General features: G+C 37.3%; 7 protein-coding genes across 10 annotated transcripts; 4 read left to right on the top strand and 3 right to left on the bottom strand.

The window, feature by feature from the left end:
• Positions 1 to 22,785: 22,785 nt before the first annotated feature.
• LOC752967 (probable G-protein coupled receptor 21) lies at positions 22,786 to 23,823 on the bottom strand. Its single transcript, XM_001180753.4, has one exon. The coding sequence runs from the start codon at positions 23,821 to 23,823 to the stop codon at positions 22,786 to 22,788; it is 1,038 nt and encodes a 345-aa protein (XP_001180753.2).
• Positions 23,824 to 37,953: 14,130 nt separating this feature from the next.
• On the bottom strand, positions 37,954 to 46,597 carry LOC593946 (retrovirus-related Pol polyprotein from transposon opus). The gene is made up of 6 exons (XM_030976159.1): positions 42,904 to 46,597; positions 42,263 to 42,268; positions 41,207 to 41,346; positions 39,888 to 40,040; positions 38,564 to 38,740; positions 37,954 to 38,034 (listed from the first exon to the last, which is right to left on the bottom strand). The coding sequence occupies exons 1-6, from the start codon at positions 46,595 to 46,597 to the stop codon at positions 37,954 to 37,956; spliced, it is 4,251 nt and encodes a 1,416-aa protein (XP_030832019.1).
• Positions 46,598 to 48,938: 2,341 nt separating this feature from the next.
• LOC115920407 (cannabinoid receptor 1-like) lies at positions 48,939 to 49,832 on the top strand. The gene has a single exon (XM_030976158.1). The coding sequence runs from the start codon at positions 48,939 to 48,941 to the stop codon at positions 49,830 to 49,832; it is 894 nt and encodes a 297-aa protein (XP_030832018.1).
• Positions 49,833 to 54,987: 5,155 nt separating this feature from the next.
• On the top strand, positions 54,988 to 71,982 carry LOC582341 (DNA replication licensing factor mcm4-A). 4 transcript variants are annotated; one of them, XM_030975398.1, is made up of 18 exons: positions 54,988 to 55,084; positions 56,542 to 56,743; positions 57,195 to 57,365; positions 57,773 to 57,857; positions 58,689 to 58,767; positions 59,313 to 59,516; positions 60,040 to 60,274; positions 60,868 to 61,110; positions 62,157 to 62,388; positions 62,874 to 62,968; positions 63,539 to 63,641; positions 64,422 to 64,598; positions 65,056 to 65,149; positions 66,759 to 66,913; positions 67,676 to 67,793; positions 68,801 to 69,042; positions 69,531 to 69,741; positions 70,516 to 71,982. In XM_030975398.1, exons 2-18 carry the CDS (start codon positions 56,551 to 56,553, stop codon positions 70,606 to 70,608), a joined length of 2,730 nt encoding a protein of 909 aa, XP_030831258.1. In that variant the 5' UTR covers positions 54,988 to 55,084; positions 56,542 to 56,550; the 3' UTR covers positions 70,609 to 71,982. The 4 variants fall into 4 exon arrangements, with proteins under 4 accessions (XP_030831258.1, XP_030831255.1, XP_030831256.1 ...); XM_030975395.1 differs by having other exon boundaries at positions 54,995 to 55,084; positions 56,533 to 56,743; XM_030975396.1 differs by having other exon boundaries at positions 55,010 to 55,118; positions 56,533 to 56,743.
• Positions 71,983 to 72,688: 706 nt separating this feature from the next.
• On the top strand, positions 72,689 to 82,046 carry LOC753539 (protein IMPACT). The gene is made up of 11 exons (XM_030976157.1): positions 72,689 to 72,818; positions 73,763 to 73,888; positions 74,804 to 74,856; positions 76,051 to 76,113; positions 76,581 to 76,699; positions 77,251 to 77,358; positions 78,527 to 78,618; positions 78,881 to 78,954; positions 79,863 to 79,953; positions 80,427 to 80,561; positions 80,945 to 82,046. Exons 1-11 carry the CDS (start codon positions 72,792 to 72,794, stop codon positions 80,987 to 80,989), a joined length of 933 nt encoding a protein of 310 aa, XP_030832017.1. The 5' UTR covers positions 72,689 to 72,791; the 3' UTR covers positions 80,990 to 82,046.
• A 2,550-nt stretch (positions 82,047 to 84,596) lies between these two features.
• LOC590657 (nudC domain-containing protein 1) lies at positions 84,597 to 93,155 on the bottom strand. Its single transcript, XM_790254.4, has 9 exons — positions 92,975 to 93,155; positions 91,986 to 92,140; positions 90,942 to 91,130; positions 90,207 to 90,423; positions 89,376 to 89,561; positions 88,070 to 88,283; positions 87,224 to 87,368; positions 86,271 to 86,405; positions 84,597 to 85,193 (listed from the first exon to the last, which is right to left on the bottom strand). Exons 1-9 carry the CDS (start codon positions 93,114 to 93,116, stop codon positions 84,738 to 84,740), a joined length of 1,839 nt encoding a protein of 612 aa, XP_795347.2. The 5' UTR covers positions 93,117 to 93,155; the 3' UTR covers positions 84,597 to 84,737.
• Positions 93,156 to 97,003: 3,848 nt separating this feature from the next.
• LOC100889829 lies at positions 97,004 to 110,019 on the top strand. The gene is made up of 8 exons (XM_030976009.1): positions 97,004 to 97,346; positions 102,121 to 102,391; positions 104,239 to 104,422; positions 105,301 to 105,433; positions 106,216 to 106,504; positions 107,061 to 107,275; positions 107,697 to 108,001; positions 108,344 to 110,019. Exons 2-8 carry the CDS (start codon positions 102,130 to 102,132, stop codon positions 109,245 to 109,247), a joined length of 2,292 nt encoding a protein of 763 aa, XP_030831869.1. The 5' UTR covers positions 97,004 to 97,346; positions 102,121 to 102,129; the 3' UTR covers positions 109,248 to 110,019.
• The last annotated feature ends 9,578 nt before the right edge of the window (positions 110,020 to 119,597 follow it).

The following is a 119,597-nucleotide window of genomic DNA, read 5'->3' as shown; positions in this document are numbered from 1 at the left end:
AAGGGCTGACTGTGGCCCTCCCTAATTGGCCACTGGATACAAAGTTCAAACCCCTTTTTAGAAACTTTAATTTATTTTCTTTTTTCTTTTTTTTCTTTTTTTCCCTATTTCCCTATTTTCCCTACTGCAGATTATGAAGCTTCTGTAATATGGTTTCCTATTTTTGTTTGTTTTTCTTCTTCAAATATATACACTGTTTCAGAGGTACTAGTTTGCAGGATTTCCTCAGAAATATATAAAATAAAATTTTAAGCTTTTACAAGGTAACAAGTGGAACTATGAAGAAAAAGACGGTCATAATGTTAATGGATTGTGAGAAATCACTTTGCATTTATTACCTAACCATTTGTCTGGTTGTCTGTCTATTTATCTATTTATCCATCCATCCATCTATCTCTATTCATCTATCTATCTATTTATCTGTCTGTCTATCTATCTGTCATTTATCAAACTAAGTATATATTTCTCTCATCACCTCTTCCTCCACTATCTAATTTCCCCCACACATTTCCTCTGGGTACATAGCCCCTCCCCGACCCCCCCCCCCCTCCCCCAATGATGGGCTTAAAAAAGGAAGGCGAGGAGGAAGAGGGTAATGTGAAGCAATGTTAAATTTAAAAGTCACGGTTCAGAATATCACACTGTTGCCTACAAAGTTGAAGTAAAGTTTACTACTTTGGTACCTCTTTTCCTGAATTGACTGTGACAAATATTGTTTATTCTTGAAAGATAGAGTATGTATCTTCTCTAAACTTTATATTTCAAGAATTAAAACAACGTTGCAATCATTTCATGAAGAAAAAAACAAGAAGATCTATTCCAACTTTATGAGCAACAGTATTATTATATTTAGTGAGATGATTTATTTGAAAAAACAATGCGCAATATGATTATATTAAAAGATGTATATGGTTGAGATTTTTCCTTTGCCTTTGGTAATGAATCTTTAAACAATATGCCATTGACCTTATCACAGTGACGTAGTATGCGTGGGTCCCCCATTAAGGGGACATTGGCATTTTAGGGTGGTAGTATGAACTGCGAATTAAAGGGGAACTACCCTGATTATAAAATAGAAGCAGAACAATAATGAAAGAATTAGGTCACTGAAAATTGATGGCAAATTTAAAAATTCATAACTTTCCTATACTCTAAATCGGATGTTCCTCAAACTTTCACGAATTTGTTTCTCTCCTTTTTTTGGTTTATTAATACCAGTTATTATCAGGATGGGCTTCCCCTTTAACAGTGATGGAGGGCGTCCTATGATCTTCGCCTCTTGTTCACTTTCAGCTCTCTCAAGCTTTTTACTTCGCTATAGGCGATCTTTTCTCCGCTCTGCTTTTCCAGTTCCCCCGTTCATGTTTAGGCTTCTGATTTTGGGAATTTGCTATAGCGCTCCATGCATGAGCGCCCACATGACTGGCAAGACGGGGGAGGGTGTTTGCGCTCGCCACTTTTAATTTTATTTTATTTTATTTCTGCATTTTTCCAAACATAATAACTGAATAAGAAAGAACACGTCAGGTATAATACAAAATATACAAACAATAATACTTCATATCAGAATGTTTGTTTTTATATCCACAATATTAATAACGAAACTTAATATTTTTATAACAAATTATTATAAAAAGTAAGTAGTATCCGAAGTATACATCGGACAAGTGCAGGAGACCGCAATCATAAAGTGTAAACGATCCTTTCGATCTGTAAATAAAGCTTAGATTTTTTTTGTTTTTTTGTTATTCGGACCTCCAAACGGGGGGAGGGGTGGAGGGACTATATACCTTATTATGCGAGGATCCCCCTATGATAAATTTAGTTGGGTTCTTGTGTCTTTCTTTCAGTTTTAAAGCATTTTTTTTTACCAACAGCCCTCTATTCTACGAAGGATATTTTGCTTTTTTTGTGTTTTCTTTCATAATACTAATAGGGGATTAAAGTCATAATAGGTTGTATTCATTGGAGATTATGCCAATCGGTAACATTTCTAGGTCAAGTTTGAGCTCCTTTGACGGCCGATTAGCCTTGTCGTTGTCATTATTGGATAACAGCCCCCTCCCCCTTCCTCATGGGATGCCGTCCCATTGCTTTGTAGCACCATTACGTAGCTATATAATACACTGTTGCTCATAACGGTGGAATATTTTTTTTTATCCCAATTTATGGAATTATTTTAAAAATAATTTAAAAATACTAGATCTAGATAATAGTATACAGTCTCAGATTTTATTGAATAATAATTTGCCAATATGTGTTTTGCGTGACTGCTAAAGCATGTATATTATGCTACTATGTTTATTAACTAGGGGACCTATGCCCTTAAGTCATAAATGACAGTAATGAGGATTAATGCCTCACAAAAGGGCACTAATATAGCACATCGACACGGTGTTGATCCTGGGGCCTCACAGTTACGAGGCCATTGCTTTGTCACTGAACCATGACTGTACGCAGCGGGGGCTATGGTAGGGGGCAGTTTCCATAAATTAAAAAAAAAAACAGAAAATGCAATAAATTTTCAATAATTTATTGCATTCTACCCCGGTCCCCAACATAAAAAAATCTTCTGTGTGCCCATGCCTTGAGCCATAATGCATGGCCGTCCAGAGGATTTTTTTATGTTGAGGACCGGGGTAGAATGCAATAAATTATTGAATATTTATTGCATTTTCTGTTTTTTTTTTAAATTTATGGAAACTGCCCCCTACCCTATCCCCCGCTGCGTACAGTCATGGTTCAGTGACAAAGCAATGGCCTCGTAACTGTGAGGCCCCAGGATCAACACCGTGTCGATGTGCTATATCAGAGCCCTTTTGTGAGGCATTAATCATCATTACTGTCATTTATGACTTAAGGGCATAGGTCCCCTAGTTGATAAACATAGTAGCATAATATACATGCTTTAGCAGTCACGCAAAACACATATTGGCAAATTATTATTCAATAAAATCTGAGACTGTATACTATTATTTAGATCTAGTATTTTTAAATTATTTTTAAAATAATTCCATACATTGGGATAAAAAAAAATATTCCACCGTTATGAGCAACAGTGTAACAATAATTGCATCTTTTCCAAAAAGAGTAGCCATAATGCAATGCAATGTTAAATTTAAAAGTCACGGTTTAGAATATCAGAATCATCGCACTTAGATTTGCCAATAATATCAAAATAAAGTTTTTTACTTTTGTACCTCTCTTAATTCCTGAATTGACAAATATTGTTTATTCTTGAAAGATAGAGTATGTAATTCTCTAAACTTTATCTTTCAATTATTAAAATATTCTTACAATCATTTCAAGAAAAGAAAAGCAATAAGATTTATTCCAACTTTATGAGCAACAGTATCAGTAAGATGATTTTTTTGAAGAAAAAAAAAAAGCGTAATATAATTATATTAAACGATGTATATGGATGAGATTTATACTTTGCCTTTGGTAAGGAATCTCTATACAATTTGCCATTGACCTTATCACATGCAGTGACGTAGTTTGCGTGAGTCCGCCCATTATAAAGAGGACATTGGCATTTTGGGGGTGGTCCTACGATCGATGTGAATGAGCTGCGAATTAAAGGAGAACTACCCTGATTATTAAATAGAAGCCGAACAGTAATGAAAGGATTAGGTCACTGACAATTATTGATGGCAAAATCAAAAATTCATAACTTAATAATATAATTCATAACTTAATTAATAATTATGCGAGGATCCCCCTATGATAGATTTCGTTGGGTTCTTGTTGTTGTTGTTGTTGCTCTTGTGTTTTAAGGCTGACCAATCTAAAAAGATTATTTCTTTCTTTCAGTTTTAAAGCAATTTTGGACCAACGACCCTCTATACGACGAACGGTCTTTTGCTTCTTTTGTGTGTTTTCTTTCATAATAGGGGATTAATTAAAGTGTCCAAGACATAATAGGTCGTGTATTCATTGGAGATTACGCCAATCAGTAACATTTCTAGGTCAAGTTTGGACTCCTATACGGTCGATTAGCCTATAGTCGGAGTGTTGGCGTTAATTCAACCATGAACCTAATGATTCAACCATGCAGAGAAGTGTCACACTGGGTATTCAAACCAGGGCAGGGACTTGTTACATTGTTTGAAGGGACATCCTTCAAACAATAAAAATGGCGCCCCGGACGTAATTCCATACAAAAGACTCATGCATATAAGGATCTTCAAGGACTCGGTATATACCCAATTAAAAACACGAAAAAAGGAGGTCCATTTAATATATTATAGACAGACAAGTTTTGAATATCTCCACCCAGTCTATGACCAGATTAAACTTGTTTTCTAGTTTGAAGTGATAGTATACAAAAGCTATAGCCTGCATTTGAGCGAATTATTAGTATGCGAGACTGTATATGACAAGGTATACTTGAACTACAAGAGACCAAAACAACAATAACGAAAAGTGAGTTTCATTCTAGTCCTCTGGTTCTTGCCTAACTCGGTAGGATCACCCTGAAACTAAAGACATTCAGCCATGAGTTAGACTGTCTTGTTACATTAATAATTCTTTTGAATAATTAAATTCGCCTTTTTTATAATTATCAATATTGCTGTCCCCTCCCCATGGTCTTTTAATCGACAACGTGTTGTACAACTGCTGCATGGAGCATGTTGACATACAAATATTTATGCATCCTTAACAGAAATATTTGTGCATGGATATAGTTATATAGAGGGCGAAGTTTGTTCCGTGGCGAGGAAAAGGTTGAAGCTTGCTACTAATAAACCATTTTCGTCATGCAATCAATTCTAATTATTAATTGTGTATAAAAAGTAAAACAAAACATTGCATTTAATGGGAGATTTTGACATTGATCTTTATAAGGTAGGTAAGGTGCAATCTGTTAATGATTTTCCCAAATCGATTCGATTTTCATGATCCAAAAAAGAGCAATGAGAACAAAAAATCTGGTTGATTTTTAGGCAGGCACACATGCACTAGCGTTTTAATTCTTGCAAATCGTATTCTGAAACTACTGAAAGTATCTGATTTGTACAATTATTTCCTCGGAATGTTCATGTATCAGCTAAGTAAGGATGATTTGCCCAATATATTCCCTGAGTGTTCGCTGTAAACAGCGTTGTTCAGTCCTATTCCACAAGACACAGAAACAATTTCCATCTTACCCCAATCTGGACAGTTTTGCAATAAAAACAAATTTATACCGGTCCCTCTTTTTTTAATGTTTCGGATTTTGCTTTTGATGTAAAATAATCTGAAATCAATCATCAATACATTAAATATTAAAATATTTCATCAAAGAGACAACAGGTTATAGATTTTTCTTTGATGAAATACAAAACCTGCATCTGTCCACATCGCCTTCTCCAGCTCTTCAACAACTACGTTGATTGATAGGGTAGTTCTAGAGACATTGTTTGCTGATCTCGATGAATTCCCATAATATTTGCCCCCTCCCCCTAAAAAGAGACAAAGACAGCTTCAATTCCCTGTGGTATTTAACGAAAATTTTTATCCGAAAATTGAATTTCTATTAAGCCAGCTTAAAACAGTGTTAGTACCTTCCTGCAATACCTTAAAGGTAAAGACCAGTATTGGAAACGCCCCAATTTCAAAAAATGAAATGGAAGCTCACATTACCAATCATGTGAAAGAATATGTTTTGACTAATACATGATGATGATAAAAAATTAGCCGGGAAACCGCCTACTAATTCATATATGTGGTAAATTTGTTTCTCTCATGGTCTGTGAGAGATATAGGGTAGTCCCATATACATCTTTCTGTGTATAGTGCTTGTAACTTTACGAAGAATGGGCCAAATTTCTTATCATTTTGATGATTCCAGAACCTTGCAGATGCTAGCTGCAAGATGATCAACCTTTTCTGATCGATTCCACAACGTTTCTTTCACAATGCAATCGCATGACCATAACTGGTCTTTACCTTTAAGCAAACTTATGCGTGCTCGGCTCTTAATTTTATGTTAAAGATTTCGAATTTTCACTGCCGAAATCTCTTTATACAAAGGGTAACAGTGCGATTGCCGAAATTCAATAAGTATTACACTAAATGGTATTACCAAATCGAAATGGGGAAGGGTTAGCCCAAACTTTGCATAGATATGTTAAATGCATTGATAAATTGATCAGGAATAGGCTCTACACATGCCAAGTTACAAAAACAAAAATATATTAACATCACCCCCCCCCCCCTCTTTGGGTCACTAAATGCCCCGGCGTACAGAGCCCCACCCCGCTCTGTACCGTGATGGTCTACCTTCGGTTAACCGATTATACCATCTCCGTTTATTTGTTCATGAATGTTCATAGAAACCCATCAATATTCAATATCAATCAAGAAATGAAGTTTTAATTTCATTATTCCAATAAAATTGATTTGATTTTGGTTTCACAAAAATTCGCAAATGCGTTTCGTTTTAGGTTTGCTGCATAGTTTGTTGTAATATATTCTTCGAAAAAGCCAGTGCAATTAACATTTACATTTAGTGGCATAGCCAGCATGGAATGTAGCCGGTGTAAGCCTACCCCCCCCCCCTTTTTTTTTAAAGCCCCCTTTGAAATGAAATTAAATGTGCACTTTGTCATGCTTTTATTCCAATATGGATCAATACTCTCATCGGTTACTATGTCTCCCGAACCTTACTGAAATCTATTATATACAAAAAAGTATGAAATACTTACCTAGATACTGTGGGCTAATTCGAAAAGATGTCTAACTATTTAATTTTCTTATTGATATTCATTTAGATTAAATTGCAGCAGTTCGATTTCAAAGATATCTGTCTAACCACAGCCCACATACAATTTTGATTTTGACGGAGTCGTGAAAGTGGTCTAATTGCTAATCAAAATGTCTAGAGTCTTAGAAAAACTCATCGCTGAAAATGTTGAGGAAAAGTTATTAACGTTGAGTAGGTAATAATAATTACGTTTGTTGTTATTCGATGGCACTTAATATGGATTCCTACTTATATCGCGCCGGGAAAGAAAATCCAATTTTTTATCATCATGTTATCTCATAATAATTTCATAATACTGACGCCATTCATAATATGGCTTGAGTTTCCATAACGTCTTTTTCTATCATTTTTCAACAAGTATTTTCAAGTGATCTTAATGAAATAAACCATTTTGCGTGTTTTTGTTTGTTTGTTCATTAATTTTGCATTGAATACTTTGATATAGGTATTATTGTTGACGTAGGCCTAAAGCTAGATTATCTCGACAGTTATATCTTTGAATAGAACTGACATATTTTCAGCAATAAAAGATAATTTCGTTTTGAACTCCAATCTTTTTCGATAATGAAATAAAAATAGAGAGTTTGACATATTTTCGAAAACAGTATCTGTCTACATCACCCTCTCCAGCTCGTCAACGACTTCGTCGACGCTAGGACGATTGACGGAGGAGTTTTGTCGACACTGATTACCGATGGTTGTGAGATCGACTCCCATCATCGTCAAAAAACCCCACCCCCTAAAAATAAACATCGACAGCTTCAATGCCTTGGTATTGACCGGATTTTTTCTTTTCTTGAGCCAGCATGAAACCAAATGTATGCGTGCTCGGCTCTTCATTTTTAAACGATTTTCATTTTTCATTGCCTAATAATAATATTGATATTTGACAATTTGGTTACGAACAGAATACCAGTGCGATTCGTCCAAATTCTAGAACCATCACAATATAGGGTATAGTCGGATCGAAGAGGAGGAAGGGTTAGCCCAAACTTTGCATAGATATGTTGATGCATTGACATATTGATCAGGAATAGGCTCAGTTTGTCTACAAATGTTAATTTTAACAACAAAAATATGTTAACATCATTCCCCCTCCCCCCCCCCCCTCTTTGGGTCACTAAATACCCCGTTGTACAGAGCACCACCCCGCTCTGTACCGTGATGGTCTACCTTCGGTTAACCGATTATACCATCTCCGTTTATATGTTCATGAATTTCAATATTCATGAAAGATCAAGAAATGAAGCATTAATTTCATTACTCCAATTAAATAAACAGCGTCAATTGATTTTGGTTTCACAATAATTCGCAAATTGCATAGTTTGTTGTAATAATTTCTTCGAAAAAGCTAGTGCAATAAATATTTACATATTTAGTGGCATAGAATTTTGCAGGCGTAAGCCTCCCTCCTTTTGTTGAAGCTCCCTTCGAAATGAAATTGAATGTGCACTCTTTCATGACTTTTTTTCGAATATTCATCAATACTCTCATCAGTTACTGTGTCTCCCGATCCTTAATGAAATGTATTATTTACAAAAAAGTATGAATATTTACAAATACTTACCTAGATACTGTGGGCTAATTCGAAAAGATGTCTAACTATTTAATTTTCTTATTGATATTCATTTAGATTAAATTGCAGCAGTTCGATTTCAAAGATATCTGTCTAACCACAGCCCACATACAATTTTGATTTTGACGGAGTCGTGAAAGTGGTCTAATTGCTAATCAAAATGTCTAGAGTCTTAGAAAAACTCATCGCTGAAAATGTTGAGGAAAAGTTATTAACGTTGAGTAGGTAATAATAATTACGTTTGTTGTTATTCGATGGCACTTAATATGGATTCCTACTTATATCGCGCCGGGAAAGAAAATCCAATTTTTTATCATCATGTTATCTCATAATAATTTCATAATACTGACGCCATTCATAATATGGCTTGAGTTTCCATAACGTCTTTTTCTATCATTTTTCAACAAGTATTTTCAAGTGATCTTAATGAAATAAACCATTTTGCGTGTTTTTGTTTGTTTGTTCATTAATTTTGCATTGAATACTTTGATATAGGTATTATTGTTGACGTAGGCCTAAAGCTAGATTATCTCGACAGTTATATCTTTGAATAGAACTGACATATTTTCAGCAATAAAAGATAATTTCGTTTTGAACTCCAATCTTTTTCGATAATGAAATAAAAATAGAGAGTTTGACATATTTTCGAAAACAGTATCTGTCTACATCACCCTCTCCAGCTCGTCAACGACTTCGTCGACGCTAGGACGATTGACGGAGGAGTTTTGTCGACACTGATTACCGATGGTTGTGAGATCGACTCCCATCATCGTCAAAAAACCCCACCCCCTAAAAATAAACATCGACAGCTTCAATGCCTTGGTATTGACCGAATTTTATCTTTTTTATTGAGCCAGCATGAAACCAAATGTATGCGTGCTCGTCTCTTCATTTTTAAACGATTTTCATTTTTCACTGCCTAATAATAATATTGATATTTGAAAATTTGGTTACGAACAGAATACCACTGCGATTCGTCCAAATTCTAGAACCATCACAATATAGAGTATAGTCGGATCGAAGAGGAGGAAGGGTTAGCCCAAACTTTGCATAGATATGTTGATGCATTGATCAGGAATAGGCTCAGTTTGTCTACAAATGTCAATTTTAACAACAAAAATATATTAACATCATCCCCCCCCCCCCTCTTTGGGCCACTAAATGCCCCGGTGTACAGAGCCCCACCCCGCTCTGTACCGTGATGGCCTACCTTCGGTTAACCGATTATACCATCTCCGTTTATATGTTCATGAATGTCAATAATCATGAAAGATCAAGAAATGAAGCTTCAATTTCATTATTCCAATTAAATAAACAATGTCAATTGATTTTGGTTTCACAATAATTCGCAAATTGCATAGTTTGTTGTAATAATTTCTTCGAAAAAGCTAGTGCAATAAATATTTACATATTTAGTGGCATAGAATTTTGCAGGCGTAAGCCTCCCTCCTTTTGTTGAAGCTCCCTTCGAAATGGAATTGAATGTGCACTCTTTCATGCCTTTTTTCGAATATTCATCAATATTCTCATCAATTACGGTATCTCCTGATCCTTAATGAAATATATTATTTACAAAATAGTATGAATATTTACAAATACTTACCTAGATACTGTGGGCTAATTCGAAAAGATGTCAAACTATTTCATTTTCTTATTGATATATTAAAATAGATTAAATTACAGCAGTTCGATTTCAAAGATATCTGTCCAACCACAAACCAAATATAATTTAGATTTTGACGGAGTCGTGAAAGTGGTCTAATTGCTAATCAAAATGTTTTTATAGAATCTCAGAAAAACTCATCGCTGAAAATGTTGAGGAAAAGTTATAAACGTTGTGTAGGTAATAATAATTACATTTGTTATTCGATAGCAATGATATGGATTTCTTTTTATATCGCGCCGGAAAAAATAATTCCAATTCTTTATCACCACATTATCTCATAATACTGACGCCATTCATAATATGGCTTGAGTTTCTATAACGTCTTTTTCTATCAATTTTCAACAAGTATTTTCAAGTACTAGTAATGAAATAAACAATTTTGCGGTTTGTTCTTGTTTGTTCATTAATTTTTGCGTTGAACACTTTGATCTAGTTATTATTGTTGAAGTAGGCCTATAGCTAGATAATTATCTTTGAATAGAACTGACATATTTTCAGCAATAAAAGATAATTTTGTTTTGAATTCCAATCTTTTTCGATAATGAAATAAAAATAAAGTGTTTGACATATTTTCGAAAACAGTATCTGTCTACATCACCCTCTCCAGCTCGCCAACGACTTCGTCGACGCTAGGACGATTGACGGAGGAGTTTTGACGACACAGATTACCGATGGCGATGAGGTCGGCATTGTTAGATGCTACTCCCATCATCGTCAACAATCGTCCAAGCTGGAAGACGTCACTCGAGATCGAGGTGTTCTGATCATCGAGTGCGCACTCGGGGGCGATGTGGACATAGACCGCCTGATGATGTAAGCAAAAGTCGAAGATGACTTGTAAGTTTTGTTTTATACCAAAAGTCGAACTCTGTTTATCTTAGGGAAATTATTTCGCTATCAATGATAGATGACAAGTTTGAGTCCGAGAAAATAACAAAAAAATGTTTCCTATTTGTTTGCTGGCTTGTTTTTTTTAAGTTTATTTTTAATTGTTTAATTTTGAAAAAAACATAAAAGACTTTTCGTCATATTCTCGCGCCTCCAATCGAAGAGCACAACTTGAACAACGAAAATCACGAGAAATCCATCGCACGCACATACCCCATTGCGGTATTTCTCCTTGTCTTCGTCTGAGAAGCTGAAGGAGAAAGGGGTGGCACGAGGACAGACTAGACCGAAGTCTACGATGACCGCCTGCCATCGACCAGTCTCGGTCTTCCGCAGCAGACAGTTGTCCTCTTTCAAGTCGTTCATGAGATAGCCCATCTCATGAAGGCGACCAAGAGCCTTGGCAGTGTCCAGAGACAGTCGCATACTGGAATGATTCAGAAGAAAGAAAAGAAAGACGAATTATTAGAAAAGGAAGTTACAGACTTATCTAGGACTATATAATAATAAAGATATATACTTACAAATCATGCTGACTGAGGTCTATCTCTCTGATGCCTCGGCTCAGGGTAAACGACTCCCCTGTGGTGGTATCACCGATAAACTCCATGGCAAGACCGATGGTACTTGAGTTGATCTCCAGACAACCAAGGAATCCTGGGAAGCAATCATCTCTGCCAAGGATGTCAAGGCAATTAGCTTCCGCCTGGATGTCTTTAACCTGATAAATAAATTCATTTAAGATTATTATTATTAATATTATTATAATTATTATTATTATTATTATTATTTATTTATTCGGAAAAAACAAAGAAAATCATTGAAAACAAAACAAGATTACATTTGGAAAAGAGTCACATGGGTGCCGGGAAAAGAAAAAGATTAAGATCCGATATAATTATGTTTAATAAAAATTACGACTAATATTTTAATTATGTTAATTCTTTCAAAGTCATAAGATATCGAAAACCTGCAGAAACTATATCTCACTCTCCTGTTCTTGGTTTTGTTTGGTTTTGTTCTTGATGATAACTGTTGTTTTTGTTTAGAAAAGAAACCAAATCGACCAACCTTCTTTGTCATCTCCTGAAAGTTATCTGGGAGATCAATGGTCTTGACTGCTATGGGCATATCGGTGACCCGATGACGGTACAGATAGACCGTTCCGTTGGCCCCACTACCCAAGATGACGTCTCCACCTCCTGGGTGGAATGACTTGAGGTCAGTCATCCCACCCCACAGGTAGGAGGCGGCTAGGGCTGCAGCTCTGCTCGAAGTCCTCGTGGATCCACCTACGGTACCGCTCACTGATGGAGATCTGAACAGATGGGGAAAAAAGAACAGAAAATGGTGTTTATTTTCTTCTAATTTTACATTACAATGTTTCACAGTTTTAAGATGATATGGGATTGGTTTCAGAGTCTTATACCGTGAGGGTTGTAGGTGTGTTGTATCCACAGAGGCTTGAGCAGATATGGGAACTGTCGATGAAGTTCCGTTGACTGCTGCTCCTAAACCACTAACTCTTGGGTTGGGACTTGGGGTTCTGAAGGAAAAATTAAAAAAAAATATTTGTAACTTGATGATAATATGTGGAAAACATATCGTATTATGATTTATCGATTGACCTCTAGCAAACATAAATATAAACAGCTTTAGAATTTAAGATTTCTATTTCGCGGACATTCATTTTTGGGGGTTCGTTTGTTATTTTTTTTTTTTTGCTTATTATTATTATTTCTTTAATTCATTTGTTCGGGGTTGACTTGTCATCATTTCTATAATTTTCAAAGGCATTGTTAGTAATGGCCAATGGGAATGTATTGTTTATCAGTATCTCGTTTTGTTACAGTAATATTGTTCTTTTTCTTTCTTACACCGGGAGAGAGTCGATGGGTGCAGTGTCAGGTGTAGTTGGAGGGAAGGGGACTGTTCCTGGTGTTGATGGAACGTATGGTGCTGTCTCTGGTGTAGAAGGGGAGTTAGGTGCTACTCGATTATCTATAGGTGCTGTCTCGGGTGTTTGGGGGTCACCCTCGAAACAACTGGTATGGTAAAAAAAAAAGGAGTTCTGAATCTAATCTTCTTTTCTAATGTCTAACGGGAGATACTATTTTTTATACTACAGAGAATGCAATTTACTGGAGATGGAATTTCCCGCAAAGTAGGGCTATATATTAATTAGTTCTTATTATTGATTAATTATTGTCTTTCTTTTTTTTTTCTTTCTCTATATATATATTTATTTATTCATTTATTTATGTATTCATTCAATCATTAATTTTTATTCATTTATGTAATTTGTTTATTTATTTATTTCTTGATTTATTCATTCAGTTTGGGGGGCATGAAATCACAATACCAATGCTTTTTTTAAAACATATAAACAAGTCAACATTTTTTTTCTGAAAGGTTTAAGCCTACATTTCACTCTAATCTTACCAAGATATACGAGAGGTCTGTTCAGAGGTAGGTGTACAGATGGAGGGCTGCCAAGTCAGGTCCTGAAAAGACACGAAAGTAGTAGTTGAATCTTTAAGCACTTTGATTTAAAGTTGATCATTAATGACTTTTTTTTTCTTCAGGTAAGCAAGCTATTATTTTCGTTCTCATATTTCATTCATCCTTAAAATGGGGAAAATATTTACCTGGAGATCGCCGAGAGCAGTGTCTCTCTGACGTCTGGCTTCAGCCAGCTCTAACTCCAGGACCTGGTTCTTCATGGTGGAGTCCAAGTATTTTTCCTCTATCACTTTGACCCTCTTCTCTGCTACTCGCCTTCTCTCCTCCGACTCTGTCACCAGACAGCTGATGTTCTTCAGGATATCCCCACAGTCTCCACTAGCACCAACACCGAGCTGAGATGCCACGCTCTGCCAAGGACAAAGGGAAAACATTAAACAGAGAATATTTTAGAAATTGTTCTAGTGTACGTTTAAAATGTTGTTGCTAATAATAATGATCTTCTGTTAAACTTTAAAAAAAATTAACGAACAATTTGTTTACAACTTTTTTATGAGGTCTATCATCATTCGTTAAAATGGATGTCAATGCCTTTATGCTATAAGATGTAGACTTACGACAAGCTGTTGGTGGAGTTGTTGTTTCTCCAATGAGTTCTGCATGGATTGCAGAAGCAGCTTGCCAGTGAGATCAATCACAGCTGATGGAGGGGAGGGAGAGGATGGGGAGAATACCGTGTCTTGGGAAGACCAGCACAGCTTCTGTTTACAAGAAGAAACAAAGTCAATAACTTTGCATCATTCCCGGTGAAGACTGAAAAGAAGAATCTGTGTCTAAACTGTAAATATATTACCCTGTAGCCTTGTATTATTTTTTTCATCAGTTTATTCCATTTTTCTTTCTAAAAAAAAAAAAAATTAAGCTGTAGCTTATTTTGCATTTTGTAGCTTTCTCCCCTTCAAATTTCTTTCATAACTTTATAACAGACTGTACATCAGCTTAAAACATTTGATTTTCATCATTTTTGTAATTTGAATTGCTTAATTATCATTATTTAATTTAATGTGTTTATTTTTGTTTACATCCATGGAGTTAGCCATCGGTGGTTTGATGGCATCATGATAAGCGGACCCGATACAGGGTAATGGTCTGCCCAGGACGTAGGGATGTGGGGAACGAATGCGTCCGATACAATACATATTCAGAGCTAGAATATTGATGCTATATGCTCTAGCAGAAAGAAAGAGGGACAGAAAAATGATGAAAAGGAGTTGATATAAAATTATAAAGTTGTGGAAGAAAGAAACCATTGCAATGCATTACATTACCCATGGAAACACTGGGTATTGTTAGCCCGGGTATAGGATTCACGTGTGTTGTCTACAGTTTAACCGATGCAAACGACATTTTGTTTTCGTGGAAAAGTGGTCATCATTTGGTGCCCTATAATATTTATCTTTCTCTCATTTTTCTTTAAACTCACTCAAGTCATTCTATGTCATGTACCAATGCAATACTTACTTGGATGTTCGAAAAGAAAGCACTATAAAGTCGCAAAATAGTCGAAAATTGCCAAAAAAATTGACTGAGATATCTCAAGATCGCAAGGTGCAAAAGAAATATGGCTTGTTTACATATTCTAGGGCGTGGTCACTAAGGTGGAGACGCGCATCTTATTACGCAATAGAGCGCATGGATGTGCTCATCCTTTCATGAGGTAAAATCATTAGTGGAGAAAAAGCTGCTTTTATGTGTTTCGTACTTTAAAAAAAATAATGTATAGAAAATGCAATACCTTTTTTTGTCTTGGTTCATTATTATACTGCAGTGCAACAGGTGGTCATAAAGTTCAAAGTCACTTGCGACCTGTTTACGCTCCAAAGTATTTTATGGATTCTTCACCCCGTTCATATTTTCAGTGGTCCATGCCCTAAAATTGCGCAGAGGAGAACGCACAACGTGCGCCCTGAATGTTTCCAATGACATTATCAAGGTCATGACGTCATTAGAATGTCCTTTCATCTGACCAATCATGAAGTTTGTACCATTGTAATATCCGTTACCTTTTTGTATACCAAATTTTGTAACATGTCTTTTATCCCGTTTTAAGTTACTATTCTCTCTAAAATTAATCAAGAATTACACTTGCACACAATAATGCAAAAAGTTGTCGACTCTCTCAGAGATAACCTGTTGAAAAATACCAAGAACCGGCAATGAACATTGTCCAATCACAGTGTGACTCTCATGCATCGCGGGTAGTTGCTATGTAACTTTCAACCAATCACGTTTCGTTTCTTTGATGACGTATGTCGTCTGGAGGAGCCCGTTGCGGATGAATTAAGATAAAAGAACGGTTCAATTATACTGCACTCTACTTCTACTTCTATGCCAATGGTAATACTCATTAACGCCTGTTCAGCATCTAGATGAGGGTAAAGCATAGATTTTTTAAATACAGCTCTATGCGGTACTGCAGAATATAACTTTATCATCCGTTTATACAAACTAATCAAAGGTTTGCAGCAGCCATTCAATATTGTATAGAACTACGTTTTCATCCTCGATTAAAAGCCTTTTTAATTGAAATTAACAGAGGCGCTAAAGGTCTTTGATGCTTCACGCTCTATTTCTGTGATAGTCATTCTCTAATATGCATTCCATCCATACTGTCATTATGGTTGATATCTATGACTATTCCAGTCCATTTACGGTATCAATCCCCAAAGCCTTGAGTTGAGGTTATCTTCACTATTTGAAGTATGTTTCTGAAGTAATTGATTGATTGATTTTTATTCGACAAGCTTCCAACATACAACAATATACAATAACAACAGATCAAAAATAAGTCAGCTTGAACAGGATAACCCACGAAAGCTCGAGAGCTTATTTCCAGTGGGGTCCCTTACAGACATGTATAAAATTAATAAGTTAAAATAGTAATGTTTACAGACAGATAAGAAAATTAAAAGGACTACTTATTAAAGATAATAATAATAATAACAACATTAAACTGATGACAGAAATGATATTAAGTACAAGGAGAAAAAGAAGAAGGAGAAGAAAAAGAGGATAATGATGAATTTGTAGAATTTCTATAACGTACGAAAACATAAGTATATACAACATGAAAAATTATGAACCGACAGAAGAATAAAATTTCAATCATATAACATGTCATTCACTTCTCTTCTCTGACTGTCAAGTATTAGGTATTCCTTTAATTTCCTCTTAAAATGATCATAGTTTCTTATTTCTTTTACACCATTGGGAAGGGAATTCCAATGTTTTATGGCATTGTAAAAAACGAATTTCCAATACTACCTACTCGTTCTGGTAAGTTAAAGTTGAATCGGCTATTTCTTGTATTATAATCATGTACGTCAGTAACAAGATCGAAGTTGGATCGAATATAATGATTCGACCAAGTATGATATATTTTATGCACGTGATGCAATACGAGTTGTTTTGATCTTTGGTCGACTTCAAGAAAACCAGCTTTAGAAAGTTCGCTGTAGCCAACATGAGTTCTTGGACCTGAACAGTTGATAAATCTCACCATTTTGTTCTGTATAATATTCAACTTCTTTATGTTACTATACCATGCAGGGTTAGCATAGTCAAATAAACATTGAATAAGAGCAAAACAGAGTGTACGTCTTGCTTTTAAATCCAAACAACTTTGATATCTGTACACAAATTCTAGACGAGAATTTGCTTTTTTTACAACTGATTCTACTAAAGATGATTTTACAGTAATTTGTCCTGGGTTTAGAAAGGGCAAGATTAAATTGACTTCGAAATGAGTATCTAGTAACTCTAAAAGAAACATTTTCATTTATATAATTAGGAGTCAGGCCATGCAGTATATTTTAAACATCATAACGTGCATGTGTTTAGTACGCCGTAGGGACAAAGTATCCCATTTTGGGATATCATGCAATTGGTTGATTGGATATATATGACTGCCGATTTATCTTCAAAATGATCCTCCTCGCTCTATTTTGTAGTTTCTGTAACCGATCAAGATATTTATCAGAAGATGATGACCACACATTGTCTGCATACTCAAAATGCGGGAGAATAACAGATTGATATATAATTTTCAAATTAGTTTCATTTACATAATGTCTCAACCGACCAAGAAATCCAACCATTTTTCCAATTTTCTTACACATGTTTTCAATATGAATGTTCCGTTTCAATTCTGAGTCAATGATTACCCCTAGGTATTTTGTGTTATGCATTTGGATTATATCTCTCCCTCGAAGTTTCAAAACTAATTTATCCTATTTTTTCAGCAAATTTTTTGTTGCAATTAACATACCCACGGTCTTGGTGTAGTTAATCTTCAGTTTATTCCGAGATATCCATGTATCTAATCGAGCTAGTTCCTCGTTGAGAACTGACTGTACAACCAGGGCATGTGAGTTACCTCCCTGGTACAACAGACGGATTATTATGTGAGTAATATAACACAGTGTCATCAGCATATAGATGTATTTTACATTTTTCAAAAGAATGAGGCATATCATCAATAAGGGGCCTAGTAGAGAGCCCCGCGGCACCCCACCAGTCAATGGTAATGCATCAGAATCTACATCATTAATACAAGTCACTCTCTTTCGATCAACCTAATAGCTCCTGAACCATTGAAGCGATTCACATGTGACGCCTATTAGTAAGAGCTTTTGTAACAGTATCTCAGTATCCACCAAATCAAAGGCTTTTCGTAGATCAACAAAGACTGACCCTGTGTACTGTCCCTGGTCCATTGCGTTTAACCAGTCGTCGGTCACTTTGACAAGCGCAGTACACGTTGAATGTTTCTTTCTGAAACCAGATTGGTGAGCAGATATAATATCGTTTACATTTAAATGTTGAATGAGTTGTTTCTGTATCATTCTTTCAAGAAGCTATGAGATGCATGGCAATAACGAAATGGGCCTATAATTATCTGGGTTATACTTGCATGTCACCCTTCTTATGCAACGGTATAATTTTCGCTATTTTCCATACGTCAGGCACAACCCCATCTCTGATTGATTCATTTATCAAATATGTTATTGGTTTAATAATTTCATCAGCGGCTAACTTGTGAGGTTGAATTATTTAATTATCTCAAATTTTAGACAATGATAAACAAAAAAAGTATGTTAAATGAATAAAAATCAGCATGCATTGAAGAAAAGATACGAAATAATTCAATAATCTGCCAACAGAATGTCAAGATAAATCATGAATCATAAATCATAGATCAGGGTAGGCGGACACTTTTTTTTGGGGGGGGGGGGGGGGGGTTCTCGAAATTTGAAAATTTGACATTTTTCTTCATTGGGGGGGGGGGGGTAAGATCACCTTTTTTTAGGTTAGCCGTGGGCATAATTTTTTTTTTTTTTTTTTTTTTTTTTTATAATTAAAAAAAAACACAAAAAAAACAAAAACAAAAACAAAGGGGGGGGGGTTTAACCCCCAACCCCCCCCCCCCCTGCGTACGCCCCTGGTGTAGGCTAAGATTAATGTCTGTTAACGTGACGCAAGATGATTTTGTGATCTGATACAGTACGGATTACGAGGACGATCTATTAATCGACCTCAAGCGATTCAAAACGCCCAGTCTCATTGAATTTAATGTCAATGACGTATTACGTAATCCTGACTGTGGGGGGGGGGGGGTATTTAATACAATGAAATCACTCTTGGTTTGATTTCTCTAGAGTCTTTCTTTCAAATATCTGTTTCTGGCTAATTATCATTTGGCGTATGGTATACTCCTAGTATTAATGAGCTTACAAATCTCACGGGGCCCCTCATTTTGGCGTACGAATCACACACACACACAAAAGGAAGCAAAAATACCTATCGTATAATATATTTTTACTCCATAATTTCCGTTTATATTTAGTCTTGTAGTGATCTGTTACTTTATTTCATTTATTTTAGAGACATAATTCATCTTTAAAGATCACGAACATGAGGGTTCTTGCAACCTCTTCCTCCCCTGAATCTCATTCACAATCATCCTCATCATCACCATCATTCTTATTACCACCATCATCATCACAGTAATCCCCATCATCACAATCATCAGTATTATCATCACCATCATTATCACCATCATCATCACCATCATCATCATCATCATCATCATAATCATCATTATTATCACCAACATCATCATCATCACCATCATTATCACCATCATCGTCATCACCATCATCATCATCACAATCATCATCATCACAGTCATTATCCCCATAATCACAATCATCAGTATTATCATCACCATCATTATCACCATCATCATCATCATCACAGTCATTATCCCCATAATCACAATCATCAGTATTATCATCACCATCTAATCACCATCATCATCATCATCATGATCATCATCATCACAGTCATTATCACCATCATCATAATCACCATCATTATCACCATCATCGTCATCACCATCATCAGAATCATCATCATCACAGTCATTATCCCCATAATCACAATCATCAGTATTATCATCACCATCATTATCACCATCATCATCATCAGCAGCATCATAATTATCCCCGCCCCCCCCCCCCCACTCAGTGTTATTTAGGGTACGCATAATTATATGCGTGTTCTCAGCGACCCCCCCCCCCTCCCCCTTTCAGCATAAGTCCGGTGTGTAAAGTCAATACGGGTAGACCTCTTTCTTTTGTTATACGAGCCTTTTTACACCCCCCTCCCCCTTTCAGCATAAGTCCGGTGTGTAAAGTCAATACGGGTAGACCTTTTTCTTTTGTGACGAGCCGGAGATTTTGGGAACACGCATGCGTTCCCGGAGTGGGGGGGGGGGGGGAGGGGGTAATTATCACAACTACCAACACCATCATCGTCACTGCAACTACCGTACTACCACCTCAATCACATCATCATCGATCACCACATCATCATCTTAACCACCACCGCCATCATTATCACCATTACCATTAATCTCATCACTACACGTAAATAGTCAGTGAAACAAACATTACCTACATGTGAAAGCACACTGTAGCTTTCTTTTAATATATAGCTCACGGAAGAAAAGGTTCAATTGGCCTTTACAAAATTGTAAAACCAGAAAAATACATACACTTTTAAATTACGACACATTATAAAATGTGAACGGCAAGATAATTATCACATCGAGTTGATGTTACTTTTTATATTTTTTGTACATGATATAATATGAGCGAAGATCTACACTGTTGAGTACAAAGTATGAACAATATTTCTTATCTCTTTTCATGAAATGATTGTGACAATATGGTTTATTCTTGATAAAGTGTATATCTCCTTAGAATTGTATTGATCACTCTAAAGAGTCATAGACTAAGTCAAGATTGATCAATAAAGTTCCGTGAAGCTAAAATCTATCAAGAATAAATTATTTTGTCACGATCATTTCATGAAAAAAAAACGGTAAGGAATTCCCCCTACTTTATGTGCAACATAATACTATAATACTTTTCCGTTGCATATTCTTGACAGGGACGGTGAAAAGAAACGAGCACGATCGAAAACTACTTTCAAATAATTTGAATAGCCTTGTGCGTCACACATAAAATAATGTGCCAACATGACAATGCTGTATTTCGTATTCCGATCGTGATTTCTAAGGAATATACAAATGAACGATACAGTATAATTGAAACTGATATTCTAACCATTTCCCAATGCAGGCCCACCAAAGCAGATTTACAGGTACGCATAAAGCGAAAAGTCTATAATGTTGAAATCAGTAATGTCTACTAGATCAGGGGCGTCGCTGGGGAGTGGGGGAAAGGAGTGCCCCAGTTAGAAATATATGTTGGTGAGGGGGGGGGGGTTAATTAACGCCCTTTTGCAAAACTCTTGTGGCGCATTTAAAACCTACTCTCTAAAAAAAAATCGAGTGATCACGGACGTCAATCCTCTGGAGAGTGAAAATGTAGTGAAAATAGAGTGAACATTCACTCTTTTCTTCTTAGAGAGCACTCTAAAATCAATCGATTTTACTCCTAAACAAGTGATCACGGACGTCACTCCCAAGAAAGTGAAAATAGAGTGAAAATTCACTTTTTTTTTTTAAGAGAGTAGGATAATTCTTTCTTTTCTAGTATTGGTTCGTCTTTCTCATTGCCAAACTAGTCGAGAAAAAGTCTTGCGACATCTCTCTCTTCTCTCTCTCTCTCTCTCTCTTCTTTTTAATATTACATAAATTATATAATGTTATATAGTTAGAAAATTCTATGCCTTAGGGGCAAGGTCAAAAGAGAAATAATAATTTAATCACTACTCTATACGGTCATCAAAGTTTCAAAATGACTTCGTATTACTGTTGAGTGAAAATACATTGCTGATATTTCCAAATCAAGCTTCTTCTCTTTTTTTTTTTCTTCTTTTTTTTGGGGGGGGGGGGGGTGGGGGGTCTTCCAGATTAAGTCTATTTAAATAAAGCAATATCGAGGCCTACATGAAGACACAGACTAATATGTAAATGTGATGTTAGAATAGGTTATAATTCATAGTGATTTAAAAAGAAATAATGTACATCATTGAAAATTAAAAAGTAAAGAGCACAGCGGAGAAACTGAAAATTACACCAGACGTCCGTTGGTTGATCAAAGACTCACCAAAGCTTTTATGATTTAAATACTTGTCTAAAGCTATCATTAATCGTAATCCTATTTCAAAACCTAATCATAACCCTAAACCTAGTAACTCTATGTGTTGGTCATATTTAAATTATATCAGAGGGGAAGTCTAGATTCAAGAATCACAAAGGCATAATCTGGCTGAATCATAACAATGTTTTTTTGGTTGAATTATAGGCAAACATTCTATAACCAGCACTTAATTGCACAATTTGATCCACGTCACGTAGTGGTTAATAGTTTACTATTTTTCATGTAATTGACACCATGATATCGGCAATCAATTTGGCCAATACAAAAGTAATACAGTGACATAGTTCTAAAAAAATATTAACTTGTGCGTAATCAATTTTGATCCCCTACAATTCATTCAAATAAAGAAAAGAGGGGGGAAATCTTTATCTCAAGAAAGGAAAGTAATTTTTGCTCGTCACTTTACCGATTAAAAAAAAAGTAATTCTTAATAGGAATTATTCCAAATGCCTTATCTTTACTGAAGATATTAAAATAAGCATAACAATGTAGACAAACAGAAACTCTTTGCACTATAACAGTTTTCAATGACAGGTTAGACCTAAAATGTATAGCCTTTGGGTATACACTGACATTATAATGGGGGCCGAGGAGGAAGGCTCGCCAATCTACATACATAGCCCCTGATAAGCAGGGGGGGGGGGTCCTAGCTTTTCCCTTTTCTACCCCCCCCCCCATCCCCTCCTTTCCCCGTTCGATTATGTGGGAGTACCCCCGTGTTCTTTTGGCACTACTCCACTGTTTGTCTTGATTAGTTCTCTCGTCTGCATAAAACCCGTTTGACAGCCTGTCGTAGGTCTTTCCTGGACAGGTAATAAACAAGAAGATTGGCACTACTGTTCAACGCCGCGGCAGTTGCAACAGTTATATAAAGACTCCCATTAAGAAGGTCAGTTGATTTTGTCACAGCAATATAAACCTCTAAAACAGAGAATGGTATCCATGATAGGAGGTAGCATCCTGTGATCAACAACGGTGTCCAGAGGGTACGGATGTTTTGTCGAAAGGAACGCGTGAGTGACGAGTCAAAGTTTGGCGCCGCAGATCGTACTACATCTTTTTCACCTGACGCATTGCTGTTGCCTCTAGGTTGCTGGGCTATCTTCAACACCTGTCGATGAGCGTTGATTCTAGCTATATGCTGGCGAGATATCATGATGATTTTGCAATAAATGACAATAAGAATCAGTGCCACCGGCCACATGTTAAAGGAAAACATAACGAGTGTTTTGGGAAGGAACGAGGGCTCAGAGAATGCCACTTTGCAAACGAAGATGGACTCATGGTGGCGTATGACGGAGAGATCCTTGTCGTGGATAAAGGAAGAAGAAGCCACAGATACCGACACATAGGGAATGGCAATGCCAATTCCAATGGCAGTCTTTCGTGTCGTCACTATGGAATGATACAAGAGGGGTCTTGTTATATAGATGAAGCGATCAACGTTGAGCAGGAGGATGAAGATAGCACTGGTGCCTGGAGCACAAGTCATCAACAAACCAGTCAGCTTACAAACGATCTCAATGCTGTGGACTGTTTCTGCTCCAGTCAATCCAATACTGACTCCGAAGATGAGTGCTGTACAGGTCAGGATATCCGCCACAGACAAGGCTCTGTAAAGCAGCTTGGTGGCGCCACTCATGCCCAGGCTTGACACGTGATGAATAGCTCGTATGTTGATAGAATGACCAATGATTGATATTGTTGAGAGAAAGATGATGATGGTACCTCTACAAATATCAGCAATGGCAATGCCCACATCTTTGCTTTGGGTCACGTTCGTTGTCATATTGAATCCTTCTATTCTGCAGGCGACCGGTAAATAAGTTGACTCTCGGTTCGATATTAGTTATTTCTTCTTACAAAACTACGAATGATTCAGCTTCACTCACCGATTCTTCACTTCGGATAATTGGCGCTCACTGCAGGCGATTGGCATGCGCAGTATTAACACCACATGCTAGTGACAATTTACATTTCATGTTGTTAACATTCTGCGTCAATAATTACATGTATACCATCACTGCTCGTTTTTTGCAATGGTATTTCAGCGAAATGTTGGGTCACATATTACTGTAACCTACACTGAGTAGATAGATAGCGTGTTCTACGAAAGTACTCAAAACGTGATTCCGTGATCGTGATCGTGATCTTTACAAGCAGTCACAAAGTCAAAAGTTTTCTCTCGTGAAAAAACCCAGAGGCAGAAAATGTCCTTTCTTTGAAGGTAAGATAAATTAACGTAAATTTTGAGGCTGGTACTATAAGCAATTGAATATTGATGCAAATCGTCACCGTGTATCTCCAGGCAGTCAACTTCCATCCACTGCTTGCTTTCCGTGTAATGTAGAAAGATGGGGCGGTTCTGATAAATAAATCCATTATTCAGGCCGTTCGGTTTTGTCTTCAGCTGTGAAAGACTTGAACTCCAGAAACCCCAGAGGTCAATTAAAAGTGCTAAGAAGAATTGAATGAGTAAATCCGCTTTTACAGTCTATGGTTTGTGTTAAATATAACCTCAAGTCGAACACATGCAGGTATCCTAAGTAGCCAATTTAATCGTTAATGTAAAGAGCCTTTATAAAGATCTTCAACACCATTATCCATGTAGGTATTGTCTGGAATCTCTGGAGGATAAGAAAACAATCCTCTTATCCGCCCACGTTTAGAGATTAAGTTGGTTTAGCGCCTTAAATAGATTTCGTCTGAGCAGAAAAAATACCAGCTCCTCATTAATTAGTCACAAAATAATTGTTCTCAAGGTACAATAACTCGAATGCAATCAGAATTACCGTTCATAGCACCCTTACTGCATTTCAAACAATTGCCAATACTCGGGGGGAAACATAATGAAAACGCCTTATCTTATAATAAATTGCACATAATGGCCGTTTGCAGACGTGTAATTGCAATAATCGAGTTGTCAAAAAGAAGAAAAAAATAGACACAGAGAACATAGAGAGGGGGCAAACATTCCAGGGGCTCACCTTCGAGGAGCAGTGGCGTAATGAGCAAAAACATTTGAAAGGGGGGGGGGGGGCAGTAGAAATATCTGCATCACAACCACTCTTACAAGTTACATGCAGGCCCCGCGGAACATTTTTCAAAGTGGATATTAACGATAGGATAGAGCGTAAATTGGCGTGGGGTCCAGGGCCTGAGCCCCTGGAAGCACAGGGTTTTTAAGCATTAAATAACGGTCAGATAAGCATATTTAGATACCTTATTTGTGACACTGGCAGGTCACTAATTGGCGGGGAGTCCAAGGGGCAGAGCCCCCGGAAGCTCAGGGGTTTTAGGTATTTAATTACAGTTAGATGAGCATCCAGGAGCCCGCTTTAAGGCCATTGATGTGGTCCAGGGTGCAGAGCCCCCTGAAGCTCAGAGGTTATTTTTAGATATTTAACTACGGTCAGATGAGCATCCAGGGGCCCACCTTAGGGCCCTTGGTGGGGTCCAGGGGGCAGAGCCCCTGGAAGCTCGGGGCTTTTAGGCAGGCGCGGATCCACAGGCCGATCGATTCTCCCGGCCGCCCCCCCCCCCCCTAGTCCCCAAAACGGTAAAAATATAGGATAGTAATGTAAATCTTACCTTATTCAAAGAAAAAAACAAAAGCGGCCCCATTGACCCCCCGCCCTGACCCCCTCCCCCTAATTTAATATATATATTTTTTTAATTTTGCCCCCCCCCAAAAAAAAATAATGGTCCCCCTCTAAATGCACACCCCCTCCCCCCGCTTATTCACCAGCCGGCTGAGTCGGCACAACATTTTTCCTTTAAAAACTGGACCACCCCAAAAAATATATATTACATGTATATGTGTGCGCTCAACCGCCCCCGCTTATTCACCGGCCGTCTGAGTCGGCGCAAGACTTGCCCCCCCCCCCCTTCTTGCTGCCGGCTGGATCCGCCCCTGGTTTTAGGCTTTTAATTACGGTCAGATGAGCATATTTTGATACTTCATTTGTGACATTGGCAGGTCACTTATTTTTTCTCTCTCTCTTTCTTTCTTTTCTCTGTAACATACTTATTCAAAAAGTGAGGGGGGCTCGAGCCCCCGAGCCCAGCCGTTCTGCAGGCCCTGACACGAAGGCTTCTAAATAAGCATATTTTTCGTCTGACTGTAAATTTGGGAATTTCTAATTTTCAAACAAACGCATAAAACGGTATGACCCCCCCCCCCCCCATCAGTACCCAAGCATTCGGGGGCTTATGTCTTCTCACCCCTTTAAAAAAAAAAAAAACACGCTTTCCCATCCTTTCACAACATTCCCAAAATATGCGCGTACTGCTATTATAAAAACCTCCATTGACAATATAGGTGGCATGCGGAATGTTTAGGAAATTTAATTCCTGTTAACTTTCCTTTTCTTTGAATGGAATTTTCAATGTGATTTAATTCAGGTTTTTATTATTGTTATGTTCCTTTGGGTCAAGAATACAAACCATCTTTACTCCTTTACTATTTTTTTTTTTTTTTTTTTTTTTTGGGGGGGGGGGGTAAATGCGTTTTGCCCCCCCCCACACTCTTTTGGTTGGGGGCTAGTGCCCTCTACCCCCTCCCCCTAATTCCGGCGCATGTGGGCTGTCTAACACGGGCGATGGAGCATCTTTTAAATTAGGGGCGGGGGGGGGGGGGACAACAAAAAATGATACTTTCTAGAAAAAAGGGGGCACCTACAAAGGGAAACATCTAACCAGAATATACAATTTTAGACTTGATAATATACTCCTACATATTGATTACATTATCAGGGATGATTTCAATATTTGTTTTTCTCTTTATATTGTTTAAGATCATACTTTCCAGTTGGGTGTGATGGTCTGAATATTTATTTGCGAGTGAGCGAAGCCAGCGATTTTTGAGGTCGCAGTGCAAACAATTATATCTTAGAAAGAGGGAAGAAAACAATCCAGAATGGGTTTTTATTTTAGCACAATCTAATCATGAAGGCCTCAAACGCTCCTTAGCAAGAAACATAATTATATCAACTTTAAACGCGAGCAAGCGTAGCTAGCAAGCTTTGGGTGAAATAAAAATAAATATTTGCTTTAGTCGCTTTAAATTAGGAGCACATTTTTTATGAAAGAAAAAGTGGGCACTTATCCAAAGGGAAAAGGACACTTATTAGAAAAGAAAAGAAGCAAGTGTGAAAGTAAAAAATTATCAGATGTGAAAATTGGGCACTTATGAGAACGGAAAGGGGTGCATATCTCAAAAGAAAAACGGCATTTGTTAGAAGGAAATGGCACTTATCGGAAAGGATAAGGGGTTACGTGTCAAAATAAAAGGGGCACTTGTCAAAGAGTATAAGGGACACCTCTCAGATTTCAAAAGAGGCAATTAAAAGAGGTAAAGGAACGCTTATCAGAGGTGGTAAGGGACAATTCTCGTACCTGAAAGGGACACTCATTACAAATGAAAATGGGTATTTGTCGAATGGAAAGGGGCACCTATAAGATTTTGATAGAAGCCTTTATCAGAGATATGAGAAGGGCAAGGCAGGGGTTCTTATAAAAAAAAAAGTGCATTTATCAGAAGGAAAAAGGGCACTTATTAGACAGAAAAGGGGGCATGTTACAAAATAAAAGTGACACTTATTAGGAAAGAAAAGGTGCACTCATCATAGATGAAAAGGGGCACTTATCAGAAGGGGAATGGGCACTTATTACATAGGAAAAGAGCACTTGTTAAAGTAAAAAGGGACACCTCTCAGATTTGAATAGGGACAATTGTCATTGTTGAAGGGGCAATTATAAGAATGTGGACGGGCACCTATTAGAATTAAAAGGGGCAATTTTCCTTTTTAAAAAGGGGCACTTTAGGGGTAGTTGAAAAAGTTGGGGGGGGGGGACACCCCGAGTCAGTTGCCTCTGCTGCGTAATACAAGTTTCCAGGACTAAGATAATGTGTCTACCGTCAATATTCAAGTGACTACTTCATGTCATGAAACCTAAAATGAATAGATGAACAAAAATACACTTTCGACTTCAAGCGTCCCCATTATTGTGATCATTATGCCATAAAACTATTTTGAGATCAGTTAACTTTTACTTTGAAATCTCGCTGAGATGTTTAATGAATCAAGCTTTTCATGATAAATAGGCTAATTGCATCATCTCCTGCAATAAAAAAAAAATGAAATCAAATCAAACATTAACAATTTAACACAAAGAAAGAACCATAGCAGAACAACTTTAAAAAACTAACATTGAAACTGTGTAATCTCATGTGATATACTGGGTGTGGATGATGAACTATTTTGCTTTGCTATGAACAAAGATGTTTTGTTCCCATATTGATGGTCTTACGACACAAGAGAACTTTGCACTTGGAATCTGTGTCTCTAAGGATGGTTTGAATGTATTGCTCTGAGACATTCGGTTGGCGAGAGAGAGGGGTAGGGAGAGAGAGTGGGAGGGAGAGAGAGAGAGGGAGGGAGAGAGAGGGGAGTGAGAGAGAGAGAAAGGGGGGAGGAGGGGGGGGGGGGGAGAGAGCAAGCGGGTAGCCAGGATTTCATTTTAAGGGGGGGGGGTGGTACTGAGCACGCAAAGCGTGCGAATCACTTACAGAGCGCGCTCCTTAGTGAGTGCAGGGAGGGGGAGTTTCCCCGCTCCCGCGCGAAAGCTTTGACGTTTCATCAAATTATTAGAGAAAGAAGACGATTCGTTCGACCGTCCTCGACTCTTAATCCTTGTTTAGATCAGGTTCCCCTTCCTCCGCGCGTAGCGCGGAAGCTCTGACGTTTCATTAGATTATTAAAGAAAGAAGACGATTCGTTCTACCATTCTCGATCGACTCTTAATCCTTGTCTGAATTCAGTTCCCCCCGCGCCCCCGCCTCCCGCGCGAAAGCTTTGACGTTACATTAAATTATTAGAAAAAGAAGACGATTCGTTTTACCGTTCTCGACTCTAAATCCTTGTCTGAATTCAGTTTCCCCGCTCCCGCGCGAAGCTTTGACGTTTCATAAATTATTAGAGAAAGAAGACGATTGGTTGTACCGTTCTCGACTTTTAATCCTTATCCGAATTCAACCCCCCCCCCCTCCCGCGCGAAAGCTTTGACGTTTCATTAAATCATTAGAGAAAGAAGACGATTCGTTGTACCGTTCTCGACTCTTTTATTCCTACGTATATAATATTGTGAAAAGTGAGTGGCGTGGGCCGTGTTATTTTTCACACGGCACAAATCACTCCAAAGGAGTTGCTATATTATTTGATGAACACCTAGACATAGATGTCACTAGTATAGAGCAGAGTGATGATGGAAGAAAGTTGTTACTAAAAGTTAAAATGGAAACCTTTTTATTGACAATGGTAAACATATATGCGCCAACTAAGAAAAAGCAAAGAGAACGGTTTTTTAGAAATCTGAATACTTTCGTATCAAATTCTTGTGAAAAGTATGAAAAATCTAAATTAGTAATGGCAGGAGACTGGAATTGTGTACTGAATGTCAAGAAAGACACTTCACATGTTCAGGGAACAAACCGTTCCTATTACAAGAAACCGCTAAATTTTAGTAGATTGTTAAAGAAATACGAATTGTGTGATATCTGGAGGAAAATGAATGTTAATACTATTCAGTTTACCTGGAGAAATAAATATCTAAAACTTGCTTCAAGATTAGATTATTGGCTGGTCGAGTTTTTTAGTTTTTTAGGGAGAGTTGTAAATACAGATATCAGACCATCAATAAGAGCTGATCACAACGCAATTTCTTTAAAAATCAAAACAAAAAACTGTTCAAAAGGGTCCAGGTTACTGGAAGCTGAACAGTCGTGTTCTGTCTGATGACTGTTATCATAAAAATATTTGTGATGTTATTAGTTCAATGAATTCTCAAAATATGAGTCCCCTACAGAAATGGGAACTTTTGAAAATAATGATACGTGAATTTACACAAAAATATTGTAAACATAAAGCTGCAGATCAAAAAAATAGAAAAGGGTTTTTAGAAATGAAGCTTAATGTATTACAAAAATGTATTGATAACCAAAGTGGAAATAATGATAATGAAAACGAATATAGGGTCATAAAAGAAGAGCTGGAAAATATATATAAAGTAGAATCTAAAGGAGCTGGTATCAGAGCTAAGGCAAGATGGATGGAAGAGGGAGAAAGAAGTACTAAATACTTTCTAAGCTTAGAAAAGAGAAATACTAGCAGAAAAAACATAAATCAGCTGAAGACAGGAAACGGGAAAAGAATTATTGAAAAACAAGACGAAATATTGAAAGAAACCGTTGATTTTTATAGTAAGTTGTATACTAAAGAAGATATTGATGTTAAAAATGCAGAAGATTATATTTTTTCTCAAAATATTTCATCTCTCTCTGACGATGAAAATAAAATATGTGAAGGTTTATTAACACACAGGGAATGTAAACAAGCTGTATTCGCAATGAAGAAAAACAAAACTCCAGGCTCTGACGGAATAACCGCGGAATTCTATCAGGTGTTCTGGAATGAGATCTGTGATATTTTAGTTGCCGCTCTTAACGAGTGTTATGCTAATGAGAAAATGTCGGATACTCAAAGGAAAGGAATAATTACTTTGATATACAAGAAAGGGGATCACCGAGAGCTGAAGAATTGGAGACCGATCACATTGCTGAATAGTGATTATAAAATAATTGCAACAGTGCTTGCAAAACGTTTTCAAAAAGTAATTGGTAAAATTATTCATGAAAACCAGTCGGGTTACATAAGAGGTCGTCTGGCGGCTTGTAATGTAAGACTTACTAAAGATATCATTGAATACATGACAAGGAACGGTAAAAACGGTGCTCTTATGATGGTAGATTTTTCTAAAGCTTTTGATGTAATTGATGTAACTTTTATAAAAAAATGCCTGAGTAAATTTAATTTTGGACCTGTTTTCCAGAAGTGGGTAACAATTTTATACACAAATATTTCAAGTTCTGTAATTGTAAATGGTTGGTTATCTGAAACTTTTAGTGTTCTGAGAGGAATACGCCAAGGGTGTCCCCTCTCGGCCTTATTGTTTGTAATGGCCGCAGAATTAATGGCAAATAAAGTGAGAGAAAATAAGGAAATCAAAGGTCTAGATATTGATGATAAAGGTATTGATCTGAAATTGCTGCAATATGCAGATGACACCTTATTTTATGCATCTGATATAAATTCTTTTGAAAATATTTTAATCGAATTAGAGGTTTTTGGCATAGTTGCAGGACCGAAGTTAAATAGAGAAAAGACTGTCTTGATTTGGATTGGAACAGCCTGTCAACGATGGTCGTTATCTTGTTTTGGCTTACATTGGACAGATGAGCCAGTAAAATACTTAGGACATTATATCGCACCTGATCTGCAGTGTGCTTTAAAGATAGATTGGGAAAATAAATTAGAAAAAATGCAAAAACTGTTAGATAACTGGAGAAAAAGAAACCTGACTTTGTTTGGAAGACTGACTATTATCAAATCACTTGCAATTAGTCAAGTTATCCATTTAATGATTGTTGATACAATACCGTCTACTTTTTTGATAAAACTTAATAGCCTGATATTTAAATTTCTTTGGAAAAGTAAAATTGAAAAGGTAAAACGATGTATTGTTACTGAGGATTATTGTGAAGGAGGAATACGAATGATTGATGTTAAAAAGCAGATGTTTAGTTTTAGGCTGAAGTGGCTTGGGATGCTTTTAGATAATACAACAGGAAATTGGAAAGACATGTGTAAACATTGGTTTGACTGTTTAGGAGGGTTGCATCTACTGCTCAATTGCAATTATACTGATTATACTTTAAATCTCTTAAAACTTAGAAATGTCCCATATTTTTACATAGAAATATTACATGCATGGTACCTCATAAACAAATACACATCAGCTGAATGTCAGACACAGAAACATGTCGACGAAAATATTTTATGGTATAATCAAGATATTGTTTTTGAAAAGAAAATGTTATTTTATGAAGACTGGTATAAGAGTGGTATTATATACTTAAATGATATCTTTAAAAATGGTACTTTTGTTTCAGTAAATGAATTATTTATCCGCCTTAAAACTAGGAGAAGTAAACAATTTTTGATTTTTGACTATACAAAGTTACAAAAATCAATTCCAAAAATTTGGATAAATGATAAGCATAGGGTACCTTTGGTTTTCAAAGACCATAATTTCTCTATCCCCCATTTTGTATTTGGAAAATCAGTTAAGCCTGTTAGTCTTTTGAGTAGTAAACAGTGGTATAATATGATTAGTTTTGAACAAATTAAAATAAATAAATGTTGTTTGTATTGGGAAGATGTCTTGCAGAAGGACGTTAAATGGTCCTCTGTTTTTAATAGGAATTTGATTGGGATAAAAGATTTTCGTCTACGTGAATTTAATTTCAAGCTTTTATATAATATGTTATCAGTTCGTAACAATCTGTTCAAGTGGGGTCTCTCATACGATGACCTTTGTTTAAAATGCAAAAAGACTGAAGATGTGCTTCATGCTTTCATTTCATGTAAGGCAAATGAAACCTTCTTTGCATATTTAAAGGACTTATTTTCACGTGCTTTCAATCTTAGAATAGAGATAGATATTGTTTTATTACTCAAAATGAATTCGCAAACCGAAATCGATTTGATAATGACTATTGCTTTTTGGTCGATTTATAAAATGATTATTTTTCGTAATAAGTAAGGGTATGATAATAGAGATTTGAGTTTGATTTACTTATTTAAGAGAGAAATGACTAACAGAATAGAGATAAACGAACATTTGAAAGTACAAAATATGAAATTTCCTGCGAATTTGCTTAGTTATATTTGAATAAATAACTTGTGTATTATTGATGTTCCATTGATTTGCTGAATTGTAAGCAAAATTATGTTATTGTTTGAATATTGAATAAACACCTCTAAGAGGCAAAGAGAGAAAAAAAAAAACAAACATTGAAACTGTGGAATTTCATGTGATATACTGGGTGTGGATGATGAACTATTTTGCTTTTGCTATGAACAAAGATGTTTTGTTCCCATATTGATGGTCTTACGACACAAGAGAACTTTGCACTTGGAATCTGTGTCTCTAAGGATGGTTTGAATGTATTGCTCTGAGGCATTCGGTTGGCGAGAGAGAGGGGGAGGGAGAGAGAGTGGGAGGGAGAGAGAGAGGGAGAGAGAGAGAGGGGAGTGAGAGAGAGAGCAAGGGGGAGGGAGTGAGGGGGGGGGGAGCAAGCGGGTAGCCAGGATTTCATTTTAAGGGGGGAGGGGTGGTACTGAGCACGCAAAGCGTGCGAATCACTTACAGAGCGCGCTCCTTAGTGAGTGCAGGGAGGGGGAGTTTCCCCGCTCCCGCGCGAAAGCTTTGACGTTTCATCAAATTATTAGAGAAAGAAGACGATTCGTTCGACCGTCCTCGACTCTTAATCCTTGTTTAGATCAGGTTCCCCTTCCTCCGCGCGTAGCGCGGAAGCTCTGACGTTTCATTAGATTATTAAAGAAAGAAGACGATTCGTTCTACCATTCTCGATCGACTCTTAATCCTTGTCTGAATTCAGTTCCCCCCGCGCCCCCGCCTCCCGCGCGAAAGCTTTGACGTTACATTAAATTATTAGAAAAAGAAGACGATTCGTTTTACCGTTCTCGACTCTAAATCCTTGTCTGAATTCAGTTTCCCCGCTCCCGCGCGAAGCTTTGACGTTTCATAAATTATTACAGAAGAAGACGATTGGTTGTACCGTTCTCGACTTTTAATCCTTATCCGAATTCAGCCCCCCCCCCTCCCGCGCGAAAGCTTTGACATTTCATTAAATTATTAGAGAAAGAAGACGATTCGTTGTACCGTTCTCGACTCTTAATCCTTTTATTCCTACGTCCTCTTCCGTTCTCCTTTTTTGTTGGGGGGGGGCGGCCCCACCGCCCCCATGGCTACGCGCCTGAGAGAGGGGGGAGGGAGAGAGAGGGGGAGTGAGAGGGGGAGGGTGTGAGAGGGGGAGGGAGAGGGAGTGAGAGGGGAGGGAGAGAGAGGGGGAGGGAGAGAGAGAGGGGAGAGAGAGAGGGGGAGGGAGTTAGAGGGGGAGGGAGAGAGAGGGGGAGGGAGACAGGGGGAAGGAGAGAGAGGGGAGGGAGAGAGAGGGGGAGGAGGAAGAGAGAGGGGGAGGAGAGAGGGGAGAGGGGAGAGAGGGGGAGGGAGAGAGAGAGAGAGAGGGGAGAGGGGAGGGAGAGAGAGGGGAGAGAGGGGAGAGAGGGGGAGGGAGAGGGGGAGTGAGAGGGGGAGGGAGAGAGAGAGGGGGAGAGGAGGAGGGAGAGAGAGGGGGAGAGAGGGGAGAGAGAGGGGGAGGGAGAGGGGAGTGAGAGGGGGAGGGAGATAGGGGAGAGAGAGAGGGGGAGAGAGAGGAGGGAGAGAGACAGAGGGGGGGGGGGGGGGCAGAGAGACACACACGTACACACCTACAGGCTCACATAAGATTGAAATTAAGATAGAGAAAGCAAGATGGACAGGGAAGTAAAAAAAAAAGGTGCAGGATCTGAGAAGGAGAGGGATAGTGGGGAAGATAAAAGCATGGAGGAGGGAAAACATACACAAAAGACAAGAAAGAAAGATACGGAAGTATTTGTTTTCTTCCTATTGTAGATATATTGAAAAATAGTTGAAAATTGAGACACAAATGACAATGACAGATGTATGATATGTCCTATTAATGATATACGTCTAACTACATAAGGCCAACAAAAAGAAAGATAGTGTATTGCCCTTTAGGTGCCAAAAAAAGGGTCGGTTGGTCGAAAATCTTTTTTTTTTTAAGCCGACGTAGATTTCAAGATTTTTGGGTCGGTCGCAAAGGGCAATACAACATCTTTTTTTATAGGCCTAATGGGGAAAATATCAGATATTTATTGTGAAATAAAAAGGGTAGATATCGACTTATAATATCTTTTTTTGTACAACATTATGAAAAATAAACCACAATACATTACCGGTACGTCTTTTCTTGTGAATGGTGGAAAAATCAAGTTGCCTTAAATTCTAATAAAATAAATCCTTTAAAATGTTCATTGCCTGATCCAGGGGGCACTTTTTTTCTTGTCAGATATTTGTTCATTTGTGCACACCTTCCCCTTGGGGCATCGATACTGGATCTGCCAGTGTGGTATGCAACCAGTTTCCACATCCACTCATACTGTTAGATTTAGACACTATATAAAGTACATCCAAACAACAAAATGGTTCAAACATTCATTCCTTTAATTCCTTTTCATGGGCTCTCATAATGTGCTCATTTCTAAAGCTTACACATATTTCCTTTTGAATGATGAATGATTAAATAATTAAATAAATGAGATAGTACAAGTAACTGCTCCTGTTGATCCGTATCCTTTCTTATATTCAGTCAGATTTCATTCAAACTTGCTCCGTTCTGCTTCTCTGATTTTTCTGCATTCTTTTATAATTTTTTGCTATTAGGGTTAGCTTTCCCTTTAAATCTCGTACATTGTTATGTGACTTTGTATTTTAAAAAAGGATTTAGGGGGTCACAGCTAATAATTTCTCCCTAAAATAATTAATCAGTAAACTTTTATCAGTGAAAAACATTATTCTGAATGGATAATAAATGCTCAATTCCAATTAAAAAAAAATACTTGCATATGGATTCTCTTAAAGGGATAGTCAAGTTCTGTTTTCAGACCGCAAATGCCTTCAAATTGCATGGCTATTGCTCTTATTCTTATCTATGACATTTCTAGTGCCCTTTTAGAACCTAAAATTGCTATAAAGGTAATTTTAGACCCCAAAATGTGTGAAAGTTAGCCAATACGATCATACCAATTCAGCTCCACTTTCAAAAAAATATGGTGACCGTTACTTAATTATTTAATTAAAAATAACAATACATGGGCCGGCTGGTTGTGCGTAATATAACCAACACAAAAATGCCAACAAAAAAGCCAACCTCGGCATTGGCTAAAATACGACGTAAAAGGCGCTATTTCGTGTTTTTTTTTTCAATAGCTTTTTCAAATTATCTAATATTTGTGGTGGTACACAAGTATTAGAAATCGTCATATTTATGGATATTTCAGCCGTCTCTGAACCGATTTTGATCAAACAAAGATGATTTTGTCATTTAAATTGTATGTTCTTTCAAATTTGACACTCAGTTTTTAATTATCTCACAAAACAAATTATTTTGAGTGGTGCCCTCTGCAACAGAACTTAACTATCCCTTTAAACTCCATGCTGTAATGTAATGCGTCGGTGGTTCAAAGTTCAGAGTCAAAATAAAGACAACACAGGCTCAGAAATAAAGTTGAAGTCCAATTTATTATTCATAATGTCGCTACAAACTCAGCCGAAGTTCCTGTAATTAAGAGGAAGATTATCTATCTGATTACATCTGTAAATCTAATGCAGAAATTCAAGTCCAGGGGTTGTTTACCTGTTCCTGGCATACTATGTCAAACTATTAACCATCCAAATGATCAGGTTAACACAACTCCTCTATTGCTATAGCGCCCCTTTCAGGTCAATGTTTTGCCCAAATCAGTGTACCACTACAGTAATAGATGACTGCAACTTCTTACATGATCTGCCAGATTTATATCACATTGACAGTTACATTCAACACAACTTTGGTCCTTGCATGAAGGGTGTGTGGACAGTTCATTCATTCTAATCATTTGCCAACATGCCGGGGATGTGCAATTCAGAATTGTCTTTTCAAGCTAGTCAACACTTTGGTTGCTTTATTCGCCTCTATGCACGGTTGATCATTTGCCTCATGGTTAGCTCCATGACAACCCTTTTAACACTGATATAAATTAATCTTTCACTGGGAACGAGTAGATAACCTTGAAGGCTTTGGTTTATTTATCCCATGAGGCACATGGAGATTACCTGGTATGTGTTTTGCTTACTATGAGTTAAACTCTGTGTCACTGAAACCAATCATCATCCTGCCACCATCTTTTAAGCCGGCATCAACCTCAGCAAACAGGGGCTAGGGAAAACATGATTCTCTTCTCAGGAGCTCGTTTGGATTTAAACTTGCAAAAAAATGATTCCTCAAGAGTAATTTACACATTCCCACCTTACCTCCAAAGCTTATTTAGAACTTTTCAGGAAAATTTGATATACAATCTCTTGTTTTTCTCTTATACATCTTGTTTGAAGCAGTTGCCCTTGTTCAGAATAACTGTCCTTAGCAGACAGAGCACTACCAGAGCTAGATGATTCTCCATTAAACAAAAAAGCAAAGAAACTTCTAGAGCTGGAAGGTACTACGTTCTGCACCATATAGGGTTAACGTCAGGTGACCTACGGGCAAATGGTTATGCAAAAGCTCCTTATGACATAGTTATATACAGTCTCTCATTTACTGCTAGAACCACAATTAACCATACACAGTCTTCTAGCTGGCCTTCCTTCTGCAACCTTGAACAGACTTCAATCAGTACAGCATGCAGCAGCACATTTGCTTACTGGGCTGAGGAAGCATGATCACATCTCTCCTGTCCTGGCTGAGCTACACTGGCTTCCTGTCAAGAGCAGAATTGAATTCAAGGTCCTGCTGCTCACATGTAAGGCAATTCATGGTCAGACCCCAGGATATGTGTCATCTTTAATCGAGCGGCATCATCTTCGCCCTGGACTTCGCTCATCTGGCCTTACTCTCCAGGGATATGGAGACCGGGCATTTTCCTCTATTGCTCCTTGCCTGTGGAATTCCCTCCCATCATCTATTTGCGAAATTGACAACTGGACCACTTCAAAGCTTCACTCAAAACTCACATCTTCCTTCAGACATTTAAATGCTAATTTTATTTGAGGAGCTCACGCCTTTGAATGTTTTTTTAAACAGATATTTGGCGCCATACAAATGCTGTTCCTCCTCATTATCAGCAGCAGCATATTCCTGTGAATCTAATTCCACTCAGTTTGTATTATCTTAGATTCGTCATCTCTTTGGAGCAGTCTTGTGAGTGAGAAAGCTCTTGATGTGTTTGGCATGAGAGGCACCTACAACAGCTGACAGCTCCTGGAAATAAAGAATAGGCATACAGAAAGGAATTAATATACAATTTCAAGAAAAAGAGAGAGAGAAGGGGGAGATAGAGAGGGAGAGAGAGAGAGAGAGGGAAGGGCAGAGGGGGAAAAGAGAAAAGAGTTTGGACAAAGATGATATGGCATTGATAAGTTGAAAAGGTTGGGGGTGGCATTGTGGGCTGATGTAGGGTCAATTTGAGGTGAGGTGGATAGAATAAGAGGGATATATAAAGGGGGAGGGGGCCATATTAGGAATACTATGAAGGACATTGCTACATAAGAAAAAAAAAATATTAGAGGGGAAAACAGAGAATAAAGCAGTATTAAGTCTGCTCATGTACACGACTATCTCACATCATAGAAAAAATAGAAGCTACACAGTACTAGCGCTGTTCCGATTTTGAGTTTTTCTGAGCCAATTTACCAACACATGTTTGAGACTTGATTGACATACAAAACATATAATCAAACAAAATGAATTGGTTAAGTTAACTGAGCCAAGACGCACATAGGCATAATACCTCTTGCGATGCCTGACTGATGTTTTTGATGCTACCAAACTTCTGAAGCAGGGCCTTGACTCTGACAGAGCCTAGCTTCGGGATGAGTTGCACGGTTGCTAAGAGACTAGTGTCCAATGATGGAGGTCTTCTTTTCAGACGGAACGGGTTAGCATGAGGCTTCTGCTCCTCCAAAACCTACCATTCAAAGAAAGAAACAATCAATACTGGAATTTTTCAGTTTACAATAATTAAAAGCTATCAGACATCTATGGGTGTTGTGTTTCAGTAGTTTAAAGCCCCCACTGCACTAATTTAGCTACTTGCTCCCCCTATATAGAAAACAACGCCTAAGCGGTGCCCATTGTTCCCCCATGATCCTCTTCTTCTTATGTTAATTGAGAGCTGATTTAATGAGATAACCACCTGCCAGTGACCTTGCAGGGAGGTTTAATCCCTCCTGGCCAAACCAATGCAGATAGGCTTTAAACACTTGACTGGATATTTCAAGGTCATGGGTTCAAGTTCCGGAGCGGAACTAGTGTCCTTTGTCAAGACATTAATCTACATTTGCTACTCTCCACCCAGGTGCTAAATGGGTTGCTAATAGGAAATACCTGGTAATACCTTGAATGCTGTGGGCAGAGAAATCATTAGTCTAGCTCGAGCTAGAGTAATATTGGAGCTGCTAAAGTATTTATTTATTTCTGATATATTTATACAGGGTGGCACATATTTCCAATTTAGTGGTCTACCATGAGGCCCTGTTTGGTAATAATAAAACACGTAACACCAGCAAAAATAAAATAGATAATTACACAAGCATATAAACAGGTATAATACAAATTAATTGGTGTCCTCATGAAATAACTGATCATTCATTGTGGATATGAACACTATCAGATGTATCTATTATTATTTTTATCACTATTATTACACGCACACCATCATATAAATGTTAATCATATAATCATGTCGATTATGCTCATAAAACTGCACTATTCAAACAGCCTTCAAAAGATATAACAACAAAAAAGTTTAGATTCATATGTCAGGCCCTCAGAAATATACAGTTTCCCATTTGTATGTGAGAAATATTCTCTTTTAGAAACTCCAAAAATTTCTCTTGCAGATTTATCAAGGTGAATAGAAACTCAGTTCATATTGTCCTATCAGAAAATTTTAATACGTGAGATATTCTTCAAGAAGTGAATCAGCCTTTACAGAAGACATTTAATTATCATAAGTAAATCTGGAAGGCTGAAAAACTAAATCTGAATGAAGACTGTGTAGGAAGTCAAAAATGTATCACATAATGAATTTAAGACTGGTTATCAGTTCTCACCATTTGGGCCAACAAACCTGCTGCTTCTGTCTGGGATGAGATGGGAAGAAGCACCATTCCAAGTTCTAGCACAACAAACTTCTGGAGGTCCAAGAAATACTGTTCAGTCATAGGGGTCTTCTCAGCAATGACCACACCTTTCAGTTTGCCCACCTGATACATGGAAATACAAGGTGGTTGAAGAATTGCATCAGTCCTTAGGGTTCTTAAAGGCCGGCTGTACTGGTTTGGCCGGGAGTGATTAGACCACACAGCGTGGTCAATGACAGGTGGCTATCTCATCAACTCAGCTCTCAATTAACATAAGAAAAAGAGGATCATGGGGGACCAATGGTCACCGATTAGGCTTGTTTTCTATATAGAGGGAGCAAGTAGCTATAAGTAGGACAGTGGGGCTTTAAACTTCTTGGCACAGTATGACATTATCTGGCATTCTTTGTCAGTGCCTATACCCCCTCCCCTGAAAGTTTTGGTCGGTGGACTTGTTCCTTGTAATGCAACTGTATATTGAATTAAGAAGGCATGCTGGCTCAGTGGTAATAATTATATTTGCTTATATAGCGCCTAACACTTACTTTTATCAGAAGTCTCTAAACACTCTACACTACTGCAGCATAATTACCCTGGTTTTAGCAGTGCAGCTGTTACGTGCGCTGCGTTTCAAGGAATAAATTCCTACCACGTACCCATTTATTTCACCTGGGTGGAGTGTGGCAAATGTAGATCAATGTCTTGCCAAAGGACATTAGTGCGGCGGCGGGACTCGAACCGCGGACCTTGTGATCGACAGTCCGGCAACGTATCCACTCGACCACAACACCTGTTAGAGCTATGGTCTATTATCTAGGAAGTCCCATGCTTCAAACCAAGTCGATGTCTTTGAGCCCCCTAGCAATGCATTCATCCCCAGTCTCTTGGAAAATAATCAAAGCCTTATGTTCCACGATCGCCAAAATACAGCACAAATTTGCTCTCATAAAATCAGATAAAATTAAATCGTTAATTAGCATTTTACCCTAAATTACCTTAAAATCCACCTTACCCCAGATTAAGAACTAATATTTTTATCTGTTCCTCAGACATTCTCTGCATAGTTTCTATCTTGTCAACATTTTCTGTTTTGCAATGCCCTTTGTGACAGTACATTCCTTCTTTGAAAAAGCTACAGAACACTGAATTTGTGGAATGATGTAGAATAAAACAATCATCTCAATTTTCTTCCAATAACGGTAAAACAAGCCCCTTCAATAAATAACGGATATTTTTTGGGTAGCCTTAAAAAGATTTTATTGCCAAACAGAAACTTTTCTGCTTCATACCTTCCTCAACTTTGCAAGCCTCCTTCTGTATCCCACTCCTGCCACCAGGTCAGTCTCCGAGACATAGACCACAGCGACCTCGCTTGATGGGTAGAAGTCAGACACTCCGAGGTCACCTTCAAAGATCACTTTCACTTGACCTGAGTGATGGAAGGCAGATTTCAGATGTTATGACTCAAAATTACAAATTCATTTATAAAATTTGAGGCCTAAACAAACAAAAAATGTTGTATTGCCCTTTTAATAGGTTGGTCGGTCGGAAATCCCCTCTTTGGCCAGATATTTTCCAGCTTTAAATGCTTTAATACTTATCTTTTGATTCATTTAACATTTTTTTCTTTAATATTTAACAAAAAATTATTTATTCATCATTCAAAAGGAAATATATTTGTAAAAGCTTTAGAGATGAGCACATTATGAGAGCACATTAAAAGGAATTGGAGGAATGAATGTTTGAACCATTTTGTTGTTTGGATGTCCTTTATATAGTGTCTAAATCAAACAGTATGGGTGGATGTGGAAACTGGTTGCATACCACACTGGCAGATCCAGTACCAATGCCCCAAGGGGAAGGTGTGCACAAATGAACAAATATCTGACAAGAAAAAAATTTGGGTGTACACCAATAATACATGTATGACATATACATCTGTCATTGTCATTTATGTCTCAATTTTCAACTATTTTTCAATATATTTACAATAGGAAGAAAACAAATACTTCCCTATCTTTCTTTCTTGTCTTTTGCTTGTCTTATGTTTTCCCTCCTCTGTGCTTTTATCTTCCCCACTATCCCTCTCCCTCTCAGAACTGTTGTGGTACTATATGAACAACATCAATAGTTCATTGATGTGCGTAATGAGGCCGCGATTGGCGGAAGGATACATGAATAAAGCACTTTCAAGATGGCCACTTATACGTGAACCTTGTCTACAGTGATCTCTTATTTATCCGTTCATCTGATCTTTCAACAAGAGGAAACATTCCAAACATATTCTTCTTTTCTTTTTCTTTTTTGAGAAGCACAGTACTAAAAACTGTTCAACTAAAACTTACAAGTACCTTTCAACAAGAAAAACAAATTTTAGAATGGTAAAATAGTGTCCTCCACTATAACAGGCATATTTTTGTCGCTGAATCGACATACTTGTATAATGTAATTCAACTTTTTATAATTTACATAACTTTTGCTGGAATAAACTAAAGTGATTCCATATTGCTTTCTGGCAAACAGTTATAAACAACATTTTCCTGTGAAAAAACGTTTTTCATCCCATTTCAATTAGGACTTAGCAATACGACAAATCAGCGTAACAAAACTATAATACCTGGTCATTTGTGTGGAGAGAAGAAATATCATGCACGAGCACGACATACAATTGTTAAATTCGGTTCTGTATACAGAAGAGATTTTCTGTTGAAAGATAGCCAATATTAAGCGTGGCAGTTATATAAAACATTTTGGTTATATACATGTATACTGATTAAGAAATTGAATCGCCTGATGTCAAATATGAGGTTTTACTATCATCAATGTAATTCTACCGGGTATGCTAAATCATTAAACAAATAAAGTATAGTTGTTGTTTATCAATCTATTAATCGATGAAGTTTTTATTCTTGATAACGAGATGGGGGATTAACCTTGCGACCATATCGTGTGACATAGGCAAAAGAATCAGAACGAGGGATTGAACCATCGAAATCCTGTGTTCCTGCGGGTGTTGTGCAGTTGTCACCATCCTCTCTTGGAAGATGCTCTGTCCCTGGTGTGGGTGCTGTTGCCGTCTCTATTTGTATCGGCATCTCTCGCAGATGGGACCTGTTTCTCCTTAACACCCTGCCATTTGGTGTTGTCACTTCATATGATCTTGGTTCTGGGCAAACTCTTGAAACCTCAGCCGGCAGCCATGTATTGTCGTCTGGATGCAAAGTTCTGACTTTCTGGCCGACCTTCAGGAGGGACAGTACCCGACCGGCATGTCTGTCATGGTCGGTCTTCATCACATCCCGCCTTCGCTGGAGCTGGTCGTGGACATCGCTCATCTGTCTGTCATGATCATGGCGACCTGGAAGGGTTGTCTTCATTTGCCTCCCGAACATCATTTCGGCAGGAGATGGCAGGTCCGATTGAGGCGTTGCTCGAAGGTGGAGAAGTGCCTTTTGGACATCTTGTCCTGTCTGTTTGCACTTCTTAATCATCGACTTTATGGTGCGTACCATCCGCTCAGCTAGGCCATTGGAGCGCGGATATCTCGGCGATGAGGTGGTGTGCTTGATGTTCCATGACTCACACATGTCTTTGAAAGCTTTTCCAATGAACTGGGGTCCGTTATCAGATATAACTTCGGAGGGCACTCCCAGGAGGCTGAAGGTTTCTTTCATTACGGTAGCAACTGAAGCACTTGTGGTGCTGTGCATTTTCCTGATCACAGGGAACTTGGAATGATAGTCAGTAATGAGTAAGTATTCAGTTCCATCAAGAAAAAACAGGTCTGTGGCTACCTTTGTCCATGGCGTCATTGGAACTTCGTGCGGTTGTAGTGGTTCCCTTTGTTGCCGATCCTGGTTCTCCTGGCAAGCAGGGCAAGTCTTGACAAGGTTTTCAATATCCTTATTGATGCCTGGCCAGTATACCGTGTCCCTTGCTAGTCTACGAGTTCTCTCTATACCCATATGACTCGTGTGTAGCTGCTCCAGGATGTCTGATTGCAGCGTTGAAGGTATCAACACCTGTCTTCCTTTGAAGATAATGCCGTTGGCGACACCCAGTTCCTCTCGGTATGACCAGTGAATCCTTGAGCTGCTTGGAACCTGCTTAATCACGTCTGGCCATCCATCGTGAATAATTCTACTCAGCTGCTTCAAGTTTGGATCGCTTGCTGTCTCTCTCTGCAGCTGTGTCTGCTTCATAGGTGTGAAGCTTGCCAGATCATTGTCATGATTCTGTTCTAATTCCATGACTTCATCTACATGGAGCTCAACGATGACGTCTCCTCTCTTTCTGGGGTTTGGCAACCTACTGAGTGTGTCTGGTAATGTCATCTGACTTCCGGGCTTGTATAGGATATCACAATCATAGCCCTGTATTTTGACGAGAAGCCTCTGTAATCTTGGAGGCGCACTCCCCAGGGGCTTTCTACAGATCGTTTCGAGTGGTTTGTGGTCAGTGTAGACTGTGAACTGGTTACCAAACAGATATGAATGGAAACGTGTGATCCCAAAAACAAGTGCCAATGTCTCTCGCTCGATGTTTGAGTAGTTTGATTGTGCATCTGACAAACTCTTTGAGGCGAATGCGACTGGTCTTTCATTCTGAAGGAGGCAGGCTCCAAGTCCTTTGAGCGATGCATCTACCTCTAGTACTGTTGGGACACTGGGGTTATAGTACCGTAGACACTTTCCTTCTGAAATTTCTGATTTCAATCGTTGAAAGCATTCCTCATGGTCCTCCTGCCAGGTAAAGGGAACATCTTTCCTCAGAAGATCACGCAGTATTGCTGACTTTTCAGCATAGTTTGAGATGTATGGTGATAAATAGGTCATCATCCCTAACACTCGCTGGAGATCGTCCTTGTTCTGTGGTGAAGGCATTTCTCTGACATCCTCCAACTTGCTAGGATCTGGTTGTATGCCTTTGTCTGTGTACAGTGAACCAAAGAAATTGATGCTTCTCGCCTTGATCACACACTTTGTACTGTTGAACACCAGACCTTCTTTTTGTGCAACTCCCATCAGTCTCCAGAGATTATCATCATGCTCCTGTTCAGTCTTGCCAAATACAGCTATGTCGTCAGCTATACCTTCACAGCCTGGCGCCTGTGCAAGGATTGTGTCCATCCTTTGTTGAAAGATGTCTTGACTCACCGAAAGTCCAAATGGAAGTCTGCGAAAGCAATACCTTCCAAATGGTGATCTGAATGTAGTAAGCTCCTGCGATTCTTCGTCCAGGTGGACTGACCAATATCCTGCCTTTGCGTCCAATTTCGAGAAGTACTTGGCCTGTGAGAATGCAGGATTGAGCTCCTCTAGAGTTGGAATCTTGTGAGGGCATCTTTTCAGGTTTTGATTGAGCCTTTTGGGGTCAAGGCAGACTCGCAATGACCCATCCTTCTTCAGGGCTGTGGTGAGGGAACTGCACCAATCTGTGTGATGAGTAACTTTCCTAATGATGCCGTTACTTTCCATCTGATCCAGCTCTTTCTTGAGCTTGTCCCTCAGGTGGATGCTGCATTTTCGAGGCGCATCAATTGATGGAGTTGCATCCTTCTTCAAGTGCAACGTTGCCTTGCCACTGAAGTTCCCAATCTGGTCAAACTGGTCTGGGTAAGCCGCCTGTAGGTCTTTAGCTGACCTGATGGGAGGAAGATCATTTGGACTGTCCAGGCCCATCTGTTGTTCTACTGTGTGAATCGTAACAATCCCTAGCTTTCTGGAAGTAGGAAGTCCGACAATGACTGGTCCCTTTACGTCCGCAACATACCATGTTTGGTCTACGACCCAAGGCGACCCTTCATACATCATCGACATCATCAAGGTGCCTAAGCAGCGTAAAGGCGTTTCTCCGTAGGCAGATAGTCGCGTAGTAGTGGGACGGATAACATCTTTCCATCGAGCCCTGTACATGTCCTTCAGTGTCCGCAGTGGCAGAACATTACCGCTGGCTCCTGTGTCAACCTTTGCATTGAGGCGATGATGACCCCTCAGGTCTGGACATATGATGTTGATACTCGCATATGCTTCGGTCTCCTCCGAGTCAATAGAGTTTAGCGATATATGTATCATGTGGAATTCACGTTCCCCACTGTCCGGTTGGTTTGTGTCGTCCGGTCCAATTTCGTCAACCTTACGCTGGTTCCTGCTATGAAAGGATGTAGGCCTATACTGCCTGTTTCTGGGCTGTCTCTGCTGTGAGCTCCACCTGTCTTGTGATGGTGGACGTCTAGGAGGGATCTTCGGTTTGACCTGTTCTTTCGTCTTTCGACACATCTTCGCCCAGTGTCCTTTGACGCCACACGAATTGCACAGGTCCCCGAAGGCTGGACACCTCTTTGGAAGGTGTGAAAGACCACAGTTCCTGCATTTCTGCCTACTGTCGTGACTAACAGCATCAATGTTCCCACTTCCAATGGTGTGGAGCGTCTGCAGGCACTGTTTACCGACTTGAATGGCCTCATATTTGCGGCCTTCTTCAAGAAGCTTATCAATTGAGAACCCCTTTTCTTTGTCGAGTAGGTCTTTCTGAAATGACTCGAGTTGTGTAGACGAAATCACCAGCTCTATGAGTCTTTCACTCAATTCCCCCTCGGTGAATTTGCATTCCTTTGCCTTTCTCCGACATCTATTGACGTACTCGTCGATCGTTTCTCCAGACTTCTGCTTGTATCGCATTAATTCGAGACGATGAATCCTGAAGTTCACTTTGACATTCAGTTGGCCTGCAATTTTTACTTCCCTTTCCCTCTTAATTTCTATATTATGTGAGTCTGTAGGTGTGTGTGTCTCCGTCTCCCTCCCTCTCTCTCGCCCACTGAATCCCTCGGAGCAATACATTCAAACCATTCCTAGAGACACAGATTCCATGTGCAAAGTTCTCTTGTGTCGCAAGATCATCAATATGCTGGGAACAAAACAACTTTGTTCATAGCAAAGTAAAATAGTCCATCATCCATACCCAGTATGTCCCATGAGATTACACAGTTTTTATATTACTTTTTAAAGTTGTTCATCGTTGGGATTTTATTTGTATTACTGTAATGTTTGATTTGAATTTAATTTTTTTTTAAAGTCAGGGAATGATGCATTTAACCCATTTATTATGCAAAGCTTGGCTCTCTGAACATCTCGGCGGGATTTCACAGAAAAGGTCAACTGATCTCAAAATAGTTTTATAGCATTATAAGGATCACAGTAATGGGGAAGCCTGAAGTCAGAAGTAACTTTGTCTACATGATTCATTAAGGTTTCAAGACATGAATTATTCACTTAAAAGTGAAAAATTGATGGTAAACACAGTAGCTTAGTCTTGGAAAAGTTGGTATAATCCAGTGGCATATTGCAGGTCGAGTCAGTAAGAGGTGTGCTGTTGCCATGGAAGGGGTACCGCGCTCTCGCGTGAGAGAACAAGACCGAGTCAAATGGGGGGAGGGGGGGTTTACGTTGAAGCTGATCAAATTATTCATTTTATCTTACTTTTTTTCTCTTTGTTCTCTGTCTCTCTATATTCTTTTTGACAACTCGATTATTGCAATTTTTAATGAGAAAATCAACACGTCTGCAAATGTAACACATTTACCGGTATGTGAAATTATAAGATAAGGCATTTTCATTTTAATACGTCTCTGTTTTGTACACTTTTTTGTTATTGTATATATCTTTTATAAGCAATTGTTGGAATTTGTTATCTTTGAATAACAGGGACTGCCTCGACAGAACCGTAGGATTTGCAATTTTCCCAGTCATTTCTGGTATATTTGTAAAAAGGGTTTCCATTTTGTTTGTGTTCTCTCTTTTCTATATTTAATATAATCTGAATGTTATACTTTCATAAAATGTGTTTTTATGGATTTGAATTGAAATAAAACTTGAAACAATTATGTCCCCCACCCCCCCCCCCCCCACACCACCCCAATATTGGCAATTGTTTGAAATACAGTAATAACGTGCTTTCACTGGTAAATCTTGCTGATTGGATTTGGGTAACAGTAACTTGAGAACAATTTGTGACTAATTAATGAGGAGCTGGTATTTTTCTACTCAGATGAACTCTATAAAGGCACTTAACTAACTTAATCTCGAAACGTGGGTGATATGAGGATTGTCTCCTTATCCTCCAGAGAGTCCAGACAATACCTACATGGATAATGGCATTGAAGATCTTTATAAACGCTTAAATTGGCAACTGAGGATACCCGTGTTAGACTTGAGGTTATATTTAACACAAACCATAGACTGTTAATGTGGATTTACCTATTACACTCACAGTTTTTTACCTCTGGGGCTTTTCCAAGTTTCTGAAGCGAAGTCTTTTGCAGAAGATACGCACCATCTTTCTACTTTACACGAAAAGCGAGGAGTGGATGGAAGTTGACTGCCTGGAGATGCATGGTGGTAATTTGCTTCAATTGTTTATAGTACCAGTACCGTGTAAAGCCTCAAAATTAATGTTAATATATCTTGCCTTCAAAGAAATGACATTTCTGCCTCAGGATTATTTCACGTGAAAAAACCTTTTGACCTTGTGAAGGCTTGTAAAGAAATCATGTTTTGAGTACTTTCGTAGAACACTCTATCCGATCTACTTAGTGTAGGTTAATTATGTGATCCAACATTTAGTTCAAATGCCCTTATAAAACATGAGCAGTGATAGTACTTGACCTAGAAGTTAACAAAATTATGTAAATGGTCACTTGCTGATGTAAGGTGTTTATACTGCGCATGCCGATTAATAGCCTGGAGCGTCAATTATCCGAAGTGAAGAATCAGTGAGTGAAGCTGAATCATTCGTATTGTGTAAGAAGAAATAACTTATCAAATCGAGAGTTGACTTATTCTACCGGTCGCCTGCAGAATGGAAGAGTTAAATATGACAACCAACGTGACCCAAAGCAACAATGTGGGCAATGCCATTGCTGATATTTGTAAAACTACCATCATTATCACTCTCTCAACAATATCAATTATTGGTCATTCTATCCACATACGAGCTATTCATCACGTGTCAAGCCTGGACATGAGTGGCGCCACCAAGCTGCTTTACAGAGCCTTGTCTGTGGCGGATATCCTGACCTGTACAGCACTCATTCTCTCTAGAAACATTATTAACTTGGTTCACAAAGCAACAGGGCACCGCAATGAGATCGTTTGTAAGCTGACTGGTTTGTTGATGACTTGTGCTCCAGGCACCAGTGCTATCTTCATCCTCCTGCTCAACGTTGATCGCTTCATCTATATAACAAGACCCCTCTTGTATCATTCCATAGTGACCAGACGAAAGACTGCCATTGGAATTGGCTTTGCCATTCCCTATGTCTCGGTATTTATAACTTTGTTTGCCTTTATCCACGACAAGGCTCTCTCCGTCATACGTCACCATGAGTCCATCTTCGTTTGCAAAGTGGCATTCTCTGAGCCCTCGTTCCTTCCCTACACCCTCCTCATGTTTTCATGTAACATGTGGCCGGTGGCAGTGATTCTTATTGTCATTTATTGCAAAATCATCATGATATCTCGCCAGCATGCAGCTAGAATCAACGCTCATCGACAGGTGTTGAAGATAGCCCATCAACCTAGAGGCAACAGCACCGCGTCAGGTGAGCAAGATGTGGTACGATCTGCGGCGCCAAACTTTGACTCGTCATTCGCGCGTTCCTTTCGACAAAACATCCGTACCCTCTGGACACCGTTGTTGATTACAGGATGCTACCTCCTATCATGGATACCATTCTCTGTTTTAGAGGTTTATATTGCTGTGACAAAATCAACTGACCTTCTTAATGGGAGTCTTTATATAACTGTTGCAAGTGCCGCGGCGTTGAACAGTAGTGCCAATCTTCTTGTTTATTACCTGTCCAGGAAAGACCTACGGCAGGCTGTCAAACGGGTTTTATGCAAACGAGAGAACTAATCAAGACAAACAGTGGCGTAGTTCCAAAAGAACACGGGGGTACTCCCACATAATCGAACGGGGAAAGGAGGGGATGGGGGGGGGGGTAGAAAAGTGGTAGAGATAGGATCAGTGGCTACGTATGTAGATTGGAGCCTCCCCCTCGGCCTCCATTATGTCAGTGTATCTTCAAAGGCTATAGGTCCAACCTGTCACTGAAAACTGTTAAAGTGCAAAGAGTATCTATTTGTTACATCTTTATGCTTATTTTTGATATCTTGAGTAAAGATAAGGCATTTGTGGTAATTTCTATTTAGAATTACTTTTTTTTAATCAGTAAAGTTACAAGCAAAATTTGGTGAGTTAAATTACCCCTCTTTTCTTTGTTTGAATGAATTGTAGGGGATCAAAATTAATTATGGAAAAGTTGATATTTGTGATAACTACCAGTATGTAACTGTGTAATTATTTTATTGGCCAAATTCTTTGTCGACATTATGGTGTCAATTAAATGAAAAATAGTAAACTTTCCTACATATTTACTGCTTTGTGACGTGGATCAAATTGTGCAATTAAGTGCTCGTTGTAGAATGTTTGCATATATGTATAATATTTATTCAAGTTCAACCATAGAACATTGTCATGATCAGCCGGATTACATTTTTATGATTCTTGAATCAAGTATTCCCAACTCTAATTTAAATACATGGATGACCAACACATAGTTATGTCTAGGGTTAGGATTAGGTTTTGGTATAATATTAAGGTTAGCTTTAGACAAGTGTTTGGAAATATTATAGCTTCTTTGGTGAGTCTTTGGTCAACCAACATTATTATTTTAAAAAATTAATATGAATTATAACCTACATTTACTCTAACTTCACATTTACATATTAATTGCTGTCTTCATGTAGACATTAATATTGCTTACTTATATACCGGTAGACTTAATCTGGAAGAACAAAAAAAGAAACCTGGGTAGCGTTTCATGAAACAATTAGTCGGCGGTTTTCACCAACTAATATCATGTTCACCGACAATTCTTTTGTCACCGACTATTTTCCAGGCCTGTGATTGGTCAAATTTAGCCGGCGCTGACTAAATTGGCGGTGAACATGATATTAGTCGGTGAAAACCACCGACTGATTGTTTCATGAAACGCCCCCCAGATTTGGAATATCTGTAATGTGTTCACTCAACAGTAATATGAATTCATTATTAAATTTTGGATGGCCGTCAATTGTTTCTTGTAGAAGACTATTCTTACTTTGTTCTACAAATCCATCAAGTTAAGTTGTGTTGTCTGGTACGGGGGTGTAGAAAGAAGGACTTTGGCAAAATCCAGAGAATCACCAAAAAGCAGCGAAGATCATGAGTGAAATTCAAAATTTGAACGAAACATGCGAATCCAAAATAATTCTAGCAGTAAAACAAATTATGAAAAACAAGAATCATCTACTCGTAAACAACTTCGTTCAATGAACTGTCGCACTCAATGGTTACTAAATTCCTTCATTCCTTTATCTATCCTCAAATACAATCGAAATGTTACCTACATTTTGCTTTCTAATTTCTGTAATTTTATGTTGCAAACTTTCCGGGCCATCCCGGTCACTCAAACACTTAAAATATTTAAATTCACTTATTTTGTTAAAACTTTTTTGAAAACTTACTGTATAACAATATTCTAAAAAATATATGATATATATTATGTATGTAAAGTTATTTTGATTCTTTGTATGTTTATAAAATGTGAGCACAACAAATTGAAATTGAAAGAATTGAAATTTTGACATTGCCTCTAGGTATGGAATTTTCAAACTTTCAAACATTATATCATTTAGGTAATATCAAAAAGAAGAGAGAGAGATGTAGCAAGACTATTTCTTCAACAGGTTTGGCAATGAGAAAGACGAACCAATACTAGGAAAAGAAAGAATTATCCTTAGATTTTAAATGTGCCACAAGAGTTTTACAAAAAGGTGTAAGACATTACTGTTTTCAACATTATAGACTTTTCACTTGATGCATACCTGTAAATCTGCTTTAATGGGCCTGGGGAAATGGTTACAATTTCAATTTCAATACTGTATTGTTCATTTGTATATCCCTTAGAAATCATGTTTGGAATTTGAAATACATCATTGTCATGTTCTCACATTATTTTATGTGTGACGCACAAGGCTTTTGAAATTAATTTAAAGTATTTTCGATCGTGTTCGATCGTGTTCGTTTCTTTTCACTGTCCCTGTCAAGAAAAATGCAACAAAATAGTATTATAGTTGCACATTAGTTGGGCGGAAAATTCCTTACAGTTTTTTTACCTCATGGAATGATCATGACAGTATAATTTATTCTTGATACAATATATCTTCAGATTCTTCACAGAACTTTATTGATCAATCTTAGTCTATGAATCTTTAGATTACTCATACAGTAAAGGAGATATAAACTTTATTGAGAATAAACTATACAGGTATTGTCACAATCATTTCATGAAAAGAGATAAGAAAGATTATTCACAATTTGTACTCAACAGTGTAGATCTTCACTCATATCATGTAAAAAAAAAAAAAAAAATTAACTCGATGTGATAATTATCTTGCCGTTCACAGTTTATATTACCACTAATTTTGTGTCGTAATCTAAAAGTGTATGTATACCTCAAATGGTTTTGCAATTTTGTGAAGGCCAAACAGAACCTTTTTTCTGTAAGCTATACATAAATAAAACCTGCAGTGTGCTATCACATGTAAATACTGTGCAAAAATACATCTTCTTCAGGTAAACTTGTTTATTTCACCGACTATATACGTGTAGTGTTGAGGATGATGATGATGATGTGATGATGGTGGCGGTTGAGGTGAAAATGATGGTGTTTGTACTTGTGATAATGATGATGGTGATGGTGATGGTGGTTATGGTGATGGTGGTTATGGTTATGGTGATGATGATGATGCGATTGTGGTGGTGGTACAGTAGTTGCAGTGAAGATGATGGTGTTGGTAGTTGTGATGATGATGATGGTGATGGTGATGATGATGATGGTGATGATGATGATGATGATGATGGTGATGATGATGATGATGGTGATGATAATGATGGTGATGGTGATGATGCTGTGGTGATCGATACTGTGTGTTTGAGGTGGTGGTACAGTAGTTGTAGTGAAGATGAAGGTGTTAGTACTTGTGTTAATGATGATGGTTATGATGATGATGATGATTGACACGGCCTTGTTTATATTTTGTCCATTGGTAACGATTCTCTTTCATGCGGACGATCTTTATTCTTGGACCAGCGCCCCTACTGATTTATAAAGTACAGGGGTTATAGTGAGCACTAGAAAAAAAAAAAGGATTAGAATAAAATGGCATCTTACAACTCCCCCCCCCCCCCTTTTGGATAAGAAAATTTGTGAATAAATTGGGAAAATGGGGGTAAAATGGGGAAGCAAAACAAAATTGGGGAAAAATAAATAAATCAGGAAACTGATTTTAATCGGGTAATTATCAGGCCTGAAAGTAGCTGTGGAAGTCTAACCTTTGACTGTATTGTGTAGTTGTGATCCTCTCCATTTCTGATTACACACCAAACACCCAGGGGGAACCCTCCCTCCGTCATGGATGGGCGTAGCCGCCACCTGACTCAGATCATCATTTTGAGACAGCATATTGACATTCTCCTGAAAAGTAATACAAAAAATGAACAAAGGCACACGAGATAAGACCTCTTATCTATCTTGTCAAGTCCTAGCTAGGATGAAAATTTGGTCCACCGGGGCAGGTAAAAAGTACCAGGTATATAGACCTATTAAATATTTTTTTGCAGGCTTCCTTTAAAGATACTATTACTAGACACTAATGTCCTAATCACAGACCCCAAAAATTAAAAGGTTAAATTTCAACTGCATTTGAAAGATAATACTATTTTAGAAATTTGCTTAAAACGAAAAGGCTTGAAAATGTCTTTTAATGGGAAATGATGAGCATTTTAAACAGTATGTAATTCTTGTTGCAACTATCGACTCCTTGAAGTTCTCATAGACTTGATAGAGTCTACTACCCAAGACTCATTAAGAGCAATAACTGGAACCATCCGCCAGGCTCAGCAGTCAATGCAACAGGTATAACCAACTTCAAGGAGGCTGCAAGTCTATACCCTCCATCAGAATGAAGCAGCCCCATGTTGGTTCTCACATAGATCTAAGCTTACTAGCTAGACCAAAAGCTTCAGTCTCTCTTTATCGTCGGTTGTTCCACTAAACTGCGCTACGTCTGGCTCCACTAAGTATGGGGAATGTCAACAAATGTCAGTTGTTGTTAAAGAATGACCGATCTACCACTACCAGTACCAGACGGTAACCTTTTACTTGCACTAGACTTCATATTTTACTGTAAATTAGTTGCTTTGACTTGTCCACAATTCATGACACAGTTACTCGCCTCACCTACCATCCCAGTATAGCTTCCTGAGTGAGCTGCCAAAGGGATTACCCAATCGAGTACCAAGTTTGAACAAGTAGATCTCCCGGCTCCCTGGCCCTGCTACTGTGCACTGCTACGCCCTCGTCCCTGACGGTCCCTCCACGCTAAACTACAGTCACACTTGCTTACTCACAGTCACAGATCTAGCTAGATCCCCTAGACTATTTATGATATTTTCATATCATTGAATATCTTACTTAGACTGACACATTATACAATATCCTTGTTCATTATCAAGTATAACTAGGCTTTACAAAGCTAGCATTCTTTGTTTTATTTACCTCGCCCCAAAACACCCTTGGAAGTTGGAGTCTTCTACACTAGCAGATAATAGTTGTCACTAGTTCTAGCTTCTGCCAGCACGTCACCGACACAAAGTTTTGTAATGTCATGATTACGCAATATGCGAAGTGCACGTGTTATGTGTGCGCGTGCAATGCAGTATGTGTGTGGCATACAATACAAATGAGATGGTGTGTGTGTGTGTGTCAACAACATTGGCGCGAAAGATTCACAATTTGTTATGTACATTTTTTCATTTAATTAAAATTTAGTTTAATAAAATTAATTATTGATAACTCATATTTATGAATATAACATTTAATTATTTTCTGTATTTAATTTTGATGATAAATTTGTTTATAAATACAAACAAAAGATTTAAAACATCATGAATACTGAATAGTTTTTGACTTACCTTCGCGGGTTATTTTGACACGTGATTGTCACAGCTGCCCAACTCCGCGAAAGTCTTTGTGCATTCAACAGTCGAAACCTGGCATTTTCGTGAGTAGTTTGTGCATAATTTATGTTTTGAAAGGTATTTGTTCACAGATGTGGTGCATTTCTTTCATATGTTTATTAAGGAATTATGTGTTGAACGCGCTGTAACCTCAATTGCGAAAAAATAGGGAAATTCGACATTTTAGTTGAATGTACACGGCTGATTCGATTGCCAAGTGTTTTTTAAATTTTAAAGGGACATGAATAATCACGATGGTCGTACACTGGAGGCCGGATCAGCGAGTAGGCCTAAAACAGAAGCTTGCAGTCAGTCTGTGGCTGTGTCCACCTCTTTAAATATGTAATTTTTTGCTTGAAGTTGAATTAATGAATATTGATTAGGCCTAGGTCTATTGTGGATTTCGTTTGATTCTGCCAAAATAATGTGATTGAATTTGATTGTCAGCAAGTTTGTTTTCATTCGTTCATGTTTGGGTCAAACTCAAGAGTCAAAGTTAATTGGGAGCTGGGAATTTTATAGGCCTATCTAGATCTAAACACAAGGTCACAAATTGTCATGATGATTGAGTTAAGAATCTGAGGTCTGTGATAAATTTTAATGTGTTTCGTCCTAACCATGCAGGGGCAGTAGGGGTGCTGGTCAGAGCATAAACAAGGATATCCTGTAAACGTAGACAACTTGCGTCCCAAAAAAATATCAGACTTTTGTGGACTTTTTTTTTCGGTGCTCTGTGGGTTTTGGGGTTCCCGACCGCGTGCTGGCGATGCGAAAAACGGATTCCACGTAAAATTAAGAGAATAACCCCAGTTAACTGGCAGTCTACTTTAGTTTTATGGGTTGTCCGTCTTCCCGAGGATTTATCGCTCAAAAGGTGAAAGTCTCTGTACAAAACAAAGTCGATGTGAAATGCATCAAGAAAATCGGGTCGGAAACCACTTTCCGCATCGCTAACGCCTGAAATCGGAAATATGAAACATCTGCGAAAATGCGGACGATCCTTATTTTTGCGGACGCATTTGTCTGCGCTTACGAGGACGATTCTTATTCTCAGACCAGCGCCCCTACTGCTAACCCAGCATTGAAAAAAGGGATTTTAAGTTAGGTGTCGAAAGCTGGTGTTGGTGTTATGAGAACACCAGCATGTACCAGCCACAACACTGAACTTGAAATGAGGCTGGTGTTGTGATTGACCTCAGAAAATATGACATATTTCTGGTAGGCAGTGTTTTCCCCTCATTTTTTCATTTCTTCTTCCAGGCCATGTCTGTGAACTTCTCTTCTCATTCGTCATGATTGATTCTTTCTTCCATCTTCAGCCTCGGGCTCCTCTTCAGTTCAGTTCTAATATGTTCTTCTCTCTTCATCCTTTCCTAAACTCTTCTTTAGTAGATTAAATTTCTGCTGTCTTTACCTTGCATTCTTCATTTATATTCTTAAGCACATTTTAACTTGTCCCTCTCTTTCTCCATTTCACTGTCTCTCCATTTAGGCATTACAGTTCTGAAAGATGTCGTCTCCTAGCAGCACAGTCGGTACTCCTAGTACAAGGAGCAAACGAGGGCGTGGCGATGAAAGTGCCAATGGTACCCCAAGCAAGCGAGGGCGTAGCAGTCAGAGTGACAGCCCCGAGCATCCAGTAACGCCCAGACGCTCCGGAAGATCCACAGCGAGTGGAACTCCCTCCAGTAAAGCTGGCACTCGTAAGTTGGTTTCATGTTCACACTTGAGTTGGTCTAGGGCGCATGAACTTATAAGAAAGATGGATCACATCCTTGTTTTATATCGCTATATTTTTTTCTTCAGAAACACAGATGTTTTAACCTAATTCAAGTCAGCTTAAATTAATATGTTGATCTTTTTTAAATTTTAGATTTTTTAAAATGCAATTCATTGGAGAAGTTCCAATTTTTTAACATTTTTTTTTTTAAGGGTGAGGGGAAGGGGTTTGAATTAGTACCAGAATGCTCCTGATTATTTCAAACTGTGATCGTAATTTAGATTCAAATTAGAGAATACTTTATGCTTTACTCAGGAATAAAAATAACACTGCCATCCTTGTTTAAATACAGCTTTCTTATATGAATTTTTGAAAGAAAGAAAATATTAGGAAATATGACCAAAAATATTGATATTTTGGTTTTTTTCTTGCAGCTCGTCGAAGCAACCGTGGTAGCACTGCAACTTCGCCCAAAGATAGGCCATTGGATTCCTCTCCAGGGGGTGAGCTGCCCCTTATGCCCTCCTCCCCTGCCTCAGGGGAGCCTGGACATGTTCACGATACATCCCTCCTCTTCTCCAGCCCTGGGGGTGGTGCTAGACCAGGTGAGACATGCACCATATGTTTCCTATCTAGATCAGATCACTCGATTGTGTAAACTAAATCCTTTTCAAATCATTTTGAAATGTGTTGCCAGCAAATGCTACATGCACAGTGTTTAAATTGTATAAAGTATTATCATTAAATACAATAAGTTTGTATCAGAGCCTTTTAACTGAAAAGTACTTCCCTAAAACAATTTTGCTTATTTTTAAAGGAAGCGATCAAACTTTTTCCAGTAAAATGAAACATTTAATATCTCTCTCTCCCCCCCCCCCCTCTCTCTCTCTTCCTTTCTCTCTCTCTGGTTTAGAGAAGGCAATGTTTAAGCAACATGTAGAAGAAAATATCTATATTGTCAGCAAAACTTGACTATTGATCAAATCCTATCCACATTTCTATTACCTTCTAGGAGTAAGTGAGCTTGATATGAGTTCTCCTTTGAACTATGGCACTCCGAGTTCATCCCGTCTTGGAAGCACACCAGGCCGCAGCGTGTATCCTTTCTGAAATTCCATCAGTCTTCAGGAGTTAACAATTTTGTTAAAGCTGTCGTGGCATTTCGAGTTCCATTTGTTAATAGAAAACAAAAAGTTCTGTAAAATGCTGTAACATAATTTCTTATTTTAACCAGCAATGAGAATGTTTTTCAATGTCCTATAGGACCTTTGCAGCCTTGAATTAACGAAGGCTTGTCAGACATACCAACTCTAGAGCAACCATCTTTGGGATATTTGTCCATGGGGTAGTTGTCATACACTGTTTGTCTGGGGATGATGGTTTAGGAGGGTAATTGTCTTGCAAGATGATTTTTTTCTTTCTGTGAGAAGAAAAACTTTAATAAATAAAAAAAAATTGTAAGTAAAGAGTCTATCTCACAGGAATCTTAGCCTGAAACTGGTATTTTCAATGCTTTAATTATGTAAAGGTAATGATGATAATTGGATTTTATTGCGCTTTTTTTCAGAGGATACAAGGCGCTGACCCCTCAATCTGTCAAAAAGATAAGAAGAATTGTAGAGGTATGATTTTTTAAGTCAAGTGAAGTACAATTTCTTAGAAATGCTGGGAGTTTCTTCCATAGGTATGGGGCAACAAATTGATTCCAGTCTGTTTTCAGAATTTATGGATGAGTAGGGAAGGAGCTGATGTAAATCAAAGTGAATATGATATTTTCTCCTGCTATTAAGAGTGCAAAGATGTATTGAGGAAGTTTGGTTGACAAAGCTTTTAAGAGTTTGAACAAGTATCCAGTATTTATTTCTGTCTGTAACTGTATGAGTTGTGTGATCTAGATGAATTGCATTCCTTGACTGCTGATTGTGCAGTGGTACACCCATTCGCCCAAGAAGTGATATCCGCAGTGACAGGAAGATTAGACAGGTCAACCTGGGCTCAGATCAGACGGTAAGAAAACAAAAGCACAGGGCTAGTTCACTCTTCAAGGAGTAAATCAGCGCACAAATGCCTGGGAAGCAGTCAAATAAAAGCCATCTAAATGTAAATGGCTTAATCTACTAACAATTTTAGACTCCTGTGATTATCTTCAAATACACTTGTATTGGTGGGAAGTTAGAAAACACCTATTATTTGCTTATTTGACTTGGGAACAAAATTTGAAATAGTTAAAATTTTGGTAATATTATTTACATTCCCAAGTGGCTACCAGTGAAAATCCTTAGAGACCCTTAGAAGGTTCAAAACGGGCTTTGGTTTTGAGTTTGGCTATCGTTAATTTATTAGTTGTACGTAATTTGAACAGAACTTCAGCATCATCTTGAATTTTTGTAATGTCATTGGTGTTTCGAAAAATGAATCGACCTTAGGATAGTTTCATCTTTGTGAGGTCGGATTTGTATTATAAATGTTTACCTTTTTTATTCTTTGTTAAACAGAATTACTTCATATTGTGAATTTCTTTCTGACCATCTTTTTCTATTTGTTTTGAATAGGGTGAGCCAGCTACAGAGCCTACTGGTGCAGTGACCAGTGACCAACCTGGCGGTCAGCAGATGGTCATCTGGGGAACCAATGTGGTCGTCACGGAAACCAAGGATAAATTTCAGCGCTTCGTGGAGCGTTTCATCGATCACGAGGCAGATCCATCAGAAGGCATCAATCCTCATGAACCACTGTACTTGCAGAAACTAGAAGAGGTACTTTAAAAAAATCTTCTCACTTTTATTGAGATGCACTCATTACTTATGTTGAAACAGGGAGGGGGAGGGGGGGGGGCTAATTTTTCAACAAAATGTATTTACAATTGCACTGTATCTTTTTTTAATCAGGCAGTTGGATTGTTGGAAATAGTTTGATCTAAACAGCAAGTTCTAGTTCATTTTGTAGCCTCCAGTCCAGTTATCTATGAAGAAAAGTTTTCTTTTGATTTTAAATTAATAATGATTTCTGTTCAAGATGTGGATTTCAAGGGAAATTGATTGGACTCTGCTCTGAATCGCTTTCATGCAGCAGAGTTTCCTCCTTTTCTTTTTATACCAGCCAAATGTCAAATTGAAAAGAAAAAAAAACATTTTCCTAATATATTGATATGCAGATAAGGGCTGTGGTGGTTTGAAAGATTCTCAATTAAATGTAAAGTGACATTTAGTGAAAAAGGATTTTTCGTAATATTTACCTTATCAAAATTGACCTTTGCATTCATTTTCTCGATACCATCAGATCCAGACTCTTGAGCTGCCATTCCTGAACGTGAACTGCAAGCACATGAAGGAGTTCGATACAGAGCTCTACAATCAGCTGGTGACCTATCCTCAGGAGGTCATTCAGATCTTCGACATGGCCGCCAACGAGATGTTCTTTGAGCGTTACCCTGATACCAACCTAGAACACCAGGTCCAGGTCCGGACTTACAATACAGAGAAGACCAAGAACATGAGGTCACTCAATCCTGAAGGTGGGTCCAAGAATGACAGAGTGATGTCTGATGTCGCTTAGATTACTCTGTTTTAAATTGTACACTTGTTTTTCAAATGTAATGTATATCCATGGGCAATTCAGTACTATAATTCTGTAACTGCGATGCATTATGATATCTGAATCATAAAGTCAAAATTCCTGTTTTTTTTAAAAACAAGTTTTAAGGCCCACAAGCTGTGTATATTGTAGAGAAAATTGGATAGAGACTATGGATTAAGGTGATAGGTATTGTTCTCAATACTCTTTGATCTTCAACAATGCTAGATTTAATGCACAATTTGAACCCTATGATTGCAACTTAGAAGTGTTCAATATCATCTTTCATGAAACAATAAATCTATGTGTACATATGCTTGTCTCAGTATTGTTAAATTGTCAGGCTGTTACAATTCATTTATACCATTTACAATAATTCATTTTGGTATAACTTCCCTGAGTAAGTGTTCCAAAAATTAAGAGAATAAACGGTTTATCGATTGGCAATAATAATACATTACAGTCATCTTTTTAGCTGTTTCTTTTGACACTGATAAATTGATATTAACCTATATGTTTGCTTGCCTCCTGTAGATATTGACCAGCTCATCACCATCACCGGTATGGTCATCCGTACCTCCCAGCTCATCCCTGAGATGCGGGAAGCCTTCTTCCGTTGCCATGTCTGCTCCTTCTCCCAGAGCGTAGAGATCGATCGTGGTCGCATCGGAGAGCCGGCCGTCTGTCGTAGCTGTCAGACCAAGTACAGCATGGCACTCATCCACAACAGGTCACAGTTCTCAGATAAGCAGATGGTCAAGCTGCAGGAATCACCAGGTAATTCAAGATTCCCTATTAAAGTGACTCGGTAACATTGCCCCAGATTCTGAAACAAAATCCTGGATTTAACTCATGCTGCAATGATAATTATAAACCTTTAGGTCATTCAGGAACCCCATGACTTTTACAAGCCGATCGCCTGTCTGATTATCAAGATATTTATGATTGGAAATAAAAATCAAATTTTGCATTTTCTAAACAGATTTCAAAGCACTTCAGTCTATTGGGGAAAACGAGGATTGTAAAACCGGTCACTCAAAGATTTTTTACTTTTTTGAGGCACTTCTTGATCATTTTGAAGCAGAATTTTTTTTAGGGCTTTAATATTACACCATATCGCAGACACTGATAAAACGTAGGGCTGTGCATCTCAGATTTAACATTGTTAAACGATGCCTTTAAGGGATTTTGATTGTAATATGGAGTTTTATCTTGAGGGGAGGGTTAGGATGAGTGAAGTCCTATGTTATGTCTTATAGGCATTGGAGGGAGGAACTTCGTCCTCTGTGAGATCAGGGGGGCATTTCATGAAACAATTATTCGGTGAAAACCACCGACTAATTGTTTCATGAAACGCCCCCCTGATGTGCACTGTCAGACTTAAAAGATGATTGTCAGGGCTTGTTGTTGTTATTTTGTTAGTGGATAAACAATGTTAATTAGGTTGAATTCAAATGGGTGATTCTCCAAAAACACATGGACAAAAAAGTAGTGTCCTACCATGAATATAACAAATCTCAAACTTTGCTGATGAGGCCCATTCGATGTAAGTTAAAAACCTTGGAGCTACTGTACTCAATATTTCAATATTTTTGGGTCAAATATATTTCAAAGAAATTTGAGAAAAGACTCTTTGGGGTATGCCCAAACTGTACATAGTTTCTCTATTGTTTGATCTACTCATCTACTATTTTCACCAATCTTTATGTAATTCTTAATCTCTATTTTCTGTTTTGCTAACTGAATGTTTAGTTACTTTTAGTAGTCTAGGCATATAAGAAACTTAGATCATAAGTATTTACTTCATCCTTTATTAATTTCAGATGACATGCCTGCTGGTCAGACTCCACACACGGTCGTCCTCTACGCTCACAATGACATTGTGGACTACGTGTCCCCCGGTGACAGGGTGTCTGTGACCGGTATCTACCGCGCCACGCCTCTTCGTGTTAACCCTCGTCAGAGTAACGTCAAGGCCGTCTATAAGACCTACATCGATGTCATCCAGTTCAGTAAGGATGACGCTGACAGACTCCATGAGAATGTGGATGATAAGTAAGTTATGTGGGTTAGTTTTTGCGTCATCTTAAAGTTTGTGTTGGAGACACTCTTCACCTAGTTAACCCCATAAGCCCTGAGTTGGAATCTTCTTTTTACAGAAGCTTTTGTTGGATATGCTGATTTAGAAACGAACTGTATTATCCCAGTAGGTAACATATGATAGATTCCATAAGTTTTGTGTCTTTGAACATCAAAGTGTCAGGTGGTTCAAGAGGGGTGATTTTAGTACTGGAGGTATACCCAGTCTGTCCACAAATTTCTGGAGGATCATGGTATATTCACCTTCAGGTTCTTGTTTCATTTCATTGTCTAAGTCTCATGGCTTTTATAGTCCTCCATCAAACTCAAGTCCTTCCAAGTTGTGTGCTGAATGCAGTACTTATAAAGAAACTGTCATAGAATTGATTAGTTAGTGAAAGTAAATGAATTGAATTAAATCTGCTGAAATTTAATCTTTTTTTTTTTTTCTTTCTTCTCAGTGATGGCAAACAGACTTTTACAGAGGAACGCAAGGAAGAGCTTATCAGTCTCTCCAAGACACCAGATATCTACAACAGACTTGCTAGAGCTCTGGGTAAGAAATTGTATTATTTCATTTGCAGGAAATTCAGCCCGCTTCAGGTGTGGATAACTAGCAAAAAAAAATTTATATAGTGTGTGATGCGTAGAAATTATTCATAATGATTAGAACACATCAGTGATATAGAAATTAATTAATTTCTGTATTGCCAAATTGTACACCAATCTGATGTTTCATTTTGTATTCCTACCTCAATATTTGAGGTTTTATGTGTGAAGAATATATGATTATTTTTAAAATTTTTAATTTGATTTTCATTGACTATTGTATTTTTATTGCTCCGTTACGAAGTACAATGAGGATGTAATGGCTTTGATAAATAATCTTTAAAAGACAAATTTCTTATCAATGCCATGATGAAACTCACTCTGACACCCCTTCTGAAGTTCTATCACAATGTTGATGAGTGAATCTGAGCATATAACTCTTGTTTAGACTTCGTTATACATCACTGCAAATATTCAGAAAACAGGTTTTGGTAGCAAAATATTGTTACCGAAGAAAATTCGCACATGTTAAGATTAGTCCGAACAAATATCTACTTCTAATTTTTCTATGTCACAGCACCCAGTATCTATGAAAATGAGGACATCAAGAAAGGAATCTTGTGCCAGCTGTTTGGATCATCTAAGAAAGATTTCTCAGAAGCAGGAAGGGGGAATTTCAGGTAAGTCTCTCAAAGAGTATCTTCCATATTTATATTTGACATTTCAAGCCAGAAGGGCAATGGGCAACCCATTAGCAACTAGAGATTTTGTAAAAATGGCCCTATTACTCACTGGAAGATGTTGCAATATTGCTCTCATTTTTACATTGTTCTGATGTGACAAATGTGCTATTTTTCTATGCAGAATCCTACTGTAGACATCGTAAGGATTACGCCCGTAGAACGTTATCATGATAGATCCCATAGAGGGGAACTATAGTGCGTTGAAAACGGACAAGCAGTTTCGGGCAGTTTAGTTGCTAATGGATTAATGTTTGACAAAAGGGAAGAATACGTCCATGTTCAGCATTACTGGTGCTTTTCTATTTAGCAAAATATGCATTGCACTCTCACTTGCATAAGACGTAATTAGAAGTAATTAGCTTATATATGCATAAAGATATCTGTGTTTTCTTGTGCATGAATTCTATCACATTTTAGATTAAAAGGGAAACATTAATATACTACCTCTAAGTTCTTCAGGCTGGTACTGGAATCATTGTTATTATAACAAACTTACTGATTACACCATCAAATTATTTACCTGTCAGACTTTCAACTACCAACTATGGCAAGCTTTGTTAGACAACAGACGGTGAAGACTACTAGACCGATAGTCTGAGAGAATCATATTTATTTTTTCTCTGTATGTTAAATGCAAATCAACAAAATAATATACACTCCAAGTCAAGAATTGTATGATTCATTGCGCATTTCCTTTGTGAATCGTTCCGACCCTAGATCGGACATCAACATCCTTCTCTGCGGAGACCCAGGTACCAGCAAGTCACAGCTGCTACAATACGTGCATAATCTGGTCCCTAGAGGGCAGTATACATCAGGCAAGGGATCCAGCGCTGTTGGTCTGACAGCTTACATCACCAAGGATCCAGAGACGAGACAGCTGGTTCTACAGACGTAAGCAAGCAATTCTTGTTTGTTTTGATTGAAAATGTCGGATCCTAAGACCAGAGGTCGCTCATTTGGTATCAAAGCTTGAACCTGATTTTGTGAACAAACTTACTTGGTATGAATGACTTTCGATTTTAATAAATTTGTCATTTATAAGGTAAAATCAAAGTCAATATACTTCCGTTTTGTGATATCTAAAATATCTGGATGGATAATACTTCCCTTAAATTTTTGATGCATAACAAGTCATCTTTTAATTACATTAAAGTGTTGCATAGGAACAATTTTACTAACTCCCTTTGTTACCTTGTTGATAATCTGGTGAATAATGCAGAAAATGATGACAGACGATAAAAAATGCTTGTCTGTATCTTCACTGGGCCTCCCACTGTAGTACAGAAGAATTTATTTGGTCACATTATTAGGGGCACTAAACATTTCTATTTTGTTCATTTGATGACAGTGGAGCCCTGGTATTGAGTGACAATGGAATCTGTTGCATTGATGAGTTTGACAAGATGAATGACAGTACACGATCTGTTCTACATGAAGTTATGGTAAGCACAAAATCTAAAATTTCCTTTATTGTTTCAGCATCATGCACTCTTTTTTCCTTTTTCGATATGTATGTGGTCATAATAATGTTCATTTGTAGTAAATGGCTCATGTTTAATTACCTAAATGGTGCCAATAAATGTTTTGCTATCTTCTTTCTTAAACTTTTTTTGGAGATATCATGTTGCCATTGTGAACATTTGATTGTAGATGGAATGTCTGTAATGGCACTAATGTGTTTTGGGAAGGCATTGTTTTACATACCCGGGAGAACAATGAGGAATTCATAGCAATGCCCTCATTCCATCCTTTGTAAAGGAATAGTAAAGAAAGGTTGAGTTCTGGGGAGAGGTGAAAATAATTTGTCAGCGTTATCATTGTATTATGCAAGTGTGGAAGAACATCAGATACAAAATGTTCCTGGAAAGCATGGCTCTCCAAATGCCTTAAAGGTAATGACCAGTTATGGGCAATTCCACGGTAACGGAAGGACACTCAGACAAGATTTTTGAACTTCAGGTTCATACTAAAAGAACTGTTTTATTAGTATAAGATGTGAAACAGTACAGATATAATACCTATATAAGTGCCTTTAATTCTCCCCAAAAAAATTGTCATTATAGTTAAGTAGTTTAAGAATGTGCATATTAATTATCTCGGTAACGGAAGGACATAAAAATGGACATGGTTTTTCCAGTTAATTAGTGTTTATCCAAACTTTGTGAAGTTGATGAAGCTTTCCACTTGACTGAAACACATTTTGTTCCCCATAGTTTAATACATACTAATAAAACATTTCTTTTAGTATGAACCTGAAGTTCAAAAATCTTGTCTGAGTGTCCTTCCGTTACCGTGGAATTGCCCTTATGGTCATGCGATTGCATTGTGAAAGAAACGTTGTGGAATCAATCAGAAAAGGTTGATCATCTAGCATCTAGCATCTGCAAGGTTCTGGAATCATCAAAATGATAAGAAATTTGGCCCGTTCTTCGTAAAGTTACAAGCACTATACACAGAAAGATGTATATGGGACTACCCTATATCTCTCACAGACCATGAGAGAAACAAATTTACCAAATATATGAATTAGTAGGCGGTTTCCCGGCAAATTTTTTATCATCATGTATTAGTCAAAACATATTCTTTCACATGATTGGTAATGAGAGCTTCCATTTCATTTTTTGAAATTGGGGCGTTTCCAATACTGGTCTTTACCTTTAATATTCTAAATATGGTATGTATCATAAAAATCGTGACAGATTTTTATGCCACATGTTTGTGTAATCCCATATTCATCTTTCTGTGTACAGTGCTTGTTACTGTTACCAAGACTGGACCAAATCTCATCATTTTTATAATTCCAGAACCTTGCAATACCACCAATACTTATATGCTACATGATCAACTTTTGCTGATTGATTCCACACCATTTCTTTCACAATGCAATCACATGACCAGAACTCAATTTTATCTTTATTTAAGAGTAGAAATGATGCAGGCATTGTGTGCATGCTGGAATATCAAGGACTAGTCAAGTCAAAATAGAGGATGAAGCTTTGATTCACAGCATGATATAATTATCAATTATTTTTTATCATTCTTGTGTCACAGGAACAACAAACACTGTCCATTGCCAAAGCTGGCATCATCTGTTCTCTGAATGCTCGTACGTCCATTCTGGCTGCAGCTAACCCTGTAGACTCACAGTGGAACCCCAAGAAGACCATCATTGATAACATCCAGCTTCCTCACACACTTCTTTCAAGGTGAGAGAGAGTACAGTCTGAAAATCTTTCCTTTCGAGCCCCACTGCACTACTTGTAGCTACTTGCGCCCTCTATATAGCAAACAATGTCTAATCGGTGACCATTGATCCCCCATGATCCCCTTTTTCTTATGTTAATTGAGAGCTGATTTAATGAGGTAACCACTTGTCAGTGACCACACAGGGGAGGTCTAATTCCTCCTGCCAAACTTGTGCAGTGGGGCTTAAATCAACTGATTTCTAGCTTTTATTGAGATGAGGATGATTAGTTTACAGGGATTTATTTATTTTTGCATCTAGGGAAATGTAGGAAAATAATAAATTCCAGAATTAGTATGCAATCCACCACACAGCCTCCTGTACACTTATTGTAAAAGATTAGTAATTTGGGTTTTTATCTAACTCTCATGAAAAGTACAAGAACAAAGAAAAGAAGGAATTAAAAAAAAAATATTTCCAAAACTGATCAGTTCCTTTGCAGTACTTTTAATTAATGCTGTCATTTCATACTGTTGAGAGACCAACTTTGTGTATTTTAAGATATTTGTCAATTTAGTTATTTCATAGCAATATACTTAAAACACATATTGCTTCATAATACACAATTTACTAGTCATGTAAATGTTTCAAATAACAATCCTTGAAAATTCCCCATTACATGCCTGTGCATGTATTAGGATGTAAAGTGTTTGAATGTGATACAATACCATACCTTAATGTAACAGTTTGGAGTACCATACTTTGACCTTTACCTTTGTATTAGGTTTGACCTCATCTTCTTGATGCTGGATCCTCAGGATGAGATCTTTGATCGTCGCCTTGCCAACCATCTTGTTTCACTTTATCACCAAGGCACTCAGGAAACAGATGAAGAATTCATGGTGAGAAAATAATTGAACTTTATACCGAGTGTCATAGAATTCCTCAAGCTTTTTTGGTTTGTTGTATCGAGTTGATTGATGTCATACTGTGTGAAATGTTAATGGTATTTGAGATTAAAATATTTGATATTTGTCAACAACGAAATGGTCAAAAAAGTATTAATCAAAAATTGTTGAATGATGTGAAATTTAAGATAAAAACATACTTTTGTAGAATATTGTTTGCAAACACATATTAATCAAGATGAAAATTGTGCACACTTGGTGTTGCAGTGTCATTGAACTTTGCTGGTTTAAGAGAGAAATAGGTCATGCAACTTTTTCCAGTATCTTTGATTGTCAGGTTGTATATTACACAGGAAATGCTTTAGAGTAATTAACACAAGCAAGTGTGTAACAGACAACTTGAGAGTGTGTAATTGTAGGGTTTAAGAAATCTACACGAAATCAACAAGGTATGAATTTCACAGCCAAAATTTGTAAACAAGAAGGAATGTGTAATTTACAATCGATCTATAGGTAGAAACTGAAGCCCTCTGTAGTTTTGATTACACCATTTCTATTGCCCATTTATTTAAAGCGAGGTCTTCTTAAATCTTAAATTAAATTATGTTATATAAGCAGTTACTTTTTCACGTTCTTAACAAATCATGGCACTATAATTTCACTACCATGTCAAAAACTGATATACGCAATCTGTAACATTGTGCAATACAGTTGAATTTATATGACATATAGACTGAGAATATAAACCAGTGGCATAAATCCAGATATCTGAATTTCTACTAATGATGTTTGAAATCTAAATGCAAATGCAAAGGCACAATCGGTACAAAAAAAAAGTTGGTTTTGTTTTTGTTTGTAGTTCGATAGAGAATCAAATGTATCTCTCTAAATTATATAAATTCTCTTTTATTAATTGATAAATTTAATATTCAACCTGTCAATAATAAATACTTTTCTCTAGATTTCACCATTCTCTATTATTACATTTCTAATAAACACAGGACATGAGCCTTCTCAGGGACTACATTTCCTACGCGCGTACCTACGTCCATCCTAACCTGGGTGATGAGGCTAGCCAGCTCCTGATCCAAGCCTACGTAGAGATGAGGAAGATCGGCAGTGCTAAAGGGATGGTGTCTGCGTATCCAAGGCAACTAGAATCACTGATCAGATTGTCAGAGGCTCACGCTCGCATGAGGTTCTCCAAGGAGGTGGAGAAGGAGGATGTACATGAAGGCAAGAGGTAAAAACATTTAGGTCAATAATATTTTTTGCCATTCAATAATATCACTTGTATTTCCAAAATATTGAGATAAGTATTTCAAAACTGTTAAAAAATGAAGCAGTATATGTTCAAACATTTGGGGTAAGGATAGATTATGGAGAATATAAAATATGAATATAAATATGGTTGAAATGACATACCAAAAATGTAGGTCTACTCAGTAAAATTTGTTATTAGGTGTGCATGTTCAACAGTTTAGATACTTCATAGACTTGATATATTCACAAAGATCAGATATTTTCTTTTCCCTCTGTCATTTATCTCTGTGCATTTTGATGAAGTAGGGAAATGAAATTCAAGATCATGCACATCTCTTGGAAGAAAATACATTTTCAGCTTTTACATATGTGTATTTGAAGTTCCCATTCTAATATCCTAAAACAAACAATTAACAGCGGATGAATTATCCATCTTTTTCCCTATTTTGTATTTTTATATAAAAATAGGCTACACTACGAGGCCTTGAAACAGGCTGCCTTTGATCCACGAGACGGAACCATCAACATTGACATCCTAGCGACTGGCGTTAGCAACACGGCACGCAAGCAGCAGCAGGAATGTGGTAGTGCTCTTAAGAAACATATCGAGGCTAAGGGCAAGGTCGTGATGCTCAAGTATCATCAGCTCTATGAGGAGTTCAGACAGTCCTCGGATCTGGTAAGAGTCACATTTCTTGGCTTACCATCTATATAGTTCTATACCCCAAATGGTGCAATACGCTCTTGGACATACACCTCATTGGTCTTACATCCCTTTGGTCTAGTACACCATTGGTCCTACATATCATTTGACCTACAGCACATTGTTCCTACATCCTTTAGGTCCAAATTCCATTGGTCCTACATATCATTTTGCTTACAGTACATTGCTCCTGCATCCTTTAGGTCCAAATTGCATTGGTCCTACATATCATTTGGCTTACAGTACACTGTTCCTGCATGCTATAGGTTCAATACATACCCCATTGATCCGACATACAATCTGTCCTTCATCATATTACTCCTATAACTCATTGGTTCTACAGAGTATTGGTCCTATACTTTGTTGGTCCTATGTGTCATTGGTCCTACATTCCTTTGTTTTAATGAAACCTAACCTTAATATGAAGTAGGATCAATGCATTAGGAATTGTAGGGGCAACTTAACCATCTTGGAAACCTAACACTATCACAAACAGCTTTGCACCCTGAAAATATTAAGTGCTTTACCGTTGAAAGTTAATTGCTGTTATCATTATACCCTGTGGCAGTGTGCTAATAGGATTTTGTTTACATATTTGTACTTCACAATGGGAGTACCCTTCAAGTTTTTGCCTCCAATATATTTCTGAATATCAACAGTTATGAATGATGATTTCTTATCAATCTTGTATTGGACTTGTATCAATCTGACATTTTTTTCTCAAATTTTTACCCCTTATTTTATTTTCAGCCAATCACGAGAGACATGTTCGATGGAGCTCTGAGAATTCTCCAGGACCAGGACTTCTGTATCAAGACCAACAAAACCATCAGGATCATCTAAAAACTTAATCGATGGACCTTACGGATCCTTTATTTGCTCAGGACCAGGACCTCCGTAATGATCTGGACTTCCGTATCAGGACCTTAAGAATCATGTGAAATTATTTCAGAAGTTCTCTGCTATCCTTTCAGATATTGAGACTAAGCAAGTTCTATTTAGTCCAATCAAAGAGTCTAAAAACTCTTTGTAGATCTCAAAGACACTCTCATTGTTTTCATATTCCTCAATTAAGACATCTGTAGCGACATGTATTTGTGTGAGTATATGCTTAGATTGTAGGCTGTTAGGGGAATGGAGCTGCTAAACAAAAGCTGTATTGATACTAAAGTAATGCTTAAGATAATAACTTTTAAGTTTCAAGTTATTTCAAGTTTCTCTATACTCCCAAAGTGGTCAGGAGAAAACATCGCTCAGTAAAAAAAGTTCAGTAGCCTTGGATCAGAGATGTTGTTTGTTCCAAGAAAGGCAATTAATTCTCATTACCAAGCCCCTTGGATAGGACTATGAGCCATAGGTCATCTGGTTATCTTCTATCATACACTTTCTTTATTATTAGTCAACTAAATTGAACATTAAAATCAAATTAGGAATCAACACCTGTCAATGATTAATTTATGTAATATATTGATATCCTTGTGTAATTTAGAACCTTTATACAAATGTTTGTATAGATTATGATTTGTATTCTTATTTGTTATCCCTTTGGTAGACTAACAAATGGTTTGTTATCAAAGATATTTCTTTTTTGCCAAGGATTTTGGAATACAGTATATATGGCATGAAGTTTGCAGTTTTATATATGGAATAGCTGCTTTTATTTATTTTGAAGCATTTTTTGTGAAAATTAAACATGACTATTTTGGTTTCAAGTCAAAGCTTGCATATGCTTTGTTGGAGAAAGTGCCTTAAAGGTTGCATAAAAGTCTTCATTGTACAGTCACTGTAATGAATATGTTTTTTTTATTATTTTCAAAAAGCTCATATATCTGTAATATAAATTTGTTAATATTAGTTGAGAATTTGATTGTGCTGGATATTGTATACCGGTAGCCTGCTTGGAGCCAGAAGTGCTCTACATTGTTCTGTACATAAAATGCATTCCTGTGGTATTTCAGCCTAAACAGGACACATTATTTGTTTGGAGCTACATCAAACTTTGTGTTAAAATATACAAGTTACAACCCTTCTGGGTCCAGACAGTATGTAGTTATCAATTGTGATTGTTTCATACCATGTGTATAAATGTGTATATAGAATGTTAACAATAATTGATTTGATAAGTGCTGTGACTTCCATGGATTGGTATACTCATATTAAATATAGCGGTACAAGATGTACATAAACATTGATGCTGGTTTATGAGTGACTTAAAATAAAACAAGTTGATGTCAATGTTGGTTTTTGCATTTGGATGACAATAAATGAACATAAACGAAGCTAATACAAGGGAATTGAATATGGTTCCTTCTTGACATACAAGAAAAGGTAGCAAACAAATCTTTAAAGGAAGTACGAGTGATTTGGCAGGAGAGAGGAAGATATAGAGAAGGGTGAAGAACTGCATGAGAGTGGCAGGGCAAAGAAAGAGAGAAAACAATAGGACATTTATTGAGATTAGGCATAACTGAGAAATGGCCAGGAGAGAGAGAGAGAAAGACATAAAGAGAAACGGAGGGGAAGCTTGGGCCATAGTACTGGGTAGAACATTTGTTGGGAATGGGAGATTGAGAGACGAATAGGTTAAAGGGAGATGGAGGCAGAGATAAAGAGGGGCCAATTATAAGAAAGCAACGATAAAAAAGGGAAGTTTAAAAATATAATAAATCAACCGATGGAAAAAATAGAAGGTAAGCAGTGCCAGTGGGAGAGAGAAAGGAATAACGATTGGGAGCTCAAGACAAATAGAAAAATGGTAAGAGGGAAAACGAAAGGAAAAGAAACCGATTCTAAATAGCTAGTCCGGGGAGAGGATATCCACCAGCACCCGCTTCTTTTCTTGTTGTTTTCCAAAAGTTTACAATATTTGTTGTGACTTATGTCGAAAGGTAAATGAATTAACAAAATAAAAAATGAAAATGTCTTTGAACACAGACTAATATTCACGACAAAAATTTACAAAGACGAAAAAAGAGCTGAGAATCTACGCCCTGTTGCAAGTAAAAGACATTTAAGAGCCACTGGAAATGGAGGAGGATGACCTTACAAAACAGGTAAAACATTTGTACATGTTATTAACTAGCATGCTTAGGCCTTCAAGAGCCAAGATCCATTTTAAATAAAATCTTGGCGTCTGCTGTCCGCGCCGCTGCACGCACGAACAGCTGTGGTTCACCACCGCCGGGCCGCTGGCCCAGGCTGCTGTTGGCAAGGGCCGTGTCTTTCGGACGGTGCTGGAGTACGGAGTGGATGTTGAACTAACTTTAGATCTAGAAGAATTGGAAGCCCACATTTTCAAACATGCTTTATAGTCAAGTATTCATGTCATCAATTCTGTATAACTATAAAGTACAATAATAAATCAAAATTAAATAAATGGATCTGGGATTTCGAGTAAATGAAAAGAAGGAACAGAGAGAGAGAGAGAGAGAGAGGGGGGGGGGGGGGGGGGGGGTGGAGACAACATCAAGACAAAGACATAAAGTAAGGAGTGGATACAAACAAACCCAACAATTTAAATTAGATTAAAGAGAAGAAAGAAGAACAATTAAATGGGCATGAGAAAGGTTGAAATGAAGTGAGGCTACACAGAAGATGGGTGATCATTTGTGAATTGATGAGGGAAAAGATATGAAAAGCATTTTTTTTTAAAGATGGGAATGGGAGAAAAGTAGACTTGTGTAGACTGATAAAGGGCAATAATTTACAGACGGAGGTGTAGCAAGACAAATTATTAGAGGAGTAATTGAAGTCGACTGAAGAAACAACCTAAGAATGGAAAAAAGTGCTTAAACGTACAGTAGAATAACATTAAACATGTTGTAAAATTGAGGAGAAGAGGAACAGCTTCGATCAAGAAGCTGGCCCGAGCGTCTCTTTTAGTTAGGCTAGACAATGTCGAAACAAGATTTTTCCCTTTACCTCTGGAGCCATATATATGATGTATAATTGCCATGTATGTATGAATTTATTTGTGTTCTTTTCCGTTTTCTTCAAGGTTGATGAGATTGAAGCGATGTCAGCCATTTATGGAGATGATTGGTGTGTCGTGGATGAAATTAACAGGATCTATAGCATTACCATCTCGTATGAAAACGATAAGGACATGAGAATAAGTCTCCAGGTCAGAACTTGTAAATTTACTGTTTACTTAAAGTAGCCACACGAAGAACCAAAAGTGTTTTGAATTGATGCAAAAGTCATAATCATTGCGAAGGGGAAGCCTTGCCGATCAAATACAACAACTCTTCTCTTCAAAATATGTTTGGGGCCCGCAGTAATCTACTCTCAAAAATGTTATAGTTTTGAGATCCAGGTTTTCTGCCTTCAGCGGTCCTTTGTAGAGCGTCAATATTTGTGACGTCACATACGGGACACGGCTGGCTAGCTGCAGACTGATACACGGCACTGAGCTGTTTGTCCAGTGTGTAACGTCACTATTCAGAGCTCGCTACGCTTGTGTGTTTGGCTTACGTTCAGGGGCGTTCGGGGGTCTAGAAAAATTGCATTTTACGCCTTTCCATGATATCTATATGATTTCTCAGCAAATTATTCGTGTTTTTCAAGAAAAAATCTTTCCATCCATATGTAATTTGTTCTGATTATGAATTGTTAGTGAATTTTCTTTGTGTAGCTCCTTTAATGGTACCTACTCTTAAAAATGGGGGGAGGGGTCAGTTCTGTATCAAATTTACTGTAACATAACCTTATACAGGGCTGTATCAAATTTACTGTAACATAACCTTATACAGGGCTGTATCAAATTTACCATGTGCAGCATTACTTGAATTGTGCATTTGAAATATGAATTTAATGTAAGTTACAGAAATGGACGAGTCAAGTTACATTGTGATCCCTTTACACAAGTGGTCATTTGAATTCATTGTTCAAACTGGTTACACTATTTGCTTTGATGTATTTACTTTACTTTAGCAAGCATGCAACTTGTCATTCATTGAATAACAATACCTTACATTACACTTTACAGCTGAAAATCAACTCAAGAAATTCATGTTTAAATTTTTTCTTTGTTTCTCAGGTCCTTCTCCCTGATGAGTATCCAAGTAAGGTTCCTCCAGTAACTGAATTAAGGCAAGAAATTTCTCTATGTATTGATATTCAAATAGATTTTAGTACATAATGCATTTTGTCAACGGCTGAAGGTCAAGTCATTGTGGCTTAGTAATAGTATACAGCAGGCTGAAGGTCATTGGTTTATTGCTCACCGTTTGATAATAAGATAAGTTGGAGTATACATGATCTAATATACAATTTGTCTGATCCCATGTTGTGAATATCCAGTTTGTGTAATATCTGACTAATATTAGATAGCTTAGACAGATACCGAGATGTGGTTGGTCCAGAGCTCGTCACGTGATTGCGAGGATCCAAATTGTTATATTTTCCTGGCCGGTCACTTTTCGGTGTTATATTTTACCGGCTGGTGAAATGAATATATTTTTAATCAATGCATGTCGCCCTCTTGAGAACTGTATGTCACCAATTACACACATTACACCATTACCGAGGGTCATTTTATTTTTTCAATATTTTTTCATGAATTTTTTTTTTCCCTTGAAATTATTTTTTCCACATTTTCTTTTTTTCCCAAAAAATGCTTTTTTGGGTAATTTTTTTTTTTTTTTTCGTTTTTTTTTTTCTTTCCCGAAAAATGCTTTTTAGGGTAAGAATTTTTTTTTTTTCGATATTTTTTTTTTTTTTTTTTTTTTTTCCCAAAATTGTTTTTTCCTTTTTTTTTTTCTTTTTTGAACTATCTCGACAGATTATTTGTACGTAATTTTGATTGTCCCCGAAAAAAAATAATTAAAATTTCGGGCAAAAAAAAATGGACCCCCCCCCCCCCAAACAAAAAATAATGAAACAAAGGCTATCTAAGATAACAGTTATTGACTGGCAGGGGGTATATAACATTCTTTGGACCTGAAGGGAAAATATAACCACTTGGGAAATATAACTCCCTTCAGCGGTCCAAATAATGTTATATTACACCCCCTGCCAGTCAATAACTGTATAATGTGATTACATTTTGCCTACAAACAGATCAACTATTAATAATCTAATCATCAGTTTATCTAATTTTCAGTTCATCTAATTTTCAGTACTCTAGTAATCATATGTAATGTCTAATAGGACCACTGTTTATTTAATCTATGATACATTAGGTTTCACTCTCAATCTCAGAGCACAGTTGATGATGTACATTCTCAACACTCTGTTTGAAAAAAGTCATAGTCCATATTTCTTTTTATTATTTGTTCATTTCAGTGCTCCCTGGTTATCAGGTGGTAACAGAATACTGCTAGAGTCTGGCCTGGCACAAGTTTGTTTGTAAGTATCTTAGCAACTCAGTAGCGTCAACACAAGAAGAGGATACTGTCTGGTTGGAGCCAGAAGGGTGTTGCCTAGAGCATTGAAAAGAATACCTTTCTGTCTCTTTGCAGACAAAACGAGCAATATAGCACTTAACAAGCTGTCCAAAAATACCTAGAGCAACGCTAGAAGGAATGATTACAAGAAAAGTCTTTGTTAAGATATGATAAAAATATGGTCTTGAGGTTTTGACTCCTTTTTCAGAGCAAAAACTTGCTTATATTTTGGCCATTTTTACTGAATCAGGATTCTGTAGGAATTTTTTTTTTCTTTCATAAACATCTTTAAAAAATATTTAATTGAATAATGGAAAATTGTGTTAATTAGTTGCATTTGTTAGATATAATATTACTATAGCAATGGACCAGTTTCAATTCACTAAACCTTTAATTCTTGAAATGATCAAATTTGTTCCTTATTCACAGAGAAAACAGTGGAGAGAGTGTACTCTATCTGATGGTCGAAAGGATACAGGAATTTATGGCAGAAAATGCAACAATTAATGAAGACAAAGAAAGTGAAAATTCTTCAGCTACCAAAATAGGTAAGAGAAATTTTGTTATGCAAGAATCTGGAGAAGTGAAACATTTTATGGAAAACTGGAATACCTGCTCTGATGAACTAAGTTTCTTGAAGTAATCAAGCAATTCAAGTTTAGCAATATCATATAATATGACACAGAATTCTTCCAAATTATATTTTCAGGATTCATTAATATTGAAATTAATAAGTTAAAATGAAATGTGTCATCATGCTTTTGATTTTGTTAAATTTTGCCTGAAAACTGTTTTATATGTATACAGCACAAAGTTTTTCATTTTGTACAATTTAGCATTAGGCCTAACAAAAAAAATGTTGATTTAAAATTTTTTTTTTTTACTGTTTTTTAGATAGAAAAAATATTAAAGCATTCAAAACTGAGAAATATCAGCCCAAAGAGGGAGAAGAAAAAGAAAAAAAGTTTAAAAAAAGATTTTTGACCGAACGACCCATGTTTTGGCACCTAAAGGGCAATACAACATATTTTTTTTTAGGCCTGACACTATAAGTTTATAAATACATGTTGAATCCCATGTTTCCATTCTTGTTTTCTAGATTTTGATGAGGATAGGAGTGACCATACAATAGACCAACTTGCCTCATCACTTGAACAATTCCATACCACAAAGACATTGATAAGTAACCATGGTCCCCAAACTATAGGTGAGTTTGGACCGCTGTTATGCCATGAGTATGCATCCAGTTATATTAAGAAGGGATTAATAATAGGAGAACTTGGGGTAAAATTACATGAAGTTTAGATTTATGATTTGCAGTTGAAGTAGCTATATGAAGTAAAGGAACTTCTTTTCTTTACAATTTGTTTCTTTGATTTGTTGGATGATCATATACAATGGAATGATAAGCAAGAAGTAATTTTTTTAGTTTCAAGAGCCTCCTTTAATACATCCTAATTTCTGATAACCCCCCCCCCCCCCCCCCCCCCACTGATTTTTGTTTTGGCAATCCTTTACTTTTCATCATTTTTTTAAAGTGTATTCTCTTTAAAGGGAAAGTCCACCCCCAAAATAAGTTTGTTTCGATAGAGGCAGAATAATAAGAAAATCAGGTGAGTGAAAGTTTGAGCAAATTCTGAATGAAAATAAGAAAGTTATGAATTATTGAAGTTGTGATCAATCAAATACAAATTGGCAACTCTGTGACTTATTATACGAGCTCTCCTTCATTTGCTTTGTGCATAATATTCCATAAAATCATGTTTTCTTCGTTATTGATGACGGAATATATATTTGTTCCTTGCAGGGGGAGTATAGAAACATATTTGCAATTATTATATTTAGGGTGCATGTATGGTTGAAATTTTTCTTGAGGGAAAATGAAAATTGTAGATTTTTTTAGTACTGAGCAAATGGAAGTTGAGCTCGCATGATACATCATAGAGTTGCCAATTTGTGTTTGATTGATCACAACTTAAAAAATCCTAACTTCCTTATTTTTAATCGGAATTTGCTCAAACTTTCACTGACTTGTTTCTCTCATTTTTCTACTCCTATTAAAACTAACTTAATTTCAGGGTGGACTTCCCCTTTAAGGATGTTTTGAAGAAAAAAAAATAATGAGTCTGTTATTGGGTTTCCCGTTTGGGAAGATTCGACTACCGGTATTCGACATTTGGTACAGTAGGTACATATTCCACCAAGACTTCATTCTCACCAGAAAATGAATACGAGTATTGCTAGCTGGCAGAAGAAGAGTAGTGATATCATTCTTCAATGATTGTTTTTATTATGCTTCATGAGCAGCTACTTGAGATTGGCAGTGGTTCATTTCAAGTAATCATATTATTTGTTTTCTTTTGTCTCTTTTTCAGAGTTGCCTCCACTCGTCCATGGTGACACCATTACAGATAGGAAAAGCACATTTCAAGCACACATAGCATTCCCAGTAGTAGAAGCAGAACAAGTAAGTCCTCTTTCAACAAACAATTCTTATATTCAGACATCATCCTGTTTAGAAATTGAAATACGAACGAACCAGGAAGAATTTATTGTGTGTTCTTATGTCTAGTTTCTTATGTCACCGGTGATACGGCTATAGGGATTGGGGCTATTACTGCCTATTTCATGTCATGTTTTACTTCCACTGGTTCAATTTCATGTGGACTTATATTATTGTAGATTTTTTATATTTTTTATCATGATATGATTATTTTTGTATCTTTCAGGTTAAATGTTTACTTCATAAGCTGCGTGAAAACAAGAAAATAGCACATGCCACTCATAACGTAATGGCATACAGGTAAATGGATTCTAAACACTTTTGCATCTATATACTTGCTGAATGCATGTAAAAATGATTTGCCATGTTTAACTAATTAGCCTACTAATCTAGTGACTCAGTAGCTGCCTGTGTAATGCCATGCTCCATTTGAACATATGTTCATGCAGTTGTAAATATCAAATCAAGTTAAAATTTCAGAATTAAGAGTTATAGTGTTGTTGCATCCCGGGCACTGAGTTCTTGGGGGATGTGAGTTGATCTAGCGGCACGTTCACTTGCTCAGCTCTCTGTCTTCACCTACAAACTGGCTCAGGCGACTCCGGTTCGAAACTGACTAACATCTTTCGGATGGTGATGTTACAAATCATTCCCCAGACGTTAATAATCATACCTGATTCATACACATCTGTAAAACCCAATTGCCCACACACACATATACCAAGTTCTTGCACCCAATTGTAATTTGATTCATGTCCTCTTCATAGGGCATCTCCACTATAAAGTCGTATTGAAATCTGTAACTGTTGGTCTTACCTCATCTCAAATGATTGAATCACAGCACCATCTTGCTTTATGTCATACCTGTCCACTCTCAAGAGCACTAAGCCTCACTGAAATAGCTTTGAACCCTGAAATTCTGATCATTTGACAGTTTATTTGTTTGTTTTACCTGACTACTATTAAAGCAACCAGGGGACTGACGTCTTTTACTCCTCTCTGAGGGACTTGGTAATGAGGATTAATGCCTTACCTAAGGGCACAAAGGGCATTATATAAATTGTAAACTACATTTCTTTTACACTTGGTTTCAAACCCTGGACCTCCCAGTTACAAGACCACTGAGCCATTGTGCCACCTACACCCTATCATACAAATGATTAACCTCTATAGCTTCTTGTTCATCTTCCATTTCTCTATCATGCCAGGATATACAAGGAGGATCATGATTCCTTCATCCAGGACTGTGATGATGATGGGGAGACTGCAGCAGGTGGAAGGCTTCTTCATCTACTGCAGGTAATACTTCTTATAGGGGTTTCCCCAGGGTTTTTTCATACTTTACCGTGACCCATTATTACAAAATAACTTTTCTTAGAGTGGGTGGATATGGACATGAATTGTATTTTAATTATCTATCATTTTTTCCAACATATCCAACTATTATTTGTCTTGTAATTATTCCATTCAAGAAAGATTCTGTCAGCTAAACTAAAATACTTTTCCATTTTCTACTTATGTATCTCTTTTATTCCATCTGTTTTTTCTTTCTCATTTCTTCCTCATTTTTCTTTCTTTTGTCTTCTCCATATTTCCCTTCATTTATCATTTCCTTCTATGTTTCTTCATTATTTGTGATTTTGTGTTCCTATTCTCTCTCCCCCCCCTCTCTCTCTCTCTCTCTCTCTCTTTTCTTCTCTCTCTTCTCTATCTCCTCCCTCTCCCCCTCTCTCTCACTCACTCTCTCTTGTGTCTCATTATTTTTCTGATAGATTGTTGATGCAAGGAATGTTATGGTGGTAGTATCAAGATGGTATGGAGGTATTCATCTAGGACCTGACAGATTCAAACACATCAACAATGCAGCTAGGAGTATACTAAACAGCTCAGGATTCATACAAAATAAGGTTTGATGTAGCTAACATCTTATTTGACAGAAAATCAGTACTTCTGATGATATCCCCAATTCCCAAAATCAAGTTTTTGCAGTAGATCACTTATGGTAAATGTATTTACTTGTAGTCTCTCATATATTTGACATATCAGTACATTCAAGAAAAAAAGGAGAAAATTTGAAGAAGGAGGAGGAGGAAGAAGAAGAAAAAAGAAAAGGAATAAAAAGGCGAAAAGTTGAAGGAGAAGAAGAAGAAGAATTAAAAGTAGAATAGGAAGAAAAAGAAGAAGAAAAGGAAGGAGGAGAAAAAGGAGGAGGAGGAGTATATTTTCTAGAGCTCAGTGTTTTCAAGAGATGGTCCTAATGGTCTTGTTGTGTTTCTTTTCAATATTGCAGGATTCCACACCGAAGTCAAAGAAGACCAAGTCTAAAAACAGATGACAAAACCCCTTAGTATTCTCAAGATACATATATATTTAATGATAAAGATGATTTTATGTAGCTGTTAATTGACATAATAAATAGATATGGGAGTGACAGAATAAGGAAGAAATAAATAGAGGGGAGAGACTGTGTCATGGGAGAATGTTCAGCAGGATTGTTAACTCGAGTAAAAAAAAATTAAGTTTGACTAAATACTGTGGAAACATGAAACAAAGGCTTGTCATGAAGGTTGTTTAAATGACTCAACCAGGATTAAGAGCCATTTACAGTACTTCTTTACTTAAATTGAATGCCTCTTGAAGAAATATTTGTTTAGGAAAGACAAAGCGTAATGTAATCCCGTCTGAATTTCAGTTTTGTAAGAAACATTCATTTCGGTGTTTGCTCTCGTAATTTTTGTGCTACCCGAATGCTTTCAGACTTTGGTTCACAGCCTAATTACTTGTAAATGACTGGCAATATGTGTACTTTCAAATTCCTGACTATATTGAAAGTCTTGTTATCCTAGAGAAAATACTGTATAGGCCCGACACCTCGCAATGAAACTATCAGCTTATCAATGAAATTGAAACCTTGTTTATCTGAAATGGTGTAACATTTTTTGATGGAAGACCAATATTTTTAATCTAATTTTGACCTCATCTTGCAATCCAGCTAGCCAAACATTCACTGCTTTCATGAAACTCTCCAATACATTTAACTGAGGTCGACTATTTTTAGAACATGTTCTTGGACTGTGGTGCTGTACAAAGGCACATGGTTTGACTGAAAGAAACAAAAAATTGTGCAATAAAGTCAGTGGCTCAATACAATGTAAATTTGTGTGAAGGTTGGAAAGAAATATAGATTTGTTTACCGTTTCATATCTAGTATAATATTTGACGTATGGACAAAATCATATTGTCTATACATCATTGAATTGAATTAAGTTCATCTCATTTGAAAACAGTACCGGTATACCTTTGCTCTTGAATTTGTCTTCCAACTTTTTAATCTGTAAATTGAGATGATATACAATATATTTCTATTAAAAACAATATTTGAGTTTATCACACATTTGTGTCAAACATGTTTCTGTAGTGTTCATAATCCTTTGTTAATACAGAAGACCCTTAAAGGACAAGTCCACTTGAAAAATAACTTACTTTCAATAAAAGCAGAAAAATCGGACAAACCAATCAAAAAAGGTTTGAGCAAAATCGGATAAAAAAAAAAAAAAGTTATGAATTTTTGAAAAAGTATGTCAAAATATGGAACAATGAGAATCACAACACAAATTGCCAAGATGGTTATCAGTTTGTGACATCATGTCCTCACTATTTATCAATTGCTTTATATAGTTTAATCTCATTAATTTCCCTTGTTATTCCCCAAAACTTGATTTCCCCATGCCTTTGCCCAGGTTATATGATTTGTATCATATTGCGTGCATGACATTTCACAAAATCTTTTATGAACTTTGAAGAATTTATATTATTTTCTGAATATTGTACATTCATAATTATTGATTTTTATATAAATAATTTATCAAAATTTACATTTTTCATGATTTAACCGAGAAAAAAAAACAACTTTATATTAGTGCATCCACACAAAAACATATTACTATCAATCTAACTTGGATGCTGGTGTGAAGAAATGAGATTATTAAGGAGAAAATAGGAAATTTATATCGTCAGTATAAAGAAAATAATGAGTGGATAGTGAGAACATGACGTCACAGACTCACGAGTGAGTTGCCAATTTGTCTAGCGATTTTCTAAGTTTTTCATGTCATTAAAAATTCATAACTTTCTTATTAGTTATCCGATTTTGCTCACACTTTTTTTTATTGGTTAGTCTTATTTTTCTGCTTCTATTGAAAGTAAGCTATTTCTGGAGTGGACTTGGGCTTTAATATTTTCCTGTTTTACTCTCTGATCCCCTCAACCATCTCTCTCTTCCTACTTCCTCTTACCTTCCTCTCCCCTCTCCCTCTAGCCTCCATATCTCTCTTTCTATCCCTCCCCCCTTCCTCCCTCTCTCACTCTCCCTCTCTTATTCTCCCCCTAAATATACAGTGTAGATATGTCTTCTTACTGTAGATCTCGGTTGTCCTCTCTTCTTTCTTCTAATTCATGTTTACATTAACTTTACCTGTTGATGAGGTAGTCCAGGATATTTTCTCATTTGCACGTATATTACACAGGGCAGGTGCAAGAATACTCAAAATGAACAAGTATGATGTAGTAAAAAAAAAAAAGAAATCCATATTATTTTGTAAACCAAAGGTTGTTGTGCCAATAGTAATGTTATACATGAACATATATCCTGTTATTTCATAACAAATTATAAAAAGCAATCAACACACATTTCACAAAACTGTATTTCACTAGACTTGAAAATCAGAGAATACATACATTAATTACATATCAAGATTCATAATAATGCATAGCCAGAATTTTGCCCACGATTTGTACTCCACTGTAGATTTAACCACAAACATATTTTGACATCTTAGTGTAATGGACTAGAACTTGCAGGTAAAAAAAGACAGCAATTTCTAATGTACCATGAATACAATGTAGATTTAGCCTAAAGTGGATTCCAGAATCAATTAATTTTTGTTTGTTTTTGAAATGCATTACTAATTTACTAAACTTAAAAATGGACAAAATCTTGATCACTTTTTACAATGTAGGTTTGTACAATTTGAACAATTTCTGCCGCTTGTATGGAATGTGTACATAAAACTGCCACATGATTCTTCCTTAATGACAAAAAGTCGTTATCTGATAACTTTATTACATTTATTTTTATGGACACCTTGCTTACCAAAACAATGTCTACTGTCATTGTTGAGTAGAGCTTATAAGATTAGAATATTTGTTGAAGGTGAAAATAACAGTTTGTCAAACTTTCCATTAGTTCTTATGATCATAAAATAGCATGGAAAGATTAACACAACAAAAATGAAATTCCTCTCACAATTCTGTTATCAAATTAGACATCAACTTCATAAGCAAATTGATTAAAGAATGCAGCACTCACATGCTTTAAATCAATTTGTTCATCTACTCTCCACAGTTAATTTAATCGTCATATAAGAATGTATTACTCAAAAAAAATCCCATCACATCCATATCAATGCTTGTGTTTTAATTATTTGCCAGTGTCTACATTCATTGAAGAAAAAAAAGGGAACTCTGACCAACTATCATTAATGTGACTGAAATTGAGATCAAATGCATTATTTGATAATGTACAAGCATGTTTTTCCTTATGGTGTTGTTGTATTGGCAATGTTCAGGTTTGTAAGAGCTGCCGTCATAAATACATATTTCAAATATGCCAGGTAATAATTAACCCCACAAAGATGAGACCTAAGAATAATTGTATTGACAACAAAACCATCTCGACTGAATTACAAAGTCGGATTGCCATTTAAAAAATCATCTTCCTTCTTTCTGGAGTGGAACCTGAAGCACACAGTCCTTGCTCAAAACCCACATAACGTCTGCTGAGTTCTGGGACCCATTTCACAAAGCCTTTTTTCAATGACAAATGACAAAAATCAGTGACAAATCTTCTGATAACAAATCAGAAGCAAGGATTTCAGTAGCTTATAACAAAAACTGTCATTAGTCACTGATGACAAGTTTTGTGAAATGGGGCCCAAGCCCTCCTGGCTCTCAGCAGCTAATATAATGTACATTGTTCATGTAAAATCTGCTCATAAGAGTCCATGCCTGTGACATTCAAACCATCAGTCAACGTTGACCCTGATGACATACATCTTCTTAGTGGTCAAGATAAACAGCCTCTCGTTGGTCGCTTGCAGTCCAAGAATGTCGTCGATGGCGTCCAGACTGATGACCTGCTGCTTGGCTATCTGTCCGACCACACGTCCACTCTTGCGATTCCTGAGCGGACTAGGGATATCTGCCGGTTGTCTGTAGATATAACCATGCTTGGAGCAGTCGCACAGGACACAGTAGGAAGTGTCCGGGGAGCAGCTGGCAAACTTGCAATTTCTCTTAGAGGCTTGAACATAGCCTAGGGCGTTGAAGGTAGCCTCGTGTTGCCATGGTGATGGAGATTCAGCCGTTGTCGGCCTGGGTTGCCAGACCACGCCATCAACATCGTGGCGGAGACAGATACAGGGTGGATGACTGGGTTGAAGCGGCGCCTTGAAGATACGTTGGTAGCTCGATATACAAGTCTGTCAAAGTTAAAGAAAGTTACAAAAAAAGTGCTAATATTTTGAACTTATTCATTTCAAGCACATAGTTGGAATAATGTTGTGCCAAATGATTGTACTTGCTGGGGCCAGTGCCTATCAAAAGCATTGCAGCTAACTGGTACCATTTATATCAATTCTTTCCTTTAGATTCATTATTCATATAATGTTTTTTATTATCCTACCCGGTTTTTCTATTGACTTCAAATCTAAATAAAGCCTGAACTAAATCTGAAATAAATCATGAACTCCCTTTTTTATGTTCTAAGCTAACTGGTGAAGAATCACTCAACATAGTGCAGTATTGTTTAGTTTTCAAGTAAGTGAATGTTGTAGCAAATACCTAGAAAAAACAATTTGGAATATTGTAATGCAATTACTGAATAATAATTTCAATAGGAGTAGATCAACAAACTGAAATATATTGACAAATGTACAAGTTGTACATTCTTTAAAAATTATACAACTTGAGAAAACAATCGAGACCATACTAGTGTTTTATTAGGATTGGTAAACAATAAAAAGTTTAATTTCTTAAGTATATAGAGTCGATCATAAGGAACGGTGACACAAGTTGGTCAGAAGATGGAGCAAAGAGTTTATTCAGATAATAATAAAACATGAAGATACAAACACAATAATAATAATAAGTTGAAGTTTAGAGCAAGTCTGATACTCTGTTGATGTCCTGAATGTACTCTCTAAATTGTCTGATGAATATCTGACTTGATTCCAGAAGTGAACCCCTTTCATAATGGGTACACCCTCTATTGAGAGTTGGTCAACTCTGAGTCCATGACCGAACATAAAGCTTAAGTACATCATAACTTTTACTCAGTAGTGGGGGAGTGGGTTTTTTAATCTGAAAGGGTGGTGTTGTGAATAAGACAACCATAATGTGACCAGTCATGAACTTACTTGGAAGTTACAAAGTTTTGAAGAAATGTGAAGTTTGTAAACATTTTAAGGTGGATGTTTACTTCATGTAGAGGTATTGATACAGTATTGATAAATCATTGGTCTTATCATAACATAACACTAGTAATGTTAACCACTTACCTTGTGTGAGATGGTGTGTTTGTGTCCATCTATCCTATAGATACAGACTTCATTCTCTACATTCATATCGCACTCCTCCAAGTCTTGTGGACTGATTCCTGGTTGACCTCCAATGTTACCGCTAGGATCAGGACCCTGAAAGAGAGGGGGTATGGTGAGAAAATATTTCCAAGATCATAACTCATAACTTGAAGTTACAAGGAATATCTATAAAACAAACACGTACAGGTAGGCTGAAATCTTCAAATCCCAGAGCAAAATTAATTTGGGAGAAATCATTTTTATAGTTCTATACAAATATGTAGATTACTTCGTTTTGAGACGCTTGCTCAGCTGATTAGTAGGTCTGATTAATAGAATTATACTCTTGTTTCAAATTCAATAATCATCTCATCGCTGGTTTTTACAAACTGACATATACCCATAGGCTGAAATAAACGTGATATCATCTGTTTAAAATAAGAATCAACAGGTAGCTAACTCTGTGCTAAAGTATTTGAGTTAATGCTCTTCCGACTCCAAGCAGACCATATGTCAGTTTATGAAATCAGCGATGATATTCAAAGGAATTGGGCATCTTTACCTCAGATTCTAAACAAAATCTTGGATTTAGCTCATGCTGCAATCATAATTATAAACCTTTAGGTCAGTCAGGAATCCCATGACTTTTACAAGGCGATTGCCCATCTGATTATCAAGACATAATTTATGATTGGAATTCGAAATTTCAAAAACCGTTTTCCCAACGGTTTTTATAACACTACAGTCTATTCGGGAAAATGAGTATGGTAAAACCTGCCACTCAAATTTTTTTACTTTTTTGAGGCACTTCATGATCATTTTGAAGCACAATTTTTGTAGGGCTTCAATATTACACCATAACACAGACGCTTATACATGTAGCTTGTAGGGCCATACATCTCAGATTTGGCATTTAAAAACTGCCAACATACCAGTGCATCTGAGGTCAGATGAGCCAGTCTTTCATGGATCAGTCTTGCTTGATCTGGATCAGCGACGTACTCCCCTCTCGTGTTCCCGACCACCACCTCCGTCCACATGAAACCTTCATTTTCCTTGGCCAGCATGACATCCAATCTGAAACAATCATGAATATGACAGAATTGAATTTTATCAGGGAAGGAATTAATCATTCATGACTTCTCGTGTTCAGTTTTATAAAAGTTCAGGTGGTGGAAACATGTAAACTCTGCTATTTATGGGCTTGTTACTCCTTTTCCTTTTAGTGTACCTTATTCCTTTTTTTCTTCTTTTTCTTCTGTATTTGTCTCAAATTTTATTGAACTTGTATACAATTATTTGTCAAATTACTGCCCTCTTGCGTTTGATTATGTACGTCTCTCTAGAATAGACATATTCTGTCCTGATCATTATTCCACGTCACCAGGAACCTATTCTTTACAATCCACGCTTTTCTATAGGTTCCTGCACATTTCACAGTTTTGTACTTTTCTTGTCTGGGTTTCTGTTAACATGATAATAGTTGTCAAACATATTTGGTGATATATAATTTTGTAGTCTGCTTAACTTTTGTCAATTACAATGATAATTTTTTTTGAAATTATGAAACAATATGTCTTTTATTTATATTTTGTTATCCAATCCAATCCAATCCAAAAGATATTTGATATAGCGCCTTCTCCTTGCAGTTACAAAGCGCTTCTGTGTTAAATCTGCATGTGAGATGTGAAACCAATAAACTCAAATTCAAACTCAATATTATTTCATTCCTGTCAAACCATGTCATCCACTGTTGTCTTCTCTAACATGGCACTTACTTTCTTTTCTCTAGGGTCCATGTACAGCAGGCGATATCAACCAGTCTATAGAGGGCGCCAGACAGGAGTTCTTTACCGTTCTTGATACTGATATCAATCCTATCTGCCTCCATCACCATATGAATGTCAGGCTTGGAGACGGTTTCCGGGACGATGAATGTGAGGATGACGTCTTCCCCAGTCTGTGTCCATGTGAACAGTGGTAATGGCGTTTCTGCAACAAAGAATATATATTCAAATCTGTGTTACGCTCCCCAGGGAGTGGAGAATGTGCATACATTGTGTGCGGGTAAGCCTAAATCAGATGACCGGGGTAATAATATATATCTCTGTAAAGCGCTTTGAGAGGGTCTTCGGTTCTGAAAAGCGTTATAAAAGAACTACCGGTAGCTATTATTAGTTCCCACCTGTATAGAAATACCACCTTTTGATAATGACCATGTATTTGTTTGTATCCCTTGAACAGTTTTTTTCTCATTAAAATGTGTACTACATGAAATTGGTCCTAAAGATAACCTGCTTAAAAAGCTTTTTTTTTTCTTGTCTCCGTAGAGTGTTCTTCATGTACAGGTTACAATGTGAATCAGATCATTCATACTCTACAACACAATTCACGAATCGAAAGAAAATACATAAATCATTCAAAATCTAAAACATCTACCTCAAAATATTACATTTCCAACATCACTGCAATGACAGATAATAGCTCTCATTTCATTCTGTAGTAAATCTATCTTTTGCGCTTTTTTCAAGTGCTCATAAAATAGCTGGCCTATAAAACTATATATTTTTCTTCTGCTTTTGTGGTATTGGATATTTCGCTTTTTTAGAAAAGTGAATGTCCATTGTCAGCTGTAAGATATTGAATAAAGTTGTGGTGATTTTACTTCAGATAAAGATAAAGCAAAGAATATCTACCGGTAATCAAATTCATGAAAACTTCAAAAGTAAGAAACCACAAGTTTGATCTTCAATAGTAATAAACACCCATAAATCATGTTTACTATTCTAATCCTTCATCTAATCATACATTAATTAAGAAATTAAGAAAGCACATATCAAGGGTTCAGTGACTCAAAGACGTAACTCAATATTTTGCCAAAATGAGTATTTGATATCGAAATGTGCAGAAAATGTGGACACAAAGACTTAACTCCACCCAACACCCCTTTGAAGTCAATGGTTAGTGAAACATAGACCTAACTCCTTACGGCCCAAGTGCTCAGTGACACATAAAAACTTGTTCTCAAAATGGCCAAAATGGAACTATGTCTTTGTGTCACTGAATCCTCAATATATCTCTTACCCTCTTCCTCCTTCTCTGCCTCATCATTGACTTCTGCCTTGACAGGATAGAGAGAGTCTGAGATGATAACAAAGTCAGCTTCACTGGCTACAAACAACCCTTGGGCTCCCTCCTCTAATCCACAGTACACAGGAGCTGTCTTCCCTCTCAGTTCTCTTGTGTTTTCCACCTCAAACTCTGCTTGGTCTGGAAATAGCACAAGATTTAAACCAAAAAAATTTAACAGTCAGGCAACAATGAAAGATCAAGTCCATCGATGAGTTAAAGGACCCTTTCTGACTCGAATCTATGAAGCTTATTACCATAATACTTTTATTAATAGACCATCGTGGGCGATCTAACATTTACTCAACCCTCAATTTTGTCGGAGGAATAGGGAGGGTCTTTTTTTGTGATTAGATTTTAGATCAGTTAGGGTAAGGATTAGAGTTGAGTACACTGTTGGGTTTAAGCTAGAAAATAAGAATGAATACCAGTAAGTATTCCAAATTTCACTAGAGAGAAGATGCTTTCATAGCACATATCCCCATGATAGGGAAGTTTGGGTCAATACATGTATGTTAATTAGTTGCTCAGAAAATCATTTCTATATTTTGCATTTTTTGAAATGCACGTATATCTATCGTTTAACTATGCTTCTGTGTCACTTTTTTGAGGAAAAAAGAGGGAAATCTACACATTTTATACATGCCTTTTGCAAAATATTGTAGCGTAATATACACGTATTTTGTATGTTTATCATTGTACACAAAGAGGGCATTAACACTCACTACAGTATGTAATATTATGAGTAATTGCCATCACGGCTCTAAACAGACCATTTCTTCTTACCAACTGTCTTTTTCAAGGTGATCCATTCCATGTATGTTTCATAATCACTTTTGTTACTCTTCGCTGTAGAACCCTCTCCATTTTCTTCATTCACACGGCATGACTTCTCAACATGAAGCAACAAACAGTCTACTCTGATCTCAGACTCCTCCTCTCTGCATACAGCATGCTGTAAGATGGCCGGAGCACCTCCACACACTTCTTTCTTGAATATCACCTGGTTTTGGGGAAGAATTTAATAAAAAGTACATAGATACAATAGGAATTGTTTTCAACATGATTTAGATGGACACTGTATATAAAAAAAGATGTTCATATTTCTTCATCGTAACCCTACAATTTTCTTTTTCATAATGTAAATGAGCACAAGAGTTTAAAAGGTACAACTTAACAAAGTTTTCATAAACTGGGCCAATATCTGTAATACAACATTATAAATGGAAATCATGCAGTTAAAACAAGGAAGTTAAAAGTTTATTTAATAAATGCTATTCTGATTAGAGATAGCTCATACAGTGCTCATTTTCAAAATAGTGTATATTTTTATATGAAGAAGTAACTAATAAGAAGTGATTTCTAAGAAATGATTTCTTTTCATTCCAGAAGATATCAAATCAGAATTCAGTCCAGTTAAGCCATGAGAGTCAGAAAAAAGGGCATTAACTCCAAGTCAAATTTACTATTTTAGTTCTCAGCAGTCAATATCAAGTAATTAAAGTAGGAGTAGTTAGTTACCTTCCACTGTGTGCACTCAAATTGGTCTCTGACCCCAGTGTCTAGTACATAAAGGAGCCCCACCCCATCAGACAACACGCACAGATGAGGGGAGGGGAAGGAGAGAGAAACACTGTGTCTTGACCCTGCCCTCCTGGTCACCCCCTCAGGAATGGTGAAGATGACTGTAGGTTCAGTCAGCTGTGATTCCTATAGGATCCAATAGTTATCACATAGTTTATTAAACGGCATTTGCAAGATTTCACATAATTCATCTGCTCAGAGCAAGAAGGGTATTAACCCTTTCAGGATAGGATTTATATTTAAGGCTAAATTGATCACATATTGTTCTTTAAATTGGCAACAATACTATTTTTCTTTTATCACTACAATAAGACAACAAATCATGTCTCTGAAAACAATATATACACGGGCGGGAACGCTGTCGAAATGTTGAATACATGGCCGGTTTTTATTAAAAAACAACGATTGTAATCCCTCAACTTGTTGCCAATTTAAGGATTTTAAAACTTATTTTCCTTCATAAAATTCCTAGCATCAAATGCAATATAGTCTTGAAACAAAAATGGATGCAGTGTGTGGAGAAATTGTTGCCCTTTTCCTCTTGTGTATGTGGTATATTTTTTAGCGCTCTGAATCAAAAGTAATTGAGCGAAACCACACAATGTGGAGTAATAATCAGTAATTGTCATGAAAGGGTTAGCTAAGTGTCAACAGCTGTGAGTGAATACTCTCCTTGTCCTAGCTCTCAGGAGACAGTACATGTATGTAGCTCAATAGACAGAACAAATTAGTGCATTCTAAGTCAAATACACAAGAATATGGAAGTAGATATATCAAGTTATCAAGTTATCTCATATTTCAGACTTCTTACCACCTCCCCCCCCCCCCCCCCCCCATGAAATCCCATCTTTTAGTTTTAATCCAAGTGGACAACAGATACTTTATTTCAATTTCATTTCTTTTCATAGTCTCCCTTTTTTCCCTAGTATATTAAAATTCCTTTAAGTTGAACCCTTGTCAATGATTCAGATTTCAGATTACCAGAACAACTCTCAGCTGCAGAAGCCTCCATTCTGTATCAACATAGTAAACACAGTTGGGATTCCACAGGTCACCGGTTAAATAGTTGGTCAAACCAAATGCTTGCATATGCTGGAAAGTATACTCGTCATCTCTCAGCTTCACTTCATCAACCCCTGAAACAAAAAGGAAGAGTGGCGAAGAAAAAAATAAATCAATTACACTAAATAGATCTAGATATAGTGATCATTAATTTAACTGGAAAGTGAACATTGAATTTATTCTCTGTAATTCAATCTTACGGGGACAAATGATCAATTGCAAAAATAATTTGAATTCTTTTTTCCATTTTTCTAACATCGGTAGATTAAGTTGAAAAGGTTGTATTTTACTGCCTTTTATGATCGATTTTCACTAAAGTACAGATTTTGAGTGAACTCAGTTGATTTTTGTAAAGTGGTGTTTGAAATTTTGAGAATCAATAGAATCTAGAGGTCGTCTAAAAAGTTTTTAATACACAACAGGTCCAAGGAGGCGAGTTGGCTCAGTCGGTAAAGCGTCTGCCTGTCGAACCAAAGATCCCAGGTTCGACTCCCACCCAGGCGGATGACTGAAGCCTGCGTTGTGTGTTAACGTGCCCCTTCCCTTGTTCATAGATGCAGGTTATGTCAAGTGGAAAACACTCCGTCCCTCGGATAGGACGTTAAATGGAGGCCCCGTGTACAGGAGAGTCACAACCCTTGCACGTTAAGAACCCATTGCACTATTCGTATAAGAGTAGGGGGAAACCCCGGTGTAATGGTCCACCTGCACACCCCAACCAGGCCGAGTATACGGCATCTGCAAGAATCTTGAGTATTGAAGGAGGCAGATTATCTTGAAGAAGAAGAAGAAGAAGGTAGATCTATACAAAGCTGCGCTTGTGCGTTAACCCTCACCCTTACGCCAAAATTAGTGCACGGGACTTAGTAGTAATTTTGTAGCTATCAATCGTCATAAATTAACCTCACCAGATTTGATCAAAAGAGAATAGATGGGCAGAGGGTCAAGAGATAATTTGTAGCCATCAAACTCGCTATCAAGAAGGTCTCGATTCACTTTCAGAACTTCAGTACAGGCAGCCATTTCGATTTTGTCCAAATTGAAACTCATGCAAAGGGTCAGTATGGAACGCTATGCGTGGTACGTACGAAGTTGTGTATGATGCTGTCTACAGTCCGAACACGTTCCACAAAACACGTAGGTCAGTCGGTGGGGATCAGAGGGAGTGGTGCATGGGGGTGGTATATGTTTTTCATGGTTGTCGTTAGATTATACACAACAAATTGGTATAATTAAACTATGAAGAGTATTACTGACATGAATCTGCGTGTGATGGTGACAGAGAGACAGCCAGTATTATGTATAAGTAGAGAGAGAAAGAGAGAGAGAGACCACGAGGGAAGGGGTATCCTGTGTAAAAAAAAAAGAGACAGAGAGACATAGAAACACAGCGTGAGAGAGAGAGAGAGAGAGAGAGAGAGAGAGAGAGAGAGAGAGAGAGAGAGAGAGAGAGAGAGAGGGGGGGGGGGGACAGACATACAGGCTGACAGACAGACAAGGGTAATTTATATGAAGCACAATTAGGTTGATGGCGAAAGCTTAAATCTTAAATAGATCTATGCCTCTATGGACAGCAATAATTGACAAGGATAATATTTTTTTTTTAACCGAGGCCTGTTATATGCTTGTCTTGATCAAATGTATAGAAATAAAGAAATCAAAAGGCATCAACCGGGGACATCAACTCCATACGAATTTGGCTTATTGAAATTCAGTATTTAAAAAAAAAAGTCCTCCCCAAAAAGTCAAAGAAACAAATTGATAAACGTTTCAGTGCAAATTAAATCGGGCGACTTTGAAATTAAAGATCATAGTGGGATTATAGTGAGATAAAAAAATTCTCCGTTTTTAATTTTTGTCGCAAATGCACAGCAATTGAAAGAAATATATCGATAATTTTAATCACAAATACTTCGTAAAGTTGCACTTTAAGACATGTTTTCGTTTGACTCGATCGTTTCCTATAATGAGAAGAATGATTATAAATCTGCTGTAAGCCTTTAACGATGATGGCCAAAATCATGATCGTGTAAATTTTGTCATTCTTAGTACAAATTAAGAATCCTTACGTTGTAGATGTTCTGTCAGCAATGAGGCTAAACAAAGATCACCAAGTTCCACGATTTCAAAGGCGAAATACGTTTGAAGCTCCGCCAAAAACTTTATATAAGGCTTACAAAAAAAAAGGTTGTTTTGCCTTTTAGGTGCCAAAACATGATGGGTCGATCGGTCGGATTTTTTTTGTTAAAGTCGACCGTAGATTTCAAGATTTTGGGTTCGGTCTCAAAGGGCAATACAACATTTTTTGTAAAGGCCTAATGGCGGTTGCCTTTTTTGAAATCATTTTTCTTTTTTACGAATTTATTCCTCAGCAAACACTATTTTCGCGTGTGGATTTCATGAAAATTAACAAAAATCCCTACACTCTTACTCACTCCTCAATTGGCTGCCTCCTTTCTCGCATATCCATCGCGGGCCCCTTCTTTTACGAGACGGCACATCAGTATAATCCTCTTTAGATCCGCTCTACCACTACACCACGGTGTCGTGCGCAAAATTCTGCAACGTAACAATATAAGGTATACGCGAAGGCATTGTTTCGTCATGGTCAATGTGATCCAGTTACTCGTTGCTGATTGGTTAAAAGTTTTATTGCGTCACGTCTTTCTCTTTGGAAACCACGCTCTGTATACAGAGATCTTAACCACAACAAATCGTACACTTTCTGATTTATCGTGCAGTGGAGAACAGATAGTGTTTTCATTTTTCATTTATTTTTACATGTGTAGCCTCCTCCGAATTTCCTAAAGCGAATTTGAAGCAGTTTTGCTTAAAATTCAATTTTCTTTGCTATTTACTAAATTACTAACAATATCATCTGATTAGATTTTAAGGTGAGTAAAAGAATGAGATGCATTAAAAAAAAATGATAAAACCAAACATGCAATCATCACCTATAGTCAAGTACATATACACTCACACCATCACACGCATTAACATTATAGCAATAAAACGTTGACTCCCGAAATAGGGGGTAGTGACCACTCGTTTTTTTTTTTTTGTTGTTGTTGTTTTTTTTTGGTGCTCAGCGAGGAGGAAGGAGGGAAAGTGTCCATTTTTTAAACTCATCATCCACCCCCCTTGAGCACAGGGAAGGGGGCCCGTCTTCTTTTTTAACAAAAAAGGGTAAAACAATTTTGTATAATCTGCCAAACACGGTGGAAAACACGACACCAGTTTCCCAATAAACAGTTTTTTTTCCTCATTACATTCTATAAAATAGACAACACCAAAAATAAAAATAAAACCTAACCATATAGAAAAATGAATAATTTTGTTCGGATTTTTCTTTTTGGTTCTGTTAACGAGATCGATAGAGTGATGATGGTTTCAATGATGATGAAGTGAAGGACGATGGTGATAATGGTGATGATAGTGATGATGATAATGATGGTGATGATTGTTATGATGATGGTGATAACGGTGATGTGATGATGATGGTAATAATGATTATGATGGGGATGATTGTGATGTTGATGACGATGATGATAATGGTGATGATAATAATAGTCATGGTGATGATTGTGATAATGGTTGTGATGACGATGGTGAAGATTGTGATGGTGATGATGATGGTGATGAAGGGCAGATTGCTACTCGGAAGACTCGAGGGCCCGTGCCGAATGTATAGCATTAATTTAGTTGGCAAGGAAATGGCGATGGGTGTCGGCCACACCCAAATTTCACACCCAAAGTACTCATCCTAACTTCTTTAGGCAATTGAAATGTGTTGAGTCGTAAAACATCAGTTTCAATTTTTTAAATCATAATTCACGGCGAGAGGGGGAACCCTTCATCAATGCATGAAACCCGCTCTACACCCACCTCATGATGGCGGTGTCATCCATCTGTTTTCTTCAAAACTAAGATCCGTTTGTGGGTCTGGTCGTGTGGAAGGGGGAGAACATTCACGCAAACCTGTCCTCGTCTCTATATTAACAGTGTATTATTGATTGATTGATTTTTTGTCTTTCTCTTTTACTTTAAAACGGTATAAGAACTAATACCTGTGGATCACAACTCTTTTTTTTTTATATAGCTGGGAGGGGGACCCTTCACGCAAACCTACCCCCCATCTATATATCCAGTGTCTTATTGATTGATTGATTTTTTTCTTTCTCTTTTCCTTTATATATAACTTTATAAGAACAACAACTTGTGCGTCATTACTAGCCCGGGGATTTGTTTTCTTCTCACTATAAGTTGTCTCGGGAAAATGCATTGTCTAAGAAAAAAATATACAACATTTGGAATGTAAATTATACCAAATCTGAAGTTGAAGGTGAGATTGGTTGGAACAAAGTACACATGGCCTAGATCACCAAGATAGTTGGCTTGATTATTGTGCAAAGTAAAATACGAAGTCTCTACCTGTATAGTGCAATTAAGAAATAAAGTTGTAAGAGATCGTTCAGTATAAGATATCGGCCTATATCAAAACTTGTCTATCTGACTGTTGGTATTTTTCATGTGATGTTTCTTTTAAGTTTAATTGCAAATGCGCATGATCATTAGGGAATCGCAATACAATAAAAGTCTGCTGATATGGGTTCCTATTAAAATGTTTAGGAGTGTACCTTCAATGTTGAATTACAAAAAGCCTTAGACATTTTACAATAAACCGATCAAATCATATAACGGCATGGAAATAATTCTTTTTCTCCTTCTACAAGCAAATCAATACGAGTACGACAATAATACATTATCTATCCCGCAAGCAATTATATATCCACTCCTGTACTATTGATTTGGTATCTAACTGTTTAGCAACGCGCTATTGTATTCAGCGTGCCTACGAGCTCTGTGGGGGGAATTGTACGGGTTAGAGCTTGAAGAACCGATTTTATATTTGTTCACTCGCGGTCTAGCTGTGTCATTTTAAACAGCACGCCTATTGTTGAAACGTATAGTGCTTGTATTTACATTGTCTGATCTTGTGTTTGAAGTGTGCGGGAACTCTACTGTAATATAAAATGGTTCGAAGTTCGGTCTGTCATCGTTATGGGAACTAAGCAAGTTGAACTTGACTACAGCTAGTGCTATGTAATTGCACGTAACGGGGTGAATATATACCGACCTGTTGGCAAATATATATTTCATATAATACTCGGCTACGAGTGGCAGTATGTGAGGATTATAATGATATCTCCGAGAGTTCTTGACAGCTTGTAGCTTCACGTTGCCAAGCACTGAACGTCTGCTTGAGCGCTTAGATAGCAGGTGTGTATAACGGTATTATTTTACGGATTATGGACCGTTATGTTACATTACTGTAGGCATGTTATTGTACGGCCGTTGATGTGAATATTAAATATATTATGTTACTTGTAGTCGTATTATATCGGCTGCATAATTTACTCCATTTGCCTATTTTAGCCCAAAAAACATTATGTATTTAGCTGAAATGTAGCTGTACGTGATATGCTTGAAGTTGAGCATAATAATGTCCGCTTAATATTGATTTCACTATGATTACGTTAAATGTAATTGAGCTAAACTATTGTTGAGCGTTCATAGTTTAGTTACGAGGTGTTCATATTTCTTTTTCTATCATATACTATAGTACTAAAATTCATCATTGTAACTGCAAATGGGCATTTCTACAAGCTACAATACCTATTCAGTACTGTCTATAATCACTTATGCTGCGAATTATGGAACCCCAAAATATAAAATTCCTTTTTTACTTTAGCAAGTAACCCAAGTTTCCAGAAGTAAGAGTTGTATATTTCCTTTTAAGAAATAAATAGATTATGCCAGTTATGATCTGTATAGCTATCTTGATAACCAATTACCTTCGTTCATTTTGTTCAATAATGATCAAGGTGGGATTTGAAAAGGTTGATATCAAATAAGCAATTGCTGAACACATATTTTAAGAGCATATTCCACTTGTCTGTTTTTTTTAAAAGAGTGGATTCCACTCCAAACGAAGAACGTATGACTACCCAAAATGTTCAGTTTACTCTATACTATCTCTCTCCCTCGATGTATTTCTCTCTTCATCTCTCCCTCTCTTTCTCTCTCTCTCTCTCTCTCTATCTACCCATATCTATCCATCTACCTATATATATATATATATCTATTTATCAATCTATCTGTCCTACCCCATTTTATTTCTTATTCTCTTCTATCATTAGCAGTAACAGATTACTTTTTGTTTTATTTCTTTCTTTTTTTGTCTCAGTCTATGTGTATTCCGTTTATGTAATTTAATTAAATGAACCTACACGCAACAAGGCAAGCTTTTACGGAGGTTTACTCTTCTTTTTCGCATGTAATGATTAACAGAATATCCTTTCATGTCATCAATTACTATGATTCAGGATTAGTTACTTCCATATTACTTCAAGAATTGTTTGTGAAATGCATTATGCTTTTTTAATTTTCATAGAAATAAAAGCATCCAGTCAATCAATCAAAGTGGATTTCCAATTTTGTATATAGTAAGCAGAACTACGGTCTTTTCTATCATGTTCAAGAGATTCAGTTGGTAGATAAGGACAATTAGGATGGGTACAAAAATATTAAAAGCTCCAGCAAGTTTTATCGATCCAGTCTTCGACACCCATGGTCTTATTTTTTTTTTACTCTTTCATTGTTGTATAAGATTGTAATCTCCTCATCCCATTGAACTTTGAATAGAACCACTTGAGATCATTGCCAATTTCAACAATCAATATCTAAATCAATAGTGAGACCCTAACGACGCAAACTTAATGATAACAAACATATCGCATATCATCAAATTAAAGATTCGTAAATAATAATATGCATGCAGTAATGAATGATTAATGTACTAGATCTTCCTTCCTTGAAATGATATCAAAAGGATACGTATTCGAGGAGGATCTAGGATTTGCAATTTTGTGAAAGGGGGGGGGGGGTCGGAAGAACATAGCAAACAAGCATGAATGAATGGAATGTTAAAATATATCACATCATTTTGGGGGTATACAATTTGAAAATGGATGCAAAACCATAACAACTAAAGGGCACCTATACTTATGGTACACTAATTAAGAGTTTTCAAAGTTAATATATAGGCCGGTTGTGCCCCTCCCCTATAATTATCTGCCAGTATACACAAAGGCAAAGCTATGTGAGTTTGAAGACAGACGGAAATAATCTCTTACACAATCATGTAATACGTTAAATGGCTTCTTTTACATGTAACATGGTTTCTTTTTGATGGACCGTTAACTTCACTTTTCTTGTCTCTTCCTATATATCATGACAAGTCTCATCGCAGCGAGTTGTAAACAACATGCGAAATACCACTGAGATCTTAGTATCAAATGACTAGTTTCGATTCCATTTAGATTATGTTCCCCATGTATTCAGATGTGTACACATCTACCGTAAGCCCCTGTATAGAGAGATGAACTATTGCATTCACATGTTACCATGGTTACGAGTTATAGGCATATTGGATATCTATAATCTAAATGCAACTGCATTTTGGTGTGTCGGCTATGCCCCTTTATGCGGGTGTTCACTAAGTGTATTTGTGGTAGAAAGATAGACCTAGTACATGGACATTTATAAATACATCTCCTTGCCATGATTTCTGTTTTTTAATTTCTATTTCAAAGTGAAAATTACAGTCATATCATGAAATAGGGGCCTATAAATACAATCATAGAGTAGCTCTATTATAATATAATTATACCCTATCCTATTCAGTTTATAGTTTGAAGACGAGTTGAAGCATTGTAAGATTGCACTGTATATAATAGGGTACGCAAAATAAAATTGTGGATTTATTTCTTTTCTTTTCTCTTTGGTTTACTTTTACCCAAAGTTAAGAGTTTCTATCATGTATCAACAACAAAAAAAATATTTCTCTATGATACCACGTACCAGAGCTGACAAGTTCTTGTCAACTCAACGACGTCGTTATGTTATATAAACGTACCTGATTATCTTAAATTGTGCCACGAACTAATAAACTATCATACAACTTGGCCAGTTTGATGTCATTCGTATGATAACATGCCTGAAGTAGGTGGGGTTGTGGTGATCTTTTAGTTGCTAATGGGTAAATGGGGTTAACTTGAGAGATGTTTAGTAATACAAAATCGAAGATATAGTAACGAATGCAGATGTACTTAAGCTTTTCGTTTTGCACAGAGTAAATTGGAAGAATGAACAGAAAGCCGAAATATTATATTGTCTGATTTCGGCTTTCTGTTTCTAAAAGCTTAGATATACATATCTGTATGTGTTGCTATTCTTAAGTAGAAGTTTCAACCCAAATCATATAAATGTAGATTTAATTTATATTTCGAGGTCTTTGTTGATTAGAAGGAAAAAATTGAAATCGAATCTCCACATTAATCATAATTTTGTAATAGAGAAAATATGCAAATTCTGGGCATGATGATTGATGTTTATGTTTTGAAATTGATAATATCAATGCTTATAAATCGAATGTAAGCCCAATGTTATGCTTGATAATGCATATGCAATGCATTGCTTCATGGTAAACATAAGCTTGCATTATATTTTGTTACTCTCTTTAGTCATTACAATTTACGTTTTAGATATATACTTTCCTATTTTTTCTCACTTTACGCCTAAGAATATATCCCTCTTGAGAACAAAGGGGTCAGTTTGGTTCTTTTGGTTGTTTTTATTGCTGTTTTTCCCCATGTAAAAGAACAAAGGATAATATTTCAAAATACATTCGAAGTGAATTTTATTTGGACCTGAATAGCTGTTCGATTATCCATATACTGCTTTGTGCCAGGACCCAGAGATTATTAGCAAAACAATGAACACAAAACCATTTTCGACACAACGGTCGTCCTGTACAACGGTCGTGTTTTTGTTTGTTAAGCAACATGATTTCAGTTATCTTGACATTTGACAGATTCGTCTTGCATGGACACGATCAGAAATCGGTCTTAGAAAGGAAAAAAAAAATCAATATCCCCATTCCATTTCTCCACAGAATCAAAACACAAGTTATAAATTGAATAATACCTGACACTTTCAATCAATATCAACCGGCCTTGTCTCAAAGTTTGAGGTTTAGTTGGGTTTGGTGTCCATTATACTGACCTTACATTAGACAATGGTATCTATAATTGGACTCAAGTGACAAACTTAAGATGTAAAATGGAATGTGGTTTCGTCTGTCAGAGACCAACATCGTGTATATTAGGTCACCATCATCTGCAGCAACCGCAGATCTTGCAAGAAGAGTGGCTCTCGTCACGTCTTCTCGTTTGGTGCTGCAGAAGTCTAGTGCTTTAATGAGTACTGTTGTCGGCTTTTGTCGAGTTGAAAAAACATGGACACTTTGCTTCTCTTAAGGAAACTTCTTCCCGGAAATTAAATAGAAGAAGTAGGGTTAAAGAGCTGACTTCGTAATATCTCATGTATGGTGCTGAAGTACAAAAACATATTTGAGCAGATGTCATGTTTATAGTTTCATCATCTTCAGCAACCGCACAACTTGGTAGAACAGCGCATCACGTCCTTAACTTTGCTTCTGCCGAAGTAGTGCTTTTAGCGAATCCTCCGCAGATGCTTTATTATATTGACGAAGACAAAAAGAGGAAAATCTCTTCTGGAAGGCTGAAAGTACTAACCTCTGAATATTTTGTGTGTTTTTGGTTAGTATCTGTGATCTTATAGACAGTTTGATCTGTATTGTATTCTGTGGTAAATTAAACTGACATTACCATGACATCGACTGACTATGTATACCACCTAAGGTTATTATCTTTTTAATGGTCAGACTCTTCAAGCCTTTTTTTGCCCTCAAAATCTTTAAGACGGATGAATATAGTCTGATGTTTTGCAATACTATAATTATGGGAGTACAAGTTTTTACTTAACTGCTTAGAAACCAATGCAAGTATAATTTTGAATGTAAATAGGCAGCGATAAGTAATGCGTTTAAGCAGCGACTTGGCTTCAAACCCAGGACCTCCATCTACCACTTCTCCATGTAGTAACATATTGTATTCTCATCATCTTGCAGAGTTTCCACATGCCGCACCTAGTGCCCACCATGAAGAAGGTCGGCGTCCGGGATGCCAGCGGCAGGTTCATCGACACGTTTGACCTGATGTTGCAGCTGCCCTGGGGAGCTCTCACCACCGTGGTCGTTCACCATGACATGGCCATCCACCAGCTCAAGTCCGCCATCGAGTTCTCGGTCGGTCTCCCATGCGACCTCCTGACGCTGGGATACAAGCGCCATGCTTCCCTTGCCGATAATATGACTCTCAGGGAGATGAGATTGATACCAGGTATAAAATATATGATATATATATTTTGATTTTTAAATAGGTCTTTGAAATTAAATTGAAGTAAAGAAATAAAGGGGTTTCGCCCTGGGGGGGGGGGGGGGTGGGGTGCTGATGAAACCTCGAAACCCCTACCCATTTTTAAGGGTCGATTTGGCGGATTTTTTTTTCTCGAAGTAAAGCCCATTTTGTGGACCCATATTTAGGGGTATTTCTGTTGAAAGTGGGACCCATGTTTAAGAATTTGTGTGTGAAAAATTTACCCAAACGTGGCACCCCCCGTATGTCTTAATATATGAGTACCCCCCCCCCCCCACCCCCTTTTTTTTTTTTTTTGGTCTCAAAATTTCAAAATTTGACATTTTTCTTCGTTGGGGGGGGGGGGGGGTAAGGTCATCTTATTTAGGTTAGCCGTGGGGATTTTTTTTTTTTTTTTTTAATAATAAAAAACAAAACAAAAAACAAAAACAAACAAACAAAGGGGGGGTTTAGGTTTTTTTAGGGGGGTTTACATACATTAAAATACCAAAGGGGGGGGGGGGGGGTTTGAACCCCCAACCCCCCCCCCCCCCCTGCGTACGCCCCTGGTAACATGTATATTCTACTTTGATGTTTTCGGAACAAACATTATGTTAAGAGCAAGTTAGGGACATCACTTGGAAAAAACAAGGGAAACGCTCTCGGCGGTCTCGCCTGCATAACGCAATTCAATATGATAAACCAGAACGTTAATGACGTAGCGCTCATCCGCATCTCACTGATTCTCGCAACAACAAATATCGTAAATTTTATGTGGTACACTTTTGAACTGGTCAAAAAATAAAAATTTGATGCCCTGGAAGGTACATAATTTCATTTCATTTGCATAAAGTACCATAAATAATCAATAGAGCAAAATCTCACAATTCTGTGTAGAAGTTTAGTGTTCCAAATTTAGCTCTACGATATAAAGCAAACCAAATCAAAATCGGTCTAGAAATGAAGGAGAAGAAGCCTTTTTTGTGATTTCGAATAAATTTGCATAAATTAGCATAGATAATGAATTTCACGATTCTGTGTAGAAATTTTAAATCCCCCTCCTAGCCCTATCATATGAAACAATCAGAATCAAAATCGGTTGAAAAATAACGAAGAAGAAGCATTTTGAAAATCTTGATGTTGATGCCACAACATAGTCTAAGTTTGTTGACCTTAAATGACCTTTGACCTTAACTTAGTGACCTGAAATTCTACTAACATGATTGGGGAGACTTGATAACCCTATAGTCCAAGTTTCATTGACTAAGAACTTATACTTTCAAAATTATATCAAAAATTCAAAAACTTAACCTTAGGTTAAGTTTTCAATGATGATGCTACAACATAGTCCAAGTCTGTTGACCTGAAATGACCTTTGACCTTGACTTTGTGATCTGAAATTCTACTCACATGATTGGGGATACTTGATTACCCTATAGTCAAAGTTTCATTGACTAAGAACTTATACTTTCAAAATTATATCAAAAATTCAAAAACTTAACCTTAGGTTAAGTTTTTGATGTTGACGCCGCCGCCGCCGTCGCCGTCGCCGTCGCCGTCGCCGCCGTCACCGGAAAAGCGGCGCCTATGTCTCGCTTTTTTGCTACGCAGGCGAGACAAAAAGGAAAGGAAGCGTTTGATTTTGCTTCACATTTTTAGGCCATAATTGGAGTGACAGAATTACATGTTCCTTAATTTTCTGGCTATCAAATGAGAAATTAATTTTTCAGCTCTATTCATCTGTGGCTATATTTTATTCTTTTGAAGGCAAATGAAATTAGAGCAAAGACTTACAATAACAATGGTTTTATTCGTGTTGCTATATTTTGTAGGGGATCGTATCAGTGTCATCCTCGAATATGGATTTGAAGAGCTGGTATCTGGCGCTGTATCGGGGAACACTCAGGTGATCATCAACGACATCAAGAGACACTGGAACGAAGACGATGTCGAAAGAAGACGAATGGTGGTCATGTTCATTGCTGCACATCGAGGGTATCATTACCTAATTGATAAGTAGGTACACCTTGTGCAAGCAAGCTGGATATATAGACTGTTTTCTTTTTTCACTCACTTTGGACATCCGTAATTTCCAAACCAACTGTGCATCATACATGGGTGTTGATCCGTAACTGATACCTATTCATCAGGGGGGATGATCTATTCATTCATCCCCCCCTGATGAATAGGTATTACGTAAGGATCGACACCCATGGCATCATAGATTCTTTAACTTACAATTACTCTCCCATGCATTGTATCCAGATCATTTTAAATTAATAGGGGAGGAATTTTGGGGCAAGATACTGGCAAGTTTGCTGGAAAATTCCCCCAAAAGACAAAAGAAGGGGTTCTCAATTTTCAATTTGCCTACAAAAGCTAAAAATTAAAATTTTACTGACAGCTGTTAGAGACTTTTCCGAACGTTACATTGAATTGAGGTATCGGACATTATAGTGGTTGTTTAAAGGTAAAGACCAGTTTTAGAAACGCCCTCTCTCAAAAATGAAATGGAAGCTCCTATTATCAATCATGTGAAAGAATATATTTTGACTAACACGTGATGATAGAAATTTTGCCGAGAAACCGCCTACTAATTGATATATTTGGTAAATTATTATATCTATTTGGACCTGATAGATATCTATTTGGACCTGATAGATATCGCGCACGTGTCGCGTAGTCATCTTTCTGTGTACAGTGATTGTAACTTTACCAAGACTGGGCCAAATTTCTTATCAGTTTGATGATTCCAGAACCTTGCAGTACACACCAATACTTATATGCTAGATGATCAACCTTTTTTGATCGATTCCACAACGTTTCTTTCACAATGCAATCGCATGACCATAACTGGTCTTTATCTTTAACAACATTACCATGTTGATTTACAGGATGCTAACTGATGGTGCTCATCCGGACTCGGTGACACCTTCAGGTCGCACGGCTCTTCACATTGCATGTGCTTTGGGGAATGGTGGGTGTATAGATACCCTCCTACAACATGGAGCTAACACTACCCTCAAGGTAAATGATATGCCTTAATCAGTTCAAGAACAGTCTTGTGAATCTTTGGTCAACTTGGAAATTCCCATGTGTGGAATATTAATAATAATAATACTCAGTTTTTATATAGCGCTTATTAGAATTACTAGGCATTTCCAAGCTTGGAGATTATTACCCCGGCTTTAGCTGTGCTGCCATTGCGGCACTCTAGCATTTCAAAGAATTAATTCCTGCCAGGTACCCATTTACATCACCTGGGTTGAGTGTGGCAAATGTAGATCAATGTCTTGCAAAAGGACATTAGTGCCGCGGCGGGTCTCGAACCGCGGACTTTGTGATCGACAGTCCGGCACCTCTACACCTCAATGGATACGTCACCCGAAACAAATTACGAGAATATCATTTTAGGGATCTATTTTAAAGTTTTTGGGGATTTTCATATCAGCTTCTTCCAGCTACATGAAAATAATAATTTCCCATAACAAAACGAAAGTTCGTGGAAAAGTTATATTGCCTCCCTAGTTAGTGACGTTATTCAGGATATATAGTTAGTTAGATTTTTTTTTAGTGATTGATGCCGCATAGATATTTTAACATGACGTGATTTTTATGGCTTTTGTTAGGGTTGAGTGGGTCTGGCAATTTTAATAATATTGTTTTGTAATCGGCGAGATGTTTCTTTATGTTCTAGTGGTATTTTGAAACCGTGGAATGTTAAAAGCGCTAAAAATGCAAATATACATGATCACTTTTTAACATGTTTAAAGAGCCTCTTATATCTTTCCCATTTTGCATCTTTTAAGGATGCGAATAACAAGACTCCAACTCAATTAGCCTTCAGTTGCGGCCAGCAGGAAGCTGAACGAAGAATGGTCTTGTACGAGAGGGCTCGATCCCGTCAAACCAGACGTCTAAGTAAGCACGATGATTGGCTGCAAACCTTACCGACGAATAAAGAAATTCCGTCATCAACCACCGCCTCATCCTCATCGTCGTCATGGTCTCGTTCACCGAGGTTCCCCGTCTCTCGTCTAGCGAGGAGCGTCACGCCGACACTAGCCTTACAGGAGTTATCACTATCTCCGGCACCAGGTAGGCCTGCAGAAACTTTTTTTTTCATTCTTCATTCTTCATTGAAGACTGTAAGAGATGTGGAGCAATAATATGATCTTTTACACCTTTTACACCGATCATAATTATCAACATCACTTTCCGCAAAAAAAGTGGCTCTGATTCGAAACAGTCAGTTGTAGGCCAAGACAGAGAGCTAACCACACGTGGGGTGTTTCACAAAGATCCTAAGTTGAACTTATCTCTAAGTTGGACTTAACAATTATGGAAAGCCGTTAGCGTCTTTGAAAATATTTTGTAAAAGTTATTTTAAAAGGCATAAAATGTTGATTCAAATCATTTATATCTTCTATTATCAAGGAGATTTCATGTTCTTGATGTGGAATTTATAAAAAGGTTAAAATACTTGATTTTTCGCTTTTCAATATATTCTTTTTTTAAGGCTGCGAATGGCTTTCCACGATATTAAGTCCAATTTAGAGTCAAGTTCGACTTAGGATCTTTGTGAAACACCCCCCAGTAGACCAAATTTAGACCATCTCCTTAGACTCACTTTGACCACTTTTATTCCATAAAGGTCCAGAGTTGATGGTGAAGTCACTGGGTGGAGCGATAGAGACGAAAAAAGCCTTCAACAAGTTTTCTGTTCGGAGGTTGACCCAAGCCGACCTTGAAGGATTCAGCCAGAGCAGTGAGAGCAGTGATGATTCGGAGCCCGCCAAAGAAGAAGATCTGCCGACCTTCGATGACCATGAGTCCAACCATGCTGGTGACAAGGACGAAGATAATGTGGTAAGCGTCCTAAACATGGATCCATAAAACTGAAAGAAGATCAATTTGATAGTAGTATTAAAGGTATAGTCTTGACGGGAGTACTGTAGGCTTATGATCTTTGTTTTGTTCGCAGAAATTGATGTATACTTTTACAAATAAGTAAACATCGGTACTTTCAGAAGAATTGCTGCAAATCCACTCCATGTCTATAAGTTCATAGATACGGGAAATCATCATAATATTTCAGTCAGTCTCTGAGTGTTTTTAAAGGTGTGAAACGGAATACTGTTAAGGGTCGATATTTAATTTGCAAATGTTTTACGACTAGAAGATCTCATTCTGAACTTGCAAAATCTTTAAAATTCTCATTCATTACAGTGAGTGTAAGGTTACAGATTGTCATCACAATATTCCAAACTTCATATGATCATCTTTACAGATGCTCGATACCATACCAACGTCGAGTCCGGACGACACCCTTTCCACAGTCACCATGCTGTCGTTAACACCTTCGCCCCGGCCACCGGCCATACGACCGCCACATGTTCTTCCTTCAAGGACGACGGCATGGCAACAAGAAACACGGAAAGTCCGCTTCGAAGACCCAACGAAAGCCCGATTCGAAGACCCAACGAAAGCCGCAAATACAACCCCGTCTGAGAGGCCAAGAGCACGTTCGGCTCCGCCCAGGAGATCAGTGAACATGTTGTCTCTAGTATTGGACTCAGAATCAACACATCGAAGGTAATACGATGAAACTAAACTTACTGTCGAGATCTTTAAAATTACCCTATAGTGATAGTCTAATCAAAGTGATATGTGTATCACTAAAGAACCATTGAGCATGAGGAACTTTCGATAAAGATCAATGCCCACTTTATTCATCACGATACTAGGCCAACGTAACGTCCTATTAAATCTATAGCTCTTGAACAAATTTGTTTTCACGCAAGCTTTACAAGTCCTCATAAAGCAGATCTTATTAATACAACAAAGCTTTATACATTTTGTGATGTTTATTTTGAGTAAATTCATTTTACATTTGATTGAACCACTGACAATATTTCTATGTTCTATTATTTGCAGCACTGACAATGGGCCAGACTCTGGATTGGGTCTCAGCGGTGGAGACAGTGAGCAGCTATCCCACATCAGCAATGGAATAAAGTGCAATATACCTATCACCCCTCCTCGCAACAAACCACGAGCATCGTCAGCAAGACTTCGAAGCCCGCGGTACAACCCCCGACACCCTAATGACCGCTATGGTCGGGACGAAATATTGGACACGAGAAAGATCAAAGATATTCAGGCATCCTTAGAATTAAGCGTCGGTCTGCGTGAGACCACCGATCAACCGCTTCTGTCAAACGGTCAAAGAAAGGCCACACCGGAAGAGAATAATGAAGCCTTTGATAATTGGTTGGGAGGGAAGGTACAGGGCGCGAAAGACAGGAAACTCTTGAACAATGTCCAGAAGATGTTGGATGAAGCATTTGGTAGAGCAGATGAGGAGATTAAAAGACAAGAGGAGAAGCGACCAAAGATAACTGGACAATCTTATGAGGATTGGAAGAAACAGAAAGATGAAGAGATACGGAACAAGAAAAAGGTGGTATTGGAGAAGCGAAGGCAGCAGGAAGAAGCGCGAAGACTTCAAGCATCCATTGATGCTGAGAATGAACTCCTAATTAAGGCGTGGATCGCTCAAAAGGGTGAAACGGAGAAGAAAAAGAAGCTGAACGAAATGAAAGAAAAGAAAGAAAAACAGAGGAAAGTGGCCGAACAACAGATCGCGGCAGAGAGTGCCTTCAGCAAATGGAGACTCAACAAGGAATGGGAGGAGCTCGTCAGGTTAAGAGAAGGGAAAGAATTCTTTGATCCTGCTTTAAAGGCAACCAGAGCGAGTGTAAAACGATCAGCAAGAAAGCGAATGCAATCTGGAGGACGTAGATCTAGTAACAAGACGAACTTGAAATATGGCTCGTAGGAATTAGATGATCGTGCCGACATTCTCTTCAATCATCGACCTTTAAACCTTGCCAAATCTTATTTCACCGTGCAGTGCCTTTCGTTAAATGTGAATCACATTGCATCTGACATGTGTTTTATGTAATATATTTTGGTACATCTATCCCGATAATCATTCCATTTGGATGCAATATAGATGATTAAATTTTAAAGATGCAATCTTATTTTATGGTGTGTTGCACAACACAGTGTTTTTTTACAACAGAATGTCTATATGGTTAGATCTGGTCTAATTCTCTTATAATTTGACAGCCTAGATGTATGGCGACAGCAAAACATTTTCTATGCACATGGCCTCTCAATGAAGAATACACACATGACAGAAAAAAAATTGTTGTGAGTGTAATATAACATGTTGCAAAGAGCTTTTCAGATCTCATTCTTAAACTAGTGCTAAGCGATTGTATTATTATAATTTGTGATTTAGACCATTATTCTGGGATTCGATCTTACTGCCAAAGGATTAGTAATTTATATGTGTTTTGTTGAGCACGGGTAAAGAGTTCACTTCGTTATGGACATTTGTAGTATAGGTGAAAGAATTACACTTCGACTGAAAACCTAAAATAATTATGTTACAAGACAATGCTCTAAATTGATCCTTCCTCTTCCTTTCCTTGTTATCTTTCTTCTTCTTCTTCGTCTTCATCTCCTCATCGTCCTGCTGTTCAAAAGCCTCCATAGACCGAGGAGTCACCTCTCTCTCTCTCTCCCTCTCTCTCTCTTTCTCTCTCTCCCCCTCTCTGTCTCTCTCTCTCTCTCACACACACACACACACACACACACACACACCCAAACCTGTCTGTAAAGGCTACCTAATTAGGGAAACCTGGAACGTGGCCACTGTATAGACAGGTTCTATATAACACAATTCTTTCTCGAGGAAAGACAAATGAATGACCACTATAACCAGGTGTGTTTTATACAGAGGTAGTTATTAAGACAGGTTTGAGTGTATTTACTTTGAAATAAAACATGTTATCAATATTTTAACTGCAATCTCTGTGATGATGCATAATGTTTGCAATAAAGATTCTTTAAGAAAGTCAATAAGTTACTTCATTTCTGTCTCATTGCTAATTTTGTCGATGTCCATATATCTCGTCAATTTGACTTTATTCATTTATTTTCCCCCGACCCCCTTTGATGTCGATTCCTTACATTCACAATGAAACTACAAACATCTTTGTCTGATGTACCAACAAAAGTAATGGAAAACTATATTCAAAAGTAAAAGTGTACAAAATATTTTCTGTATCCATTCATTTCTGCCGCTCGCCCCAAACAACATTTTTATTCCATACTCCCTTGGTCCACTTAATTTGACCATCTCCTTTAGTTTTAGAAAGCCAAACTATTTGTTCATTTTTACACAGAAAACGTGGTACATACATATTCCTGAAGACAAAAAAATTGATGTCGGTCGGTAAATTTTTGGTGGTCCACCTCCCCCCTCCTCCCACACGCACACACGCACAAACTCAAATAACCTGGACACGCTACCGCCCTTTTCCCCAGCATTCTTCCAGGGCCAAGCCCCCCTTCCATACCAGGATGGTGAAAAAAATAAACGTACTATAAATCCTAATGCCCTAGCTTAAGAATGTGAATTCCATCCATAACTCATTCCCAAAACAGTTTCAACAAAACTTCAAGAACAAATAAAATAACATAAAGAATGATTAAATAAATAAATGAATGAATTTATTGATAAATAAATATCATATTATACATGTATTCATAAAGACACTATTAAGATAGATATTATCATGACATAAAGTGATAGGTAAGTAATAAACAAATGGAATTAATTTTTGCTTATATATGAAAGCCACAGTCACTGCCGGTTCCGTTTAACCCTAATGAGGCCGGAGGAGGGCCCACAATGGTATCAGAAACCCTCCAAATACCCCGGCCTCGTTAGGGTTAAGAGAGGGGTAGGCCTACGTTTGATATAATGGCTTTCATTTTCCGGAGATTGGAAGGGTCGTCATGCGCCCGAAATGTATTCTTTGGGCCCCAAAGAAGACATTTTATTTTAGGAAAAAATAATACAAATCCTGATCGTGATGCGAATTCGAAGTTAATAAATTTATATATACATCTTTTAGTGTCACAGAAAAAGTTGGCAAGCATTTGATGAATTTGTGTATGCCCGTTGATAAAATAACAGTAAATTTAAGCAAATATTTGATAACAAGAAAAATACATGAACACAAATAATATTAATGCATTAGTCACCTTGACATGAACTAAATAAAAATGAAATGCCAAATCAACACTAAATCTTATGTTCTTTAATTAGCTCCCTCTCAAGGTCAAGATATTAATTTATCTATAAAACAATGTTTCTTGACTAAAATCGACCGATTGGCTCTTCCCGATAATTCCCGTTTGGAAATTATATATCACAACTGCATATTCTGAGATTTTCATGGTCGCAGTTACCATGGTATGGCCGTAGGCGCTATTTGAAATTTACCAATATATTACTGGGAACACCGGTACATCTTGTAATTCAATTTTTCTCGAATGCAGAAGTGTTCTAGGGACTAAATTTTGTAGTGCTTATAATTCATCCACAGGGGCATCAAAATATATCAAAATGGTAAAAGATCACTATCCAGCCAATTTTCAAAATTTCCCCAAACTTTTATTACCTTTAAGAGTCAGTTTATGTTTATTGCACTTTATATTGGGGCGGGTAATAAATTGCGCCTTTCCCCACTTTCTCTATCTTTTTTTTTTGCGCTTCTCTTTTTTTTTTACACGCTTCAAAATAATACCGCCCATGGCACATACCCCCTCTGCCACCGAAGACACGCCACTAACTGGGAAAACCCAAACACAATAACATAAAACAAGTTTATTTTGTAAGCAAGCGTCGGCATTTCGTTAATTTGAAGTGTGGAATTGGGCTAGGACAAATTATTGATCGTGTAGTGAGTAGTCCAGTAGATGGTACCATATATACCATGTACATGACCTGGAAAAGTACATTTTTTGTTGTTGATTTGTGTTCTAGATGGGTATTGAATTAAATTCAACTTGGTTGCCAGCTTGGCAACCTTGGGCAACTTTTTAATAGCCATATTAGCACAATCATCTATTGGATTAAGATTAGCAACATTATTACATATTGCACATAATATATGCTAATTAGATTATTATGCTAATTAGGCTAATATACTACATCTACATGGAAAATCTTCTCATGAATTAATTATTAGTCTTTCAAAAGTGATTTACAATGTTGTATTGCACCATTCTTAGGCTTTATAGATAAACAATGACAATGAAGCCCATATTGTATGCTTATTAGCTCATTATGCTAAATATGCTATTTAAGACAATTGCATTACTTGGAATCGAAAACTGGTGTCATAAATGAGTTCCTCGTCATAGAAAACCCTTGAAAAGTCGTATTATCCATGTTTTCAGCCTGAGATTAGCAACATTATTACATATTGCACATAATGCTAATTATGATTATGCTAGTATGGCTATTACAAAAGTTGCCCAAGGTTGCCAAGCTGGCAACCAAGCTGAATTTACTTCAATACCCATCTAGAACACAAATTAAAAAAAAAACAACCTTGTACTTAACAACTTTTCCAGGTCTGAAAAACTTCTAAAGGAGCCGTAAATCCTCAACCAGTGTAATGAGAAGACAATTGTTTGTAACCGTTAAGAAAATAACTGAAAAGAGGAGGGAAATCATGCTGATTCACCAACATAGACAGAATAAACAAAATGATCGCACCTAAAGAACCTGTGAGGTATAGACTACAACGCCTACGCATGTGGAAATCCCCAGTCTTCTTGAAATACATATTCATACACGTCGTCTGAAAAAGAACAAACAATAATGTTCCCAACTCATTGTTGACGTAGCGAGTAGCAATATTTTGGGGCACGGTTATTAACCATACAGATGGCAACGGTTACGTTTTGTAGGTTGGAACTGTCCTTACTTACGTGCTTTATTTAAAAGTTCTTCATGGATCTCATAATAATTACTTCGCTATTACAAACGAGTTATCATTGTTATTATCATCATCATGAACATCTTCATCATCATTATTTTTATTATTACTCCTGGACTTTTTATCATTAATATAATCAGGTGAACTGTAGAAAAGAGAACTTGATTTGGGATTGAAACTAAAAACTCACGTTGTACGCTCTGCTGTCATGTCATGAGTGCTTACTTTACGGATGTTTGGTTTCACAAATTGATTCAACATTTTTGCATAGTCTCATATACACATTTCCGTGTAAAGTGCAATTAGTGCCTTTCAACAAGACTGAGTCAATTTCCTATTATTTTTATGAGTTTAAAATCTCAAAGTAAGCATTAATGTCTATGGGCGCGTTCATGCTTGATTTTGAAGGCAGAATGAGCGATTTGTAACGATCATCGTAAACGCTCATCGTAATCGCAGTTCCACGGTGCACTGTTCATGCTCACTTCTCCAGGCAATTCTCCTTGGGTGGCCTTCAGCTGGATTCGCAAACCTGTGTGCGCATGCTACGTAGACCCACTAGAGGTCAGTGCGTTCACCCCATTTAAACGCGTTTACAAATTGTAAACGCATCTTTTTGTGAGTTTACGATCGGCGATCGTGATCGCCGTTTTTCGGTGATTCTACAAAAGTGAGCATGAACGCAATCGTGTTTTAAACTAAACGCGTAACAGATGCCTGATTCTGGCCGTCAAAATCAAGCATGAACGCGCCCTATGTGATACAGAATCAATATTTTCCACTCGCTTCCAGGTTACAATGCAACTTAAAATGGCTTTTGTTTACCTCTTTATACTCATTGTGAGAATATGAATTATTCTTGATAGATAAAGTTTATATATTCTCATAATTTTATTCATTAAACTTAAGACTCAGAGAATTTGATAAATAAAGTTCCGAGAAGGTATAAACTTTATATATAAAGTATAAACCATGCAGATTGTCACAAGCATTTCATGAAAAGAGGCAAGAAAATATCATTCCAACTCACAGGTAACCCTGTAAATTCGCCATTTATACTGGTATACACCCAGATACAGTGACCTTTGTCATCATTAAGGGAAAGTCCACCCTGAAATTAAGTTAGTTTTAATAGGAGTAGAAAAATGAGAGAAACAAGTCAGTGAAAGTTTGAGCAAATTCCGATTAAAAATAAGGAAGTTAGGATTTTTGAAGTTGTGATCAATCAAACACAAATTGGCAACTCTATGACGTATCATGCGAGCTCAACTTCCATTTGCTCAGTACCAAAAAAATCTAAAATTTTCATTTTCCCTCCAGAAAAATTTCAACCGTACATGCACCCTAAATATAATGATTGCAAATATGTTTCTATACTCCCCCTGCAAGGAACAAATATATATTCCATCATCAATTTTATGGAATATTATGCACAAAGCAAATGAAGGAGAGCTCGTATAATAAGTCACAGAGTTGCCAATTTGTATTTGACTGATCACAACTTCAATAATTCATAACTTTCTTATTTTCATTCAGAATTTGCTCAAACTTTCACTCACCTGATTTTCTTATTATTCTGCCTCTATCGAAACAAACTTATTTTGGGGGTGGACTTTCCCTTTAACATTTTATTTCTTTACACACGTTTACTTCCTCCTCCATATTCCATGCCATACACACCGATGCAGCATTGCAACATACAAGACCAAACCTAGCTGTTTTCGATACACACAAATGTGGGAATTCCCATAGCGCGGGGGAAGAGCGTGACAATGACAATGGTTTTATTATTTCTTTAACGGCCCCTTCTGGGGCATGGAAGAAATACAGTTGAATAGTACAAATAGAATGTTCTACAATGATATTCATATTAAGACACAGAACGAGGGCGGACGAGCGTCATGTTGCAAACCTAGTCTCCCCAAGCCCCATGGGTTTTCACATAGATTGATTTGATTGATTGATTGGTTGCTTTTATTCATATTTTATTCAAAAATAACAAAGCATGATACATGTTACAAAACATTTCTTAAGATAATACATGTATGGAAGTAAAACAATACGGAATCATAGTAATTAATAACATGAAAGAAAGAAATGTTCTATCTATCTCTCTATCTATCAGGCTAGTTCATCCAGACGTTGGACAAAGCCCTCCTCATAACATTTCCATTTTCTTCTGTCTCTAGCTGTCCTAGTCCAAGCGGCCGTTCCCATGTATGATGTTAGCTCATCTCTCCATCTTCTCTTCTGCCTTCCTCTTCTTCTCTTTCCCACCCTTGGTTGCCATTCTGTTAAACGATTTGTCCATCTATTGTCCTGAAGTCTTGCTACATGCCCAGCCCATCTCCACTTAGATTCTCTGACTTTCTCCATGATGTCTTTAACCTTTGTTTTTTGGCGTATATGACTTTGTGAAATGTTCTGTAAATCATTAAATAGCCTACGCGGAAAAGAAAGTGAATCTACTTAAAAGCTAGGCTTGTTTCGTGTAGGTTCACTGACTTAAACTACTGACCTAATAGGGAATAGGGAATTTTTAGATTTGGACGTCGACATAGTGGGATGCTACGTGTGACATCCTTTTAAGACAATGTCACAAGAGTGATTGAGAATGCTACACATAGCAAAATATATATTTTAAAGTGAAATAAAAATACCTTACACCTTACCACATCCAACAACGCGATTAACTTACAACTATTGATAATTCAAGTAAGATTACAAAAAAGACTACATGCAGGAATCAAACTCAATATAAGATATCTTTGAGAATGGAGTGTGAAATGATGGACAAAACATTATATTGCTAACAGCTCAGTAGGGCCTATAGCTGCCTGTATTGTGTTACCTCAAAAGAAGGGATGCAAATGAGTCTCCACGAAAGGGTTCCCTCACAAAAACGATCTTGTAAAATGATTAAGAGGGATTGCAAGAAATTCATCCAAAAAGGTGCAATACCAAGCAACGCCAAAAAAATGCCACACAGTGTTGTGCAAAAATCAATGATACCGATTGAAGTTGATGAGCATGTAACTATTATGTGGACAAAATTGTGAATATCTTATCCAATATTTCTCGATTTAAAGTTAGGATAATGATTACCCTCTTTTTCGTATTCAATGAAGACATAAAAACAACACTCTTCAATTCTTCATGCACAACAAATTTGTGAAATATGAACGTGTCAGGCATGTCATATGTAATTGAAAAATGTAATATGAAGTACCACATAGTCTCAAATAATATAATAAATCAACAATTTCAATAATTTCAAGATATTAACGCTATAATTACTACAATAACACCGTTGTTTGGATTAGGTTGATGTACCTATATAGTACCTACCCTACATAGCCCTGGGCATATTCAAGAAGCTGTGCAACGTCTTCGAGTAGGAGAGGAGGGTGAACCAGCTACAAGAGCTACCAGATGTTGAGTTCATCCATCCAAAGGACGTGGGTCTGATCCCCTCCTCCAAGACCTTAGACATTTTACAATCATATTACGTTACCAGACAGCCGGCAGACAGCAGTATCACGGAGGTGCATTCGTGAGCAATCGTGTGGAGTGCGACTGTTATCTTCCCGGCCCACCGTCGCGACGGTACGGTATGCAATTGTATTGTGCAGCAGTTTGCCGTGAATCCCGTGAGAAAGCGTATATTATAAGTCTTCGTTTTGGGGGAAATACTCCAAAAAAGATAAGAAAAATGACACGAAGCAGATAAGAAACATAACGACTTTTAAATCATGACCATTATTTGAACAATAATTGATGAAGAATTAGTCGGTCGTTCGTATGTTTCAGTAGAGTAGTCCTATCTCCACTCCGGAGTTACGGGTGAAAGTCTGGATAGGATTCTGTTATTTGCCGTGGGCCTCTCCAGCCCATACATATAGGTGTATTACTATCCTGGCTGTGTATTACAATCTGTGCTATTGATCCTCAACATTTCAAACACCACTGTACAAAACTCAACCAATTTCACTAAAAATCGATACTTTAGTGACAATTGAAGACACCTAATTAGCAGTCAAATACAATTTGTTTTCAACTTTCCGACGTTAAAAAGAATAATTTAAAAATTCAAATTGTAAGTCCACTGTCAAACTTGCCGATCAACCACATCGGCAGGATTGCGTGCATCTGTGTGTTATTAGTGTATTGACTATAAATGCTGCCTATTAACACGTAGTGCAGTGCTAAAGGTCAATACGCATTAGCGTTGACTCCCTATGCTTTGCTGGAGTGCTCCAGCCATGGAGACGGCTGCGGGTGAGACGGAGCTCCGCTAGGTATGGAAAGCACAACGTTTCGAGCATATCCAAAGACTTCCGGGTGCAAGATTTTCTACAGACACGTATGTAGCGCAAACAAATTAGGAGTGAAAATTTGTTATTGAAACGCACATTGTAAGCGTACATTTTTTGAGGGGGGTCGAGTACTCTTGCAGGATATATAGGGGACTATAAGGTCTCATAAAAGTGGTGAAGTGTGATTTTATCCAAAACAAATCGTTGAATTTCTTATTTTTTGTCTATTTTCCGAAACAGCATTATTTTTTATGCTCTTTCGGAAAATGAAGAAAAAATTAAGAAATTTCAATTTTTTTTAAAAAAATGATGTCACAACTTCTGCATCATGGTGTTAACATTCAGTCATCAAACTCCAAACGTTGTCGTTTGCGGCCAACAGAGGCCCTTTGGAACTCCCCATTCGCAAGGGTAATATCAACAGAGCGCGCATTGTGTTAACCAAAGGTGTTAACTATCGAATCTTCAAACATTCTTTATGTTTAGAAAGATACTTAATCGATCTCATTAAAAGAGATCGGACAATATTAAGTCGTTTTCGCTGTGGCAATCATTACCTGCCGATTGTAGCTGGTAGATATTCAAATACTCCAAGGGAAATGAGGCTATGTACGCTGTGCAATTTGCAATCGCTTGGGGATGAGTTTCATTACTTGTTTGTATGCCCTACCTTTCGTTCAGAAAGAAAATTGTTCATCGATAAATATTTCATTGAAAGACCTAATACACTGAAAATGGATCAGCTTTTTAACTCCAATAATGTACAAACACGTTTAAACTTAGTAAAATTCTGTCGAAAAATAATGCTTCGTTTTCATTAATTTAAGTATGTGCAAAAACATGTTATGAGTTCAATATTAACTTTATGTTTCTCTTTTTTGTCTTATATCAATTTATTAAATTGATATCAAGAATATTTTCAGTAATTCATTAATTCAGATATCAATTTACTGGTGCCAGTAAATTTCTTTTTCAATTGCTTCCATTCATTTCGTCATTAATTATCGTTTTAATTAATATTATCGTTTTGTTTTTGATTATTATTATTATTATCATCATCAATATTGTTATCATTATCATCATAATTTTTCTCACTATTGTCGATAGTGTTATTTTGTATGGATTAACATTAATTCTATTTGTATTGTATATTTCACAGTGTTTAATTGACAAATTCAAACTGATTGTAAACTTCTCCAATACCCCAATGTGGGTGACATGAGAATAAATTGTCATTGTCATTGTCATTGTCATTGTCACAGCTCAACTCCAGACCATTCGCAAGGGGTTCTTGCCCAGCCTGTATAAAACAGCGCGCGCTAGTTCAACAGTAATATCAACAGAGCGCGCTAGCTCAACAGCTCAACTCCAGACCATTCGCAAGGGGTTCTTGCCCAGCCTGTATAAAACAGCGCGCGCTAGCTCCACAGCTCACAACTATCAACAAAGCGCACTAGCTCAACAGCTCACAATTATCAACTCCAAACCATTTGCCGGTGACATATCGTCCAGCGCCCCGACTTGACAAGAAACCTTGAACCAGGGACAGCAGGGCTGTTACCAAGAGGTTCTCGTCAGTGACCTTGCCCAGTCTGTATAAAACAGAGCGTACTAGCTCAACAGCTAGCTCACAATTTTCAACTCCAAACAATTTGTCGTTGGCGGCCAACATAGGTCCTTTGGAACTCCCCATTCGCAAGGGGTTCTTGCCCAGCCTGTATAAAACAGAGCACACTAGCTCAACAGCTCACAACTATCAACAGAGCGCACTAGCTCAACAGCTCACAATTATCAACTCCAAACCATTCGCAAGGGGGTTCTTGCCCAGTCTAAACAGAGCGTACTAGCTCAACAGTTCACAACTATCAACAGAGCGCACTAGCTCAACAACTCACAATTATCAACTCCAAACCATTTGCCGGTGTCGTCGTCGAGCGCAACTCCAAACCATTTTGCCGTTGTCGGCCAGCGCTCCGACTTGACAAGAAACCTTGAACCAGGGACAGC

This window comes from Strongylocentrotus purpuratus, unplaced genomic scaffold (assembly GCF_000002235.5).
Source record: "Strongylocentrotus purpuratus isolate Spur 01 unplaced genomic scaffold, Spur_5.0 spur5_scaffold_8, whole genome shotgun sequence".
Classification (NCBI taxonomy): Eukaryota; Metazoa; Echinodermata; class Echinoidea; order Camarodonta; family Strongylocentrotidae; genus Strongylocentrotus; species Strongylocentrotus purpuratus.
Note: the sequence above shows the minus strand (reverse complement) of the source record. Positions and strands in the feature narration are given on the sequence as shown.

Coding starts and splice junctions, on each gene's coding strand:
- LOC752967 (XM_001180753.4), bottom strand. CDS start 23,823: ATGACAACGAACGTGACCCAAAGCAAAGATGTGGGCATTGCCATTGCT.
- LOC593946 (XM_030976159.1), bottom strand. CDS start 46,597: ATGCGATACAAGCAGAAGTCTGGAGAAACGATCGACGAGTACGTCAAT. Junction 40,041..41,206: donor GGCTTGCAAAGTTGAGGAAG/GTATGAAGCAGA, acceptor TCCATGTATCAG/GTGGGCAAACTGAAAGGTGT. Junction 38,741..39,887: donor CAGGTTTGTTGGCCCAAATG/GTGAGAACTGAT, acceptor TTTGAATGGTAG/GTTTTGGAGGAGCAGAAGCC.
- LOC115920407 (XM_030976158.1), top strand. CDS start 48,939: ATGAGTGGCGCCACCAAGCTGCTTTACAGAGCCTTGTCTGTGGCGGAT.
- LOC582341 (XM_030975398.1), top strand. CDS start 56,551: ATGTCGTCTCCTAGCAGCACAGTCGGTACTCCTAGTACAAGGAGCAAA. Junction 63,642..64,421: donor GCAGGAAGGGGGAATTTCAG/GTAAGTCTCTCA, acceptor TTCCGACCCTAG/ATCGGACATCAACATCCTTC. Junction 66,914..67,675: donor CCTCACACACTTCTTTCAAG/GTGAGAGAGAGT, acceptor CCTTTGTATTAG/GTTTGACCTCATCTTCTTGA.
- LOC753539 (XM_030976157.1), top strand. CDS start 72,792: ATGGAGGAGGATGACCTTACAAAACAG. Junction 72,819..73,762: donor AGGATGACCTTACAAAACAG/GTAAAACATTTG, acceptor GTTTTCTTCAAG/GTTGATGAGATTGAAGCGAT. Junction 76,114..76,580: donor GGCCTGGCACAAGTTTGTTT/GTAAGTATCTTA, acceptor CCTTATTCACAG/AGAAAACAGTGGAGAGAGTG.
- LOC590657 (XM_790254.4), bottom strand. CDS start 93,116: ATGAGTTTCAATTTGGACAAAATCGAAATGGCTGCCTGTACTGAAGTT. Junction 92,141..92,974: donor TTCTCTTTTGATCAAATCTG/GTGAGGTTAATT, acceptor TTTTTGTTTCAG/GGGTTGATGAAGTGAAGCTG. Junction 88,284..89,375: donor GGCAGAGAAGGAGGAAGAGG/GTAAGAGATATA, acceptor TCTTTGTTGCAG/AAACGCCATTACCACTGTTC.
- LOC100889829 (XM_030976009.1), top strand. CDS start 102,130: ATGCCGCACCTAGTGCCCACCATGAAGAAGGTCGGCGTCCGGGATGCC. Junction 107,276..107,696: donor ACAAGGACGAAGATAATGTG/GTAAGCGTCCTA, acceptor TCATCTTTACAG/ATGCTCGATACCATACCAAC. Junction 108,002..108,343: donor TCAGAATCAACACATCGAAG/GTAATACGATGA, acceptor TATTATTTGCAG/CACTGACAATGGGCCAGACT.